This window comes from Pocillopora verrucosa, chromosome 14, assembly GCF_036669915.1.
Source record: "Pocillopora verrucosa isolate sample1 chromosome 14, ASM3666991v2, whole genome shotgun sequence".
Lineage (NCBI taxonomy): Eukaryota > Metazoa > Cnidaria > Anthozoa > Scleractinia > Pocilloporidae > Pocillopora > Pocillopora verrucosa.
In genome coordinates, this window is record NC_089325.1 from 5,220,509 (window position 1) to 5,361,294 (window position 140,786).

The 140,786-nt window shown below is 37.9% G+C and overlaps 13 protein-coding genes, 3 long non-coding RNA genes and 2 pseudogenes across 22 annotated transcripts in view; 6 read left to right on the forward strand and 12 right to left on the reverse strand.

Annotated features, from left to right (window-relative positions):
* Window positions 1–2,349: 2,349 nt before the first annotated feature.
* On the reverse strand, window positions 2,350–4,871 carry LOC131797955 (piggyBac transposable element-derived protein 4-like). The gene has a single exon (XM_066161310.1). The coding sequence runs from the start codon at window positions 4,751–4,753 to the stop codon at window positions 2,945–2,947; it is 1,809 nt and encodes a 602-aa protein (XP_066017407.1). The 5' UTR covers window positions 4,754–4,871; the 3' UTR covers window positions 2,350–2,944.
* A 4,330-nt stretch (window positions 4,872–9,201) lies between these two features.
* Window positions 9,202–18,490, forward strand: LOC131771141 (uncharacterized). Of its 3 annotated transcripts, XM_066161060.1 has the most exons (7): window positions 9,202–9,365; window positions 10,216–10,258; window positions 10,654–11,115; window positions 12,868–13,158; window positions 13,754–13,828; window positions 14,081–14,158; window positions 16,179–18,490. In XM_066161060.1, the coding sequence occupies exons 3-7, from the start codon at window positions 10,731–10,733 to the stop codon at window positions 16,334–16,336; spliced, it is 987 nt and encodes a 328-aa protein (XP_066017157.1). In that variant the 5' UTR covers window positions 9,202–9,365; window positions 10,216–10,258; window positions 10,654–10,730; the 3' UTR covers window positions 16,337–18,490. The 3 variants fall into 3 exon arrangements, with proteins under 3 accessions (XP_066017157.1, XP_066017159.1, XP_066017158.1); XM_066161062.1 differs by lacking the exon at window positions 14,081–14,158; XM_066161061.1 differs by lacking the exon at window positions 10,216–10,258.
* Window positions 18,491–19,430: 940 nt separating this feature from the next.
* LOC131771900 (uncharacterized) lies at window positions 19,431–24,448 on the reverse strand. Of its 2 annotated transcripts, XM_066161544.1 has the most exons (7): window positions 24,404–24,448; window positions 24,138–24,266; window positions 23,506–23,556; window positions 22,777–23,106; window positions 21,978–22,046; window positions 21,601–21,654; window positions 19,431–21,002 (listed from the first exon to the last, which is right to left on the reverse strand). In XM_066161544.1, exons 2-7 carry the CDS (start codon window positions 24,199–24,201, stop codon window positions 20,848–20,850), a joined length of 723 nt encoding a protein of 240 aa, XP_066017641.1. In that variant the 5' UTR covers window positions 24,202–24,266; window positions 24,404–24,448; the 3' UTR covers window positions 19,431–20,847. The 2 variants fall into 2 exon arrangements, with proteins under 2 accessions (XP_066017641.1, XP_066017640.1); XM_066161543.1 differs by lacking the exon at window positions 24,404–24,448 and having other exon boundaries at window positions 24,138–24,300.
* Window positions 24,449–24,484: 36 nt separating this feature from the next.
* LOC136278158 (uncharacterized) lies at window positions 24,485–25,710 on the forward strand (annotated as a pseudogene).
* A 1,697-nt stretch (window positions 25,711–27,407) lies between these two features.
* Window positions 27,408–33,968, reverse strand: LOC136278159 (uncharacterized). The gene is made up of 8 exons (XM_066161545.1): window positions 33,753–33,968; window positions 31,880–31,998; window positions 31,665–31,772; window positions 31,146–31,205; window positions 30,423–30,752; window positions 29,814–29,882; window positions 29,431–29,496; window positions 27,408–28,848 (listed from the first exon to the last, which is right to left on the reverse strand). The coding sequence occupies exons 3-8, from the start codon at window positions 31,762–31,764 to the stop codon at window positions 28,667–28,669; spliced, it is 807 nt and encodes a 268-aa protein (XP_066017642.1). The 5' UTR covers window positions 31,765–31,772; window positions 31,880–31,998; window positions 33,753–33,968; the 3' UTR covers window positions 27,408–28,666.
* Window positions 33,969–36,119: 2,151 nt separating this feature from the next.
* LOC131771178 (uncharacterized) lies at window positions 36,120–40,710 on the reverse strand. 2 transcript variants are annotated; one of them, XR_010716272.1, is made up of 5 exons: window positions 39,782–40,710; window positions 39,006–39,056; window positions 38,461–38,593; window positions 37,432–37,500; window positions 36,120–36,270 (listed from the first exon to the last, which is right to left on the reverse strand). It is a non-coding gene; the product is annotated as an uncharacterized lncRNA (long non-coding RNA). The 2 variants fall into 2 exon arrangements; XR_010716271.1 differs by lacking the exon at window positions 36,120–36,270 and adding an exon at window positions 37,055–37,120 and having other exon boundaries at window positions 39,782–40,708.
* Window positions 40,711–41,601: 891 nt separating this feature from the next.
* Window positions 41,602–45,785, reverse strand: LOC131771901 (uncharacterized). Its single transcript, XM_066161875.1, has 5 exons — window positions 45,640–45,785; window positions 44,159–44,556; window positions 43,741–44,070; window positions 43,367–43,432; window positions 41,602–42,034 (listed from the first exon to the last, which is right to left on the reverse strand). Exons 2-5 carry the CDS (start codon window positions 44,343–44,345, stop codon window positions 41,973–41,975), a joined length of 645 nt encoding a protein of 214 aa, XP_066017972.1. The 5' UTR covers window positions 44,346–44,556; window positions 45,640–45,785; the 3' UTR covers window positions 41,602–41,972.
* Window positions 45,786–47,334: 1,549 nt separating this feature from the next.
* Window positions 47,335–50,911, reverse strand: LOC131782832 (uncharacterized). The gene is given in 5 exon segments (XM_059099568.2): window positions 47,335–48,138; window positions 48,725–48,960; window positions 48,962–48,998; window positions 49,233–49,619; window positions 50,661–50,911. Coding segments are annotated over 5 exon segments (903 nt in total). The 5' UTR covers window positions 50,701–50,911; the 3' UTR covers window positions 47,335–47,935.
* A 2,739-nt stretch (window positions 50,912–53,650) lies between these two features.
* Window positions 53,651–58,312, reverse strand: LOC131782829 (uncharacterized). The gene is made up of 6 exons (XM_066160916.1): window positions 58,186–58,312; window positions 56,345–56,791; window positions 55,915–56,244; window positions 55,594–55,635; window positions 54,624–54,677; window positions 53,651–54,094 (listed from the first exon to the last, which is right to left on the reverse strand). Exons 1-6 carry the CDS (start codon window positions 58,244–58,246, stop codon window positions 53,931–53,933), a joined length of 1,098 nt encoding a protein of 365 aa, XP_066017013.1. The 5' UTR covers window positions 58,247–58,312; the 3' UTR covers window positions 53,651–53,930.
* A 1,034-nt stretch (window positions 58,313–59,346) lies between these two features.
* Window positions 59,347–67,310, reverse strand: LOC136277963 (protein amalgam-like). Its single transcript, XM_066160917.1, has 4 exons — window positions 67,058–67,310; window positions 62,052–62,438; window positions 61,014–61,289; window positions 59,347–60,479 (listed from the first exon to the last, which is right to left on the reverse strand). The coding sequence occupies exons 1-4, from the start codon at window positions 67,107–67,109 to the stop codon at window positions 60,250–60,252; spliced, it is 945 nt and encodes a 314-aa protein (XP_066017014.1). The 5' UTR covers window positions 67,110–67,310; the 3' UTR covers window positions 59,347–60,249.
* Window positions 66,540–83,153, forward strand: LOC136277962 (uncharacterized). 3 transcript variants are annotated; one of them, XM_066160908.1, is made up of 18 exons: window positions 66,540–66,654; window positions 67,884–68,864; window positions 71,047–71,430; window positions 72,218–72,601; window positions 72,887–73,144; window positions 74,280–74,618; window positions 75,051–75,218; window positions 75,656–75,680; window positions 75,976–76,024; window positions 76,413–76,508; window positions 76,733–78,032; window positions 78,633–78,773; window positions 79,161–79,351; window positions 79,989–80,111; window positions 80,340–80,410; window positions 81,015–81,055; window positions 81,539–81,635; window positions 82,424–83,153. In XM_066160908.1, exons 2-18 carry the CDS (start codon window positions 68,801–68,803, stop codon window positions 82,506–82,508), a joined length of 3,816 nt encoding a protein of 1,271 aa, XP_066017005.1. In that variant the 5' UTR covers window positions 66,540–66,654; window positions 67,884–68,800; the 3' UTR covers window positions 82,509–83,153. The 3 variants fall into 3 exon arrangements, with proteins under 3 accessions (XP_066017005.1, XP_066017006.1, XP_066017008.1); XM_066160909.1 differs by lacking the exon at window positions 76,413–76,508; XM_066160911.1 differs by lacking the exon at window positions 67,884–68,864 and having other exon boundaries at window positions 66,600–66,654.
* Window positions 83,154–84,275: 1,122 nt separating this feature from the next.
* On the reverse strand, window positions 84,276–87,571 carry LOC136277965 (uncharacterized). The gene is made up of 7 exons (XM_066160923.1): window positions 87,484–87,571; window positions 86,955–87,008; window positions 86,349–86,456; window positions 85,912–86,241; window positions 85,533–85,598; window positions 85,320–85,373; window positions 84,276–85,003 (listed from the first exon to the last, which is right to left on the reverse strand). Exons 1-7 carry the CDS (start codon window positions 87,551–87,553, stop codon window positions 84,852–84,854), a joined length of 834 nt encoding a protein of 277 aa, XP_066017020.1. The 5' UTR covers window positions 87,554–87,571; the 3' UTR covers window positions 84,276–84,851.
* Window positions 87,572–89,817: 2,246 nt separating this feature from the next.
* LOC131777844 (uncharacterized) lies at window positions 89,818–90,903 on the reverse strand. The gene is made up of 3 exons (XR_010716184.1): window positions 90,763–90,903; window positions 90,204–90,326; window positions 89,818–89,978 (listed from the first exon to the last, which is right to left on the reverse strand). It is a non-coding gene; the product is annotated as an uncharacterized lncRNA (long non-coding RNA).
* Window positions 90,904–102,978: 12,075 nt separating this feature from the next.
* On the reverse strand, window positions 102,979–111,865 carry LOC136277964 (uncharacterized). Its single transcript, XM_066160921.1, has 4 exons — window positions 111,569–111,865; window positions 105,883–106,269; window positions 104,857–105,132; window positions 102,979–104,090 (listed from the first exon to the last, which is right to left on the reverse strand). The coding sequence occupies exons 1-4, from the start codon at window positions 111,609–111,611 to the stop codon at window positions 103,924–103,926; spliced, it is 873 nt and encodes a 290-aa protein (XP_066017018.1). The 5' UTR covers window positions 111,612–111,865; the 3' UTR covers window positions 102,979–103,923.
* Window positions 111,866–115,403: 3,538 nt separating this feature from the next.
* LOC136278115 (uncharacterized) lies at window positions 115,404–119,712 on the forward strand. Its single transcript, XR_010716202.1, has 3 exons — window positions 115,404–116,316; window positions 117,189–117,518; window positions 118,181–119,712. It is a non-coding gene; the product is annotated as an uncharacterized lncRNA (long non-coding RNA).
* A 1,644-nt stretch (window positions 119,713–121,356) lies between these two features.
* Window positions 121,357–140,786, forward strand: part of LOC131782811 (uncharacterized) — a 40,243-nt gene continuing 20,813 nt past the window's right edge. Inside the window, exon 1 of the mRNA XM_066160912.1 lies at window positions 121,357–121,500. The gene's annotated coding sequence lies outside the window, so the exon portion shown is untranslated. The remainder of the gene's footprint in view (window positions 121,501–140,786) is intronic.
* Window positions 122,413–125,028, reverse strand: LOC131782835 (uncharacterized; annotated as a pseudogene).
* LOC136277967 (uncharacterized) lies at window positions 134,801–138,300 on the forward strand. Its single transcript, XM_066160929.1, has 3 exons — window positions 134,801–135,068; window positions 136,753–137,082; window positions 137,735–138,300. Exons 1-3 carry the CDS (start codon window positions 135,005–135,007, stop codon window positions 137,800–137,802), a joined length of 462 nt encoding a protein of 153 aa, XP_066017026.1. The 5' UTR covers window positions 134,801–135,004; the 3' UTR covers window positions 137,803–138,300.

Here is a 140,786-nt window from a genome sequence, read left to right on the forward strand (position 1 = left end):
AAAAACAGTTTTATCACAGATGTCCACTTTTGTTCATATCCCGCCACTTTCACGTGTCATGTGACAATTAGTATTTTACCTGCATGCAACCCACGACCTGCCAGATATAGCACTTATCCAGGCACTTATCAATGGAACACAAAATGTTGAATTATAGGAGATAACCTGAATTTCATTCATTTAGAATGCGATGGCATCAACCTATGGAATTTTCCTAAAAACAAGGTGCCGAGATATTGTTAAAACGGTTTATGGATCTCAATGATCATAAATTGAGAAAATATATGGATAAAGAAAATTAATAATCAGTGGAATTAACATTTACGGGGATAAACTCCAAGTCACTTGAAGGTTATTCAATGGCATTGGAAAACAGTTGTTTTGGGGAAATCGTGAATTTCTCAGGGACTACAAATATTAATCAGTTGCAGAAACCTGAGAGCATCGTTTGCATTATGGATTATACACGGGGATACAAGATAGGTAAGCTTAAAAAGAGAGTCTAAGAAGCCTTGTGTGGTCAAACTAGCGCTAATAACCCCAGAGTAGCCTTCACACGAGTCATCTGGAAAATTTAGAGGCCTCCTAGGGCAAAAGAGTCCGGGAAGTCAGCGGTCTTGGGTTTCGTCTTCGTCTTGCTGGCAGCATGAACGAGCCCATGGACGAGTTGACGGTCTTATGTACCCCTTTTTCCTCGTGTTCGCAATTTAATGGTCTTGCCCGTGTCAAAATGCAAGTTTTCCTCCTTGGTATAATGAGAGAGCAGTGGAGAAAGCATTACCTTGCCTATTCTCCCAGGGAAACCCATGACGTAAGTTAAATCATAAGAATTATTACTGTCTGCAGCACCAACAATGCCGCGCGCCAGGCGTGTTCGAACTCAGGCGGAAAGTACGCGCGGTTTCCGAACAAATTCCCAAGCTCCCCGCGAGAGTTTACTCAAAGGAAAACCGCTGAATCAATGTATGATTGGCATAGATATGGCTACACAAAAAAATTGGTCCTTTCGCAGTGAGGGAGATGAAGCATTTTTCATTTTATTTATTCTTTCAAGTTCAGTCACTGACAATGAAAGCGGACAAATCTTTGATATTTCCCACGGACCTTGCTTAAGAAGGGCTTGATTTTTTTTGGAGAGGTTCCATCGACATTGACCATTTCCAACCTTGATAGCCAAATATCTATTGCCATCTTGCTTTTAATTATTTATTTGTTTATTCTGAAGGCCTTGAATGAGTTAGTGGATCTATTATAAAGGTATCGAGTACCTTTGCTTTAGATTTATTCTTTTATTCTTCTCGTTTTTTTCATCGAGAAAGTTAAGGAGGGGTCTCTTTTTAAATGTTCTCAGATAAAAGACTGCCAATTTCTCCTGCCATCTTTTCCTGGAGAGTGACAGGAAGGAGTGAAGGAACTTAGAGAGAACTGGGTTTGAGTGATGAAACTAGCTTGGGAGCGGGGAGGGGAGAAAAACGTAATATTCTATCCTTTCGCTTGCTTGCACAAAATGAATTGCTTTTGTTTAACTATTCAGGTTTTCGTTGTTTTTTTTTAAGGTTTTTCGAAAATAGAGTCGCAGAACGACTTGCAAGAAACCATTTCCCCCTTCACACTCTGCTGCCTCCCCAACCCCCAAATCAAAATCCAAAGTAAAATCTACCGGTTAACTTGTCTCCAAGCGCATGGTTTGTTGTGAATTTGACATCGCGTAATGATCTCGAAATTTAGAAAAACTAACTATTAATCGCTAAGGAATAACTCAACTAAGCCGTTTCAGTTTTTTTTGTGTGTGTGAAGTCTACTTCTGGCTTTTTCGTTGCTTAGTAATACAAAAGAGCGCTATAAAAGCTACCTCGAAGCAGCAAGAGATTGAAATGGCGGTAGATTTTACTACATATTACATGGTTTTTCGAACAAAAACTTACGCTTCCCTTGTATCAACATTACCCAAATCCATATCTGATAAAAGAGAGGCGAAAAAGCGATAATCTCTCTCTAAAATCGTTTTTTTGGACGTCGGAACAACTTTTTGCCATACAATTTCCCCTACAATTTCCCCTAGTAAGTTGCACTGCTTGCCCAGCACGATCCCAGCAATCTGTGCGCCACCACAAGGATTCGTAGCGCCAAAATAGAGCTACATACACGTGATGTGAACAAGTCAACCACGTGCTTTCAGAGAGCAACAGCCCGGTAAAAATAATTTTCATCTCCCCAGCTTTCACCCCATATTGAGTTCGCCCCTTTGAGTTCGGCTCTACCTTATACCGCGTTCGCCCGCACAGTTTTTGAGTTCGACATCACCAAGATTGAGTAATGTCCAGATGAGTTGATTTGTGACGAAAATCACTTAACCCTTATCATGCTGACTTTGAGTTCAGGTTACAATCCCCTAAACTGACTTTATTTTTAGAAACGCACTCATGCACGACAGTTGATCCTTTCAACAGCATTGAAAGCTTTACTTTTCATCAAATCCCAACAACCTATATATCAAATTAAAGCTTAATAAATTTCCTTTCTGATTATTCTATTATGATAAATTTTGAACCTAAGTTGCTTTTAAAATTTAGCTATGAAATCATGTTTTTGAAAAAAGTTATACATTAACAAATAACACATCATATTAATTTCTTCCAAAAATTATCTGTAAAAGCCTAAAATGGCAACCAGAGTTAAGCCCTAGTCCAACAACTTGATAAAACAATTCCTGTGACTGTGAGAGCATTTTTTTTCTCAAAATAGTAGCAAAATTGCATATTTGTCTTGTCAACACATAATCAAATTAGGAATTTATTTACATTGTTTGGTTTTGAATTAGTTCAAAACAGTCAGCTCAGTTGTATGGGTCTAATTGGTCTAAATTTATCTATTTCTGTGTTTGAATTGACTTCAAAACCAAACAAAACCAAAAAAAAGATGAATAATGGCTATGATCAGTAAATCAATTGGTTTCAGCATCCACATTGTCATTATTGGCATCATGTCTTCGAATGTAAGCAGCAACATAGTCCTCAACAGTGTGGTACAACTGGAAGCAGTCTTGCATACAGAGTGCTACTTTACAGACACTGCACTGAAAGCTAGACTCCTTCCCTGGCCTCTTCCTTTTATCTCCTGTCCTTTTCAGAATCTTCTTTTGGGCAGGAAAGCAAACCACACATGCCCGGGTGATGTTGGACTTCTTCCCAGTACCCAGTATTTTCTCTGGGAAGTGACCTCCAACTTGGAGGCGGGTTAAGCCTTCAGCTGACCTCCTTGGGCGGCCTCTTGGAGTGAGAGAATGGGAGATGCCAGAATTCCTAACAAGCTCCTTCACAAGCTCCCTTCGAAAGGTCCTTTGCAGTACAGGTGACTGGGTTCTATGTTTGTAGAGGATATAAGCATTCAGGATGCTTAAGGAAAACAGATGGAAGAACACTTTCTTCCACCATTTCATGGTGCGTCGCCTGAAGCAGGAATAGGCCACCATCTGATCACACCTGTCAACTGCCCCCATGAACTTGTTGTAGTCATGTACAATCTCGGGTTTAGTGATTGGGCGCCCAGTTCCAGGGTGATTTCGGCCAACTTCTACATCTGCAATGGAGTGAACAGATGACAGCATCTGGAAAACTCTGCGGTCCTTAAATTTAACAGCCAGCAAAGTTCCATTGTTCATAACAAACTTGTCACCTTTTTTTTTCACTTGTGCCCTTTTAAATTCCTGGGGAATACCTTTCCTGTAGCGGGCTGTTCCACAGGCCCCAGTGTTCTGCCTATAGAGCTCAGCAAATAAAGTAGGTGATGTGTAGTAGTTGTCAACATACAAACACCTACCCACATTCAAATAAGGTTGCATGAGCCTCATGACTAAGTCATATGTTTTGCCTTTAGCACTGGGTGGTTCTTGGTTTACACCAGTGTAAATTTCAAACCTACAACAATAGCCATTACTTGAGTCACACAACTGGTATGACTTTACACCATACTTATCTGGCTTGTCTGGATTGTACACTTTGAAGTGCACTTTTCCTCTGAATGGAATCATTCCCTCATCTATGCAGATATTTTTGCCTGGCTTCCAGACATCTGAAAAATTCCCAGTGACAACACTGTATATAGTGCCAAGCTTGTTTACTGGGTTATACCCTTCCTGTCCTCGAGGAATATAATTATCATTATTGCACAAGTGAAAAAATGTTAAAATGTTCATAAATTTGTCTCTTGACATAATTTGAGGGAAAAAGGGAGTAGATAAAACCTCGTCGGTGGACCAGTAATCCTGGATATTCTCTTGATTCACCAGGCCCATCGCAGTAATCATGGCAAGAAAAGCTTTCATCTCACCAGATGTCACACCATCCTCAGGCCAATTTCTAAATCTCGAGTGCTGAGGTAAACGATCTCTTCGCTGTAAAGATGCGATTGTTTCCCTTGCATATTTATTTGTTTGGGATGCAATCTCATCAAATAGGTTTTCAGGAAAGAGGAGATGAAAGTAGTCAGAGAATGATGGATTGTCAGGAAGCTCCACATTCAACCCTCGATCAGCTGTGAAGTCAAGCCTTCGCGGGATACGATCGCCAAGGACCCAGTTGTCTTCTTCGGTTTCTTCTTCGCTCTCCTCCTCGCCATCACTGTCTTCTTCGCTTCTGCCATCTTCTTCTTCGCTGCTTTCAGAATTATCCGTGTTTTCATCAAAATCGCTATCCTCTCCACCAACAACTTCATCGATAGTTCCTTCATCAACAAATATAATATTGGCCGCCATCTTTGTTTATCAGTTTTACCGCGCAACAAAATTAATTTCATGCTAATTAATTCTTTTATTCTACTCGGATCTTCGGAACTCTGTCGGATGCTTAATTTATGTCCCTTTGGTAGGCCCATGACCGTAAACCTACCTAAGCCCGACATATTCCGAACTTCTACGCCAATAAAACAATGATGTTCGGAAACCCGGAATATTCCGGGACCCGTCCACATGGACGAACACGTGCGCCCGGAATATTCCGGGAGCCGCACGATAAGGGTTAAGAATGAGGGAATCAATTAAATACTCTGTCAGGAGTTACAGGAAACAACTATGTACTCTGAACTTGTGATAATGTGGAACACACTTAAATTAAGATGAGTTAGGGCGAACTAGATAAGAGACGAATGCATACCTGCTAGCATAGTTGTTTCTGGTTGATTTATTAGTTGTTTATGGTTGCCTCACCTCCCACGCCCATGTGAACTCTCAAAATGGCCGTTGGCAATTATCATTCAAACTTGTCTTGGTTCCAACTTGTTTTTAGATTTCAACAGAAAGCAACTCGTTTAGACGTTAATCAATCTGGAGGCAAACTTGACTTGGTGGGGTTGAACTCAAAAAGTGTGGGGGCAAACACGGTATAAGGTAGGGGCAAACTCAAAGGGGAAAACTTGATAGAGGGCGAACGCAGTGCAATTCCCTCGCTGACAACAACTTTTCTCCTTTGAGGAGGTATATTTTCACACATCGTAATTTGTTCATCAAATACATTAACAAGTTTGAAAACAGGCTGTACATATATAAATACAACTGAAAATACTCAAGTGAGTTATTTCCTAGCGACATATGGCTGATTTTGTAACATTCTGAGACTATTACATGATGACAATTTCACAAATGCAATAGACCTTCTGCAAGGGGTGATGTTTTTTTGGTATTTTTAATAACATACTTCGTGGTAATTTCAACCCAAACTTAAACTTCCCTCATAACATTATCTTTATCCATGCATGATAACATTGCAGCGAAAAAGCCATAATTTCTCGCCAAAATCGCTTTTTTGGACGTCCAAACAACCTTTCATCATACGTTTCTTTATATAATGTGCTTAACCTCACCACCACTATACACAAAGAGGCAACTATAATTTAATTTAAGTTTTTTTCAACATATTATTTTGATGCCTCTATTGGGAAAGAGCATCACTCAACCAGTTGGTCAGTTATTTAGAAGTCAATTTCATTTAGTCAGTTAGGAATTGAGACTGTCCTTCAGTCTATCAATCATGTATGAAGTATTGTTTAACTGTTTCACTCCCAGGATCTCATTTAGTATTTCTCTTTACTCTCTGCCATACAATTCTTATGATGTTAGAGTGGAGAATTTGGAGTTGTATTAACTAATAATCCCTTAATTGATATTTTTCCTTATTCTCAACACTTTGTGCTTGATACTGTATTAGTATGGTAAGGAGTGAAAGGTTAAGTTTATAGTGATAGCTTGTTTAATGAGGGACACATCAGCAATATGCATGGCACTGTTAGTAAGGGATGGGTTGTTTGTTTTTATATGAATGTTATTTTACAGCTAGCATTTCATTCAATGTAGGTGTGACCAGCCAAATCAATGAAACTGCAAATGAACCAATTGCTACAGTAACTACAGCTCCAGGTACCAATTGATTCATTTAGTACAAACATTTTTTTCTTTTGCTATTTAGCTTAAAGCCACCATTGATTTTGTGAATGCACAGTGTATTGTAAACATCACATAATTGAAGAGTACCTCACAAACACATCTCAATGTCACCATTTGGACCGCACTCCCATCTAGGTTTACCTAAGTTGTTATTTTATGTTATTTCTTACCTTTAGGACCAGGCAACAAAATTTAGGCTGTCATTGGTACTGCTATTAGGGTTGTTGCATCAGCTTTATTCCTGATTGGAGGAATTGCATTTTGGTATGGCAAAGGTCATGCAGAAGACAAAGAGGATCGAGACATAAGGTCTGCTGATCAAGTGGAGTTAGTGCATCACTGAGCCATATTTTGTACCAGTTGATGCATTTTGACCAATCAGGATCCAGAATTTTGACACACCCCCAAACTTGAAATTTTTTAACTCAAGGCATGTTGAGGTGTTTAGAGCATTTGGAGTTTTTTTGCTGCTAAAAACCTTGGTTAAAACCTGTAAGAATCAAGCCAGCTTGCTAATGTGTATTTTTTTCTACCTCTCGTTTAATTAGAAAAGTACTCTGCTATAATTTTAAGTCTGGAGGAAAATTGCTCTTAATTGTAATTGGTTGATCAATTTGAAGCTTTTAATGTCCCTATGTCCCTATGCCCCCTTCCCCCTCAGGGCAACCCCCCCCCCCCGGCATTTGAACCTTTGACGATTGCTTTGTTCAAGTTCCTGTCCTTTGGGACCAAAATTGTGCTCAAATGCTCTACCCAAGTTCCAAATTTGATGGTCAGAGCTTTTGTAAAATACAAGATCGGCCACATGTTCAATTATGTGCCAGATTTGATGGACAATGTTGTTGTGAAAGGCTAGATCAGCCCCTAGTGGGCAAGCTTCAAAAGCTTAGACCTTTTCTTCTCAGCCATTCAATTGCAAAAGTAAACTTTTTACCTTAAAACACCTCCATATTAAACGATATAACACTTGTATTCTGCTGGAAAGACTTTTCCAATTCAAATTCCCCAGTTCAGTCATGCAGTGCTTAAATTTTTCAGTCCAGCCATGCAAGACTTAAATTCCCCACCCCCTTGAGGCGAAGCTTAAATTCCCTATCTTTTCCCCCCCCTCCCCCAGGCAAGTCTCAATGGGATGGGAAGTTGAGGGGATCAAAGCCAGTAAAGCAGCAAAGCATGTGCCAAAAAACACATAGCAATATGCCCATTCTAACCTCCCTAATGCGCCCACTCATTGTTTTGGTGAAAACATTAGACTGATATGGTTTTAACCTTAATTCACTTGCATCCAGCACCATTAAAACAAGTGAGGATATCCATGAAATGTGTTTTTACTTCTCTCAGTAAAGAGTAGTTGAACCTTAACAAATAAAAAACCTTCAATAGCAGTCATCACTGATAGTTATGCTATTAAGAAAAAGAACAGAAAATATTTTAACCCTCTCTTTCATCTCATGCTAGGTAATGAGGTTTTGGTGGTATTCCTTGTGGCATTCATTGTGCCTATAGTACTTTAGTATGTTTGCATCTCTTCTTTCTCTCTGTCTGCCTGTCTGTCTGCCTGTCTGCCTCCCTGCCAGTTCTTGTCTGTCTGTCTGTCTGTCTGTCTGTCTGTCTGTCTGCCTGCCTGCCTGTCTGTTATTTATTTATTTTATATTATTATTGTTGTTTATTAGCCCAATCCACTGACCAACTTACACGAAATAGAAGGCTATAATAGAAAATGGAAAATTTTTATGAAAATGTCCTTCCCTATAATTACATTATGGAACGACCTTGCTCCTTTGCATAAGATCGCCAAGAGTAGTTCTTCTAAAAAGCGGGCTTAGGCTAATGATTTATAAGGTAAACAAGTAAATGATACAAAGTACATAATAAAATTAATTATGTATTTAAGACTTGTAAATATGCAAATAAATTCTCCAGTATAGGGCTCACAGCAGTTTTGAATGAAGTGTCAATAGCACCACTTTCCCAAAAAGTTAAATGATCACAAAATAAAATCAGGGAGTGATTTATCGAGACTGATCCTTTTTGTATAGTCATACGCATTTTCCAACTTCGAAGTCGGTCTTGCGCAGTTTAAAAACCCGCTAAGATTTCGAGTAGGTTCCTTGTGATATTATCCTGTGTATTGATTGCCCAGAGTGAGAACTTGGCTTGTTGTTTTTACGATTTTCCATGGAAAAGCGCTCTAAGAGGTTCTTAAATTAAATGTTGGTTTATGGCGAATTTTTAACACTAATTTGTGTCGTTTTGTGGGGTCAAAAGAAGTACATTCGAGCGTTCAAGTGGGTGGGAAACAGTAGAATCCGGGACGCCGAGGCCCTATTCACTTTGAGAAAAGAGGTTGGGGGCCGTTGTGAAGAAATGGCCATGAGTAAATGTGTTCGCGGGGAGAAAAAAATAGTGCAGTGGAGAGTTCACCGTTACAGACAGGTGGCCCTTAGCAGAGTTTCCCCCTATCAGCCTTTGATACAAAGGAGTTCATTACCCATTGCTATGCTGCACGCTTAGCCTCTTAAAAGTTTTAACAATTAATTTATATGTAGTTTGTTATAAACCAGAGAGCATACAAGATAGACGGGAATATAATATAGGTAGACTTGAAAAGGGAGTTTAAGAAGACTTGCGCAATCAGATTAGCGTTAATAACCCCTGAGTAGCTGTCAAACGAGTCACCTGGAAAATTTAGATGCCTCCTAAGGCAAAAGAGTCCGGGAAATTTTTATACGGAGTCAGCGGTCTTGGATTTGGTCTTGCCGGCAGCTCGAACGAGGCCATGGACAAATCGACAGTCTAACATACCCTTATTCCCTCTTGTTCGCAATTTGGTGGTCTTGCCCTTGTCAAAATGCAAGTTTTCCCCCTTGGTATAATGAGAGCAGTGAAGAAAGCATAACGTTGCCTATCTCCCAGAGAATCCCATGACGTAAGTTATATCATAAAAACTTGTATCGTCTGCAGCACAAACAGTACCGCGCGCCAGGCGTGTTCGAACTCAGGCGGGAAGTACGCGCGGTATCCAAACAAATCGAAACGAAACGAAAGCTGCCGAATCCATGTGAGGATAGGTATAGATATGACTTCACAAACAAAGTGGTATCCGCGCAATAAGGGAGATGAAGCGTTTTGTTTCCATTTTCGTTATTCTTTCAGTTCTTGGAATTTGATATTTCCCACGGAACTTGCTCAAGAAAGTGCTTAATTATCTTTTCCGGAGAAGCTCGACCGACGTTGGCTATTTTCAACCTTGGTAGTCAAATATCTACGGCCATCTTGCTTTTATTTTATTTTTATTTTTAAAATAGATTCTGAGGGCCTTGAATGATTTAGTGGATCTATATATGACAAAGGTATCGAGTGCCTTTGCTTTTCTTTTACTCTTTGATTTTTTTTTCATCGAGGGTTCTCTTTAAATTTTCTCAGCTGAAAGAGTACAGGAAGGAGTGAAGGAATTGAGAAAGAAATGGGTGTGAGTGATAAAACTAAGTTGCGGTGGTGAGGGAAGAAAAATGTAATATTCTATTCTTTCGTTTGCCTGAACAAACTGAATTGCTTCCGTTTAGTTATTTAGATTTCAATGGTGTTTTCAAAGGTTTTTCGAAAAAAGAGTCGCTGAACGGCTTGCAAGAGAAACATTTCCCCCTTCGCACTCTAAATCCCAAACGTGCTAATTTTTTTGGACAATTATCAGGCCTGGTTACTGAGTTACTTTACCAACTGACACACGTCACGTGAATGTGTATGTGCGGCGAACAATCATGGGTCTTCCCTCTGAGATTGTCATAAGAATTTTTCTAATCCCTTTGGTTGCTGTGAGAGGTGAGGGAGCCTTGTTTTGTTGGTTATTTGCACGCTTCTTGTCTTAAGATGCAAAATCCAACCATTCCATTCCAAGCCTTGGGCATTACAGGTCCGAAATAGCTTGTACGATCGGAAGAAAATTTTACTCTTATACTTTCTGAACAGAAGCCAAACATCAACAGTATAACTTCTGATTGTTGTCCGAAGAACGGTTTCATAGTTTTTTGGGACAGTTTGAAGCCAGAATGTGTGTAGCGTGTGCTAATCGCCATGACTGAAAACATTCGATTACTTAGCACCTTCGCATGATAAACAGTATACTTCTTATTGTGATTTCCTGACTTGTTGAATTAAGCCACATTGTGTATCAACTGAAGGGAAGAATTTAACCATGTTTACAATTATGCTTGTAGGGGAGAGTGTGCTGAACCTAGATGGCAGTATTACCTTGCCGACTGAAAATATCACCGTATCTGAACACCAAAGTGACATGATCTTGACAGCTAACATCACCCTCCCAGATGATACCGCATCGGTCGGAAATGTCCTGGTGTACGTCTACACAGAAGATGATATTGGCGGTCGCCTCTTTTCTCACCCTGTGAATACTTCTGGCACCACTCAAGCCTCGCCAGAAGCGCAGATGGTGCGCAAATTTAAGTTAGAGACTGCCAATGTTACTCTAGCCTCTCAACTTACCAAAAACTCTACCACAAATCGGTTTAAAGTTCGAGCAGTGTTTAAAATTGCTCTGTCTTCTTCGACGCTTTACCTGCAGTCATTAATGATCAGAAAGATCCTTTTTGTTGTCACTTCTTACGGCAAAGATGATCATCAAAATGAAAAGCTGTATTTGATTTTTTACTCAAAATCAGGTGAGATTTACTTTTGTTTAGTTGTGTTCCATATTAAGTAAGCTCAGTCCCAAGTAGTGCACCCGTTGATAACTTATTTCTTCAGTTATAATATACATGAAAAAATTATGCACATTTGATTGGTTGGAAACGAGTGCATAATAACATAATTTTGAGTGCAATTTGGTGTTAATATGCACAAGTTAGTTTTCCAAAGACTACAAATTTCCTTGCCCTATGGGCTCATGCAATTTTGTTGTTGTGGAAAAATTTACTTGTGCTTATTAACACCAAATTGCACTCAAAATCATGTTGTTACCTAAAAGTATTTACTACTCTAATCTGCTTTTTCCCTGGAAAATGTTGATAATTAAGTGCAAAGTATTGTTAGTTAGGAACATCTAAAAAGGTCGAGTGTCAGGAAGCAGATACTGCTTCCCAAAATAAGTTAGTTTGGATTACTCATATATCATAATGTACAAAATCTTGATACTTTTCCACCAAAACTGAGTTTGTTGATTATTGTACCTTCCCCACTAGTATTAAGTAATGTATCATCATCATCTTGATTTTTAAACTTAGGAAATGTATGGAGAATATGCATACTGATGTTAGGGTGTAAAGGGTTAATTTGTCATTATATGTGACATTACTAGAATTGACAACAATTGATAGAGAAAGCAAACAAACAAACAAACAAAGATTAATGGCAAGGGAACCTACATATAATAAAAGCCATATACCTTTTGAGCTTTAAGAGGGACTAACATCTGATTTCTCCAAACAATATCAGCCCAAAATCACACATTAAAGTCACAAGAATAGAGGCAATGATCACTGACTAAAGTAGCTCTTGATTGTTAATCAAGTTCTCCTTATCTGCACCTTGGGAAATGTATGGATAACAGTATGTAGAATATGTATACTGATGTAAAGGTGTAGAACTTTGTAATGGGCCTTACACACCATAGCCTCTGTGGCTCAGTGGTAGAGCATCAGAACACGGAATCCTAAGGTCTGAGGTTTGATTGCTTATGGGAATTAACTCAAAATCTTTTCCTTGTTCCATGCTCATGACAAGACAAAAAAAAACATCTTTCTCTATTTCTTTACCAAATCCAAAACTTACCATCTTTCTTATTTTATTTACAAGATTATATAAGTATGACTGTCTTCTTGTTAAACTGTTTCTTTCAGAAGACTTTGAACATTCCCAGCTACCAATTTCTGGCGGCTCTCCCATGCACTTCCCACAGATTGTACTCCTTATGCTCTTTGTTTTGGTGTGGTTCTGGTAGCAAGTGACTGATATATTATGATGTTATAGATACCCACTCCCAGGGTCCTATGTGTGTGTGGTCCGTGAAAGATTTGTGTTAAATTAAGGTGGCTGGTAACAGTTTCCAGTAATTTTTTAAGACTTATGAGTTTGATGGATCATTATAACCATTCTATACCAGTTGACACCAAAATCATGGTATCAACAAACTGCCCAATCATCGGGGAACAAGTTGCTGTTAATTTCGTGGCACAATAGGTTACCATAGCAACAATATGGCCTGCTAAAAACACCCTTAATTTTAGCATTAAGCGCTTATAACTCAAAAATGAGCTTGGTGACCCCCATTTTTTATTATCGAATTGTAATTAACATGATAAGATGCAACTTTTTGCAAAGTTTAAAAAAATTATGCGGAGGGGGTTCAGAGCCACCTTAAATTTTCGAAATCTCTCTAATTCTCAACTAAATTGTAAGCATACTTTTTGTCACAGCTCCACCATCAGCACCAAGAAATCTTAAAACACAAACAGTATTTGATGATGCAGCAATTTATATCAAACTGAAATGGGATCCCCCATCAACAGATGGTGGCACAGAAATCAAGCGTTATGTTATTCAATATGTGGCTAAAGGTCTCTCGTGGAAGTCACCAAACGAAGCCGAAACTACAAGTACTGAGTATGGTGACCTGAGACTTCCAAATGGAAAGTACAGTGCTAGAGTCAGGGCCCAGAACAAGGCAGGCTTAGGACCCCCTTCAAATGAAGTGATTATAGATCTTGGTAAGTCTATGCTTTTGACCCTATATGGTGTATATCAGGGGTGATTCTGTAAGGAGTAATTTGATGCTGGTCACTCTCAGGGGTCAGAGTTAAAATGTTACATATATATATATATACACATACATATACATACATACATATATATATATATATATATATATATATATATATATATATATATATATATATAATATTTTTAATCTTTGACCCCAGAGAGTGACTAGCATCAAATTACTCCTAACAGAATCACCCCTGAATCACACATTAGGATCTCGTATTGATTATCAATAATCCAGACTTGGTTCTCATGGTCTCATTTTTTAAAATATTAATTGTTTACTTTTAGATCTGTAACCACTTTTTCCCATCAAACAAAGCAGTTGTACTGAAACAGTTTGACTCAATTCTGTAAATTAGAGCAGCTGCAAAGAATGATAGAGTTAAATAGTATAGTTAACAGGGGTTACTCTTTAAGGATAAAAGTCCTCTTTACTATCTGTTGTATGAACATCTGTATATTTAACTTAAAACCCCAAGAATTAATAATATTTTTCCTTGAATATTTCTGATCAATTTCTTTTATCCTGTTTCACAGAGACAACACTGTTAGTGAGGCCTACATCTCCAAGTGGTGACATTAACATTCTGTTGAGTAGCTTAACAACCTCAGGTAGAGTTTATTGCAAAATAATTATTAATCTAGTCATTATTTAGGTTAAATAGCGGGCCTGCTATCAGTACCCTTTAAATTAAGAAGTTCTGTTGGGTTCTCCTCAGTGAACTTGGAGTTTTATTTTAGTGAGAAGTTTTGAACACTTTATTTTACACTAGCTGTATGACAAGAATTATCCTACTTAGAATACCTACTCTTTTCCATGTGAGTGAAATTTTTTTTTTGTGAATGTTGTTTTTTTTCTAACAGTGGTTCCATCCCCAGTACACTCTACAGTAGCTCTTTCCTCTCCAGGTGTTCAAGAGACTGATAAGCCACCAGCTACAGGTATGGTAAAATTATCTAAAGTGGATTTAATTTCTATTACAACTTCTACCCAGTAAGAGAGATTATATAGTCATTAAATGCATTCCAGGTTTTCATTCAGGTTTACGACACTAACTTAGACAGAAGGGTCATGAAAATTGTTTATTGGGAAATTATCAACCCAAGAATTTTGAATAATGACAAACAAGAAACATGTGGTAGGCAGGGTGGCTTATCAGTGGTTCAGTATGATGAACTCTGGATTGAGAGGTCTGAGTTTGAGGTCTAATTGGTCATTGTGTTGTTTTCTTGGGCAATTTGCTCAAGAAGACTACACACTTTACTCTCATAGTATCTAATGTCTCCATCCAGGAGTATAAATGGGTACATTCAAACCTTGATTATCTAGACCTTGATAATCCAGATTTTTTAATTCACATTTTTCAATTATCTGGGACTCAAATAGAACATGATGTAAAGAAGCAATGTTGAGGCTATTTAATTAATGCTCTTCAAAGATTGATAGAATTAGCAATGTGCAAACATTGTAGCAGCTTGAAACAAACCAAGTTGTGTCAACATTTTAGATTGCAACATGTTGTAGGTAAGCTTTTGTCAATAACTTCATGAAAATTCTTCTCGAAGATGTTAACAATAATGAACAATGATTGAAATGATGTGTACTCAGTTTTGTTTTTGGCTCATCAATATTCATATTTTCAATTGCCTGGACTCTTGATTATACATCTCAGTCGTCACGAGTCGGAATAATCAAGGCTTAACTGCAATGGAATAATAACTTGCTGATAAAAATCTGGGGGGTTACATTCCAGTGGACCTTAATTTCTTCCTTTATTTTAAGTTATTGTGTAAAAGTGGGTAAACAACCCCATGAATGTATTACTAAGTTTTCATTTCATGTCATTTCTTATTTTTTGGAACAACTAACATAAATGAGGCCATCATTGCTGCTCCTATTGTGGCTGTAGCATTAGTCCTAATAGTCTCATTATTGTGCTGTTACTAGAAAAGGAAGGGCAGAAAAAATGATGCCACAAAGACTGCTGTGCAATCAGTGTCTAAAAACAGTGTAGAAAATACTTTGGGATCCTCTGTTTAGAGGAAATGTATTAACATAGAGCAGCTTCTCCATCTTGCTTTAACCCTTTAACTCCCGGATCAAATTTGTCATTCTCCTGACTGTCAACCATGCAATTCTCATAATGTTTGTTCAGAGAATTTAGTATTGGATCATCTTATTATCCCCAAATTCATATTTTACTTGATTGTCATCTCTTATCTGGTTGATATTGTAAGAAGAAATTCTGTCTTGGTCACTCATGGGAGTTAAAGCGTTAAGTGCATATATATTTTTCGGTAATTGTGAAGAAGAGCTCCCCAAAAAACCTGTCGGCCGACAGTCGACCGACAGTCTACCGACAGGTTAAGAAAAAAGAAAAATTGTGTTAACGTTTCACGGACAAGCTACCGACAAGCTACCGACAGGTTACCGACACATTACCAACAGTCGGCCGACTGTCGGCCGACTGTCGGCCGACAGGTAGCCTATATTTCAGGCAAAACCTGTCGGCCGACTGTCGGCCGACAGGTTTTTTGGGGAGCTCTTCTTCACAATTACCGCCAGGCCACCAACTACAGGTCTGGTAAAATTATGTTTAGTAGATTTAATGTTCATCACAACCTCTGACTAGAAGGGTAATGAGAATTGTTGACTGGGAAATTATCAACCCAAGAATTTGAATGATGACTCAAAAGAAACATGTGGGAGATGGGGTGGGGTATCAGTGTTAGTACATTGAACTCCAGGTTGAGAGGTCTGGGTTTGAAGCCTAATTGGTCATTGTGTTGTGTTCATGTGTAATTTAATTTATCCAATTAGGCTTGACTGTAATGGAATAATTTGTTACTAATAACTTTCTCCCCTATTTTAAAAGATTGTCTAAAAGTGTTTAAATAATCCTGAAAATAATCCCATGAACGTGTAACTAAGTTGTTTTTTCATGTCATTTCTTATTTTTAGGAACAGGCAACAGATATGAGGCTATCATATCTGTTCCCATTGTGGTTCTTGCTGTATTAATAGCATTACTGTCTTGGTGTTACTGCAAAAGAAGCAGAAGACAAAGTGATCCTGAAAACATTGCTGTGCAATTAGATTTTAGTGAGTCAACAGTGTAGAGCCTAAGGAAATTACTTCCCTTGTTTAGTGAGAAATGTATTTACATATAGCAGCTTCTCCATCTTGCCTTAAGTGCAAGTATGTGTTTCTGAATCAGAGAGGGTTGAGAAATTATTAGTATAATCTTTATTTAAGCACGAAACAATTCATCAGCAATTACATTAACTAAAACTATTTAAAAATTAAAACACTAACTAATAACTAAAAGCTGTTTGTGTTATAGAGTGGCATTGATCTTGCGTTTAAATAACCCCAGAGACTCTGTGTTCCTTATATCACATGGAAGACTATTCCATAATGTGGCTCCACTATAGCTAAAGCTTTTTCGATAATAGTTAGTGCGAGGTAGAGGAACATTGAGTTTATTTTCAGAGTCCCTGAGGTCATAAGCAGAGTTACGCCATCTAAACTTAGAATTAAGATATTCAGGAGCTAGCCCGTGCAGACATTTGAAAACCATGGTAACTCTATGAATTTCCTGCTGGCTTGTCAGATTTTTCCAACTTAAAAATTCAAGCAGCTTAGTTGCATCGGCATCATAGCTGGAAAATGTCAAAACACGGGCTGCTCTAATCTGTAATTTCTGCAGCTTATCTCGTAGCGTTATTCCACAGCTACCCCAGACAATGTCACAGTAATCAAAGTGAGGTTTTACTAAAGCTTGGTAAAGCAGATGTATTCAATACCTCAACCCTTTAACTCCTATGAGTGACCAAGACAGAATTTCTCCTTACATTACCAGTAAACTATCAACCAGGTAAGTGATGAGACTAAAGAAAAATATCAATTTGGGGATAGTTAGTTGATCCAATACTAAATTCTCTGAACTAACATTATAAGAATTGTATGGTTGACAATAAGGAGAATTACAAATTTGATCTTGGAGTTAAAGGGTTAACCAAGATACACTGTGAGGACTGTAATACATTGCAGGAACATGTTGCAGAGACAAATCCTCTTGAATTTTGTGCATAAAAGCAAGTGACACAAATTGAAACTGGTTTGCAATTGGATTTGAGCATTTCATGGAAGTTTTAAAATGAGCCATACATGGACCTCAAATTTTAAAGCTGTACAATTTGTTGCAGTGACTTCTTTAAGTGTCATGAAGGATTATACTTGCTTTATTTAACTTTCATTTATTTATAATAATTATTATAATGAATGGATGAATTATTGTACTTTGTATGAGTATTAGACTATGAAGCTTTGTTTTGTTGGTATGATAAAGATTTGAGTTTTTGAAACAATTCTTTTTCTTCAATTTGAATGGAATTAATGGAAAGTTTCAATTGGTTTGCTTGAAAAGTGAGAGTAAGGTTATGAATTAATTTTTGTTATTATTCAATTATGTGTTTCTGCAAAAATAAGCTATGAATATTAAGAATGCTTTTAAAAAGCTTCTAGAAAAATAGAGTTATTTAACATGAAAGAGTGATACAATTTAGTAATGATGATGATAATAACATTTTATTTATGTAGCATTATTTCTATTGCTATTCAATAGCGCTTTACAATAACTTGAAAGTCCCAACTGGCAGGAAGCAAACCAGGTGGTTATTTACACAGCACAGCCAAGGGGTTGAACTCAGGGCGACCAAAAACAAATGTAGTGAATGGCAAGGTGGAGGACTTAAAACTGGGACCACCAAATTACAAGTCCAGGGCCCTAACCACTTGGCCACACCACCTAAAATGTTTAACAACCAAATGGTTGTTAAAATTTTCCCTTTGCTAAATACACTATCCTAATTAGGATTAGAATAAAATATAATATGGTTTGGATTGAATAGGAAATTAAATTCTCTTTGTATGATTGCTACAGATTGGGAATATTTTAGGGAAAAAAATTTGTAAGGGCAGGAATGAAGTTAGTGAATTTATAGTGAAAATTTAAAGGGATAAAAAGGTCAGGAGAAACTGACCTTATCAACCTGTTTCAGTGCTATTGATAGCTGTAAGAAGGTTTTTTAGTTTTTCAGATGCATTAACCTTAAAATCATAACAAAATTCCTTCTTCACAAGGGATTTTTTGTTTTTTGGTCATGACACCTACTACAGGTAACCCTAGCTCATACAATGAGCCTAATATAGGTGATTCGTATGTAAAGGTAGGGTAAAGATGATGGATTTGTATGGGAATGGATTTAAAGCCTGATGATGTAGTTTTTAATAAAAAGTTTCTTACTTACATTTGTTCTTTTGCATTTTGTGAGTTTTCCACGCTGACTTACAGAGGTTTATGCACCAATCAGTTTACAGCTTCAACATCCACACCTCCAAACCCCCCTCCTCCCCCTTCTTTTCCATGCTCCCAGGAAGGACATTTGAACCTTGACTGGGTGGGGTGGGTAATTTAAAGCAGTGGGAAAACATGAGTTTTGATTCTAAATATGGAGGATTTTGAAGGTAAAGAGTCAGCTTTCGGGGTCATTTAAGCTCCAATTTTCTTTACCAAATCCTCAAAAGTTCAAATTTGCAGAGGGTTGCCCAGGAGAAAGGAGGGGGGATGTTTGAGCTTCTATTAGATCAACTTATTGGTAATTTTCTGCTCTCCTCTCTATGGAGGGCTTTTTGTGATGCAATGACCAGGAAACACATTGCAATCACATGAGGTACCATCTCATGTTTGGTTTTTAACAGTACTGTAACAAGAGTGCTTCTCTTTAGAATAGGACTGAAAAAAAACTGGCCAATTATTGGCTGAAGCTTGGACCTTTTGACCCAGAGTGTAGCAAGGTTATTCTGGGGCCTGGGTGAATCTTGCTATTTGATCAAAGAAATGAACATTTCTTACTTTTATTAAGATGACTTCTTCTTAATCAGATAGGGGTATCTTTGCACAACTTAGGAGAGAATTTAAATGCATACAGTCCTCTAAGCTCATAAGTGCTAGTCTCCCAACGGTTTGGAAGTAGGTTGGATAGGTAAGGACTTGACATGGAATAATTTCCAGAGCATTGGACATGAAAATAATGAATCTTACAGCCTGAGCAGGCAAGCCCTTCACTGGCTGATGAAAAACCACCCAGTGTCATCACCCCACCTCCCCCTAACCAGATTTATCTTTTCAGATCTTGAATGGGCTAAAAATTGATTAAAAATTACACAAAATATGCAAAGTTTATTATCCATTACAACTGCTTATCCTAATACCACAAACAAAATAGGAAAACATTTATTACATCATCACAACTACAATAATGTCTCCTGCTATAACAATACGACACATTTATCTCTACAGTTTACATCAAAAAAGCCATATTTGCTTACATCAAACTTAGTGCAAGAATACTGACTTCCATTCACCTGACAAAAAAGTTATTAAAATATAAAAATATGTCCTCATTGAAACAGTGCACAACAGTACTTACCAGTACTAACACCAGTTTATTCAAGCTTTATAAGAATCTTCCAGTCAATTAAAGTACAGTAGAACTCCATTAACTCAGAACATCCCACTAACCTTAACAAAATCTGATTTCCTCTGGATTTTACCCCATTTCTTCAGTCATTTATTATCAACAAACTTGAACTCAATAAACTTGAACTCTCGTTAACTCAAACTAATTTTACTTTCCCACATCTCAAATTTGCCCCATAATGACTGTTGATTGTGCAAGCTACAATGGGGTAGTCTCTCATGTAATAGCATAGGTTAATTATTAAGAAGACTACACCTAAGAAAGAAAAAAATTCAATCCAGCTTATCAATTATTTCAAAACAAGATAATTGAGATTCAACACCCAGCCCCAACAGCTTGTACTATTTTGTAAAATGCAACACAATCACTCAGTTGAAATAACTTTACCTTGGGTAGCCTTGTATTAATATTTTTGTTTATTTATTTATTTATTTATTTATTTATTTACTGACCTTATACAATTTTATTTACTTTATACTGCTGTATATTTCTTTTTTTTTTTAAAAAATGTAAAACAGAAAAACATAATAAAATATAAAAAATAATAAAAACAAAACAAAAAAGAAAAAAAAAACAAAAAAAAGAAAAAAACAAACATAAATAATAAATAAATTAATAATCTGGAAATACAATCCTTTGGGCTGATATAGAACAAGCCAATGCAACAAAATAATATGAATACTGCTTTAAAAGTAAAGGTACAATATATGACTCATCATTTTACAATTTGTAACACTGTACATATGATGATATTCTTAAATCCAAACCTTAAACAGCCTAAATTATTTTAATCTGCATTGCTTGCTGTGTCCAAATAACTTCAGTGGTAGGGATAAAGTTTCCTCCAATCCTACTGCCATGTCACACAAGAATTTATGATACAGAATATCCCTCCATAAATGATTTCTCAGAATTGTCTAGTGCAGACAAACATGTACACTTTACTTATAAATCTAGATGAAGTACCTATTAACAGGGGAATATTCACATTATATATCTTTGCACAGAAATGTGAAAATCCAGCTTCAACATGATACAAAATTACAATGACTTCAGTGCAGACAAAAATGAGAGAAATGGAGGGGTTAAACCATTTCTTTAGCAGTTCCTGTAGTTCCAGATTTTTTTCCCTTGCAATGTGAAAGATAACACCGATACGAAATCAATGCAATCAGAATGACAACAATGATTGTAGCAGAAATAGCCCATGCGATAACGGCATGATTTGTGTTATCTGCTCCTGCAAAAGAAGAAAAAGAAAGTTAAAGAATGACAAGTACAATTAATGATTAAAAGAAGTACCGGTAATGATTAAGATTTTATAAATGATTGTGTTCAACCTGGTTAACTTTTTTAGGATACATTAAGAGAGATTCACATTAGAGAAAAGCACTCCAGATGAACTTTCAGCTAAATTAATAAGCATTACATACATCATGCATGTGTTGATTAAAGGACTGAGTGAGTGACTGACAAATTGATAGATTTTTCAAATTAATAATTAAAAGCATAATTCATGAGAATTTCAAATATCTTTTGAACACAAGAACCCAAAATTTGACATGGTTTATGTCTACTTGAAAAAAAAAACTACTAACAGTACCCAAGTGCATATTAATTTAAGATATACATGTAGCTACCTCATGTTGTATAGTAGCTTAGTAGTAAACTAAGTGAAATTAAATGTGTGAATCAATTTGCTGATGCACTGAATTTAAATTTCAAACCCAATATGATGGAGCTTAAGCTTCACACTCCATCTTCTTTTTGTTAACCATTAGGTACCTAAATTTAATCCTTAATTTTTCATCCCAGCTGCATGAATGATGCCTTTTTACCTTGAGAACCTGTACTGGTTGTAACTGTTGTAGCCTGTGTTATCTTTGGTTTACCTGCAATAAGGAAAATGAGAAGTCTGTGGCATGCATGCTATAGTAAGTAAAAAAAGAAAGAGTCATACAAGCCTTATGAGATTCTGGCTGCAGTGAAACCTCGCACCAGTCAAGGCATTGAGTGGGATGAATCATAACTATATCATAATTATGTGACTCTTGTTGTCATTTTTATATTTAGAACAAATTAAAGCAAGAAAAACTGTATAATAAACAGTGTGCTAAATTTACCTCACAAAGAAAGTTTTTTCAGCAACTAAGACACTATTTGTAAGTTAATTATATTCTTCTAGAGTATTTCCTTATCACATACACCGTTTTACCTGAAGAAACCTGTTCTGTAGGGCCTGAGTCTGTCTTAACAGTTGTCACCTTTGTTGGCTCTGGCTTATCTGCAATGATGAAAAAGCAAGTTTGTGTCATCACTGTTTATACATAAAGTTACAATGTAGCTGTTCACCTTTTTAGTAAACAGATACAAAAGTTCAAGTTGGAAGTTATATGATTCTACCATATGAAAATGTCCAAACCTAAAGCAATGAAGGTTATTTTTAATAACACAAATTCCTTATCCTATATTCTAATTTTTTTCTTCACTGTGATATATGAGCCCCAATTTACTTGGTTGGACAATCACATTTCAGTTGCACAATCACTAAATTTAGCACAGCATTAATTTCTCAGGTCACTGTCAGGGCCACAGTCACCAAGCTTGCACAAACCTTAAATACCATTTTTGAGGTATTCAATAAATAGCTACATGCACCAAAGGATGCTCTTTAGATATGTACCCTTGGCTGACTGAGATATATGCACATCCTGAGGTATTTTATTTAAAACAATGCAAGAGGCAACCAGGATATTCTGAAATCAAGTAAATTAACCCATTAACTCCCAAGATCTGATTGTTAATTCTCCCCTCTAGCTGCTACACATTTTCTTGTAAATTGGTTATGAAAAATGTTAAATTGTAAATTGGTTATGAGAATTTGGTGTTCAATCAAGGTAACATCTTGTACCTGATATGTTCAAGTATTCTCACTACCTGTTTGCTGGATAATGTATGGATATTATGGGGAGAAGTTACATGTTAATCACTTCTAGGAGTTAAAGTGACTTCACCTTCAACAGTCAGTACAAAACTCTTCAACGGTTGGTCTGTAGTACAATTGTGGTTAGATCCTAGGCAGTAAGGATATAACTTGTAATAGCCCTCCATTAACTTGGTTACCGCTCTTAGGGTGATATTTAGTGTGTTATCTCCTGAATGTCTAAGAAGGTAATTTTCTTTGCACTCAGGCACCTCAATGTAACAAGTTCCACTACCATCTTCTCCTTTTGAGAGCTTGATCAGGCGCAGTAAAGGAAAGCCTTTACCGAGGTATGTGTATGCAGCCTGTTGATTGTTAACTGAGACGTTGACCATTATGGTCTTTGTTCCACCTACAGGAACTGTTGAAGAAAAAAGTATATCCAAATAAAATGTCATATTTATCATACACTTATACACTTCTTGAAAACCTAGGCAACTAAAAAGGATATTGAAACCTATGTTGTTATTTTAACCTCAGTTTGTACCCAAACATTAGAAGCTGCCTTTAAGTTGTTAGAGAATGAGTTAGTAACTTACCATTAGCTATAGGTCTAGAACAGGGTGGGAAATTTAGGCTTTCGACACTGTCAGCAGAGTCACTGGGAGTTTAATTCTACGTCAAAAGTGACTCCCTCTTTAGGCCTTGTTTTGGTTGATAATGTCCTTGTGAATGCAATGAGGGACTGATGTTTAAGAGCCAAAAACATGCAAGTCAGTCAATAGGAAAACTATAAACAGAAATATATTTTTTCACTTGCCATAGTAATTTGCAACACTCGGGTTAATAGCTCGTCCACATGTTGGTGCAGCTGTAAATTAAATGAAATATTGTGATTCCGGGGTCACTTGCAGTAAAAAGTATTTTCACTTTTTCAAGAAGTCTTAAAATCCGGCCCTTTGAAGAGTTGCCATGATGTAGCCTTCTTTCAAGATCCTATTGTTCCGCTTTTGAGCTTCTAGTTATAAACCACAGGATTATGGCAATAAATTAGATTGTACCCTGCCTATCAGTCAAAGAGACAACCCCGTTATGGAAGATAGCACTTCGTCTAATGTGCAAACAAAGGTAACGTGTTCCATTGCGCAGGCCCAATCGTGAAAAAAGAATCTACAATCACGTGACAGGAAATGCGAGCATTTACTGCGGTCGACCGAAACAATACATTGGCGAAACGGTTCGTTGGCCTCATTCATGTCGCACCGATTTCAAAGCTTAAATGAAGCGAAATCATAATTAATTGAATCGATCTTTTTAGTCAGGATGGGCGTTGGTCCTGTCCAGTTTCGTGACTCTGCGATAATGATTAATGAGTCAGCAAAATTAGAAGACCACGCGGGTTTGTTCCTCACACGAAACGCCGAAACTAGCATGTGTTTTTGTTACACCCACCTCCATTCATGAGGATCATCCAAAATACAAGGCAAAACGTCATCTTGGGTGTGTATTGGTCCATGACAGTCTGTGACTCACACAAATGAATAAAGGGGGCAGGCTTCTGGAGAATTCGTGGTGCTGCTTCTGTAGGAGAGTATAACAGGTAGTTAAGTATCATCAATTGAGTTCATAACGTAAATTAGCCACCGTAAAGAGTTCTAATGGAGAAGTTCCGAGCGTTAGCCCTTCGTCAGAGCGAAACGTGTATTACCCCTACTCACAGCAAATCGTTCAGAAAGTTATGAGACCGCTTTGCTCGACTCGATGATGGCGGACAGCGCGAGAGTCCTGGATGGAGTTGCATGAAAACGAGGTCAGAAACGCCAAGCCATCACGTCGCATTTCACTTCAAACATTTCGACTGTGTAAGTCAGACATCGCTCACGGAAAATGATATACCTGGCGCTTCTCTTCTTGGAAGAAAATCTGAGGAGTTAAAAATCTCAGAGCTTAAATTTTTTCTGAAAAGTCGTGGAGACGCGGGAAAAGGATTGAAGACAAGAGCAGAACTGGTGAAGCGAGTGAATCACTACAGAAGAACAACCAAAGGTAAACAGGTGGTGGATTCAGATCCTCACAAAATATACAGCTGTAGAGAGGAAAAGCAAGGCATGAGTTCTGAGCCTGACACTGAAAGTAATAAATCAGTACAGTTTCCCAGCTCTGGATGTGGAACTTCACTTGAAAAGGTGCCTATGTTCACGCGGCTCCAATTTTGAAGTCTGGAAAAGCTATCGCCAATGTGGAACATCACACCTTTCCGACCACATTAGTAAAGGCAAGGCGTTTGTTAGACGACGAATATCTTGAAGATATTGACTGATTCAGGTACTTTTTCTTAAAAGGGAAGTGTTGCCACAGTTTCAGGAAAAGCGACCTTCATCATAATCTGAGAATTGCCCTAGGTATCTTGTCTGGAGTTGTGGTGAATGCCTCTTGTTCGTGTGTGGCAGGAAAAGTTGGATTCTGTAACCACGTATTGGCGATGATATGCGAGGTAGCTTTATTTTCTTCTACTAACTCTAAAGATCTGAGTGAGGAACAGGATCAACAGTCCTCCGTGGCTTGTACTTCTCAACTCTAGCAGTGGCACAAAAAGGGTGGGGGAAAGAACATTGTACCTCAGCCAGTGATGGAAGTATAAGTGAGGAAAATAAAGGATACTGCATCCACTTTACGGTATGATATCAAACCTATGGTGCATGATGCCAGAATGAAAAATACGCATAACCAGGCTATGGAACAAAATCTTCAAGAGCAACTGAGAAAAATTGGTTTGCATTAGGCCTCTCTCAAATGGAGAATGTACAGACTGATAAGGCAGGAGTTGGACATGTGGAAACAAAGCTTGGCAAATTTCAAGTTGGCAGTTCCTTATCATGACAAGTTCCACTAAGAGTCACAGTTTGAGGCCACTGTTTCTATTAACTGCATTTCAAGACTCAATCAAGTAAATAACCAGGCCTTAAGTTATCCCAGGTTTTTTCTCAGGGACATTGACAGAATTCAACAGAAGAACACCTGCTAAGGTACTGCCCTATGGACTTGTGGAGTCAAAAGAATGTCCAACTTTAGTGCTACCCTGGATGCACAAGTAGTTGACTTTGGCTGTGTTGATTACTTTGGGATAGCAGAAGTAAAATGCCTGTATACCAAATATCATGTCATACCCCTTGATGCTTGCACAGATGTAAAGTTCTTCATGGAACAGACAGGTGCTTCTGAGTGTAAATTGAAGGAGAAACCACCCCTACTATACCCATGTCTAGGGACATATGGCAGGAGCAAGGAGGTGTGACTTTATTTTTTTTTTACCAGGAAAGGCATTTATGTCCAATATATAGCATTCTTATTACTTTGAACATTTCATTACATTTGCTTCTACAAAGCTTTTCAGTGGAAATTGTCAGGCAAATAACAACAGTGATTGTGAAGTATTGTGCACAGTTACAGCTGGTTGACTCTGTAATCTACAGTTCTCCAGCAAAATCCATTTAGTTCTAACATCTCAGGTTGTATTTTTCAAACAGAATTGGTAATACCATGCTTCTATATTCATATATTCTTAACTGTCGCAAATTTATTTCTTGACTAGGAATTAATACCTTACATCAATAAATTCTTACTGTTATTGTAGTTTTAATTTGTTGTGGGTTGAAATTTTCCAACCAGTTTGATTTTTGTTCTCCTTTGTTTCAAAGTATGCTGAAGAATACAAAGGAAAATTAAAACCAAAATGGTTTACAATTTACACCCAAAGATAATTTAAACACAACATAAACAACATAGTTGACATGGTCTATACAAATACAAAAGATGTCTCTCAATTACAATAAATAGTTGGAACAGTGGGGAAAATATTGTCGTTATCTTAATGCCCAATTTATAGTCCCTTACAGTCTAGGGAGAGAAGAGATTTGTTGGCAATTTATGGAATAAACAATTAATTAATGCTTCACTTGAGTATGATAGTCACATTGATATTATGTTAGATTGTGCATTACAACAGAATGCACACACTGCCCACATCTGGTTTACAATTCCCATTTGATATAGTGGAACAACTCTGTCCCAGATTTGAAAATTCTTAGAGGGTAATTTAGTGTTAACTGAGTTGATTCCATCACTCTGACGAAAGGCTAACGCTCGAAACATCAGCTTTTTTACCCTTTGCGGTGCCTAATTTACATTTTCAACTCAATTCTTAACACTAAATAACCTGCTATACTCTCCCACTGATGCAGCACCAGTTTCTTTAGAAACTTACCCCTTTATTCATTTGAAAATTCTTAATCTTGTTGATGACACATTTTACATGTATCCTTAAACTTGCAATTTCCTGTTTTTTTAGCACATCTTCTGCAGCCACATATGAAGATGTTCCAAGAAAGGGTGGCAAGTTTAAACTAACTCCCAAAGGCAACAAATCCTGAATTGTGAATCCCTTATCTGCCATAACGGAGTCTTGTCATCAAATGGTAGATTTAAAAATCCACTCCTTCTGACAATTTCTCGATCAGAGATTGAACCTGTATACAGTTGAATTTGAATGTCACTGCTCCACCAGGAGAAGTACCAATCAAACCCTTTCAAAGTTGTGTGATTTCTGTATGCACTGAAAAGTTCTCTATTCAATGGCAAGCTGCTTGGTATTTGACATTTAACCTCAGTACAGTCAACTATGACTTGAGTACATTTTGTACTTTACTTTAAAAGATTCAGACAGTCAATTACTTTTCTGCTGGGCCAAATGTTTATTTAACTTCCATAATTGACCAAGAAAGATTTTCTCCTTACAATATCAATACAATAACAAACAGAAAAGTGATGAGAATAAAGAAAAAGATCAATTTGGGAATAATTAGTTGACCTAAAACTAACTTCTCTGAACAAACATTGTAAGAATTGTATGGTTGACAATAAGGAGAAGTAAAAATTTGATCTGGGAGTTAAAGGGTTTAATATCCAATCTTGAAGAACAAAATTGAACCTACATTCTAAATATTCTACTAACTGTAGATGCTGATACATTAAATAATTGAGCTAGATGGTCCTTTAGGAATCCTTGCCTTAGTCTACACATGACCATAAACAATTCATCAAGGGCCCTTAAAGATCTAGCTCTCCCCTTTGTTGTTATTAGAATGGCCTAAAATGATCTTAAGTTATCTCTAAAATAACCTAAAACAACCTTGAGTGATGTGCTCAATGATCTAAAATGACAAAAGAAAACCTTAAACACATGCATCCCAAGCTCACAGAAAACCTCGACAGACATGCAAGATATGAGTTAGTTCTCTTCATTTAACACGTAAAATGTTCATATTTTGAAATATTTTTGTAACTTGACCATATTTTGTTCCCCATATTGTTCCTTATCATGTGTTCAAATTCTTAACAGGATCCTCTTGCATCACACAATGCAAGACACTTTCATGGAGTGAACTGTTTGCTTTTTGTTGAGACGCAAGTGTTACATTTGCAGCAACTGACACAAAATTCAAGCAAGGCATCGCTTTGGGCATATGCCTACCAAGGTGTTTGGGGCTAGTTTCTGGTTTGCAATCACAAAAACCAAAGTGATGGTTAACAACCAAGTAGCTCAAAAACGACCTTAAACTGAAATAATAATACAATGAATTCCCATTAATCAAAGTGAAAACTTTTGAAATTTAAGATAAAAGCATGTAAAAACAAATCTAACTTAATTACAACTCAAATTGTAATGAAAACATAAAAGGCAACAAAGAAAACTGCCTTAATTAAAAGATTCCTGCAAACAGTCAATAGCTTAAGTGTTCTCAAACTAAAAGGTGGGCGTTCACTCATAGATGTTAAGTGTGATTTTTATGGGCTACTTATCACAAGGTACACAGTACAAAAGAATTTCAAGTACCTTTGTGTAAGCAAAATAAAAGAATAAACTCACATATACATTTCCCATGAAAGGAAAAACTTATTATCTCTACACCCAGACAAGACATTCAATGTGAACAGTTTACTAAGGATGAGTCAGTCTGTCTTCTAGTACATGCATTCTGACACAATCTTAATATGCGCACCCTGAGATGAGGTTGCACATAAACAACCACTGAAAATATAATCAGGATGGCAACTATGATTGTAACAAAAACAGCCCCAATGATGACTTCATGATCTGTGTTTCCTGTACTCACAAAAGAAAAAAAGAGGAAAATTAAAGAATGAAAAGTACAATTAATGATTTAGAAAAAGTAAAAAATTAAGATTTTATAGGTTATTGTGTGTTCAACTTGGTTAACTTATTAGGATACATTTACGGAGATTCACATGAAAGTAATGCATTCCAGATGAACTTTGAGCTAAATTAATGAGCATTACATACTTCATGCATGTGTTGATTAACGGACTGACCGAGTGACTGACAAACTGATAGATTTTCCAATTTAAAAGCTTCATCCATGAGACTTTTAAATATCTTGAAAACAAGAGCCCAAAATTTGACATGCTTTATGTCTATTTAAAAAAAAATATAGTACTTGAGTGTATATTAATTTATGATATACATGTAGTCACCTCATGTTTTACAGCAGCTTAGTAGTAAACTAAGTGAAACTACATGTGCGAATTGATTTTCCGATGGACTGAATTAATTTTATACCCAATATAATGGGGCTTAAGCTTCACACTCCATCTTCTTGTTACCCATTAGATACCTAAATTTAATCATTAATTTTTCATTCCAGTAGCTTAAACGATGCCTTTTTACCTTCAGAAACTGGTTCCTTGGAGCCTGAACCTGTAATGGTTGAGGCCTGTGTAGCATTTGGTTTTCCTGCAATTATGAAAATGGGAAGTCTGTAGCATGCATTCTAATTAAGTAAAAAAAAGGAAAAAGAGTCACACAAGCTTTATGAGAGTCTTACTGCAGTGAAACCTACAGTCAGTCAAGGCATTGAGTGGAATGAATTCATATTTATATTATAATTATGTGACTTTTGTTGTCATTTTACATTTAGAGCAAATTAAAGAAAGAAAAACTGCATAATTAACAGCTTACCAATTTGTCTCACAGAAAAAGCTTTCATGGTTAAGACACTAAGTTAATTATTATTCTGCTCGAGCATTTCCTCATAACATACACCTTTTTACCTGAAGAAACCTGTTCTGTGGGGCTTGAGTCTGTCTCAACAGTTGTCACCTTTGTTGGCTCTAGCTTATCTGCAATGATAAAAAAGCATCCCTCAATTAAACTCTGCCTTAATTTCTCAGGCCACTGTCTGGGTCACACTTACAGAGCTCATAAATACCATTTTGAAGTATTCAATAAATAGCTACATGCAGACAATTATTATTCTGCTCAAGCATTTCCTCATTAGATACTCTACCATACAAAATTGTCCTAAAACCTAAAGCAATGAAAAGTAATTTTTATAACATAAATTCCTTATTCTTCTTATGAATATATTTTTTTCTTCCCTGCTGTATATGAGCCACAGTTTATTTGGTTGTACAATCACATTAGTTGCACAATCACTCAATTTAATTCAGCCCTAATTTCTCAGGCCATTGCCAGGGCCACACTTACAGAGCTCATAAATACAATTTTGAAGTATTCGATTAATAGTTTTATGCAGACAAGGATGCTCTTTAGATATGTACCCTAGGCTGACTGAGATAGAAACAAATCCTGAGGTACTTTATTTACAACAATGCAAGAGGCAATCAGAATATTCTGAAATCAAGTAAATTAAAGTTTACCTGTAATAATCAGCTTGAAACTCTTCAATAGTTGGTCTGTTGTACAATGGTGGTAAAATCCTACGCAGTACAGATATAACCTGTAAAAGCCCTCCATTAGCTTGGTTACCTCTTTTATTGTGATAGTAATAGTTTTATGTCCTGAATGTCTCAGACCATAGTTTTCTTTGCACTCAGGCACCTCATGGTAACAGGTTCCACTACCAACTTCTCCTTTACGAAGCTTGATCAGGCGAATAACAGGGGAGCCTTTGCCAAGGTAAAGGTAGTTAGACTTTTGAATTTTAAACGATATGTTCACCGTCATGTTCAGTGTTTCACCTACAGGAACTGTAGAAAAAACCAAATAAAATGTAATATTTGTCATACACTTAAACACTTTTTGAGACCCTGAGTGACTGAAAAGGATATTGAAGCACATACTGTTATTTTAACCTTGGCACATACCCAAACACAATTAGAAGCTGCCTTGAAGTTGTTAGAAAATGAGTTACTAACTTACTATTAGCTGTAGGTTAAGAACAGGGGTGGGAAATTTGGGCTTTTGACCTTTCAGTAGTCACCATGAGTTTCTATTAATTCTGAGTCACAAGTGATTCTCTTAGGGTCTTTTTTTTTCTAATAATGTCCCTATGAATGCATCGAAGGACTGATGTTTAAGAGCCAAAAACATGCAAATCAGTAAATAGGTAAATTATAAACAGGAATGTAGGTTTCACTTGCCACTAAAAATTTCAACCCTTGGATTGATAGCACCTCCAGTTCCTCCGCATGTAGGTGCAGCTGTAAATTAAATGAAATAGTGGTTCGAAGGTCAATTGACATAAAAAGTATTTGCGCTTTTTAAAAGTCTTAAAATCCGGCCCTTTGGAGAGTTGTCATGATGGAAGCTTCTTTGAAAGATCCTACCGTTCCGTTTTTGAGCCGCTAGTCATAAACCATAGGGTTGTGGCAATAAAATAGATTGCACTGCCTACACTATCAGGGTGTCGTCCACTCTGTGAAAGGATAACACTCCGATCGTAGATCTGTGTTGAACAAGGGTAACGTGTTTCACTGCGCATGCCCAGTTGTACGTCATAAGTGAAGCGAAACGAAAGCGAAATGATATAATTCCACAATCACATGACAGAATGATAGGTAATATATTGCGGGCGATTAAAACTTCAAAGGCATTGGAAATATGTCTTGTAGGCCTCGTGCACCGATTTCAAAGCTTTACCGAAGTGAAATCATGATTACCTGAAACGATTTTTTTCCTTAGGATGGGCGTACTAGTTGTCGATCTTGTATAGTTTCGTGCTCTGCGATGACGTATCCACATCAGCTTTTTAGCTGCCATTTATCGACCTACGTGACAAATAAAGTACGATGAGCGAGTAGGCAAAGTAACAAGATCGTGAGGGATTGTTCCACACAGAAACACCAAAAATAGAGCGCTTCTTTGTTACACCTACCTCCGTCCATAAATAACATCCAAAATAAAAGAAGAGAAAACGTGATCTTAGGCGTATAGTCATCCATAAATGGAGAGGTTCCGAGAGTTAGCCCTTCGTCTGAGTGAGACTCGTACCGTCTGTTTACACAGAAAGATAACATTCTGAATAAGTTTTGGTATGTACTTTAACCTTGTCTGTTTTATCTCGCTGTCTCATTGGTTGATCGGGACAATGCCGAGGTGCCGAGGGTGGTGGTTTACGCACAGATTTCTGGGATCGTCAGGGGGCAAACATTGCAACTCACTAAAAGGAAATGTCTGGCGAAAGGTTGTTCCGACGTCGAGACAAACGATTTTAGCGAGAGATTTTCTCTTTTTCGCCGCTCTTTTATCAGAAATTGATTTGGGTAATGCTGATACAAAGGAAGGCGTAAGTTTTTGTTTGATAAACCATGTAATATGTAGTAAAATCTACCGATTAACTTGTCTCCATGCGTAAGGTTTATTGTGAATTCGACATCGCGTAATAGTCTCGAAATTTTGAAAACATAACTACAAATCGCCAAGGAATAACTCAACTGAGCTGTTCCAGTTTTTTGTACTTGTGTTAAGTCTCAGTACTTCCAGCGTTTTTCTTGGCTTGGTAATACAAAAGAGCGCTAGAATAGTTGCTTGAGAATTAAATATTATTGCGGTACATTAAAGTGATGAATCACCTACACTGCTTCTTTGTTTTGAAGAATGAATACGAACGAATCAGTGTTGATAATTGGCTCAAAGCTGAACCCTTTCTTCTGTGACGATGAGTGATACAAATCGGTTCCTTTAGGAGTGATGCACAACCGGTGATATGTCTACAGTTTCTGCCGGAGTTCCCGTGATCTTGCTTTTCTTGATAAGATCCTTCAAGGAGTTCGAGAAGAAAAGTTGCAGCTCAAAGACCTTTGGATTTTTCTCAAACAAATTATCACTTGAGCGAGGGATTTCCTCATGTTTTCCATCGCTTATTTCATCCTTTCGGAGAGCAACAGCTCGGTAAAAATATTTTCCATCTCCGTGGACAACGACTTCTCTCCTTAATAGAGGTATATTTTCAAACGTCGTAATTTGTTCATTAAATACGTTAACAAGCATGAAAACAGGCAGTTCATATATAAATACAACTGAAAAGACTTAAATGAGTTATTTCCTAGCGATTCCTTGCTAGTTTTGTAATATTTCGAGACAATTTCACAATAGACCTTACGCAAGGAGAGAAGTTTTTCAGTGTTTTTTATAACATATTTCGTGGTAATTCCAACAAAAACTTACACTACCCTCGTATTAACATATCTTTATCCATGTATTATAAAACTGCGGCGAGAAAGCATTAATCTCTCGCAAAAATCGCTTTTTGGACGTCAAAACAACCTCTCGACACACGTTCATTTATAGCGAGTTACAATGTTTGCCCGTGGCGATCTCAGAACTCTTTGCTCAAACGCAAGGATCCGATTACTGGCAACTCATTCCAAATTTGTGGTTACCGGAGTGAAACACCTATGCTCACATGCGAATTCAAATTAGCGCACACGAACGGTCAAAGTGGGGCCTATTTACGTATCGCTACCTTGCTTGGGAACCCCTTGAAACGGCTTTGGAAACCATTATGCATCCTAAGCGCAATTTTGGGTCGAAAAAGAGTTTGAATGTAGTCACTTTTAAATGAAGAAAAGCTATAAGAAAGTCAAAGTTTAGTGTTCCAGTTCGATTTGCCGCCTAGCAATTAATTGATACAACGCTCTTATCCGAACACGTGCAGAGGTTTTTTTCTCCAGGCCAAGACGAATCTCATATTTTGAGAACCAAACAAAGATCAAAAAGTGCGACTGAAGCGCAAGTTAAAAGCTTACCATGAGAGAACAGCGACGCTGCTCCATGCGAGAGGGCAGCTCGTCTCAGCACTGTTGACCTGGCAAGCTTTGCCTTTGGGGCAGATGTGTGTCACTCCTTTCTGCGAAGAAGAGGTTTGCAGCAGATGCGTCAAATGCAGTCTGAAGTCTGCAATTCCTATGCGAAAACCATATTAACATAGTTCACGCAGGTGATAGATCACTTCACCACTCGGAAGTTTGGAAGGTGAGTTGAAGATTTATGGAGCAAAATCTCCTCCAGTCACCTTTTCAATTACGGTGGCCAGTAAGAACAAACCAGAGTCACAAAAGCTACAACACAAACTTAAAACAGAATCACAAAAGCCGCAACACTAACACAAAACTCTAACAACACAGACACAAACTTAAAACAAAATCACAAGGTTTTGGGTTTTTGTTAGTGTTGCAGATTTTGTTATTTTCTTTTAAGTTTGTGTTTGTGTTACAGAGTTTTGTGTTAGTGTTTCAGATTTTGTGATTCTGTTTTAAGTTTGTGGTTGTGTTGTAGGTTTTGTGACTGTTTTGTTCTTACCAGCCATCATAGGAACCCGATTTCATCTGAACTCTGGCTGTTAGGCATTTTCATTTGTAAGTCTGTTGTCTTGTGGTTTAATTTCAGAGTAATCCTTTTTTTTTTTCTAACATCTGTATATATCATCTTTACACAATTACTTAACTTGATGAAGTTTTTCTCAACTTCAATATGTATTATGTCAGTAAAACCTGCCTCATTTTTATACAGAGGAAAAAGCGAAAGCGGTGAGCATAATTTTTTCTTGCAAGCATACAGTCATGTAATTTGCTCTACACTCAGAACGAAGTAAAGTTCATTTTTGGCAATTTTGATAGAATTGGCTGATTTAAGGGGTGTGTGATTTGTAGTCACCTGATTCACCTAGGGTATTATATGCTCATAGGATGGAGGATTCCTGCCATATCAGTTTGGTGAGTGTGTATGGACTACACCTCACAACATGGATCATGGATATGTGCGTGATATTATAGCTGTTGGTTTGCATGGTAAGTAACTAACAGCAGCACAATATGTAACTATATTTTGTGAGAGGTTACCAATCTACAATCAGTAGTCATGCTTTTTACCTGTACTAATATCAATATTAGTACAATGTTGTGGTTACCTCTTCCAGGAGGGTCTTTGTTTCTTTTGTAATTGGTTTTAAAGTTCTGATTATTTTAGAGTGAAAGTGCTGTAACAAGTAAGTTACTGAGGATAACTGATACCTTACCTGTAACACAGATAGGGGCTGTTATATTGTAGAAGTTGGTATTTTTGGGGTGTCTTTTGTTTTCATGAAAGGAATACTGACCACTGATAAGCTATCACTGCTTTCAACATGGACAGGAATCAAAAGACAAATATTATGGAAGAATAAAAGTATGGACACACTATGGTGTACATGGCAGCAACATCCCATTAAAATCAAGTGTTGCGAGCATGAACCAGAAGCCAAAACATAGAGTATCTTTAAAGTCAATATGTCAGGCACTGCAGAGGCAGTGGTCCCACCTGCTTCCAAGGTTTATGTAAGTATTCATTCAGTAATTTTTGTTTTATCTTATGCTCATGAATGTAATCTTTTTTTCTTAATTAGACAAGTTTTAAACTGGTTCCAATCTTCATTCTAAGAACAAATCCACAAAGCTGGATGACAGCCCAGTCTTCGGTGGAGGCTGCAAGCATGAAGTGCCACTGAAGTTTTTCAGCTTAAAGAGAGGAGAAGGGTATGTATGGGCAAAAGAAAATTTATACTAAAACTACTATTTACATTATTGGTTGGCTATTGTTAAGGGATAGGTGAATAGGGTGCCTTGTAAGATGCATAAATTAAGAGACATGTTATAGAGAAGGGTATGTATGGGCAAAAGAAAATCTATACTAAAACTACTATTTACATTATTGGTTGGCTATTGTTAAGGGATAGGCGAATAGGGTGCCTTGTAAGATGCATAAATTAAGAGACATGTTATAGAGAAGGGTATGTACGGTCAAAAGGAAATCTATACTAAAACTACCATTTACATTATTGGTTGGCTATTGTTGAGGGATAGGTGAATAGAGTGCCTTGTAAGATGCATAAATTAAGAGACATATTTCTTTTTGAGTAGCATATTTAGATGACTATAATGTTGGTTCCTAAGAAAAGAGTTTGTATATGTAAGTCATGTACAGCTGTATAACGGCACTCTGTTTTATATTAAACCAATTATATTAGGCTACTCAATGAAACTAGGGTACAAATAAATTACTGCATGGAAATTGTGACTAATGAGGATTATCATTTTATTAAACAGGATTGGAAATGCTGTGTATTTGCCAGTAAGAATGGATTAAAAATCATGTGCACAACAAAGCTATCAACATTCGCTTCTTCTATGTTATCGCATGTGTGCTGGATACACATTTGAGAGTAGGATTTTTGGGCAGTTTTATTTTAATTAAGTTGTTGTCATGGTACTCTCAGCTGGCATTTTTGCTCTGAAAGATAAGGTAGAAATATGATGCATTATTTTACAATTTGTAACACTTAACATGTGATGATATTCTCAAATCCAAATCCAAAACAGCCTATTAACCCTTTAACTCAGAGATCAAATTTGTAATTCTCCTTACTGTCAACCATACAATTCTTACAATGTTAGATCAGAGAATTAAGAATTGGATCAACTAGTTATCCCAAAATTGGTATTTTTCTTTATTCTCATCACTTCTCTGGTTGATATTGTATTGACATTGTCAGGAAAAATTCTGTCTTGGTCACTCATGGGAGTTAAAGGGTTAAATAATTTCAATCTGCATTGCTTGCTGTGTCCAAATAAATTCTGTACTAGGGATAAAGTTGTCTCCAATCCCACTGCCATGTCAAACAAGAATTTAATTAAGTTAAGCATAATACAGAATATCCCTCCATAAATGATTTCTCAAACTTGTCTGGCTCAGAAAAACATGTACACTTCACTTATAAATCTAAATGAAGTACCTATTAACTGGGTAATATTCACAATACATCTATGACTTCAAAGCAGACAAAAACGAGAGAAAGGGAGGGGCTAAATCATTTCATTTATAATATCCCTCCAAATATGATTTCTCAAACTTGTCTGGCTCACTACAAACACATACACTTTACTTACAAATCCAGATGAAGTACCTATTTACAGGAGAATATTCACATTATAGCAAAAATAATACAAAATTGCAGTATCTATGGCTTCAAAGCAGACAAAAATGAGAGAAAGGAGGGGTTAGACCATAAACCAAACCATCAAGATGGGAACTATGATTGTAGCAGAAACAGCCCCTGTGATGACCATATCATTTGTGTTACCTGTAATTACGAAAGAAGAAAAAGAAAATTTAAAGTAAACAATGAGAAGTACAAGTACACAAGCTGTATGAGATTCTAACTGCAGTGAAGCCTGCTGTCAGTCAAGACATTGAGTGGGATGAATTCATAGTTATATTATAATTATGTGACTTTTGTTGTCATTTTACATTTAGAACAAATTAAAGCAAGAAAAACTGTATAATGAACAGTGTGCTAATTTGTCTCACAAGAAAAGCTTTTTCAGCTAAGACACTTTCATTTGTTAATTATTATTCTGCATGAGCATTTCCTCATCACATACACCTTTTTACCTGAAGAAACCCATTCTGTGGGGCCTGAGTCTGTCTCAACTGTTGTCACTTTTGTTGGCTCTGGCTTATCTGCAATGATGAAAAAGCAAGTTTGTGTCGTCACTTTTTCACATTAAGTTACAATGTAGCTGTTGGCCTTTTCAGTAAACAGATACCAAAAGTCAAGTTGGAAGTCAATGTGATTCTACCATATAAAAGTGTCCTAACCTAGGGCCATGAGGAGTATTTTTCACAACATAAATGCCTTATCCTATATTCTAATTTTTTTCCTCATTATATATGAGCCACAATTTACTTGGTTGTAAAATCACATTTAAGTTGCACAATCACTAAATTTAACTCAGCCTTAATTTTTTACACCACCATCAGGGCCACAGTCACTTAGCTTGCAGAAACCTTAGATACAATTTTGAAGTATTCAAGAAATAGCTACATGTAGACAATTATTATTCTGCTCCAGCATTTCCTCATTAGATACACCTTTTTACCTAGTGAAGAAACCTGCTCTGCAGGGCCTGAGTCTGTCTCAGTAGTTGTCATAGCTTCATGCAAGCAAAGATGCTCTTTAGATATATACACTAGGCTTACTGAGATAGAAGCACATTCTAAGGAATTTTATTTAAAACAACAATGGAGGCAACCAGGATATTCTCTCCTCTAGGTGCTCCACATTTTCTTGTAAATTGGTTATGAGAATTTGGTGTTTCATCAAGGTAATATCTTGTACCTGATAATTTCAAGTATTCTCGCAACCCATTTTCTGGATAATGTATGCATGTTACAGGGGAGAAGTTGCATGTTAATTACTTCTGGGAGTTAAAAGGTTAAAGTAAGTGATCTGACTCTACCTTCAATGAAGAGCATGAAACTCTTTAAAGGTTGGCGTGTTGTACAGTTATGGTTAGTTCCTAAGCAGTATGGATATAACCTGTAAAAGCCCTCCATGGACTTGGTAATCTCTTTTAATGTTATATTTAGAGTTTTGTCTCCTGAATGTCTAAGACAATAGTTTTTCTTGCACCCAGGTACCTCATTGTAACAGGCACCACAACCATCTTCTCATTCTAGGAGCTTGATCAGGTGGGTAACAGGAGAGCCTTCACCAAGGTATACATAATTAGCTTTTTGATTGTTAAGTGATATGTTTACCATCATACGGGAACTGTTGAGAAAAGAAAAAGTATAACCAAATTAGATGTCATATTTGTCGTACACTTATACAATTCTTGAGACCTTGGGCAACTAAAAGATATATTGAAACATATATTGCTATTTTAACCTCAGTACGTACCTGGACATAACCAAGAAGCTGCCTTAAATTTGTTAGAGAATGAGTTACTAACTTACTATTAGCTGTAGGTTAAGAACAGGGGTGGGAAATTTATTCTTTGACACCTTCAGTGGTCACCATGAGTTTATATTATTCAGTCAAAAGTCAAAAGTGATTCTCTCTGAAGGCCTTGTTTTTGCTGATAATGTCCTTGTGAATGCGTTGAACGACTGATGTTTAAGAGCCAAAAACATGCAAATCAGTTAATAGGTAAATTATAAACAGAAACATATTTTTCACCTACCACTACAGTTCTCAACACTCAGGTTGACAGCTCGTACACATGTTGGTGTAGCTGTTAATTAAATGAAATATTGTGATTCCTAAGTCTTTTGCAGTAAAAAGTATTTGCACTTTTTTAATAAGTCGTAAAATCCGACTCTTTGGAGAGTCGTCATGATGTAAGCTTCTTTGAAAGATCCTGTGATTCCACTTTGAGCCTCTAGTCCTAAACCACAGGGTTGTGGCAATGAAATAGATTGTATACTGCCTATCAAAGTGTCATCCCTTCTGTGAAAGGATGGCACTACTATGGGATGCATGGGTTTAACGCTGCAAACAAATGTGACGCGTTTCATTGCATATGCCCAATCGTGACTCTGAAAGTTCGATTAAGAGTCCTACAATCACATGATAGTAAATGTCAGCATGCGATTTTGATAGGACGAGGTCGTGGTGAGACCAAATTTGCATATTGATGTGCGCGAGTCAGCAAAATATCATGACCACGAGGTTCTCGTGGCTCACGCGAATTCAATTTTCTACCAGCATACTCAGACCAAAATTATTGAGGTTTTTTTTGTCTAAAGTGAACAAAAATGATTACCTTAACGGAAAAATACCAATAGACTTTGTAAAATGATAAAAAGATCACGATCTATGTCGACATTTAAAAATATGAAACTTACGCATGGTCGCATTCCCGCCGCGCTCTAGTCTAATATTTTGATCCTTGACGCGAAAATGAAACTGAAACCCTTGAGTCGAACTAAAACCAAAATTTGTTGTTATTACACCTACCTCTGTCAAGAAATATTATGAAAAATTAGACAAGCAGACAAGACGTAATCTTCAGACTAAATTCCAAGACAGTAGAGAGTTTAAGATACGGTCACTACGGACTACGGACTACGGACTACGGACTACGGACTACGGTAATACACGGCGAGGACCTGGTTCGAGATTTACTGCGCATGCTCGATAGCACGTGGGTTTCGCAGTCCGTCATGTGGTTGCAGGCTACGGGGAGTAGTCGAGGAGATTCGCGTAGTGAGGACTACGTAAGTATTTTTTTGCCGATTTTTGACCAGTTTTGAGCTTTATTGTTGAGAAAATGTTAATTTTACTTTCAATTAACACAAAGCTTAACAAATCTAAGAGGAAAGTCATTTCTGAGAAAAATTATGAATTTTAAATTAAAATCTTAATTAAATCGAAATAGCGGCATGGGTATGCTAGTCGTTTTAGCAGTAAACAAAGTCCTTCTAAGCCACTGCAAACTGTTCCCTGTGGGCACTTGAAACTCGCCGGAATCCGCAATGCGTTCAATAACATCGGAATATCATCCTTGGCCACCCTGAAGTGAGCTTCGCACTCGCAAGAGTCGAACACATCCAAACAGAATGGATCAAAATTCCAGTACGGAAATGAAGGATTAACGGGTTGGTAATAATCGTAAAGAACAATAAACTCTTCATCATCCAGAAAACCATCCGCATAAGCGATTAAAAGGGCGTTTCTAGCATCTTCGAAGGACATTTTTTTTTCCAAGTGCAGCCGTAGTCCGTAGTCGTTGTCACGATCTTAACGTCAAACAACACTCCAATTTTCGCGCCCTTTTAGCGTAGTCGGCCCAGTCCACGCGTGGCTTGGATTCTCACGCCCAGACGTAGTCCGTAGTCCGTAGTGACCGTATCTTAAACTCCCTAGTAACTCGGGGCAGTGATGTCACTAATGTGCGTGACGTTATGTGCTTTGAATTACTGTGAGTATAGGAAAATCATGTATGTGAACTGCGGACTAAAGAAGTAAATATGAAAGCGATTATCGCAGTAACGAACACTACTTCAGCAGCGAAAAGAAGGCTTGAAAAAAATTCAGGCCTTTACAGGAGTTGAACTCGTGACCATTGCGATACCTGTGGAACGCTCTACCAAATAAGCTAACAAGCCAACTGGGAGCTGGTCACTACGTTGGCTCCAAATAAACCCGTAAAGTGATGAATAAATGACTGTGAATCTAGGAAAATCACATATGTGAACTGTGGAAAAAGAAGTGAACGTGAAAGCGACCATCACAGTAATGAACACTACTTTAGCAGTACAGCGCTTTGTGGTATAGTCTTTCTTTGAAGACTCAGGGGTCTAAAAAAAGATTCCAGTCTGACAAGGTTTGTTGAGACTGTGTACAACAGCTCCCAAACCTCGGGAAAAAAGCGGGATGGGTCCTTTACCTTCTGTTAAGAGTTCTTTAGAAGATCAGATGATATAAAAATGTCTGTTTATAATAATTGACTGGTTTGTCTTATAAATTCTGTTGCGTGACGTTATGTCAAAGGGAGGGTCCCCTGAAACTAAAGTATAAAGTATAAGGGACTTTGACCTTATGTCACGCAACAGAATTTATAAGACAAACCAGTCGGAAATTTTAACGCAAGCGTGATTTGGAGATTTTTTTGTCACGTGAGTCGTGATTTAAAATTTGATTTAAATAAACGTGATTCGTGAATGAAGAGATGAATCAAACGTGACTCGTGAACCATTTTGTTTTGCGCGATATATCTCACTCTATTTCGAAGAGCCAAACTCGGAGGATTAAGAACTTTAAAAACAGGTATGAAAGAGTGAACATTTTAATTGGTGAATCTGGCTTTTATTTTTAATTCGAAACGTGATCATCTTGAATTTCACGTGAACGTGAAAGAATTTTGGATATTATTTGTGGTGCGTGAAAAGGCCAAGAACTTTCTTTGCGTCACAATATAGTCTTACACATTCGCTATTGGGAAGACAAAGAGCGTATACTGTGTCCTTATTAGGACATATGTTAACGTTACAAGTTCGTGGTCGTTTCAAACCAAACCATTTCAAAATTTCTAAACCACAAGCACGGAGCGGGGGTTGGGGGGGGGGGGAGGGGGTCATTATATATCATCATATTTTGTAAAACTGATGTTCAATGCTTCCTCCGTCCACGGTGAAGGGTGTGTTTTCTAGACGAGTACTGCTTGTAAGATCAATATTGCTCCCAATACTTGACATACAGGCTGAATACCTGAAAAAGAATGAAACGTATGAGTGACTTTAATTAATTAAGGGAATCAAAACTAACAAAAAGAAATTTTTTTCGTATTTCCTAATTTGTATAGCCTAGAGATTTCACCTCACACTATTTCAAAATATTAGCATTTTTCTTTCTTTCTTTTTTAATTCAGCAGCAATACACTCACAACCATATCAATAACAGTGAAGCAAATTATTCTCAGTCCTAGATATCCTACATTTTGACTCGCTTCTCCATCGCACTTCACTTTATTTGAAATTCAGCGCCTACATGGTGGCTAAGCGCTAACTTGTAAAATAAGGCCTGAACTGATATTCTCTTGCTGTGCATTTTACCAGCTGTTTCAGTCCTTTCCTGCCTTTACACACCTGAGCATACTGCAAACCGCTCTTGTAATTCCTTAATTACGACTTCATCCTATACAGCACTACTCTCGCCACATTATTCTACGCAAGTACCACGCACCCACAGACGATCCTCTGTGCAACTCGGCACTACTTCTGTGCACTCAACGCCTAACATCTCCATCGGACTCTTTTCCCACAGCAATCTAACACATTCGACAACTTAATTCCATTACTCACAATCTGATGTTACTCACAATCTGATGTTACTCTACAGCACTCTTCATCACTCACACACAGTTTACACTTCATCCCCATCCAGATTAATTCATGCCATTCCACACCAAATAAAACCCTGTCTCACCAAAAACAAGCTAGTTTAATTGTATAATGCACTAGTGCAGACTACAAAAAGTCAATCCCACCTGCGTCCACTGTGGCTGACGACTCTCCTAGTACTTTGCTCCTCTTTAACACCACCTAGAGTACACTATAAGCCACGTTAAGTCCCTCCACGCATGATACATGGCTCATGCTGCACTACGTACATTCCACTCCACATCGTTACAATCATTTTCAAATTTAATCCAACCACTCCATGCAACTTCAGGCCTATACTTCTTACGAAGTCCTTGAACTTACCAGCCTGCGAGTAGGCCCTAGTTATTAGCGCTGCGGGACGCGCGTTTCTCTGCCCGCATAAAGATTGGAGACGAGTCGGGGAATGGTTTGCTGCGAGAGTCTGGATCGCCGTTTTGCGTAGCTCAAAGTCTCATAATTTCCCACGAGCTCGTGCCGAAGAGTTGATAATAAGGGCCTTCTCGACGACAATGCATTTACCGCTTTACAACACCACTCTACATTTAACCGTTCCCTTCTGTGCATACTTTATATTATGACTCTATCTTTTCTTACTCTACTTTCCTATCGACTCATTTTCTGGACTCTTTTACTGGTAGGGCTTACAATCGATACTTACTGGAATAACTGCTTTTTGCCCTGGGAGCTGATGTTTCATCGTCAATTATTTCTACAGTTGGTCTCTCTAATAGAAGACATAAAAGAAGATGGCAAAGATTAATGACAAGTTGAAATCAGCACGCTGGAAATTTCCTAAGATAAACTGATTTTAAAACAGCGCATGGGTGAGAATTTTTTTTTCTTTTTCAGGCCCTACCAGCAAACTCAAAGGATTGCACCTGGAGCAGCTAAACTTATCACGGATTAAGTTGAGCAAGTAATTTCAAAAGAACAAATGAAAGAAAATTCATGGTCTTTCTTAAATTCAGCTCTGGTTAAAGATGGGCTGGCTGTAATGTCAGTAAATCATTCAAACATACTTGCTTACGTTACCTTGTACATTAAGATCGATTTCCTCGAATGTTGTATTGTAGAGCCCCGATGAATACTTTATACACAGGTATCGACCAGCATCTTGAAGGGTAACATTTCTTAGTTTGAAAGAAACGTAAGTTTCGTTCACTAAGAAGGAATCATCAGAACAGGGTGTAGGTTTTGGAGTAACATAATGAGAGCAACTGAATCTGTTATCTTCTCTGTTCATTCCAATAATGAAAATGCTTGTGTTATCTTTTTTGAGTGTGTACTTGATACGGTCAGCAGTTCGGTCGTGTTCCGATCTTGTAAACGATAGTTCAAAAGGTTCCATCATGTAGGCTGACTCTAAAAAAAATTAGAATATCAGAATTTTGAAGTCTACATTTCATTAGTTTTATAGGGTTAAGGATATCACTGAATTAATTTGCCTTACCTTTACGGACAATCGAGCTGCCATTTTGAACCACGTACGAGAGTCCTGGTATGATAACAATCACAGAATCCTTGAGCGGCAGCTGACTCAAGCCAAGCTCAACATTCACTCCGTACATTCCCTGATCTTGGATAGCAATGTTTTTCAGAATGAATGTTAATTTGTATTTTGAGTGGCTCCAATCCATTTTTCTATCAAATCCAGCAAGAAAGTTTCGCCATGTATAGATTTATAAATGCCAAAGCTGATTTCGTAAACGTCTGGAGCACCAAATGGGCCAACTGGATTGCCTCCCAAATCGTTGAATGAGAAGCTCCAGCCCAGAGCGACGTCGTCATCTAGTTTGGCCTTTATTGTACGGTCTGGTATGTCCCCTGTGAAGCTTATACTACAAGCCACTATTAAAAATAAATATCAAGGAAATGAGAAAATACAAAATCAAATGATTAATAATTAATTAATAGAACAATCAATTCAGGCGTAATTTTGTAAGTTATGAAAACTTTAATGCGACTCGTTTATCGCTGAGCAATCATGACCTGTAAACGACTAGTTTAAATTGTCTTGGTTTTTCTTAAAACATATTTTTTCAACTCACTCTCTACTCAAATGGTCAACAATTTTATTGGCACCTTCTCTGATTTACAACTCGTGTCAATTACTCTTTTCCATAATCAACAGTTCTCTTTTTCCAACCCAGCACACCGATGTTAATGCTTTTCATTTACCAGACGATCATCAAATTTCCGTGGTGATCCACTATGTCGCGAAATAGCACCATCATGTTAACGCATTATGCTTGGCCACCAAATCCTCTTTTCGATGCGATCAAGTTCATATCGACGGGTAACCGTTCTTTGCTTGTTTTTTTCTTTTTTCTTTTTCTTTTTTTTTTTTTTTTTCAAAAAATTTTGAATCCAGAAATCTGTTTCCATCGATTGTTGAGGTTTTTTCTTCTCGAGAAATACGTCCTCCAATCTCATCACTACGTATGTTGTTGACAACATACGCTAAAATTGTCGGGTTTGGCGCCGCTAGAGACGTGAAACCCATCCGGCCACTCGTCGAATTCTTCAGAAAGTGTTTAACAATTTTCTCCTCGTCGTTTGCCTTGGTTCTGCTTCGCTTAATGCCTTTGAGCTGGGTTATTTTAGTCTCGTTCGCAGTCGTTTTACTTGTTGCTCGTATCATATATGATATTTCCGAGAAAAGCAGTAAGCTCTTGAAAATCAGTGGCTGTGGATGCCTTCAGAAATATCTTCTAACTCAGTAGCGAACGATGAGTCATTTCAAATAATTCTAACAATTGTGTGGTAAGTTTTCAACGCAGCGCTTCGAACCTCAACTTTGTTGTCGAAAGGCACGAACATATTCGGAGCATCACTTTCCGATCTCACTCTTTAATTTCAAAGCTTTATAGATTCTATTTTACTTACTAACGTTATCATCTCCTCGTACATGCTGCCAGCATTAAAACTTACCTTGAAGCAATGTCACCATGCAAAAACTGCCGAAGGGAACTTTGCGCAAACGTAAATCCATGACAGCCATTATACATATGTCGAGTTAGCGTTTTCATTGAATTGCATCATCCATGCGCTATTGTAATAATGACAGTGCATTTTCTTGGGTTTCCGGGAATGCCCTGTAAACATCTTAAGAGTATCAGATGTCTGTAAAGAAATTTAATCAGTTCAACTGAGGAATCGTGTCGATGTTCTACTTTACGAAATAACCGTACTTCAGGGTACAGTGAAATCGCTATGTCTTAGCAGGTCCTTGAAACCGTAGAATCTTGAACCAACTGAATTAAGAGCCGAGATCCTAGAATCGCTCGGAATGTCGGCAGAAACAAGGAATCGAAGAGTCTCAAGAGGTTTGCATGAAGTTTTCCGCGGAAGTTTGGTCAATATTTAATTTCTGACAACCGTACTGTCCCCATAATTCAAAGGGGACAACATATCGATTTTATAGTATGCACAAATTTGGGTATTTTGTCTATCAAAAGACAAGCATAATTTTTTAAGATCACTTGATATTGTCAGATGTGATTCTTAGAAAAGTTTTGATTGCAGGGAAGCCCGCTCTGTTGGGCCTTCATGGCGTGACACGTCAACAATGAAATTCTGAGAAGTGTCTTTCTTCATAAAGCATCCTGTCTACCTGTGATTTTTAACTCCCTTAACTCCCAAGATGTCTAAGGAATTCTCCTTACTGTCTGCCATAAACTACTAATCATTTCAATTTGGAGAATTTGGCATTGGATCAATTTGTAGTCTCCCTTCTTCTATTTTCTCCTTACTCGTCTGCTTGATTTTGTGTTGATATTGTAAGGAGAGATTCTGTCTTGGTCACTCATAGGAGTTAAAGGGTTAAGCAGCAGGAGCTTGATTTAGATGGTGACAGAAAAGTTCTTAAAAGTTCTTACTCTCCTTACCGTCAACCATACAATTCTTACAATTTTAGTTCAAATAATTTAGTATTGGATCGACTCATTGTCCCCAAATTGATATTTTTCTTTGTTTCATCACTTATCTGGTTGATAATGTATTGATATTGTAAGGAGTAATTTTCTCTTGGTCACTCCTGGGAGTTAAAGGGTTAAAACTTATTTTGGCGTCTCTCCAGCGAATCTTGATGTGTTTTTGGTAAGGCTTCGTACACTTTTCTGATTCTCTCACCAACAGGTAAATGCTTCCGCATTCTTCTGAACCGTATGCGACTCCTATCCTGTATTTATAGCAAAAGCTAAAGCAAACTAGACTCGATGAAAGTTTATCTTAGTAGTGTTTATAAATTAAAATGGAGATTACTACAAGGGTTGGTTGTCGGGCCAAATCAAATTGTAATTCACCCTGCATGTAGCTTCCTTTATTGCTTGAAGCTCGAAGGCTCTTTCCGTTTTCGAGATTGTTCACTGAAACGACAGGATTGTACTTATAAACATTTCTAAAAGAAATGAAAAGGCACATCATATTTGATTAAACTGTTTTGATAGTTTTTTACGGAATTCATTGTCGACCGTTTGGTACAATCGCCCTTACTAAAAAGGCAAATCTTTTGCATTTTATGATATCTTGTTCTATAACTCTTGGATACAAGGAAACGTGTTGTTTAAAAGTGTTGCTTTGGAAAAAAAAAATATGTATATATATCTATACATGTAGCGCAGAAAATTGTATTCTTGCTTTATTTACCAAAGTTAGGCCAGATTACAGGTTTTAATTTTTAAAAGTTCTCTCCTATCAAGCCTTTCCATGCCAATTAAGGTAGCAAACAATTCAGTTGCAAGTTCTTGGAATTTTTTCAGTGATTGGGTTGTGTTCCGAACTAACATTGTAAAACAAGGATTTTGAGTACCGATGCACTCATCAAATAGGTGCGTCAGAATGTTATTCAAAGACTAGTAGACGATTTTTGTCAAAGCAACTCATTTCTCATTTTCTCGATGAGAAAATTTTGTCCCGTCAATAACATGAATCGATCTGTTTTAAAGTTTTCTATTTTTCCTTAGCAATCATTTTAAAGCACGCTTATAGTGTACTACAATAACGCAAGTTTTATTCCTAACTTACCAGAACTATCGGGTCAGTGGAGACAATTTAGAGGCTTAGGAGCAGAAACCGGCAGGAAGTTGAGAAAGAGAAAAAATTGGAGAAATTGTATCACTACTTTCGTTACTATTTCGGCATACCAGCTAATGATGCATTCCATGATAGAGTATGATCAAGGTATACTGTTCAGTCACTAATCCGCAGCCTCCTCATCGACTCTGGGCTAGATCTTGGCAGTTTCGGAATGCTCACCTGATGCTTTTTCATCAGTATGCTGCTTGTAAGCGAGGTTCCTTTTGCAGCGGTGCCCACGCAAGCGAAAGACAACCACTGCAGCTATTAAAAAAACTGACACACCTATGACTACTGGAAATAACCACACAGGACTTCCTCTATCATGTGATGTTTGTGTTGGCATATGAGGAACTAGAAAAAAGTTAGAAAGCACTTTAGCAGGAAGGATGATTATCATTATAATCGTCGTCATTATTTCTGAGCAGCTTCAGAAGTAATACTTATACAAATTCAACAACAAGAGACCTCAAAGACTAGAGGAGAGGCCAGGGGAGACCACCTCGGTTATCAGTCTGTCTGTAATTAACTTGTGAATGAGCGGCTTGGCCAATTCAGAAAATTGAAAATTGAAAACTTTTTTTTTTAATGTATAAATAAGCTAATCGAACCGATGATCGATATCAGGAGAAGATATCAAATTGTGGGACCTTGTTAGAGTAACGTGGACTGCTTAAGATTACAGGGACATTGATGTGGTCGATATCATGACTTGTGCGAAAGAGATCCTTAGCTTAAAAAAGATCAGAGAAACTAACTCCTTGAATAGGTAATGATTCCATTCGGTTACTAGTGAGGGAGTGTTTGTAATTTTCAAATCGTTTAACACAGAGCGCGCCGATGGAAATGCTCTGGAAATGAAAATTCAGTCACCAACATAAGAATATGCATTAGCAATCTAGTTCATGGGTATTTATTTCGACAAACAAATTGTTAAAACCTGTTAGCTTTTTTGATCCATAATTATGCTCCAAAACCGTAACCACAATCTCCTTATGGTCTTCACCAGCCTGGTTGTGAGCGCTGCACAGGTAGACTCCGCTGTCGTTTGGCGTTACTCCATTGAGAACCAATGTATCATTACCAACAGTTCTCCCTTGTTTCGTCCATGTTATGGTTGGTGCAGGAAGACCCTTTGCTTGGCTGTTTATTCGCAAGCTGTCCCCAACGTTCACAAAAGTTTTCCTGTTTGGGACTGGTTATCTTAGGAGAATCTGTTTAGATATTTGAGAATAAGGTTTTTCTAAATCAGAAGTGAAAGTCAAAGAAGGAAAGCCATCACATTTTCTTAAAAGTGGCTAAGATGGGGTCCATAATTGGCCACTGAAAGACTATGGGCAAGGGGCTCTGAGTGGCCAGAGGCACATACTCAGAACATATTTGCCCAAGTACCCCCGCTTCCGGGTCTGTGGCATTCCTCCACAAATGAAATGTAACAAATATATTACCCTCAAGAAGAAGCATCACAGGATCCGTCAAAGGAGGCTGATGAAGGCCAAGCTCAACCTGAAGACAATAGTGATTCTCATCCTTCATGGTTAAACCATGGAGTGTGAATGCAACTTGAAGCTTGGACATGTTAAAGTCGCAGCTAATTTTCTTTTCGTAGTTTGGTCTTATCAGTACCTCACCATGTCTATCGATGGCCAAGAGTTTTGTTTTCAGGAATCCTGGATCTTTCCAGATTCCAAACGCCACTTCAAATATGCTACTATTCCACGTCTCTGAGGGAAGCAATCCAAGCGTCCAATTAAGCGTAGCTTTGTCTTCGCTACGAGCAATCAGGGGATCACTTGGTCTAGAAACAATTTTAGGATGCCCTCCTTGGCAAAATACTGTTAAATCGTGGAAAGAAATGGAAAAGAAAAACAATAGAATGGTTATTATTGCCTAAATGCAGAATCAGAAGCGACTTCGTAAGCTAAGTTGTCAAATCTCTCCGTTGACCAAAGACCGAAGAACTCCTTCCGTACTTTTTCCCTGTAACGGAATTGTTCTAGAAGTTTTTTAAAAAGCTAATAATAATGTATCAGTTTGACAAGTAGACTGATCAAATGCAAATGGTCTCTAGGTGCGTGTTAACGATTTGTAGTTTCCGCGTATTTCATTTCCATAATTCTAGATTCCTTATTTTCCATTCGTGTACTGAAACACTGTCAATTGATTTATGCACAGACTGAACCTAAACAATGGCCTTTCTCTTTGTCTTGTTCTTTCTCGGAAATAAATCATCTGAATATTTATCAAAAATCGTAGTTCAGATGTCGCTCTTTAGCTTTTGAATATTTTTTAGAATAAACCGGTAGCGACTACATCGCTAAACATAGGGCCATTTAATTATTTATGAAAGGTCTTCCACAAGCAGTGTCTTCAGCCGCTTCAAAAATATAGTTCGCGGTCATCTCTTTCTTAAACCAACCGTTTGCCGATCCTGTTTTTCAGATTTCTCTGTTGGGTCGCAAAATCCTTGCTTTCAGGTCTGGAAATTCGAAATGTTTTCATTCTAATTTAGACTTTGTTAAATCTAGTAAGTCTTAATATATCTTCCGTACACCAAACATTAAATTCTCTCTTATTGATGATTACTTTCACTTTCACCTTAAGCAGTTAATCTAGAACTAAAAAACCTTTTTTTTGTCCGTGTTAAGCATCAATTGCTTTAAATATTGTTTCCGGTGTTAAAATCAGGCTACAAATGTACATAATTCCGGTTTAGACTTAATTTCCTAATTTAAGGTGGTATGACGAAGAGGCACTTCCGGGTTTGTGCGTTTATCCGATCGTGCATTGTTGTAGAAGGTCACGATGAAAAAAAAGAAAAGAATGAAGAAATCGTTTGATTACTGACAATGTCAACACTGTGTTCTTAAACCTACCTGGGAGCCACAGAGACATGATGAGAGTAGCTGAAATCATCGTCGCCTTCGTTCGATACGGAGGGTCGATTCACCGCTTAATGGAATCTCGGATTTTCTTAGTTGTGATACCAATGCAGCTATTTTTAATGGTTGCGACTCGGAGAAGAGGACTTTCAGACTTAAAAGAAAAGTAGTTTCAAACCCTGACTATCTATCTGATGTTTTGTTGATATTCGCCATTATTTTCATGATATTGTTTCCGAGAAATTTAACCGTATAAGGTCATTTGAATTTCTTAACAAATAACATAACTCTAGAAGTAACCGGCAAGCCTTGCGGAAAATGATAAAACTACCAACAACCCAATAGCTGTGACAGTAGCTAAAACTCCAAGTAACTATTAATTCACTTAGTAAATGAATTGTTTTTTCTTTGGCTATTTAGCTGCAGCCAACCACAGTATATTGTAAACATCACAATAGTTATGCAGGACCGTACAAACACATCTTAAATGTCAACATTTGGACGGCAATCCCATGAAGGTATAACTAACTTGTTATTTCATGTCATTTCTTAATTTTAGGAACCGGCAACAAAAATGAGGCTGTCATCCCTGTTACTATTGGGGCTGTTGCAGCTTTATTCCTGATTGGAGGAATTGCAATGTGATACTAGTGTTGCTGCAAAAAAAAGGGCGGACGACCAAGAAGTGACGGAAAACACATCCCCATAGGAAAATGTACTTGACAGCTTAGGTATCTTAGTTCCTGAATGAATCATTCTGATCTCCAATATATTTTTAATGAGTTCTTTGGGATATAAGTTTCTGTGTAAACCAGTCAGATTTGGTTTGTAGTATGAACCTTACTCTTCAGCAACTAAGTTCCTCAACAAACCAATGACATGGAAGAATATATGTGACGTCATGTCTTAATTAGGGTTTGTCTGTTTTATTTATGCTAACAACAAATAAATAAGTCTGTATATGTAGTAAATTATTTCCTTTGAGGCTGTATTATTTTCATTAGCTCTCAATGCTTTTTGTAAGGCCCTGCCTTAGTAGTAATTTTGCAGTAAAAAATCAGTTACAATCATTGTATTTCATCGTACAAATATATTGAACTTGAACCCCGGACCACCAGATTACAAGTCCAGTGCCCTAACCACTTGGCTACACTGCCTAAAATGTATAACAAGCAAATGGTTCGTAAAATTTTTCCTTTGTCAAATACAATATCCTAATTAAGATTAGAATAAATATGGTTTGGGTTGAATAGAAAATTAATTCTCTTTGTATGATTACTACAGATTTGGAATATTTCTGGAATAAAATTTTTCAATGGCAGGAAATTAAGTTCGTAAATTTATAATGAGATAGTGAAAATTGTAATTGACAATTGGTCATGACACCTACTACTGTGAGGTAGCCCTGCCCATACAATGAGCCTAATAAAGTTGACCAGTATGCATATCTGTTCATGTTGCACAAGGGTGAAGATAAAGGATTTCTGTGGGAATGGGAATTGAAATCTGATGATCTAGTTTTAAATAAAACTACTTCCATATGGTTTATGCACTAATTAATTTAAAGCTTCAACATTCACACCTCCCATCCCCTCTGTTCCATACTCCAAGGTGGGACATTTTTGAAACTTGCCTGGGTGGGGAGAGGAATATGAAACAGCAGAAGAAATGAGTTTTGACATTAAATATGGACGAGTTTAAAGGTTAAGAGTCAGCTTTTGTGAGCAAATGTCATTCAAGAAAATTTTAACATCATAGAATGATGCTAATAAGCAAAAAATCAAACTCTCTGCTGCACCAAAAACTAAGAGGTGACTGCTAAATTTTTCCATATTCATAGATCACACAAAGAATCATTCAATTAAAGAAAATGTGATTGTCAGGTGAATTTGAGCCCAATTTTCTTCAACAAATCCTCAAAAATTAAAATTTGTCGAGAGTTGCCAAAGAGTGGAGGGGGAGGGGATGACCTATTGGTCATTTTCAGCTTTCTGCCTTAAAGAGGGATTTTTTTGTGATGCAATGACCATGATACACATTGCAATCACATGAGGTAAAATCTCTTGTTTGGTTTTTTAACAGGATATCTGCAGTGTAAGTCTGTGATAGGATCTTGCAGCTTATGTAGTGTTACAGCTGGACAATATCTTCTTGTCCCTAGTACACAGTGACTGAGACAAGTGTTAATGCTAATCTTCTTGGACAGGTTGTTAATTCAAGAAAACTACCCCAGTGATTCAATAAGTTACCCTATTAACACCTAAGAGTGATTGGCATCTAAAATCACTGCTAAATCAAACAATAAAGTCATGATAATAAAGGGAATGATCACCAACTAGAGCGGCTCTTGGTAGATGAACAAATTCTTCATGTTAGCTCTACAGAAATATAAGACACAGATCAGTATGGAGAATATGGATACCCATGATAGGGTGGAGAAGGTTAAGTTCACCTGACTGGTTTCTGGTGTACATTTCTTTCCCTGGAGAGAGGCACTGTTACAGGAGTGTGTCTCCTTAAAATAGAACTAAAAAAACTGACCAATTATTGGCTCAAGCTTGGACCTTTGGAGTCTAGCAAGGTTTTTCTGGGGCCTAGGTGAATCTTGCTATTCGATCAAGGAAATGAACATTTCTTACTTTTATTAAGATGACTTTTTCTTGATCAGATAGGAGTATCTTCGAACAACTTAGGAGAAAATTGTAATGCATACATTCTTCCAAGCTTATGTGTGCTAAAATGTTTCCAGAATCTCCCAAAGGTTTGGAAGTAGCTTGGATAGTTAAGAACTTGACATTGGACATAAAATAATGAATCTTACAGCTTGCGCAGGCAAGCCCTTCACTGGACTATGAAAAACACTCAGTGCTATTACCCCACCTCCCCCTAACCAGGATAATCTATTCAAATCTAGAATGGGCTATAAAATGATTAATTATGCAAAATATGTAAAGTTAATTTTCCACTACAACTGCTTCTCGTAATACCACAAACAAAAAAGGAAAACATTTATTACATTATCACAACCATAAAAATGTCTCCTGCTAACAATACTTCTCCTAATTGTTATAAAAGTTATCTGAGTGTATATTTTAAATTAAAAAAAGCCATATTTAGTCTACTTACATCAAACTTATAATTAGCACAAGGATAATGACTTCCATGCCCCTGATAATTGACACTGTATAACAGCATTTGCATTTTCCTTAAAAAGAAATATTTATTCTGACCACATACACAAGACATTCAATTTGAAAAGTTTATTTAGGATGAGTCACTCCGTGTTCTAATATACGCAACTTGACAGCATCTTGATATGCGCGTCCTGAAACCAGGGTGCACACAAAAAACCACCAAAAAAACAATCAGAGAGACGACTATGACTGCAGCAAAAACTACCCCTGCGATGACGGCAGGATTTGTGCTACCTGTACATACAAAAGAAAAATAGAAAAGTTAAACAATGACAAGTTCAATTTATGATTGAGGAGAAGTAATAATTGAGATTATTAAACTTGGTTAATTTACACAAAAGAAATGCATTCCAGATGAACTTTCAGCTTAATCAATAGGCATAATTCATGCTTGTGTTTATTGACGGACTGAGTGACTGACAAATGGATGGATTTTCCAATTTAAAAGCATCATTCTTAAGAAATCTATATATCTTTTGAATACAAGAACCCAAAATTTGACTTGTGTAATGTCTATTGGAAGAAAAAAATTGCTAACAGTTACTGAGTGTAGATAATTGATCTATGATGTACATGTAGCTGCCTCATGTTGTGTAGTGGCTTAGTAGTAAACTAAACGTGTGAATCAATTTGCAGATGAACTGAATTACTTTTATACCCAATATGATGGAGCTAGCTTCACACTCCATCTTTTTGTTAACCATTAGGTACCTAAATTTAATCTCTAATTTTTCATCCCAGCTCATGAATGATGCCTTTTTACCTTTAGGACTTGTATTGGTTGTAACTGTTGTAGCCTGCGTTGAATTTGGTTTACCTGCAGTAATAAAAATATTAAGTCTGTAGCATGCATACTATAGTAAGTAAAAAAAAGAAAAAGAGTCGCACAAGACTTATCAGATTCTGACTGTGGTGAAACCTGCCATCAGTCAAGGCTTTGAGTGGGATGAATTCATAATTATATTATAATTATGTTACTTTTATTGTCATTTTACATTTAGAACAAATTAAAGCCAGGAACACTGTATAATTAACAGCGTGCTAATTTGCCTCACAAGAAGAGCTTTTTTGGTTCAGACGCTAAGTATTATTATTCTTCGTGAGCATTTCCACATCACATACACCTTTTCAGCTGAAGAAACCCTTTCTGTAGGGCTTGAGTTAAGTGCAATCAGGTTAGGTTACCCTTTCCTCACCAATAAAACACTGTCTCACCAAAAAACAAGCTAGCTTAATTGTACGATGCACTAGTACAGACTACAACAAGCCAATCCCACGCAAGGCCACTGTAGCTGAGACTCTCCTAGTACTTCATTCCCCTTGAACACCATCTACAGTACACTGAGCTCAACTTTGTACATTTCACTCCACAATCATTTTTAAAACTGACTTAACCACTCCATGCAATTTCGGCCCTATTCTTCCTCCGAAGTCCGCCCGCGGAAAGTTGCGAGACGATTCGGGGAAAATTTTGCTGGGAGTCTGGATCCCTCACAGACCTCCCGTCGTTTCGCGTGGCTCAAAGCCTCTTAGTTTGGACGAGCTCGTGTCGAAGCGTTGATGATAAGGGCCTGTTCGAAGGCGATGCATTAACTGCTTTACAAAACTACTCTACACTTAACCGTGCTCATCTGTGCATACTTTGTATTATGACTCAACGTCATCATACTCTAATTTCCTATCAACTCACTTTTTGGACTCCTTTACTGATAGGGTTTACAATTAATACTTACCAGAATAACTACTCTTTGCGCTGGGAGTTACGGTTGGTCTCTCTAGTAGAAGGCATAAAAGCAGATGGAAAAGATTAATGACAATTTCGAATCAGTACACTGGAAATTTACCAAGGTAAACTGATTTTCAGGCCAACTAGAAACTTCGAAGGGTTGCATAAAGAGCAGCTAAAAATATCCCGGATTAAGTTGAGCAAGTAATCATCAAATATCAAACTGCAGTATGAAAGAAAATGAATGGTCTTTCTTAAATTCAGTTCTGGTCAAAGCTAGCCTGGCCCTAGTGTCAGTAAATCATTAAAACATACTTGCATACGTTACCTAGAACTTTAAGATCGATTTCCTCGAATGTTGTATTGTAGAGCCCAGATGAATACTTTATACAGAGGTATCGACCAGCATCTTGAAAGGTAACATTTCTTAGTTTGAAAGAAACGTAAGTTTCGTTCACTGAGAAGGAATCATTAGAACAGGGTGTAGGTTTTTGAGAAACATAATGAAAGCAACTTAATTCGTTATCTCCTCTGTTCTTTCCAATAATGAAAATGGTTGTGGTATCTTTTTTGAGGGTGTACTTGAAACGGTCAGCAGTTTGGTCGTGGTCTGATCTTGTAAACGATAGTTCAAAAGGTTCCATCATGTAGGCTGACTCTAAAAAAAAAGGTAGAATATTAGAATTTTGAAGTCTACATTTCACCACTAGTTATAAACAAAATAGGGTTAAGGATATCACTGGATTAATTTGCCTTACCTTTACGGACAATCGAGCTGCCATTTTGAACCACGTACGAGAGTCCTGGTATGATAACAATCACAGAATCTTTGAGCGGCAGCTGACTCAAGCCAAGCTCAACATTCACTCCGTACATTCCCTGATCTTGGATAGCAATGTTTTTCAGAATGAATGTTAATTTGTATTTTGAGTGGCTCCAATCCATTTTTCTATCAAATCCATCTTGCACACTAAAATTTCCACCACTATTGACAACAACAAGTTTCTCGCTCAAGAAAGTTTCGCTATGTATGGATTTATAAATACCAAAACTGATTTCGGACACGTCTGGAGCACCAAATGGGCCACCTGGATTGCCTCCCAAATCGTTGTATGAGAAGCCCCAGCCTAGAGCGACATCGTCATCTAGTCTGGCCTTTATTGTACGGTCTGGTATGTCCCCTGTGAAGCTTATACTACCAGCCACTATTAAAAATAAAAATCAAGTAAATGAGAAAATGCAAAATCAAATAATTAATAATTAATTGATAGAACACTCGATTCAAGTGTAATATTTTTATAAGTTATGAGATTTTTAATGCGACTCATTCATCGCTAAGCAATCATGACCTATAAACGACTAGTTTAAATTGTCTTATTTTCCCTCAATACATATTTTTTCAACTCACTTTCTGCTCAAATGGTCAACAATTTTAATGACACCTTCTCTGATTTACACCGACTCGTATCAATTACTCTTTTCCGTTATCAACAGTTCCCTTTTTCCAACCCAGCAAACCGATGTTAATTCCCTTTTCTTCACCAGACGATCATCAAATTTCCGTGGCGATCCACTATGTCGCGAAATAGCACCATTATGTAAACGCATTATGCTTAGCCACCAAATCCTCTTTTCGATGCAATCAAATTCATGTCGACGGGTAACCGTTCTCTGCTGGTTTTTTTTTTTTTCAAGCAATTGTAGATCCAGAAATTTTTTTCCATCGATTGTCGAGGTTTTTTTTCCGGAGAAATACGTCCTCCAATCTTATCACTACGTTTTGGTGTGAATACCCTTGTCCACAAGTGAAAATTTGTGACTCAAATCCCGAGCATGCCATCAAACAATTTCAAATTCAAAACCGTTTCTGATTGAAGTGAGATTATTATGTTCTACGAGGGACTTTGGAAAAATCAAGACGGCGTTCGTAACGACAGCGTGGTGAAACAAAAGATTAAATGATCAAAAAAATCTAGCTTTGTTCATTTCTTATCCTTCGATTACCAGCCGTTTTTCGGGAAATGAGCCTGCACCCATCGAAGAACAAACTCGAGGAAACGTCGGGAATTAATCCTGTTGACGACATACACTAAAGTTGTCGGGTATGGCGCCATTTGAGACGGGAAACCCATCTAGCCACTCGCCAAATTCTTCAGAAAGTATTTAGTAATTTTCTCCCTGACGTTTTCTTCAGTCCTGCTTCGCTCAATGCCTTTCAGTTTAGTTACTATAGTCTCGTTCGCGGTCGTTTTCAAGGATGTCACGCAGCGTTACTTCAGTTACTTGTTGCTCGTATCATGTATGATATGTCCGAGAAAAGCAGGAAGCTCCAGAGTAGTTGAACAAATTAATGGCCGTTGATGCCTTTAGAAATTTCTTCGAACTCAATAGCGAACGATGAGTCATTTCAAACATTTTTAACAACTGTGTAGAAAGTTTTTAATGCAGAGCATCGAACCTCAACTTTGTTATCGAAGGGCACTAATATATTCGGAGCATCACTTTCCGGTTTCACTATTCAATTTCAAAACTTTATCAATTCTCTTTTCCGTTCTACCGTTATTAACTACACGTACATGATGCCAGCATTGAAACTTACCTTGAAGCAATGTTACCATGCAAAAACTGCCGAAGAAAACCTGTTGAAAACGTAAATCCATGCTAGCCACTTTGAGTCAAAGCAACCGCGTGAAAAATATGCCAAGTTAGCGTTTTCAATGAATTGCATCATGCACGCATGACAATGCGTTTTTCTGAAAGCCCGCCGGCAAAGTCTGCGCTGGAATGTTATTTTCAGTAAGCGTCTTAAGAGTATCAGATGTTTGTTAAGAAATTTTAAACGATTCAACTGAGGAATCGTGTCGATGTTCTACTTAACCGAAAAATAACCGTACTTCCGGGTTCGGTGAGATCGCCATATTTTAGCAGGTTCTTGAAACCGTAAAATCTTAAACAAACTGAATTAGAAACCGAGATTTTAGAATAGCTTGGAATTTCGGCACATACAAGGAATACTCTCAAGCAGTTTGCATGGGGATTTTCTGCGAAAATTTGGTCGACATTTAATTTCGACGACCGTCCTGTGACCATAATTCAAAGGGGACAAAATATCGATTTCATAGTATGCACAGGCTCGAATATTTCGTCCATCAAAAGACGAGCATAATTTTTAAAATCGGTTTAGATTGTCAAAGGAGATTCTTAGAAAGGTTTTGACTGCAGGGTAGCCCTCTCCAGACTGCGACTGACTGTTGGGCCTTAAGCGTGACCCGTCAACAATGAAATTCTGAGTAGTGTCTTTCATCATGAAGCATCCTGTCTACCCGTGATTGTTAACTCCCTTAACCCCCAAGATCTCGTGAGTAATTCTCCCTACTGTCTGCCATAAAATACTAATGATTTCAGTTTGCATTGGAGAATTTGGTATTGGATCGACTTGTAGTCCCCCTAATTGAATTTTCTTTCATATTCTGCTCACTTGTCTGCTTGATTTTGTGTTGATATGGTGAGGAAAAATTCTGTCTTGGTTCCTCATTGGAGTTAAAGGGTTAAGCAGCAGAAGCTTGTTTTAGGTGGATACAAAGAAAAGTTCTTAAAACTAATTTTGGCGTCTCTTCAACGAAATTTGATGTGTTTTTGGTAAGGCTTCAAACATTTTTACGATTCTCTCACCTACAGGTAAATGCTCGCGCATTCTTCTGAACCGTATGCGACTCCTATCCCGTGTTTATAGCAAAAGCTAAAAGCAAACCAGACTTGATGAAAGTTTGTCTTAGTAGTGTTTATTAATTAAATAATCACTTCCTTTATTGCTTTAAGCTCGAAAGCACTTTCCGTTTTCGAGATGGTTTACTGAAACGACAGGATTGAACTCATAAACATTTCTAAAAGAACTGAAAAGGCACATTACATTTGATTAAATTGCTTTAATAGTTTTGTACGGAATTGACTGTCTACCATTTAGTACAATCGACCATGCTTAAAAGGCAAATGTTTTGCATCTTATACAAGGAAACGTGTTGTTAAAAAGTGTTTTGAAAAAAATATTTATACATATAGCACAAAAAATTGCATTCTTGCTGTATTTACTAATATTAGGCCAGATTATAGGTTTGAATTTTTAAAAAGTTCTCTCCTACGAAGCCATTCCATGCTACTTTCGGTAACAAACTCTTCAGTTGCAAGTTCTTGGAATTCTTTTCAGTGATTGGGTTGTGTTCCGAACTCACATTGTAAAACAAAGGATTTTGAGAACCGATGCACTCATCAAATGGGTGCGTCAGATTGTTGTTCAAAGACTAGTAGATGGTTTTTGTCAAAGCAACTTATTTCTCATTTTCTCGATGAGAAAATTCTCTTCCGTCAATAACAAAAATTGATCTGTTTTAAAGTTTTCTATTTTCCTTAGCAATCATTTTAAAGCACACTTACAGTGCACTACAATGACGCAAGTTTTATTTCTAACTATCGGGTCAGTGGAGACAATTTAGAGGCTTAGGAGCAGAAACCGGCAGGAAGTTGAGAAAGAGAAAAAAGTTTGATAAATTGTATCGCTGCTTTTGCTACTATTTCGGTATACCAGCTAATGGTGCACTCCATGATAGAGTATGATCAAGGTATACTCTGTTTCCTGTTTGCCCGCTTTTCTATCGTCTCTCAGTCACTAACCCGCAGTCGCCTCATCGTCTCTAAGCTCGATCTTGGCAGTTGTGGAGTGCTCACCTGTTTCTTCATCAATATGCTGCCCATAAGCGAGATTCCTTTCGCAGTAGCGCCCACGCAAGCGAAAGATAACCACTGCAGCTATTAATAAAACTGACACACCTATGACTACCGGAAATAACCACACAAGACTTCCTCTATCGTGTGATGTTTGTGTTGGCATATGGGGAACTGGAAAAAAAGTAAGAAAGCACTTTAGCAGGAAGGATGATTATCATCACCATCATCGTCGTCATCATTTCTTAGCAACTTCAGAAGTAAAATTAATACAAATTCAACAGCAAGAGACCTCAAAGACGGGAGGAGAGGCTGGGGGGAGGCCATCTCGGTTATCAATCTGTCTGTTATTAACTTGTGGATGAGCGGCTTGGCCAATTCAGAAAATTGAAAATTTTGCACTTTTTTTAATGTATAGAGAAGCTAATCGAACCAATGATCGATATCAGGAGAAGATATCAAATTGCAGGACCTTGTTAGAGTAACGTGGACTACTTAAAATTACAGGGACAATGATGTGGTTGATAGCATGACTTGCGCGAAAGAAATCCTTAGCTTAAAAAAGATCAGAGAAACTAACTCCTTGAATAGATAATGATCCCATTCGACTTCTACAGTGGGGGAGTGTTTGATATTTTCAAATCGTTCAACACAGGTATATGCATCAGTAATCTAGTTCATAGGTATTTAAGTCGACAAACAAATTACCTGTTAGCTTTTGCGATCCATAATTATGCTCCAAAACCGTAACCACAATCTCCTTATGATCTTCACCAGCCTGGTTGTGAGCGCTGCACAGGTAGACTCCGCTGTCGTTTGGCGTTACTCGATTGAGAACCAATGTATTATTACCAAAAATTCGCCCCTGTTTCGTCCATGTTATGTTAGGTGCAGGAAGACCCTTTGCTTGGCTGTTTATTCGCAAGTTGTCCCCAATGTTCACGGAAAAATTTTCCTGTTTTGGACTAGTTATCTTAGGAGGATCTGTTTAGATATTTGAGAGTTAGGTTTTTCTAAATCAGAAGTGAATTTCAGAGAAGGAAAGCCAACTTTTTGTCTCGGGTGTGACTGACCATAGCCTGTACGTATTTTACAACGTAAGTTCTTTGTAAGGCTCTGCATGGTTAATACAACAGATCTGGAGGATAACTGAGAACAGTTTGAGATTTCTCTTTAACACTGGTCAAAGGAATAGATATTTCCCTTTGCATACATATGAATCAAGCAAGAACGTATGTCTATATAGTCATGGCAAAATCTATGCACTTTGCAGCCACGACATGATTATGTGATAGGATGGGGGAGCAATCTGTGGCTCCTAGGGGGGGAGGAGTACTTTCTAGTTATAAGCTTATGGGGATGTGCCACTGGATGGACTCACATTTTCACGGCTATAATTGATTGACTATAATTGGGCAACATTTTTCTTGTAGTCATTAGAATAGGGTCGCACATTTTGGGGATTTTGGAGGTGAGAAGATTCTGGTAAGTGGGGATTAACAAATATGTCAATTCATGTTATAATGACCTTCTTAAAATGCTTTAAAAGGTACATAAACAGAATGTGACTAAGTTGGGATCGCGAAAATTACATTTTCTTAAAAGCGGCTAAAATGAGATCCATTATTGGCCACTGATTGACTATGGTTAAGAGGCTCTGCGTGGCCAGCGGCACATACCCAGAACATACCCCCTCGTCCGGGTCTGTGGCATCCCAGTGCAAATGAAAGGTAACAAATATATTACCCTCAAGAAGAAGCATCACAGGATCCGTCAAAGGAGGCTGATGAAGGCCGAGCTCAACCTGAAGACAGTAATGATTCTCGTCCTTCATGGTTAAATTATGGAGTATGAATGCAACTTGAAGCTTGGACATGTTAAAGTCGCAGCTAATTTTCTTTTCGTAGTTTGGTCTTATCAGTACTTCACCGTGTCTATCGATGACCAAGAGTTTTGTTTTCAAGAATCCTGGATGTTTCCAGATTCCAAACATCACCTCAAATATGCTACTGCTCCATGTCTCTGAGGGAGGCAGCTCAAGCGTCCAATTAAGCGTAGCTTTGTCTTCGCTACGGGCAATCAGGGGATCACTTGGTTTAGAAACAATTTTAGTATACCCTCCTTGGCAAAATACTGTTAAATCGTGGAAAGAAATGGAAAAGAAAAATAACCGGATGTGCAATGTTGCATAAAAGCAGAATTAGAAGTGACCTTGTAAGTTATTAGATCTCTCTCAGCTGTGCAATAACCGAAGCACTCTTTCAGTACTTTTTCCTCGTAGCGGAATTGCTCTTGAAGCTATTTACAAAGCCTAACCAAGTACTTAAGAGCTACTGTCAACATGCATCAGACAAACAGCGGCAAGTCACCCAAAATTCTTTTCCTCTCCTACTTTCATATTTTGTAGCCCAATATGTCCTAATAATTTTGGTGTAGTTTTTTTGTGAAAATATATTTTCGTTTTCGAGAAATGATTGTTTTCTTTCGACCGCTCAAATATGCAAATTTTCAACACCCACACCCACATACAAGAGAAGACGCATCGCCTCAATACCTTTGCAAAGCAAGTTGGCCTGAACATCAGCAGCAAGAAGACTGAAATTATGGCACTGAACGCTACCAACACACGACCAGTCCAGATTGATAACGAAGAGCTTCCTTACACAGACAGATTTACCTACCTCGGCAGTATCATCAGTAGAGATGGAGGAACTGACCTGGACATCCAGAGCCGTCTCAACAAGGCCAGAAATTCGCTCAATATGATGAATAAGGTATGGCGTTCTTCTACCTATAGTACTCGTACCAAGCTGAAGCTCTATCATAGCTGCGTCCTTACAACCCTCCTGTATGGCTCAGAATGTTGGCGCTTAACGGAGAAGGATCTATCAAAACTCTCCACTTTTCACACCAAAAGCCTTCGGCGTATTTTACGCATCTTTTGGCCTAATGTCATTTCCAACAAAGATCTTTTTGAACGGTGTGGAACCGAATCAATGGCTACCATTCTGATGAGGAGACGCTGGAGGTGGATTGGCCATGTCACCCGTCAAGAAGCTTCCATTGCAAAAACTGCTATGCATTGGACGCCAGAAGGGAAACGCAAGCGGGGTCGCCCCAAGATCACATGGCGACGGACAGTTGAGAAGGATATAAAGGAGATGGGGAAGACCTGGGAGGGCATCAAGTTCATGGCAAGGGATCGCCTGATGTGGAGGGAACACGTTGCTGCCCTACATGCCTGTTAGGCGTAAAGGGCATGATGATGATGTGTGACCTCATGTAACGAATTTACTTGACCTCCGGTATTTCTGCCGGCATAATGCTCAAGTAGTGTTCATTACTGCGAAGATCTTTTTCATATTAACGTCTTTATCCGCATTGCAAATATATGACTTTCATATATTCACATTCGAAATTTTTACAGTAACTTTATAACCGGGTGTCTACAAAACGAAGACCGAAGACCGAAGACCGAAGACCGATAAACGAAGACCCTATTTTTTTTGCCCGAATAAGGCACGGACAGTTAAAAAACCAAGCAAACAGATGTGAAAATAACGGGGATCTTCGTTTTGTAGAAAAGACCCCCTGAATCTACAAAACGAAGACCCTTACTAAAACGCTTTGTTAGACCCCAATTGACGCGAAATCAAGGGGGTCTTCGTTTTGTAGAAAAGACCCCTGAATCTATAAAACGAAGACCCTCCCTAAAACGCTTTGTCAGACGCCAATTGACGCGAAATCAATGGGGCCTCGTTTTGTAGAAAAAGCCCTCTGAATCTATAAAACGAAGATCCTTGCTAAAACGCTTTGTCAGACCCCGGGGAAGGGGGGGGGGGAACTCCTATACATTGCCTATAGGGGTATGTGCTGCCCGACGGGGTCATGATTTCGGAGCTCCTGATTTAGAACGAGCTATCCAATTTAATGACGGAGCTTCGGTTCGTGGGCGTGAGTTTCCGATCCTGTCGCCCACTGACATAAACCATATGCGAAACCTGTCACTGAGTCAGCTATGGTGCTAGCTTTTATTTTCGAATTCCTCGAAAATGAAGCTATCGGCGATGTAAAACGGTTTTCCTTGATTTATTTGAGATCGTACATGGCTTGAGAAAGCTTCAGATCGGCTCACGCGCTTGCACTTAAAGTTTATTTTCAAACATGCTTTTACTTCATTATGTAAACAATATTAATTAAATTTTAGAGTACACGATTACATTGATATGCTTTTGATACAATTGTTGGTCCGAAAAGACATATAGTACAGTAATTTTCGCTTCCTTGAGATACGATTTTCCGCACGGAACGATCTCTGCAAAAAGCTTTATGTTAGAAGTATAGTATTATGATCAATTTCTTTAGGTACCTTTTGTTAAATCAAGGTAGATATAGGAGTTTAGAAACTGTGCTTATCTTGCCTGGAATCTCTTAAATAGAAGCAGTGATGCCGAGGTTTCTGCATGCTGTGCCTCAATTCTTAACGCTTTCAAACAAGGATTCTTAAAACTGACAGGTTATAACTGAATATAAAAAGACACTATAAAAATTGCACATATTTTGTAAAGGAAGTTAGGAACGGTTAGTTAGGCATGTTAGGAACGCTTTGGCTTGGTTTTTTAACTGTCCGTGCCTTATTCGGGCAAAAAAATTAGGGTCTTCGTTTTTCGGTCTTCGGTCTTTGGTCTTCGGTCTTCGGTCTTCGGTCTTCGTTTTGTAGACGTCCCTTTATAACCGTCCTTTTGTCTTTCAAAAGCAAGAAGCTCAGTAGACTCTGTCATATCGGTCATTGTTAAAACTGTCTTTGTTTTGATGCTACTTTTCGACGTAGAAAAAGTATGTCGGACAAAAATATTCACCAAAAAATAAATACGTCTTTGCCAGCTTCAATAATGACAGGGGATCAAGTTTAGATGATAAAACAAAGGATTATGCCGGCAGAAATACCGTTAAGTAAATTCGTTACACGAGGGCACACAACTCGGGTAATATTCAGGGTGAAAATTTGCATATTTGAGCGGTCGAAAGAAAACAATCATTTCTCAAAAACGAAAATACATTTTCACAAAAAAACTACACCACAATTATAAGGACATATTGGGCTAAAAAATATGAAAGTTGGAGAGAAAACGAATTTTGGGCGACTTGCCACATTATTTCAAATTTGTTTGATAGATGCTGACATCCTCTCTTAATAACGACCAATCTACGAGAACAAGAGAGAACTAAAACCTAAACAAAAATCCCCGTTGAGGACTCTAAGAAAGTTAAAGGACAAACCCAAACACGATTAGCGGTGACGATTATTGCACGTGTATTAAGCCACACTAAAACGGTCAAGGACACTACTCTCAAAATAATGCGTGATCTGGCAGCACATGACAAACTAAGGCTCACAAGACTCGCACGAGGATTTCACTACAATATAACAGGCCTAAGCAATTCCCAAACACTTAGTTAAAACAATTTTTAATGCAGTTCATAACAATTGTCCTGAAATCTTGAAGAACGGAGTCATCAGTTTGCCAGTCACCGCACAGTAGCAACTGTAAAGTTAAAATAGAAAATATGGCACAGAAATAGAAACATTTCATCCCATTTTGAAATAATTTGAATATTGACTGGAAAGGCGCACCATGCATTCAACTGCCCTGTGTAAGCATACTCTTTCTGCATATCAATCTATTATATAGCTTCACTACTTGACTATCGACTCCCGCTTTGCAATTCTTCTAAAAAAGTGTGATATACAATTCGTCAGGAAAAACATCGTCCGTCTAAACTGTCGTTCCAGCATTTATTTAAGACTTTTGACCTGCTCATTGATAAAACGTGGTTTGAAAAATACTAAAAATATAACATTCTTTTTCCGTTCTTCAGGTTTTCTGATTAACGATCGTTTTGAACACTGAGGTAGGACTTTTAATTGGCCGGTAATAAATCATGTTCAAAAACTCACCACCTCCTAATCGAAGTACTGTTTGACTGACCTGTGACGCAGTGAATCACAAGATAACAAAGATAAAGTATCGAGGGTTTCTTCATCGCTTTGATTAATCCAATTTAAGAGAAATAAAATTGTTCAACGATAACTCTAACGAACCACTGAAGCCAAAGACAAAAATTAAATGTATGCGGAATATGCCAGATTAGATCATTTCGCTAATTTTCCAGGAAAAGGAGGGACATCATTTTCTATTTTTGGTTTGTCTTTAAGTGTTTTTTTCAGAAGTGGCAAACGGAATCAGTCGTAACGGATGTCTAAAATACCTGACCTAGCTGGACATTTCTGATTTAAAATTTAACTATTAGGACAATCAACTGAGTGAAATCACGACATGTCCCTCAGGTAAAGAAACTTGAGTCACTTTGTTAATGGAGCTGACAAAATTTCTTGATTTCAGAAAGCTAATTACCATGTAATTTACACATCTGCTTTGCTGGTAAACCGACGTCGTGTTCGAAGCGAATTTCCGTCATTTGCCTTCATTTGCCTGAAATTCGTAACATCCTTTGTGTCTAAGAAGGGGCATTGTAATTTGCAGTTGAATTAGGTTTTTTATGGATATTGAATCTCTCGCTCTGCAATCAAGTTTAGAATATCGAAAACTGTGGGTTTTATGTTTTTCGGTTTCCTTATAATAATGTTTGCCAAAATGTTCGGTTATTCCAAAGTATAACGTGGGGTTGATAATATTTTCAATAACATTCGAATTTTCAACACAGGAACGACAAATCTATGTTAAGCTTACCTGTGAGGCACTGAATCACTCCGTACAGGATCGAAAGTATATACACTTTCATCGTCAAGATAAAAAATGCTGCTCTGCTTTGAATATCCTTGGGTATTAAAGCTTAGTCGTTCCCTCTTCAGAAACTAAGCAAAAAGATTCGAAAATACACACCGGCAACAGCAAGCTTATCTTTACGATTCGGAGATTTAGCTAAAGAGACGACTTTTCCATGAATACTTTATAACATGAGGACTGAAAAGCTTTCCTTGATTCCGAGAAATGATGAATGTGATATGCATGATTAAGCAGATCGGGTCAAAATGTCAATCAATCAATTACTCATACAAGGCTGTTACTTAAGGACCTATACTTGCATATAGTTGTGCTCTGATATTGCAACAGTTCCATAACATAACAATGATCCTAATTAACATTTTTAATGATAATTAGTTAATAACACGAGATTCCTAGAACATGCAGCACAGTGACATGACCAAATCAGCGCAATCAAGACATTATTCTAAGACTCTGAGTGGACTTGCACCCAGCTACATTAAGGATTAAGTGAGATACATGCATGAGTTCGAATCATGAGGAAAGATCCTAAAACAGCCGGCAAAAAACGTATGGGTATAGGATGGGTCATACTCAGTGGACTGAAACTATATTGAGGCAATTATCACCAGTAGCATGGATTAGTACCATGCTAACGACTTATCTGTTAGATGTTGCATTTTCTTCTGTGCAGGTTATGTAGATTCAGTAGTATTTTACAGCATGAAGTCTGGCGCTTGAGAAATCAATTTCTATCTCATGTAATTTTTTTTTATTTTGAATTTTCCAGAAATCTTTACTGGGATTTGCCGGTGCTTACTCCTGAATTTTGCAGAAAGTAACGGCTATAATATTATACTGCCCAATATTATTGATACCGGTAAAACACATGCGGGTCATGTGCATCGATCGGCAAGAAAAAAATCCTTGAGGAAGTTTCATTGTTAAAAGATGAACCGTGATCACTGCCTTCTTAGGAAATTAACTTAATTGAGTTATTTAAGAAACTTTGCTCATCCACTCTGGCCGGAAAGTGAAATCAGAACTGCTTCTCCTTACACAACTGATCTGCTCGTTACAGATTTTTGTGTGTTGAGTCAGTGTTGCCACGTAACTGGAACACTGTGAAAGGAAAATTGTGGCAGCTTCAAGGCTGTAATTCCTTTTCATTGAGTGGCTTTGCTGCCAGACAGTGTGTTACTTTCACTTTACCGAATTTTGAACTTAAGCCAATGCAAATATCAAACAGCAAAACAATGCAAAACACTGCTTTAGTTGACGATTTCCGTCACAATTCTAAGAAATATATCAGCCACTTGAGGACAATTATAAATCTTTGCGTCAGCATGGCTAAGAGGGTATACGAACTTAACCGGATCGAATGGTTGGCTGATGTTCTACGGATATGTAAACGAGATTAAAGTTCCTAGAACTCAAATCGTTTTTTTTTTCCCTCGAAACATAGTTGCTTTCCTTTCCACCCACTCATTTCCGCTTCATTGGCGATCATGTTTGCCAAGAGATATGTTTCAAGACATCAAAACAGCACTTAAATAGTTTAGTTAGGCTACTACTTCCACGTCTATCAAGTTTATCTCAGACTTATCGGCCGTTTAAGCTAAGTTACTCGGTAACAAAGAGTGACCATTTGCGCCGGAGAATCTGAATTTGCACCAAGGAGCACCCGATAAACTCACTGACGGCTGAATGAACAAAATGGACCGATGGCCGAAAGAAGTCCTTTTTGTCTCCTGTGTTTTTGCAGCAACAGGTATGAGTAAGTAGTAACTAATAGTCTGCATTCATTCATCAAGATTCAATGGAATTAATTTGTCTCTGAATGAGATTTCTTGAGGTGAATTTAGCCTCTGACTTAGGTTTCCAATGACTTCAGGAAGAGCTGAGATCCAAAGGACTAAAATCCGAGAAAAAGGCTTGAAATTAATCGACAAATAGTGGTTTTATAACGCTTTGAGCAACTAAGGAGAGCGACCAAGCATTCGCAACCCCCGCGAAAGCTGGGTCTCGAGATTTTGAAAGTGGAGTTTCGAGTTATCGTTCCGTTCACAGACCAGTGTGCCGCTTACCCTGTAATGAGCTTGTCGTGAGATGTCAGATTACGAATTAAGTGCTCTTCCGTTACATTTAATTTTGATAGCATGTTGTGGCTTAACCGTTTGACTCAAAACATTTCTGTTTGGACAAATAGATATTAGTATAGGCATGTTCCTGTTTGGAAATATTATGTCTGAACATCTGTTTACTGAGTGAAAGTGACCTTCGGGTACAATTAAAATTTAATAAACGAAGAAAGTTATGTCGGCTTCTCCATGTTCGCGACAAATTTCCTAGCTTTACAACAGAAAGGTGGCTTACAAACTTAATACAATTTTCTTATGTTATGAGCAAGCAAGGTATCTAACAGATGCGAAATATAGCTTTAGTTCACCTGAACTTAACCTCTTCATTTCTAGGAAATTGGTAGTCAGTCAAGCGTTACTTCTCAGAAATGTTGATACAATTTCCCACTTATCCCTTTCCGTTTTTTATGGATCGATGGCCGTTTTCATACCTAAGACATATTATTCCTCTGAAAGAACTTTGGCTAGTAATAGTATTTGTGAATATTTTATACTTTTACGCACTATAAAGGTAGTTCATGTGGACGCATAATGCGTCTCTTCGAAGAAAGACTGGCAAAAGTAGCATTATGCGTTTATCGAAACCTTGCTCCGTAATGCGTCTTGAAGACGCAATACAAAGTTAGTTCATCTGAAGGCATAGTGCATCTCTTTTTTTAAAGACGGGCAACAGATAATGCACGTTTTAAAATGAGATCGTGTTATAATTAGAAAAAGAGCCACGGGTGATGTGCTTAGTAAATGGTCTCCCTGAACGATTAGTCTTTAAAGTCGCTCAGAAGAAATTCAATTGTCTCGAGATACCCACGGTACATCTCAGGGCTCATCTCAGATTTGGTATTTATTCGTCCACCATTTTCTGCTCCTCGACTCCTCAGGACATTGCTCGTTTCTGTTTCTTATTGAAATCATGGTCTTCTTAGCGACTTCCTTCGCCCTTCGTCTGTCACAAGACAATTTTACAACTTCGAACACGGCCGAGACTGAATTAGACATGGTTTGATGCTACTCTGGTTTAAAGATTTAATGAATGTAACCGAGAGGTTACAATTCATAGACCCAACGTTTCGACACTCCTACTTAGTGACCTCATCAGGGTTGATCTAAACGCTGCAACAAGAGGTCTTTTTATACGCTCATTAATTAACTGCCCTTTTTCCTGACGAGGTGTAAGCGTCAGGAAGCAAACGCCATCATCACGATCTAAAGGAGCGTGGGCGGAGTTGATATGCCAGACTTCGAAATAGTTTTACACTTATCCCCCCCCCCCCCCAATTGTACGGTTAGTTAGGCATGTGTGCTCCGATAAAGCCCAATTTTCTTTTTTGCAAAAGAAGACCGCTTTCTGATGCTCTTTTAAACGTGTACCAAATTGACGTTTGGTCTGTCCGATATACTCGTTATCACAATCATTGCACGGAATAGAATAAATAGCGTCGGTTCGTGGGCAGGTTTACGATAGACACTTGTCTTTAATCGTTGACAATCAGCCAGCTGGACGTTTTTTGATTGCGGGCATTAATCAAGGATTCATTCTATATAGTTTCCAGTCATTATTTATCGCCTGTGGAGGAATTTTCGGGGGGAGTGGGGGAGGGGTGAGGTCACGATGTTCACGGAAGGGGGGATCAGTCGTGGCCGACAGGGGGGAGGGGAATTATAGAAAACTGACTCCCAATAAGGGGGAATCATTAAAATACTATAAAGACTTGACGGGGGGTTAAGTAAACTTTATTGTGACACAACCAAAATCTTCCCATCCCCTCCCCCCTGCCATAAATAATGACCGGTGCCTTGCAATGTCATTTACAGGATCCATTCAAGGTCTAGTCTATCCAAGTATAATCTCTGCTCCAGAAAAGCCAACAAAAGCCTTCACTGGCGAGACTGTGTCATTAAAGTGGCACTACAATTCAGGAGATCTAAAGAATGATCTTTTCGAGGTGGTGTTTGGTATTTGGAAGAGTCCTGGGTTCCTGATGAAGTTGATAGCTGTCAACTCGAGTGGTTTTCCGTTAATGAGGTCTTCCCATAAGTCATCGGTGGGTTGGGCAGGAAATTTGACATCCTCTGTCGCAGTGTTTGAACTTTACAACGTAAAACTTAAAGATGGCATGAAGTATGGAATATTGGTGGAATATGGTCTCCATCATATCCCGTTGACCGACACAGTTCAGCTTCAAGTTAAGTCCAGGCGTAAGTAATATCGTTCATGACAGCTCGGACTATGTTGGCAGTAACTCAAAATTGTACTTTTGGTTGCTGTGATTATGGTTCACTCGCAAGTTTTTAGACGGAGTCCGCTGAAAAGAGGTACATGCATGTCTCTTCAATGAGGGCACCAATTGATAAGGTGATAAGGTCATTGTTTGTTCTGTTGGGATCAAAGTTAGAGTTCCTTGACCGGAGGGGTCCCTGAATTATCAAAAGAAATCGATAAAGATAATTTCGGAAGATTGATCTAGATAATTTTGTTTGCAGCCATTTCTGATTTTTTGCAAAAGAAGACCGCTTTCTGATGCTCTTTTGAACGTGTACCAAATTGACGTTTGGTCTGTCCGATATACTCGTTATCACAATCATTGCACGGAATAGAATAAATAGCGTCGGTTCGTGGGCAGGTTTACGATAGACACTTGTCTTTAATCGTTGACAATCAGCCAGCTGGACGTTTTTTGATTGCGGGCATTAATCAAGGATTCATTCTATATAGTTTCCAGTCATTATTTATCGCCTGTGGAGGAATTTTCGGGGGGAGTGGGGGAGGGGTGAGGTCACGATGTTCACGGAAGGGGGGATCAGTCGTGGCCGACAGGGGGGAGGGGAATTATAGAAAACTGACTCCCAATAAGGGGGAATCATTAAAATACTATAAAGACTTGATGGGGGGTTAAGTAAACTTTATTGTGACACAACCAAAATCTTCCCATCCCCTCCCCCCCTGCCATAAATAATGACCGGTGCCTTGCAATGTCATTTACAGGATCCATTCAAGGTCTAGTCTATCCAAGTATAATCTCTGCTCCAGAAAAGCCAACAAAAGCCTTCACTGGCGAGACTGTGTCATTAAAGTGGCACTACAATTCAGGAGATCTAAAGAATGATCTTTTCGAGGTGGTGTTTGGTATTTGGAAGAGTCCTGGGTTCCTGATGAAGTTGATAGCTGTCAACTCGAGTGGTTTTCCGTTAATGAGGTCCTCCCATAAGTCATCGGTGGGTTGGGCAGGAAATTTGACATCCTCTGTCGCAGTGTTTGAACTTTACAACGTAAAACTTAAAGATGGCATGAAGTATGGAATATTGGTGGAATATGGTCTCCATCATATCCCGTTGACCGACACAGTTCAGCTTCAAGTTAAGTCCAGGCGTAAGTAATATCGTTCATGACAGCTCGGACTATGTTGGCAGTAACTCAAAATTGTACTTTTGGTTGCTGTGATTATGGTTCACTCGCAAGTTTTTAGACGGAGTCCGCTGAAAAGAGGTACATGCATGTCTCTTCAATGAGGGCACCAATTGATAAGGTGATAAGGTCATTGTTTGTTCTGTTGGGATCAAAGTTAGAGTTCCTTGACCGGAGGGGTCCCTGAATTATCAAAAGAAATCGATAAAGATAATTTCGGAAGATTGATCTAGATAATTTTATTTGCAGCCATTTCTGATTTACCGAGAATCACAAACGTCAGTAAACCGCCGCTGCTCAGGAAAGGACAGAGCGTGAACCTTATATGTAGTGCCCAAGGCTTGTCTCCTGTTCAAGTTATATGGAAAAGAAATGACAAAGTATTAGTCAGCGGTATTTTTAAAGCCATATTGACCCTAAGAAACATCACAGCTGAGGACTGCGGCGATTACGTTTCTGTCGCTAAAAACTCCGCCGGAGAAGATACTAGGACTGTTATCCTACGAGGTAAATGGTTTCACATGATAATGCTTGCCAGACAGAGTTTCTTAAGGTGATTCCTCAGAAAAAGTTATCGAACAATTTTTTCAAACTGTCCTTAAGTGTTCCCTACTAATGTCTGTTTCGAAAAATACAATAAAAAAGATAGGTCATCGAGCTTGTTTAGGATATATAACGGGCCAAACTTGCCCCATTTATGCCTGTACTAGCATCAATCACGCGCGTCATTTCATAGGTTCACGGTGCATTTTGCTGCAACTGGAAGCAACAGTTTTTGAAGAACCACTTGAAAAAATCTTGATAGGTAGAGAGTCTCGAGCGTATGGAACAATTTGATATATAATTGCGGGAAAATCACACAAAGTTAACCGACATCGACATAAAACGTTCCTCGAGTCGTTCCTTTCAAGTTCACAATTTGTAACGAGCTTCGAGCACGCTTTTAGCTTTATCTTTTTTTCCCTTCCAATATTTTTTTTATTTCCCCTAGGGGATAATTTTTTCTCCAAAGTCATGCAACAAAAAATATGGGTCACCGTCCTTGCTTAAGAGCTGAAGACCATCGTACCTCTCTACCTGGTCCATGGATTGAAAACAATACCGTGTTCTCGGAATGCGCGTGCGCTCATTCTTATAATTGCATTATAATTGATTTTTATGCGCAATACAGGATGCGTAGAGCAATACTGAGGAATCACCTTAATATGAAGTTTCGAGCGTAAGCCCTTCGTCAGAGCCCTTCGTTCTGACTACCGAAAGGTCAGCTTTAGAAACTGCATAAACGATGGCCAATTTAACACGGCATTATCAACTCAATTGATGAAACCAAATTATCTTGTGAAATCCCTAACTGACGCAGCTCTACGGTTTCTAAAGAAACTTACCCCCTTTAACGCAAGATAAACCGACCACCACTGATCTTGTTAGTCCTTCAAGCAGATCGCATAGAAATTCAAGGAATTTCCCTATAAATCATTTTTGTTATGTCAACTTTGCATTCCTCTCAATGCTCAAATATGAATACTAAAATGCCTTCTCATTGATCACCGCACGAGCTAACGAGTACACTTTTGACCGTAGCCTTTCATTCTATTTCCCCTGGAATTCCTCATTAACAACTAAATTTTCCTGCTTGAAACAGTACTTCCGGAAAGTCCAACTATACTGAATTCAGACAAAATAGTGACCAGTCCCAACTGGACGCTACGATGGTCAGCGGTTGAAAGTGAAGGAGAGCTGCAGGTGACGTATACAGTTCTGCAAAAACGTGAGGGTGAAGAATATTGGCTACTGGAAAATGTTACAGTAAACATATTTCAAATTAGACTTAAGGATAATACATCTTACTCGTTCGTGGTGAAAGCTTGGAACAAATGTGGAGAGAGTGGGTTGGACAGAGACAAAATGCTGAACATATCCACCGACTTTGAAGACAAAGTTACACAAGGAAACGACATATCTCTCAAAACAGTTCCGACAGGTAGGAAAACATTAAATCTATAGACCAGAAGATTGGTGAAAAAAAATCATTATCACTGTGCTATGTGTTTCTTCATAGTCAATTTATTTTCGGTCATTAGGTCACATAAAAGTTTGCAGGTACATGCTGGCTGCCATCAGACTCAATTTTGCTCATTGGCGTAACTGATTTATGTGTATCTGACCGTTTCATGGTTATCGTAGACAAAAAGCTGTATTAACGGAAATGACTTTAAAGCCCAGAAATTGGGTTGTTTTGTAATAGAATGGAGAGAGGAACTACGCGACTTAAGTGTCTTGGCCAAGAACACAGAGCTGGGAGGGAAAAGTAATGACCGGCTAGGCTCAAACCGTGGACGCGTCAATCCAGTGAACCAATCAAAACCTCACCCCATTTCCTAGATGTTAACTAATTTCAAATTTCATTCGACAGAGAGTGAGACTGCACTGACTCCATTCTCCAGCAGGGGACAAAAAGACGTTGAGTCCCCGTGGAAAATTGAATTCATAATTTTGATAGTACTGGGCATCACTTTTTTAGTGTTAAGTGCAATCGTGTTAATGCGAATAAAAATTATCCAAGACAAAGGAGATGACCAAAGTAAGTAACTTAAAGCGTGCCCTTCGATTGAATTTCGTAAGACAAAAACTGTAGTACATGTTATAACAGAGGCCAATCAGAAGAAAGGATAATTTTGGACTCATATTAAATGGAGTCAACTAGAGCTCAAAACAAAAACAGGCAAATTGCCTCCAGAGCAAGAAAACACAATTCATTCGAGCCGCCAGTGGTTTTAGTTTTGCATCTGATTGGCTGGAGAGTTACTTACAATCACAGAGCAGAGTGAAGTAAACCATTACAATTTAGATATTTTTTGTAATAATGTATGCCTTACAGCTTAACCATCGATGATGATGAAGACGAGGATAAAGCTTTCAGTCTTTTGAAGACGTGAAATTACATTAGAGTGAAAGGGAAGGAAACATCATAGATAAAAGAGTAACAATTTCCCTATTTTTCTCTTCAAAACTCCATAGGACCTCAAGATTTAAGGAACGGAGGGTAGGCATTCAGTGGCGAAGTAATCCTTACGAGGCAAATTTCAGTATCTCACATCTCATATAGTTGTTATTATTAGAGATGATGTTCAACTTTCTCTAATTTTGTAGATTCCCTGGAAAAAGTCGAAGTTCAACGAACTAGACATCAAAAACTCTATGTATTAAACTCTGCGTCAATCAATATGATTTTTTCATTTATTAGAATAAGTGCTCGCAATGAATTAAAAGTTAAGTCGATGAGTTGATGAATAACAAAAAAATGGATTTTCAATTTCTGATATGCATTGCTTTTTCAGGTTAACCATATTGCATTTAATTTTACAAGAAAATTCTGCGTTTGATCAGGTGGGGAAAGTGTAATCTGTATGGTCTCTTTTAGTGTAAACTAAATCAGCTCAAGGCGTTGAAGGCGCGCCCTGATTAGCCACTCAAACGCCGAACATCCCTTGCTATTCACCGCTGAGCAACTCACGCGGGATTTAAGCTCGGAAATATTTTAATCGTTGAAGGAGTAAATTAGTCAAGATCATCTTTTTGTGCTATTTGGTATATACTTAAACAACTATTCACCTCATAGTCGGTGGCTAGCGGTGGATAATTACCTCACCGCATCGCAGCTTGGTAAACATCCACCACTAACGTTCATCTACCACGAAACTTTCTCCATTTCCGTAAATAGTTATTAGTTACCGTTGGTTTAATCCAAATATTGCTTTACTATTACTATTTCCAGTTCCTCTCATTGCCACAAAAAGGTCGAGTGCTCCAGGATAGTTTGATTTTGTCACCCGAGTTGATAATGCGAATTAGCCACCATGAAGAGATTAAGGTCAGCTTTGTTAGAATGGCAGAATTTAGTTCATGCCAAGAACAAAAACCGATCCATACACTGATCGACCCACCACAAGTACCACCCAGTCCTGAAAATTGAAGAATAAGAGTTACTAAACTTTCTGAAATAATCTCTTTTACCCTTGACGTAATCTCATCGCCTTCAGAGAGTTAAGTATCTAACCTCCAACAACATCAATTTATTGTATGATTTATTTGCAGGCTCACGCGGATTCTTTAGAAAGAGAACCATTGACGACAGTGGTGACTTCACTGGGACTTTCACGATCCTCGTTGACGATAGAACAACCAGTATCAGCAATAGATGCTAACACTAAGGAAGGAATAGGAGAGACACCTGAGATGAGCTCCGTTCCTGCTGCATGCTCATCTGGTCAGCAGGTCATGCCTTTTACGAAGTTTTCTTCCCGTGAAAATTATGAGAGTTCTTTAGAAAGAGAACCGGTGACGACAGTGGTGACTTCACTGGAACTTTCACAATCCTCGTTGACGATAGAACAACCAGTATCAGCAATAGTGGCTAATACTAAGGAAGGAATAGGAGAGACACCTGAGATGAGCTCCGTTCCTGCTGCATGCTCATCTGGTCAGCAGGTCATGTCGTGTACAACGTTTTCTTCACGTGAAAATTATGAGAGTTCTTTAGAAAGAGAACCAGTGACGACAGTGGTGTCTTCACTGGGATTTTTACAATCCTCGTTGACGATAGAGCAACCAGTATCAGCAATAGTGGCTAACACTAAGGAAGGAACACGAGAGAGACCCGATACGAGCTCCGTTGCTGCTGCAAGCTCATCTGGTAAGCAGGTCATGTCTTGTACAAAGTTTTCTTCACGTGAAAGTTATGAGGTGTTGCACAACTTCACTGAAGTGAACGCCCAAGTTGTTACAGCTCCAAATGCAGGGAATGAAAACATTGTCCGAGTTCAAGAGGAAACGACAGTCCGACGTCTTGACACGTTCAGAGAGAACAAACTTGAAGGAGTGAATCATTCAGAAGATTACTTGCAACCGGTGGAACACTTACAACCTGCGTTTCAAAACAGAAAAAACTCCAGATGTTTTCAGGGAAAGATACAAACCTTGCCCCAAGGTCGTCCTGTACCTAAGCCTAGAGGAAAATCGTCCACGTTTGCAGGAATGACCTTAACTTCACGATTATGTGACAGTCAACGTGCAGGTGTCGAACGAGTTAACCAATCAAGGTTCTGCACTCCTCATCCAAGAGTTCTACACGAAGAACACAGTTATCAGAATGATAGATGTACAGGAACCCCACACGAGAGCCCAAGATATCCACGATCAGTGTTAGCTTCTACCTCCAGGAAGGAGTCACCATACACAAAAGTGCAGAGCAACACCAACTGGGAAGTTCCCGGCGAACGCTTGAGACTATTTAAAAGGATCGGTGGTGGAACATTCGGTCAAGTGTGGGAAGGTGCGGTGTTGGATGTGCGTGGTACTCAAGGCTGGTCTATTGTGGCTGTTAAGATGCTAAAGGGTATGTGTTACTGCTAACAAAATATAAAAATGCCTATAAATCCGTACTGACTATCGACAGCTTTTAATGCGAAAGGATGAAGCGTTACATCTTATACCTCAGAGCGGTGCTTGCATGCACTGCTAAAAAAACTTAGATTCGTAAATGATGTTTTCTCTGAGATAACTAATCTATGACTGGGAAACGTTACATAATCATGCAGTTTCTACTTTCACTATCTCTGCCACACAGAAACACATGTTATCATTTAAAACCAAAGGGATAATGTTACATTAAAACTACTAGAAAGTTAAGATTCGGCTCCGTTTTGTAATGAGTGAGGAGTTCGTCGCATGTGCTGTTGGATCATCAGTAATAAGAATCGATAAAGGCACATTTTTATGCAAGCAATACTTCTTCAAAAAGGAGGAAAGAATTTTGTGTCATATCAATAAGTAAATGAGGAGGTAGCAAGTCGCAAATTAATCGGGGAACTCTTTACTTGTGTGTAAGAATACGCTACGTATTTAAAGCCTCACAGCTAAAACTTAAAATGAACGAATGAACAAAATTTAGTTAGAAATATTGTAACTAAAGTTTTCATAACATTCGCTGTTGCAGAAAATTCCTCGAAGTCGGATCGAATGGATTTGTTGTCAGAGCTGGACCTGTTGAAGAAACTTAAACCTCATCCTAACGTAATACAATTGTTGGGCTGCTTGACGAAAGACGTAGTCCGATGTAAAGGAGGGCGAGAATTTAGTGAGTTGGATTATTTCTATCCTAAATGAGCAAAGTAAACAGTCGGAAGGAAAATGCCAGTCTTTGTTGTGTCAAAACTGAAAAATATGCAACCCGAAGAGATTTGACTTCCTTGTTTGCTATTGTTGCTTGTTTGTTTGTTTGGTTTTTTTCTTCATAACCACATCCTAGTTGCGTTTGTCGACGGGATGAGAGAAGGATGGTCGTTTTTACCTCAGGTATTGTTGTTTCAAAAACCAGGGCTTATCAGCAATCACAAAATAAATTTTATTAGCGGCTTAATGCAGTTATTTGACTGCTAGAGTCACAAAATAATTCATCTTTGTCTATTTCAGAACGCTATTGCATAACTTAAACACCAACGATTCATTTTCTTTGCATATTCAGGGCCGCCGCTTGTTATCCTGGAGTTTGTATCTCATGGCGATCTCCTTGGATATCTAAAGAAAAGTAGAGGCGAGACAGATGACTACTACGACGTTAAATGCGCTGAAACTTCATCGAAAATACCAACAGAACAACTTTACAAATTCGCTTGTGATATTGCCCGGGGAATGGCGTTCATATCGGCTCACCAGGTGTAGCATTTCACTTAATCTGTTCCATTTTTATGACACGTGATATATTTAAAAATTACTCAGCGATATATTTAACAATTAAATATCTACCGCCAGCCACTACCACTGAAATGAAAAGTTGTGTAAGTGTAAACTTAAACACTGAGATAACATAGCACAAAAGATGATTTTATCTAATTTATTCCTGCAAAGATTACAATATTTTCGAGCGCAGGTTCAGCGCGAGTTGCTCGGAGGTGAATAGCAAAAGATATTTGGAGTTTGAGAAGCCAATCAAAACGCGTCTTCAACACCATCCACGGTTTTAGCATATACTAAACTCAAGTATACACTTTTTCCATACGTGATATTTCAATTTTTATACTTCTAGCTTACATACCAACAGACATTTACTCGTGTTAATAGCGCTTAAGAGGAAACTAACTAAAGTTGGACAAACACGAAGTTAAGAATTAAGAATAAGAGGTGTAATTGTCAAAATTGGAAATACAACAGTTCAAACTGAACTGCGAAATCCCTCGTGGAGGTCAATTCTCAATGAATAACGATAATTCAAAACGATGGTGATGAGAAATTTATTTCACGAGGTTAAACACAGGGTAAAATATTATTCATCAAATTGTTTGTTCACTTGTAGTTCGTTCACCGAGACTTAGCAGCGAGGAACGTGTTGGTTGGCGAGGGTCTGCGCTGTAAAATCACTGACTTTGGAATGGCGAGAGATCTTGGCAAAGATAAAATTTATGTCAGGAGGTCGAATGTAAGTAAGCATGTACCCACAAACAGGTTCGGTGAGTGCGCACTGCTTCCCACCACCCCACTCTCCCGCGACCTTTCAAATTCGTTACTTCTCAGACTTGATCACATTGACCCTGGTGTCTCAGGCTTGAGGAACTTAAAAAAAAACTTTGTTGACAACTGAACTCACAAAACACTTATTCTGGTTTTATACCGAAGGTGATTAAATTGTTATTGCGTTATTTTACAGGGAGTTGTACCAGTGAAGTGGATGGCAGTTGAATCACTAACAAAACAAATTTTTACCGCAGAGAGTGACGTGTAAGTAGATCGATAAGCTTGAATTAAAAGTGATAGCACTTTCCCAAATGGATATTTACTCAGTGCATTTCTTAAGAGTTCAATGTCTCTTTAGCGTGAAATCAAATCTTCATGTTTCCCATCCGACTGTTTCCTGCTGAACAGTTACCTGATCATGTAAGAAAGCGAGAAAAGTTCCTTGTATACGATAGACTTTTCGATAGTCTACATTACGAGAGACTCTTCGCAAACCAAAAATAGTGATAATCTCCTGAGACAGATAGCGGTAATATGATTTTTTTTTCTCAGTTCGTGAGCGGGCGGTACTCTACAAATCCTGCAATCTGATTGGTTTCGAGAGCGGGCAGTATTCTCCCCATCCAGCCCACTCACAGTTCTTTTCGCAACCATTTGTTAGGTTTTAGAAAAAAATAAAAATGTTATTCACCAGCCAAGGTCGGTCTGTATTGGGAAAAACTGTGCCCTCTGTCTTGGATACCGCCCGAGGCCGTACACAAGACAGATGGCACAGTCTTTCCCAATACGGACCGATCTTGGCTGGTGAATAACATATATATATACGTAGTACTTTTTTGTCTTTCTTTTTGTCTTTCCCTTTTTTTAGGTGGAGTTATGGCATCGTCCTACATGAGATATTCACACTCGGTAAGTGGATTTTTCCAGGTTTGTGGGAGACTTGAGGTTATTTGGACTCCAATTTCAAGCGTCGTCAATTTTTTTTTTCGGAGTAAAAACAGTAATATGGCGGAGAAAGCCAGAGGATAACACGATATCAGCTTAACTAGGTCACCTCTTTTCGAGGAGACCAGACAATCAATGTAGACTGTTAAACTGGAATGTCAAGTGCGATCGTGAGGGGCTGGTATCGAACCTGCTAACAGAAAGTATGACTGTGATCATTCGGGAATAGTAGTTCCTTTTCAGAACTACCATATCACGGACGAGTAGACTACACAATCAACTGCTGCTTCAGGTTTCAAACCTTTCACTCCACTGAAAAGAAAATTTGCAAGTCTGTTATCACTCAGTACTATCTTTTCTACAGAATCTTTTTTTTTTCAGCTTTCTGGGAGCTGACATCTTTTAAAGTCTTCGCAAAAAAACTAACTTATACTTTTATCTTTGCAGGGGGGAACCCTTACGATGGAATGAGCGGACAAGAAGTATTTACATACGTGTCGCATGGTCACAGATTGCGAAGGTCGTCAGGCGTGAGCCGAGAATTGTACGTAGAACACGTTCCATCTACATTCACACTTATCAATAGGCCTTAATTACAATAAATGTTATAGAACGCTTTTGGATTAAGTGTCTTAAAAAAAAAACAAAAATAATCATTGCGGCTTATCAGAAGAAAGAAAATATCTCAAAGAGCCAATCAGATCTCAAAGTAAAACGAGCAAACTGCCGAAAGCGTGGGAAAACGCGAGTGATGAATTTGTGATTGGTTTCAGTTTTGAATTTGATTGGTTGAGAGAGAAGCGCAACTTTTCTGGACCAGTCAAATAGCAAAGAAAAGCAAAACCAGTACAATCCGGATTACTTTCGAAAATCAATTGAAAATTGCTGTATTAAAAGCTATAGTTGAGGAGGTGCTTTGCCTTCATGTAAGTAATTCTCCACAAGGTTCTACTAACCTAGGGAATAGATCTTTATTTTACCTTGCGTTCGTATTATTCAGGCTCATCGCCACAAATGTCATTTTAATGACGGGTTTTGGCCCAACTATTCAAATCGTCATACCATTTGTTCTTTTACTGAGCGGCTGGTTACATCGAAGCTTGGTGAGAAAAACCGACTCAGGACTTCACAAATGTCTTTAATTGGTTACGTCTTGTTTACCATGAGGTGCGGTTTATAAATCACAAATTTTCCTGAATTTAAAGCAGTTTTGATAATTGGGGTTTTGGGTTTATCCCGCGAAAACCGATCATTAAAGCAGAAAAAGGCAATGCTTCTACATTCATTCGGACAAGTTATTATCTTGACAACATAATCACTTGATTCCCACAGGTATAAATTGATGCTTCGGTGCTGGGACCAAGAGCCATCCAGGCGACCGACATTCGAATCAATTACGTCTTGGATGGAAACTTAAACGCATCCTTTCTGTACAAAAATTCGGAATACCTCGCAAATTATAAGCTAGGCGTAATGTATAATATATAGATTTAGCCAAGCGTACAAGCGGACCTCTTATTAGCTTTATTTCCAGCCCTTCATTTTAATTAAAAAATGTAAGAAAACTCTTCAACACTGGCTGTAAAAGAGTTTTTTCAAGGGGATTTGGGGACGAAGTCTGGAACCTGGAGACGATGTCACAACTTGCAAAGCGATGAACACGCATGCTAGTCAGCGGTAAAGTCAAGCAGCTGAGGAACTTTTTTTTATTGTTTCTGTTAAGAGCAAATTTTCGAAGATGGGGAATGTATCTCCTTCAGTTGGAGTGTATGATTTCAACACCAGTTGAAATTAAATTCTATTGAGCGTGACTGATAATTTCGGTTTGGCAAAATGAGCCAAAATTGAAAGAAACGACGTCAAACTACTTCGCATTAGACATCTCCGGTCGATTGAAGAGTATACACGTGAGAACAGTGAGTCAGTAAAATAATATGCCAGAATCGTATAGGCTTCTCATATCTTCTCTTGAAATTGCCAGGTATGACTGCTTGCCCCACCGTTTTTCTTTAACGTTTCAACCTGATAAGCGTAGAAAATTAAAAAGAAAAGTCATTTTCAACTCGTGTTTGAATCTGTTATTTCTTTTTTTACTTTTTCTGACTTTTGGCTATTCTTGATTCATGATTGTCCTCTAGCTGGAAAAACACGGTGTCTTTTAGAGATTTTTTCTGTTATTTAATACGGCAAACTCTGCTGTAACTGCATATAAAGTAGGTGTCTTAAAGCCAACTGTCTATGATCTCAGTAATTCCAGCTATGGAAATACGAAATTTGTTTAACATGTTTCTTGCGCTGCGAAAGTTTGTTTAAAGGAAGACAAGCTAAGCTAAGCTAGAACCAGAATACCATGATTAAAACTTGATGACGAAGAGAGACTTAGGATTCGACGATGAAGACATTTGTAGAAAGCTTGAGATAATACCTGGATTTCATTTGTACATCACGGAAATCAATTCCAAACATCAGTCAAGTTTTCTCTTTAGTTTAAAAGTGGAATTGATGTCGTTATTGGCTATATTAAATAGGTTGAAAAGTTTTAGATGGTTTTTCTCATGTTTGCAAATAATTGAATTTGCTGGATGGTGGATTTGTTGCAACGTGTTAACATGAAATACAGCGAAAAATCTTACTGATATAAAAGTTTCGTTTCGACCATCTACTGGCAAACCTTTGAATAATATTTCAACCCAACCATTTTCCACAAGTTGTAACCACCATTACATGTCCATAATAAACTAACAGGATCGAGGAGAGTGCATTTGGGAATAGGCTCTGTTGTCTGTATCATTAAGTTGCTGATCGCTTTTGCAAGTCTGCGCACGCATTTATCCTTTGCCTCTTTGGAAGGCTCTCGGAGCTGTTTAACTGTCATCTGTACCTTCAGATACGTTGCAAGGCGTTTATGAGAACAACCTGCTTTTCTTCACATTGCAATTGAAGCAGGCGCACCCTCTGGTTCATCTCAGTCTCAATAGCAACTTTGTCAATCGTGGTTGCTGCACGTTGCCATAATGCCTCTTTCTGGTATCTTAGCTGCTGCTAAATACTGCAGCACTGTTCTGTGTATTTGGTGTCTTGTGTTTTCGACAAAGAAAACAGAAAACGCCAGTGCCATCACCCCACCTCCCCTACCCAGATTAAACTATTCAGATCTAGAATGGGCAAAAAATAATTAAAAATTATGTACGCAAAGTACGGAAAGTTTTTTCCACTACAACTGCTTATCCTAATTCACAAACAAAATGGGAAAACATTTATTACATCACCACAATCATAATAATGTCTCCTGCTAACAATAATACTCCTAAAAACCACCCAGTGCCATCACCCCATCTCCCCCTAACCAGATTAATCTATTCAGATCTAGAATGGGCCAAAAAAATAATTAAAAATTATGCAAAATATGCAAAGTTAATTTTCCACTACAACTGCTTATCCACATACCACAAACAAAATGGGGAAACATCTATTACATCATCAAAACTATAATAATGTCTCCTGCTAACGAACTACTCCTAATTGTTATAATATAGTCATCTGTCTAGTTAAATATTTTTTAAAATAATAAATTTTACAGCTTGTGCTGGCAAGACATAATACAAAATATCCATTCATATATGATTTCTCAAACTTGTCTGGCACAGACAAACACGTACACTTTACTTGTAAATCCAGATGAAGTACCAATTAATAGGGGAATATTCACATTACAGTAAAAATGATTTGCCTCCACAGTAAAGGTCAGCATGATATGAAATTACAAAGGAACCTTTTCTTCAGTAGTTGTTGTAGTTTTAGATTTTTTTCTCTTGCAACGTGAGCAATAACAGCAATAAATAATCACTCCAATAACTATGGCTGCAGGAAGAACAACCCCAATGATGACTGCATGATTCTTGTTATCTGTATCTGCAAAAGAAAAAGAAATGTTTTAAAACCAAGAACCCCAAATTTGACATGTTCTGTCTATTTGCAACAAAAAAACTACTAACAGTACCTGAGTGTATGTTTATTTGTGATATATGAGTAGCTGCCTCATAGTGTGTAGTAGCTTAGCAGTAAATTAAGTATAACTAAATGTGTGAATCAATTTGCAGATGAACTAAATTTATTTTATACTCCATATGATGGAGCTAACTTCACCCTCCATCTTTTTGTTAACCATTAGGTGCCTAAATTTAATCCTCAATTTTTCATCCCAGCTACATGAATAATGCCTTTTTACCTTTAGAAACTGTACTGGTTGTAACTGTTGTAGCCTGCGTTGAATTTGGTTTACCTGCAATAATGAAAATGGGAAGTCTGTAGCATGCATGCTAAGTAAAAAAAAAGGAAAAAGATTCACACTTGTAAGCCTTATGAGATTCTGGCTGCAGTGAAACCTACAGTCAGTCAAGGCATTGAGTGGAATGAATTCATAATTATAATTGATACTAACCGGAATAACTGCTGTTTACCCTGGGAGCCAATGTCTCATAATTGATTATTTCTATGGTTGGTCTTTCTGATAGAAGGCATAAAAGAAAATGGCAAAGATTAATGACAAGTTTGAATCAGTACACTGGAAATTTACCAAGATAAACTGATTTTAAAACAGCCTATGGGTGAGAAACATTTATTTTTCAGGCCCTACCAGCAACTTTGAAGGGTTGCATCAGGAGCAGCTAAACTTATCACGGATAAAGTTGAGCTAGTAATCATCAAATATCAAAAGAAAAAATGAAACATAATTAATGGTCTTTCTTAAAGTCAGTTCTGGTTAAGGCTAGCCTGGCGTTAGTGTCAGGAAATCATTAAAACATGCTTGCATACGTTACCTAGTATGTAAAGATCAATTTCCTCGGATGTTATATCGTAAATCCCTGATGAATATTTTGTACAGATGTATCGACCAGCATCTGGAGGGGTAACATTACTTAGTTTGAAGGAAATGTGAGTTTCATTCATGGAGAAGGAATCATCAGAACAGGGTGTAGGTTTTGGAGTAACATGATGACAGCAACTAAATTTTTTATCTTTTCTGTCCTTTGCAATAGTGACAATGGTTGTGGCACCTTTTCTGAGTGTATATTTAATACGAACAGCAGTTAGATTGCGGTCTAATCTTGTAAATGATAGTTCAAAAGTCTCCATCATGTAGGCTGACTCTAAAAAAACAAAAAAAAAAAGTAGAGTATCAGAATTTTGAAGTCTTCATTTCATCAGTTTTACGCTGATATAGGGTGAAGAATACCACTGAATTAATTTGCCTTACCTTTACGGACAGTGGAGTTGCTAGTTTGAGTGTACGAGAGTCCTGGTATGATACCTTTAGGACTTGTACAGGTTGTAACTGTTGTAGCCTGTGTTGAGTTTGGTTTGCCTGCAATAATGAAAATACGCTGTCTGAAGCTATGGACTCAGTCATCAACGACAGAAGATCAAGTCCTGGTATGATAACAATAAAATCAAACAAATGAGAAAATACAATATCAATTAGTTGATAGAACCAATTCGAGTGAAGTATCTTAATTTTAGTTTGTATGTTTACCAATTTAAAAGTAACATTCACAAGAGTTTTAACTATCTTTAAAAAAAAGAACCCAAAATTTGACATGTCTATCCGAAAAAAGAAAAAAAAACTACTAACAGTACCTGAGAGTATATGAATTTATGATATATGTGTAGCTGCCTCTTGGTGTATAGTAGCTTAGCAGTAAACTAAGTGAAGCTAAATGTGCGAGACGATTTGCAGAATAACTGAATTAGTTTTAAACCCAATATGATGCCGCAAGCTTCACCCACCATCCTTTTGTAGATTAGATACCTAAATTCAATCCCTAATTTTTCATCCCAGCTGCATGAATGATGTCTTTTTTACCTTTAGGACTTGTACTGGTTGTTACTGTTGTAGCCTGCGTTAAGTTTGGTTTGCCTGCAATAATGAAAATGGGAAGTCTCTAGCATGCAAGCTGAGTGGAAAAAAAGGGAAAAGCTTTTTCCTCGTTCCTGCTTCGTTCAATACCTTTAAGCTAGGTTACTACAATCTTGTTCGCAGTCGTTCTCTATGATGTCACGCAGCGCTGCGTCAATTTTGAATTGCTAGTTGTTCGTATAATGTATGATATTTTCAAAAAAAAGCAGGGATTAATTCGAAGCTCCCGAGTAGTTGAACAAATCAATGGCAGTGGACGCCTTCAGAAATTACTTCGAAGTCAATAGAGTACGATGAGTCATTTCAAACATTTCTAACAATTGTGTGGTAAGTTTACAATGCCGCGCTTCGAACCACCACGATTTTGTTGCACCAACATAGTCAGAGCATCACTTTCCAGAATCACTAATTCAATTCCTCGTTTACCTCCTACCGTTATCAGCTACACGCACATGTTGCCAGCATTAAAACTTACCTTGAAGCAATTTTACCATGCAAAGAATGCCGAAGAAAACTAGGCGCAGACGTAACTTCACGTCAGCCATTTTAAACCACTGCCTTGCCGGAAAGCACTATATAACATCGTCCTAAACCAGATGAGCCCACGACATATCAGCGGCATCTTGTATGAGTATCCGCAGTTTACAATGTGACTTCCGCTTTTTCTTGTTGATGCGTACTCACAGTGTACTCGAGTGTTAGGAAGTTCGCGTAGTGCGTCTGAGCCAGTTTCTGCCAGATTTGAACAGAAAAACAGGTCCTTTGTTGGACTGTAATGATACTTTGATGGCGCTGTTAGCGAAATGTTTGGCCGGTTCGTAAGTTGTCAACCTGGTTTCGGTCGATCTGATTGATTGCCAACACCTCTTGAAAATCCTGCACACCATCGACCTAAGCCTCATAGCTGCCAAGTGAGCAGAAGAACAATGACATCAAAATACTCGAGAAAGATAAGTATTAATTTTAATTGCATTTGTGTTAAACTTATATGTACAGAAATTTCTGAAGAGGTACTTAATCAGAAGTTTATCTCATGATAAGCCTTCAAAGTTGTATTAAATAAATTGATGTACATATTTCACAATTTTAAGATGATTGTGTGATGACAATACACCGACGGTCAACATTCGAATATTCAGCTTGAGCTTCCTCCTAAATGTTAAGTATTTCAATTTGAACTTGTAGAATATAACCTATGGATTAAATGTGGGTCTATAAGTATCATCCATGAAATTCTTACAGGCAATTTTCATCATGATATTAAAGCACCCCAAACTCAAGAACAAGGAAAAATAAGTTACGCAGAAAACTGAGTTAGGCAGAAAACTGACGGAGAAATTCATAGTTTTCATAATTTTGAATTCATTCATAATTTTGAATTACAAATCATTCAGACCATAGCCACATATAGACTTTTAGATTGTCACTGCTTTTCTTTTGGTGATTGCATGATATGGTACCCGTCTTGACGTTCTTGGGAAAGGAACCATATCATGCAAGTCCAGGCAGTTGATGTAGTGTTTGCGCATTTTGTCTTGGTCATATGACTGCGCTGTGGGGTCTAGGCCATGGCATAAATCTGTAGCAAATGCCAGTGCAAACAAGCCACTGTCATTTGAATTTGTTTGCTTTTGCCCTCTTTCATTAGAAAAAGTGACTGTAGAACCAGTATACAATAGCATGCGACATGAATGATCAATGGCAACCACGCTTACATTTTGATATAAGCTGTCATACACCTTGACAGTTCCAGGACTAGTAGCTATTGTGCTCAGGCAAACCCAGTGTGAGCCAGTGTTTGTGATCTGTACAAACTCACTAATGGCTGGAGTGACTTAAATGCACCCACAAAAACAGGGTCCTTAGACCATCTACAAGAGGGAATTTTTGTTTTAGGAGGATCTGACCAGCATGTATCTCAGAATCACACAGCCATGTTGTCTTGTTTAAAATGTGATCCTTTGAATCTTCATACAGTCTGTTGGTTAGATCTGGAGGCTGTTGGCCTGTGAAAAGTTCCTTCTTTACATAATGATGCAGGTGCCGTTGCATTTCAGAAACACAATTAACACCACTTCCAACAAGCTCATGAATTTTTTTAACCAGTGTCTCATCAATAGGCTGAAGTAGCCCAGCAGTCTGATTACACAACAAGAAAGAAAGAATAATTGCTTTATTATTTATTCATTTAAAAAATTACACAACCTCATCCCCAGGTTTTCTTGGTCAATGGTTCAATAACCTGGAGCCAGCTGCTTTTGATGTCATTGGTTCAATATGAGAAAATTTTTTCCAAATTTGGTCAATAGCAGCTGGTTATGATGAAATATGTGAGTGGTTTTAACCTTTCAGAAACAGGGAAATATTTTGAATTAATAATAATGCAAATTATACCAACATTACTATCGGCAGTCCTCTGGTAGGGCTTTTCAGTAATAGTTACAGAATGTTATAATTACAGAGTACTGAACACTGTATTTTTAAGAAAATCCATTTAAAAAGTCCATGACAGCATTCCATTAAAACAGTGCCAGTGGAAATCCCTCTCCGATAAAATTGTGATATTATAGTCTTGACATTGAGTTTGAGGAATGAGTGCCAGTGTAGCTAAAAGAAGCTCTACATGTAGTACATTTTATTGGTCTTTTGTTGTGATGTATAATCTTTATTCATTCTTTATATATATTCGACATGACAGTGGAAGCAGCACAGTCTACAGTAGACTGATGATCTGTGTGAAGTTAAGTCACCTTAAATTCCCTACCAAACTTCAGTTTCCTGATTCCAAAAAAATTTAATTGATGGCCAAGTACTTACCCTCCCCATGGGGTGAAATAAGTGATCCGTAAGTTTAGGAAGTAATATGTAAATACGCTCCTCTGTAGCTATTGTTTGCTTCTTTTCTGACTCTAGGGATGTTCTCAGAAATTTTGACATTGTCTCCCTTCTACTCTTTGTGTTCTCTGAAATCTAACAATAAAATGTTTTAATTAAAATAATATTTGAAAAATTGGTTTCTAAAATATTCACTCTGTTTCCATTACAGGTAATGTCCAGGTTGTCTTATCATATGTCCACTTCACCTACATGTAACACAAGGCCCATTGGGATCAAGCACCCTTTATTAGGCTAGTGGTCATTCATGTTAATGGTAGTGTCCCCTGAACCCTTATTCAATAATTAAAATAAACTGACCTTATTTTCAGGATACTTGATTATTTTCCTTAGGTGGATCTTTGCTGGACACTCACATTTCTTCGTATCCTGTACTATAAAGCGCTGTTTGGTGTTGTTATAGCAGTGATCAGCATTCTCCTTCTGAAACCAAATAGATTTATTGGATTGTTAGATAGAGCAGTCATATGGGAATAGTCAAGTTATCAATAAACTTAGAAGTAATGAAAAGTATCCTTTAAAATAGTACTTGATTCCTACCTTGTAAACTGCAGTCACAGTGGTCCTTTTTTGCGACTTTGCTTATTTTAACAAATAAAATGTGATATGTCCTTTTACTTGCAAGTGGTAAAAAAGAAAACATTATTGCCTGCTATTAGCCCTGAGGGAGAGGTGAGTGCTCACCAACTTGCTTAGAAAAATCAGTTGGGACTTACCACCTTGTTAGCTTAAGAGCAAATAGGTGAAGGTAAATCAATAACTATGTAATGCCCTACATATGATATCCTCTTTGGGAGTCCTTAAGTAATAATATCATCTTGTTTACATTCTTATTTAGTTAATTAATATGCATGCTTACATCTTTTTGTAGTCTCTTTTGAGCCTCCTTCCTTTTGAGTGCCTTATTTCTGTCTGGCCCATTTTGGCATTCTAAAACTTTGACCCCCACAATTTGGAATGGGATGCCATCAAAACTTAGTCTGCATCCTGTCATCTCCTGTGAGTGAGCCCATTGTATACGGTGGTTCTTAGCATTTTTATCTGCATTTTCTTTTATGTGAGAAGAGGAACAAAGCTAAGTTAGCAATACGATACATGCACACAAACACATACGTACATATGTACACATGGGTGCTTAAAATGGAGGGCCTGAAAATCAAGCCTGCCCCACCCAGATGTAGCCCAAGGACTGGTGTAATGGATGGGGATGCTGGCAGCTGTGTGTCAATAGCACTGAGTAGGGTTTTGACACTTTAAGCTTGATCTTAATTAATTAAGCATTTCTTGCCAACTCTTGCTGCAGGCTCACAGTAAATTGACACTTGAAGCTAAGTTGAATTTTAATTACATGTTAATTTTGAAAGTCTAACTGACCAGGGTAAACCGAAGAATAATGATGTGTACATGTATTCTTAAGATATCAATAATTATTGGAAAAAAGTTAAATCCCTTTTTTTATTTTGATTTATCTATATTTCATGTTAATAACACGATCTCACACGCCCCTGGCTTTAAATACCTATAGTGTCTAAATAAAGTTATACTTCACTTTACTTTACTGTCAGTATGGTTTATTTTGTAAATCTTTACATGTGAGCTTACTTACCCAGCCTACTGCAATTTGAAAATCCTCCTGTTTGTTTAAATACAGTGAAGCGTGTCGTCGTAGCTATCTCGCACTGTTTTATGAGTTCGTTAACATACCCGGAATAAGGGTCAAACTGTACGGTCCATCTTGAAGCCCAAGGTGTACTGTTATCAGCCATGTTTGTTCTTCTACCAAACATTTAGATTTCCCGCCAATATTTACCCGCGAGCCGCAAAACATAAATGCATGAGTGTTAAATATTAACTGGACCACCCTGGGCAAATATATTTATTAGTAGCAAATAAGATGTTGAACAAAAAATTAAGAGATCATGGTCAAATAAAACGTAAAGATAATTTATTACAAGCAGAAAAGAACTGTATGTTTGTTCCAATCGAAAGATTTTACAGTGCAAAGTTATGCAAATGATCTTTGACCTGAATCTGCTTTTGGTCGATGATAGCGAGGTCAGAGGATAACATCGACCGAAACTATTAGGCCGGTCATATTTAAGTGTCGATCCTCCTTTTAACGCCTTTATAACAGGCTAGATTTTTTCTTAAATATGTGATCTAGACAGAAATTAGTTTGTACAAGTTATGGGAAGAATACTTTCGCAATAAAATATTGAAGAATACGACGCTTTATCGTCAGTCACACAGGTCACGGTCTCTTGATTCGCCGGAAACGAGCAGAAAAATAGAAGACTCTCGCTACGATTCCGCTGACGTGTCATGGGCTCATCTGGTTTGGGACGATGATATGTATTGCCCTAGGGGTGTTGTCAATTAATCAGATCGACCGAAACCAGGTCGACAACTTACAAACCAGCCAAACATTTCATTAACAGCGCCATCAATCAAAATGTCATTACACTCCAACAAAAGACCCGCTTTTCTGTTCAAATCTGCCAGAAACTGGCTCAAACGCACTTCCTATTCCATGAGTACACTGTAAAATACGCTTTAACAAGAATAAGCGGAAGTCACATTGTAAACTGCGGATACTCATACAAGATGCCGCTGATATGTCGTGGGCTCATCTGGTTTAGGACGATGTTATATAGTGCTTTCCTGCCTTGCCTAGGCCGAAATGTACTGGACACTAATCAAAATACTCTTAAGGGGTTGGTATCTAGTACTTGTAACGCCTGATGATTCCAAGCTGATTCTTGCTTCTTTTTTTAATCTACGGGCATAGATACTATGCTACCCAGCGTACAATTCCGTCCGTCCGTCTGTCTGTAAAAATAGAAATCTTCGGATAATGCTCGGAATTCAGTTCCGTCTTCTCCGATATCGTCTGATTTTTCGTATCAGGCGTCGGCGATCGGATCAGGATCGACAAATAATTAACGACTGTCTTTCCGTGTCAAGTCTTCCATGTGCATTTCTTTATTTTCGATCGCCACTCCTATTTGTTGGAAGTAAGTTATTACTCACTATTTCAGGGCTGCACATAGTGGGGAGGAAGGGCTGCACATAGTGGGGAGGAAGGGGGGGGGGCAGATGCCCCCGCCAGGAAAACTAAATTTTTTTTTTAACATAGTGTTTGAGTTTGTTGGGCTATTTCTTGAAGCTATATTGGTCCGAAATCTCAAGAAAACCGACTAATTGACTGAAAAGTCATCCTTCAATGTAAATTCAAAATAATTATTTTGGAAAATCTTTCGAGGTAAAAGCCAGTACGAGTTTTCTTGTGAAAATAATGCTTATGTAATTTGGGCTACCTGAGATTTAGAATTTGGCGGGAAAAAGTTGACGCGTGTTTCTTGCCAACGTTTGCAAAACGTTTCTCTCTCAATCCGCTGGGAAAATGTCGAGAAGAAAGCGCCCGGCTTCCTCTCAACGAGGTAATGGACTTCTTTGACGCCAATAAAAGGTAAGTATCAACTTGAGAACCAAACAAGTGAGGAATCGACTAGCACGGAAGGTACGTTGAATACAATTTATCATTTGACTTTAGATTCGGTTTTCGCAAACCATCGTCATCACTCAACGGTACTCTAATTTTTGGAGGGCTCATTGATATGATTGACTGAAGAAGCTAAGTTGCAGAATCTTCCTATGATGGTTACGTAGCAATTAGTTTTCTTGTATGAGTATTTTCATAAGTATATTCCCTCAGGTGGAATCATGATAGAAGAAAACCCCTGGCCCATTGAAGTTCTGGTGGACATTTTTAAGTGGCTTTCAATAGAGGAACGACGAAGAAGGTGTGGAGTCGAATCAGCCAAGTAGCTGACTCTATTAACGTCACCCTGAAAGCCTCGCACAACGCCATCGAGCAAACACCACACACAAGGATCGGCCATCAGACCATTACAGGATTAATGTGTTCTACCCATTTATAGATCACGTTGTCGGTGAACTTGAAAGGAGATTTTCAATCCAGCACGAAGGCCTGATTACCGCTCAAAACCTGTTCCCTTTGTACTTGCCCAAGTCAACTGACAGGCATATCGAGAGGATCAAGAACTACTTCAGCAAGCATCTAGATTTCTCGGAGAAGTCTAATTTTGACGCAGAGCTGGCAAGGTGGTGGATGAAAAAGGCAATGGAGCTAGAGTCAGAACAAGAGGGAGCGATGCCTGATTGCAGTCCGCAAGAATTTCCCGCCATTCATAAGGTGATGTCGTCAGTTGCGAACGCTCCTTCTCAACCCTACGCCGTCTGAAGCTACGGACTTAGTCATCAACGACAGAAGATCGATTAAGTGGCCTTGCTGTGCTGTTAATTCATCGCGGAACGGACTTCATTCCCACTCCAAAAGAGATCTATGACCTGAAGTCAAATTGGAGAAGAATCTAGAATAGCCTAATATAGACTCGATTTTGAGACTTGGTATTCTGATACCGAAACCTGCAATTTTAGCTCAGTTCCTTCAAGCCAATCTCTGTTCACACTAACGAAGGCTTTCAACGCATTTTTGATACCATCCAACAAAGTGTAAAACTGCTGTTCACATTATAGCTTGAGTTAAAGAGGGTATATAAATAATCATTGTGTAGCAGAGACCTCGGGGCAATTTCAAACTAAACAAGGTGTTTATGCCGTGATAAATCATGACAATTTAAAACAAAAAGCATCAGTGTGGTTTGTTTCTTTAAAGGTCTTAGAGGCAACCTTCTCTGTAGGGGTGAAAACAAAACGTGCAACTAGAAACCCTGTCTGTATACGGGAGACCCCTGTGAAGGTGTGCGGAGTTTGCCCCAGGAGACAAAAAAATCCTACATATGGCCCTGTAATTGCCATCTATTTATTATTTTTTCCTCCGTAATCACAGCAATGCGACAGAAAAACTCCTTCGGGGGCAAACTATTTCCTTTGCGGAGCAAATACTTGCAGCAATGCGACACAAAACTTTCAGGAGACAACAAAATCCCTTCGGGGAAGAAATAGTCTCAACAAAAGGGCACCAAACGTCATTCGGGATGTAAAGAATGGCTTTCAAAGTTGTAGTAGTTCTAACAATGAGACACTAGATAGCTACTGAGATGCGCTAGCTAAACAAACAATTCAGAATGCCAAATGCTTGTGCATACAATCAGTTATGAGAGCTCTGTCTGGTCTTGAGAATAGGAATATTTATTGTCATACTACTAACATTGATGATGTAGGTATTTCTCATACACCCCAAAGCATTAAAAATAACAGACATTCTCGACCAAATTCCAGAGTTTTCATTCACAGAGTCAGAGATAGGGATCCATCTAGAATATCTTTATGAAAGGTTAGGCAATAATTGAAATATAAAAAATTGAGAAGAAAGCATAAAAAAATGTTCAAAAAAGCAGTTCCTGTTTCATCAGTTTTGCATCTTATTGCATTAAATTATAAGCAGTGGTACATCACATATACTCATAAACATGAAAGTCTCTACAGTCATTATTTTGTGAAGATTAAGAATTATAAAAATCCTTTGTAATATTTCCAAAGAAAACCGTTTACTTTCTGGAGATGTTGAATTGAACCCAGGTCCTGTGACAAATAACGGTACTTTATCAAGATCAATTGCTAATCCTCAGGCTGACTTTGTGTTGAACTATAGACTGCTTAGACATGGCTTAAGACCACTTGATCAAGGTGGAGAAGGGGACTGCTTCCTTTGTTTTTGACTGAAGACGATATTCCTGGAAGTTCTTTAGATGGAAGAGATCTTAGTCAATCTAAAAATTCGGAGTTGAAGTTTTGGCTACAATGTCGGGGTGATAACTGCAAAGGATTATCCACAAAAAGCGCGAACTTGTCTATACTCGAAAACGCCAAGAACGTAGCTATTCCCGTGAATGGCTGGAGCACGTCGCTGGCTAAAAGCCCCATGTTTACCCAAGCAGAAATATACAAACACGTGAATAATTCAGAAAAGAAGTATCGAAACATTGGATATTATTCACTACCATCAGGACTGAACAAAGCCAAGGCATTTCTGGCGGATGAATATTTACACGAAATCCAAACTCACTGCATGTGATCAAAGATATTTCTATTTCCGCGCAAAGTGCTTTCATAGATTTAGAGTCCATGAGACACCACACAATTTAAAGCTTGTTTTTTCTATTGTTTCTGGAGACGCAGAGTGTGCCTAGTGTGGAATAAATTGTTTTGCTGCGAAATCAGGCTTTTGCAACCACATTTTGGCTCTGATGATGAAGGTATGTTAATACTCTCTATATTACTGTAAATATTTTCGGAACCTGAAGGATGAGGAAGATGAAAATCCAAGCACAGTGTGTACTTCAGAATTACAGAATTGGCACAGATCAAGAATGGATGGTGTCAGCTCGCAGCCTGTAATGCAGGTAATTGTTTACAATCCTGTTTACAATGCTAAGAATGCGAGGCAGGGGGTCAAGAAGACTGGAGTGACCTGCCTCTTGACCGAAGCAAGGAGTGGGAAAAGTGATCAGAAGGAAAGACTAGAGGACTTGATAAAGTCTCTCCAAGAAAATAGCCCAAAACTTTATGGAACTAAAGTTCTTGATACCACAAGTATTGATGCATTACCTGTTGTTAAAACTTGCTTTGGGCAATGTCTAGTTGGTTCATTTGGATCTTATCAGCTTTCAGTGACATAGTCCATTTACGGTTACATTTGTAACCGCATTTTAAGGATTTGACCAGGCAGATTCTTGTACAGCAACAGAATTTCCTCTATACCCCTCATTTCCCTTGGAAGATTGTATTGGATCACTTGTGACACCTGATGATCTAAGTGATTAAGAAAGATTTTTTGGAAAGCTTAAGAGTTGATGTAATTCAAGCCAACAACATGGAAGAAAGGACAAGAGGACAAGCAGATTGTGAGGAATGGATTACATATTAAAACTAAGCAAATTCCGCCTTTCTTTCGCTCTATTCCAGTATTCCAATCCTTCCTTTCCTTATATATCCCATTATTCTTTGCAAATTTGTCACATTTGCGAAAAAAATTCGCAGGAGTGCGGATCATCGTTGTATTTTTATTTGTATATATTTTTTTGAATTTTCGCGTGTATTAAAGGTCATCCGTCTTCTGATTCTGGCCCCTCTAAAGAAAATTTCATGAATAGAATCCAAATTCAAGACGATGTAGAGGCGAAATGCTAGCGATGATCGAGAACAAGAAATTGCGTGAGCAGGCTGTGTGCGAGTTGTCTTCATCTCAAGAATCTTCATTCACACAGTCTGTAAAGGAAATTTTGCGACGCAGGATTGAACAGAAGCGGGTGCAACGAAATGAAGAGCGTTTTTCTAGATCGCAAGATAATGCTACTCTTTCGAATTGGGCTTCGATCTTGTCAAATCTTGGTTATTTTTGTGAAATGCGGTCGATAATTACCGCATGCGGCAAAATTCACGGTGCCTATTGTCGCTTTGATCATTGAAAAGTCAAGAGTCAGTTTCATCTTAACTAGAACTGTCCCCAGAACTGCTGCTTCCCAAGGTATTTTCAAAATATTCACACCACAAGCGTCCCAAGCTCACTGTTATTCCTGTTATAAGACGAAGTTAACGCTGCGCACTTCGATTTCGACTTTTGTATAACAGGAATAACGGTGACGGCAAAGCAAGCTTAAAACGGCAGAGAACGCTGGAAACCACAACGAGTACAAAAAATGTCAGTAAATTCTATTAATTTAACGAGTAAAATGTTCATATTTCGAAATATTTATCGTTGTAAATCAACCATATTTCGTTCCCCATGCTATTCCATATAACATGTTCAAATTCTCAACGGTTCCTCCGCAAGTTAACACCGAGTCACACAACATGTGACGCTTTCATGAATTAATCGTTTGCTTTTCATCAAGACGTGAACCTAGGATGGGTTTGTTCATATGAATGAACAAACGCAAGCAGCCTTGTATCTCTCTGCTGTTTTTCTTTCAATATATTAACGAGTAAAGTTAGAAATAAACCAGGCGCTAATCTTGATTGGTCGATATGCTCTCGTAGGGAGTCCTAGTTCGCGGTAAATTCAAACTAATAGACTTGTCTGTGAAAACGCCGTGACAAAAATACAGAGCAGTTGTAGGCTCCAAGTAATGGGCTCCTGGACATATCTATTTTGACCAAGTTCAAGGGCTTATGGGCATATCAGGTGCAAACTGGAGCCCATCACCTGGAGCCTCCATACCCACTTTATCATTAAGTCAACCTTTACTCATATCTTTTTATTTTTAGAATTGTCTCAAGTTTCGATTTTACGTGAAATTGGGCTGTTTTCTCCAGCGTCCGCACTTGATACAAAAAAAATTGGCGGCAAAAACAAAAGGAAGCTGATTCCCTTTTCAAGAAATCCTTTTTCCGATATTCTTGAAAGGTCTGTCAACAATTACTCATTTCCAGCCAGGGAAACCTGGTAACCTTTAAGAGCTGTTAATAAATAATAAATTTTTCTCTTTTTTGTTGCGAGCCATCGTGATCAGGCACTATTGGAGCTTCAGATGCACAGCTCTTGGTAATGTAAGCTTTGCAAAGGGTTTTCATAGGAGCCTATGGCTGAAAGAAGTGGGGAATTCTTTAGATTGTCCCGAAAATCAAGATACAAAACATTCAAAGAGGTCTTTGAATTTCGCTGGTGAAGAGCAAGCCACGAGCTCGAGTGTTGATGTCAATGCTGATCCGAACTGCGTCGCTCAGCAGGTCGAAATAAAGAGTATACTGTGAAAGAAATTACTAGACAAAACAAAATCTAGTGTTGCTTTCTTACTGGAAAAATGGCAGTGACCTTTCAGCTGCTGTATTCAATTGTGAGATACTACATCTCATGAAGAAACACGCGCCTGTTGATGTTGCGCAGGATCCTCTTGTCATTTTTCTGGAACGTGTCCTTGTTGTGTACCCTTCACAACTTCATACATTTACTCATCAGACAGGACCATTCCAGCCTGTTAGTCTCATAGTGTATGGAGACAGAAAGTGGAGTCTTTAGTGTCAGACCTACGAGCATTTGATCATACAGTCTGGAAGAGTAGGTGAAAGTGGAAACCTTGCAGAATTGGCCAAAAACTTGCTTTTTGGCGACAAGACTTTATACCCAAGGATAATGGAAGATTTTTTGGACTTTGGATGTCCCTAAAGGTCTAAGAGTTAGGAATAGAGCGATAACAACCGCGCACGCATAGTCTTGTATGATTTGGCATATGCCCTCATCCCGCCAAAACATCTTCGCCCTATCTAACTCATCAGTTCCTCTTTGGAGACGAGTTTGTAGCGGGTGTTTGAAGTTTACACGGTATGTAAAAAAGAGAGTGAAGGCAAAAAGGAGCGTTGATGCGGCAGCTGAGAGTTTATGTCAAATGCCCAGATGCCACTGTCCTTGGAAATTCCTTTCTCTGCGCAGTAAAGGGAAGCGCTCCAGAAATGTTCGCCAGCAACGAACCAGGTTTCAAAAGCAGGCAGTGAGATTTTACAAAAAACCAAAGGTCGAGCATCCAGCGAATCAATCCATCAAACTCAGTCAACTCATTCCAGCAATCGAAAGTTCTGAAGAGGGTAAAGCCGAGCTGGGTAAAATCATAGGAGATGGCAACAAATTTGGAAAAAAGGGAAACAGATGGTCCTTGGCCACAACCAGCGTTGGTAAATATAAGTTCAATTCCATTTAGTTTTCATTTGCAGTTGTCAAAATTTCGTGAAATGCATAACTTTGTATACTGCCTTGGATTTTCAAAAAGATTCTTTAGTGTTTCAGTTTAAATAATATTTAATCACTGCAACAAGACATGTTTTGCATGCGAGACAAATGCAATTTTTATGTATCTTTAAAAAACTGTTCATTTTTTATTATTCAGTCTGGTGCTACAGTAACGATTAAATAATAAATAGCTACTGTGTCATCATCTTCATATAAAATTGAAGAAACATTTGTCATGAAGCTAACTATTTTATTTAATTTTCTACCGTTCAAGCTCTTGCAGTATACAACCATAGCCCATCTGGGCAGCATTAGTATAACTTTCCCGCTCCAAGGTGTTATTGATCACCTTTACTTTCAAAGTCAGGAGGAGAAGTTTAAGGAGTACCGAAAAAAATCGTGAAAGTGCTGGTCATTCCTGCCCTCTTGGAATGGGAGTATTGATGTGGGATGAGGTGAAAGTAAGAGACAACGACTGGTTTTATAATTGGATTCATAAGTTTTTACGCCTGGCTGTTTTTGTTAGGTAAACTAAATTATGTCAGTACTGTAAACCAAAGTCTCATTTCATATGCTGATATTTATTTCTGCTGTACTATGTCTTAATCTACCTTTCAGATCCAAGATCCATGAAAGTAGCATAGAATCTGAAAGGTGGTGAAATAACAGGCTTTAGCATCTGGTTTGACAAATGTCAGGTTGCACTGTAATAAATTTCATCCTCATTGTAATGTGCTTTTTGTTTTTGCTTTGATTACAGCAATGTTATATGGTTGCAGCAATTCAAGAACTCAGCAAGGAACCCAATCACGAGAATGTGAAACCTGCTGCCAGTTTCCATGAAGCTTGTAACCTTCTTTTTGAAAAAGGACTTTTGAGCAATCGCAGGATTAATAGTCTCCACAGCCCTGTTATTGAAAATATCAAAAAAGGAATGGCCTTTTTCAAGAAATGGTGTCACAGCCATGAGAAAACAGGTAACTTTTGGCACAGTGTGCTTGATCTTCTTATGTTATATCTTATATTAATAAGTTATATATGTCATGGTTCAATTTTATTTTTCTTTTTGGGTATGGTAATGTATGATAATGAGTGAAATCAATGGGAAATTAAAATTTAAACTGAGGATAAAATTGAACCAAAACAATAAAAAAATGTAGACTTAATGAGTTTATTATCTAGATTTCAGAAGTAGTTCATCACCTTGCTACTTTGTATGATCAAAAATGATCACACTCATCAGGCATCAAATGACCAGTAAAATTCAAGTTAAATACATTAATAATTAATTATATATACAAAACAGGTGGTTGCTAGGCACATCTTCCAATAAATTCATTTTTCCAACTTGTTTACATTTATAGCCTTGAGTTTGTACAATACATTTGTTATTAATCAAATCAAATCGACCTGCAATAAAATACGTTAGAACATAATGACATTAACAAGTGATTGTTCCTTTTGGTTTTTCCTTAGTATATGCTGATAACTCAAATAAATCCAGATAAAAGTGGTTTTTGGCATGGCAGGTCAGTAAAAGAATAGGATGAATTGTGTACTGCATCCCTTCATAAAATGAAACGTTGAATATTGGAGCCAACCAAGGTAGTTAAGGGTGGCTTGCCCTGAGAATCTAGACTTTTTTCGGTGGTCAGTTTACGTTTTCAGCTCAGTTGTTAACACCAACTTACCCGCAATACTCAAGTGGTTTACATAGGGTTTTCTGCGCAAATTTGGTCAATGTTTAATTTCTGACTGTGATAATCCAAAGGGGAAAACATGTCGATTTTATAGTATGCACAAGTTTGGATATTTCTTCCTCAAGAGACAAGCATAATATTTCAAATCGCTTGAGATTTTATCTTCTTCCTTTATATTGCTTGAGTTTGGTCGCGACTTGAATATGCTAGCGTGGTATGGTCACCTCATACCAAACGAAACATCAACAATTTGGAACAGGTCCAACGCAGGGCTACGAGATTCATTCTTAGTAGGGATTATTCGGAGCACGAGCGCCTTAGTAAATTAAATTTATTGCCTTTGCAGTATCCTAGAGAAATTAATGATTTAGTTTACTTTTTTAAGTGTTTAAGAATATATATGAGTTAAATATTTTCGTTTATGTATCGATTCGCTCTTGTATCAAACTGTTGAGAAACGTTGATTATTTAACGCTTGATGTCCCTTTCAGCAGGACTGACGTCTTTAAAAATTCTTTTTTTGTTCGAATCTGTCGCCTGTCGAATGAACTACCTCTTAGTATAAGAGAGTCAAATACCTTGTCGATCTTTCGAAAGAATTTGATGGCCTTTAAGTTTATTGTTGATTCATGTCGCATGTTTTTTATAACTGACGTGTTACACTAACAATTTTTAGATAATTTTATTACTTAATTAATTCTGTAGATGTAATAATAGGTGGCTTATTTTTAAGGAGTCTTGCATTCTGTTTTAAGCCTACCTCAGATTTGTCATTCTACTTGTACGTCTGAAACTTTATTCAAAATTAAAAAAAAAAATATCAGATGAGATTCTTAGAAATGTTTTCACTGCAGGGCAGCCCTCTCAAGACTGGGACTGACTGTTTTGCCATTAACATGACACTTCAACAATGAAAATCTACATAAAGCATCCTGTCTACCTGTGATTGTTAACCCCCTAACTCCCAAGATCTCATTAGTAATTCTCCCTACTGTCTGCCGTAAAATACTTATTATTTCAGTTTGGAGAATTTGGTATTGGATCAACTTGTAGTCCCCTTATTGAGTTGTCTTCTTTATTCTTCTTACTTGTTTGTTTGATTTTGTGTTGATATTGTAAGGAGAAATTCTGTCTTGGTCACTCATGGGAGTTAAAGGGTTTAGCAGCAGGAGCTTGATTTAGATGGAGACAGAGAAAAGTTAGTGACCTATTAACTCCCAGACCAAATTTGTAATTCTCCTTACCGTCAACCATACAGTTCTTATAATAACAGTTCAGAGAATTTCGTATTGGATCAACTCATTATCCCCAAATTGATAGTTTTCTTTATTTTCATCACTTGTCTAGTTGACATCGTATTGATATTGTAAGGAGAAATTTTGTCTTGGTCACTCCTGGGAGTTAAAGGGTTAAAACTTATTTTGGCGTCTCTTCAGCGAATTTTGATGTGTTTTTGGTAAGGCTTCACACACTTTTATGATTCTCTCACCAACAGGTAAATGCTTCCGCATTCTTCTGAACCGTATGCTACTCATATCCCGTGTTTATAGCAAAAGCTAAAAGCAAACCAAACTAGATGAAAACGTTTATCTTAGTAGTGTTTATTAATTAAAATGGAGATTATTACAAGGGTTGGTTGTCGGGCCAAATAATATTGTAATTGACCTGCATGTAGCTTCCTTTATTGCTTTAAAGGCTCTTTCCGTTTTCGTGATGGTTTACTGAAACGACAGGATTGAGCTCATAAACATTTCTAAAAGAGCCGAAAAGGCACATTACATTTGATTAAGTTGCTTTGATAGTTTTGTACGGAATCCATTTTCTACCATTTAGTACAATCGACCATGCTAAAAAGGCAAATGTTTTGCATCTTATACGAGGAAACGTGTCGTTGAAAAGTGTTAATTTTGAAACAAGAATATTTATACATATAGCGCAGCAAATTGCATTCTTGCTGTATTTACTAACATTAGGCCAGAATATAGGTTTCAATTTTTAAAAAAGTTCTCTCCTACGAAGCCATTCCGTGCCACTTACGGTAACGAACTCTTCAGTTGCAAGTTGGAATTTTTTTCAGTGATTGGGTTGTGCTCCGAACTAACGTTGTAAAACAAAGGATTTTGAGTACCGATGCACTCATCAAATGGGTGCGTCAGATTGTTATTCAAAGACTAATAGATGGTTTTTGTCAAAGTAACTCATTTCTCATTTTCTCCATGAGAAAATTCTCTCTCGTCAATAACAAGAATTGATCTGTTTTAAAGTTTTCTATTTTTCCTTAGAAATTATTTGAAAGCAGACTTACAGTGTACTACAATAACGTAAGTTTTATTTATAACTTATGAGAACTATCGGGTCAGTGGAGACAATTTAGAGGCTTAGAGTAGAAACCGGCAGGTAGCTAAGAAAGAGAAAAAATTGGAGAAATTGTATCGCTGCTTTTGCTATTATTTCGGTATACCAGCAAATGGTGCATTTCATGATAGAGTATGATCAAGGTATACTCTGTTTCCTGTTTGCCCGCCGTTCTATTGTCTTTAAGTCACTAACCCGAAGCCTCCTCATTGGCTCTAGGCTCGATCTTGGCCGTTGTGGAGTGCTCACCTAATGCTTATTCATCAATGTGCTGCTCATAAGCGAGATTCCTTTTGCAATGGTGCGCACGCGAGCGAAAGACAACTACTGCAGCTATTAAAAAAACTGACACACCTATGACTACTGGGAATAACCACACAGGGCTTCCTCTATCATGTGATGTTTGTGTTGGCATATGAGGAACTGGAAAAAAAGATAGAAAAACACTTTAATCGTCGTCATCGTTTATGAGCAACATCAGTTCAAGTGATATTTATACAAATTTAACAGCATGAGACTTGAAATACTGGAGGACAGGCCAGGGGAGGCCACTTTGGTTATCAATCTGTCTGTAATTAACTTGCGGATGAGTGGCTTGGCCAATAGGCCATTTTACAGTTGTGTACTTAGTTGCCAAGCCTTTGATTTGGAGTGAGGCTGAAGGTGACCTTGTTGTGTTAGAGACCTGAATCTAGTTAGCATGATAACAAATTAATTTGCATTTCAAAAGCAGCAAGGTTTGTATCATAACATGGTCACCCTTAGCCTCACTCCTGTTCAAAGGCTTGGCAACCAAGCACACAACTGTAAAACGGACTATTCAGAAAATTGAAAACTTTTTTTTTAACGTATAAAAAAGCTAATCGAACCAGTGAACGATACTAGAAGAAGATATCAAATTGTCAGATCTTGATAGAGTAACGTGAACTGCTTAAGATTACAGGGACAATGATGTGGTTGATAACATGACTTGCGCGAAGGAGATCCTTGGCTTAAAAAATCAGAGAAACTAACTACTTGAATAGGTAACGATCCCATTGGGCTTCTGGTGGGGGAGTGTTTGCTATTTTTAAATCGCTTAACACAGAGCGCGCCTCTGAAACGCTCTGGAAATGAAAATTCAATCAGTAACATAAGTATCTGCATCAGCAATCTAGTTCATGTGTATTTAATTCGACAAACAAATTACCTGTTAGCTTTCGTGATCCATAATTATGCTCCAAAACTGTAACCACAATCTCCTTATGGTCTTCACCAACCTGGTTGTAAGCTCTGCACAGGTAGACTCCGCTGTCGTTTAGCGTTACTCCATTTAGAACCAATGTATCATTACCAACAATTCGCCCCTGTTTCGTCCATGTTATGGTCGGTGCAGGAAGACCCTTTGCTTGGCTGTTTATTTGCAAGTTGTTTCCAATGTTCACGGAAAAGTTTTCCTGTTTGGGACCGGTTATCTTAGGAGGATCTGTTTAGATATTTGAGGTTTAAGTTTTTCTAAATCAGAAATGAATCTCAGAAGGAAAGCCAATTTTTTGTCTCGTTTGTGACTGACCACACCTTGTACGTATTTTACATCGTAAGTTCTGTGTAAGGCTTCACATCGTTAATACAACAGATCTAGAAGGTAATTGAGACCAATTTAAGATTTCTCTCTAATATTGGTCAAACGAGTAGATATTTTCCTTTGCATATGTGAATCAAGGAAGAACGTATGTCTATAAAGTCATGACAAAATCCATGCACTTTGCAGCCAGGAGACGATGATGTGATAGGGTGAGGGAGTAATCTGTGGCCCCTGGGGGGGGGGGGAGGAGCACTTTCTAGCTATAAGCTAATGGGAATGTGCCGCGGGATGGACTCACATTGTCACGACTCGATTGACCAAAACTGGGTGATATTTTTAATAGTCATTAGAATAGGGTCGCGCATTTTTGGAATTTTAGGGGTGAGAAGATTCTGGTAAGTGAGGATATGTGTCAATTTATGTTATAATGACCTCCTTAAAAGGCTTTATAAGGTAGATACAAAACTGGGATCGCGAAAGTTACATTTTCTTAAAAGTGGCTAAGTTGGGGTCCATAATTGGCCGCTAAATGACTATGGGCAAGAGTCTCTGAATGGCCAGCGGCACCTACCCAGAACACATTTACCTAGGTACTCCCCACTTCCAGGCGTGTGGCATCCCTGTGCAAATGAAATGTAACAAATGTATTACCCTCAAGAAGTAGCATCACAGGATCCGTCAATGGAGGTTGATGAAGGCCAAGCTCAACCTGAAGACAGTAATGATTCTCGTCCTTCATGGTTAAATTATGGAGTATGAATGCAACTTGAAGCTTGGACATGTTAAAGTCGCAGCTAATTTTCTTCTCATAGTTTGGTCTTATCAGTACCTCACCATGTCTATCGATGACCAAGAGTTTTGTTTTCAGGAATCCTGGATCTTTCCAGATTCCAAACATCACCTCGAATATGCTACTGCTCCATGTCTCTGAGGGGGGTAACCCAAGCGTCCAATTAAGCGTAACTTTGTCTTCGCTATGGACAATCAGAGGATCACTTGGTCCAGAAACAATTTTGGGATAACTTCCTTGGCACAATGCTACAAATTGAGCAAAAAGAATATGAAATGTCGCATAAAGACAGACTCAAAAGTGATCATGTGAGCTGTTTTATAACTCTTTCAATAGACTGGTTGAAGCCTTGTTCTGTATTCCCTTATGTTATTAATGTTTATTTCACCAATCCAAGTTCTCTCCCCTCTATAGAAATTGTTATTTGAATAATACGTTATGCTTATATGTAGCAGTTTTGCAATCGTAATAGCCCAATGCAATTTCGATATATTTCAGCATGATAGACTGGTGACGAAACTCCAACACCGAAGGGAGGCTCGGGGGAATACGCCGCGAATAATGAAAACGAACGCACCACTGCAAATACTGCAAGGAAAGCCACGTGCGTTTGATAAATCGGGAATTCTCGGCGTTTTTTTTTTTTGGTCCATTGCAGTTATTTTTGCATGTATCATTATCAAGTATTGTGCTTTTGCTCTTTGCCGTAATGGGAATAAGAAAAGACTGAATCTAAGTTACTTTTGCTTTCCTACAAGGCCCAATGAGCGTAAGAAGTGGGAGGTTTTCTGTAAGCGAGCACATAAAAAATTCAAGATACTCGGTGATCCAAGAATCTGTTCACTGCATTTTAAGGAAAGCAACATCGAAATTTCGAAAAAGTGCACGTTCAGACTGCTATTCGACTATCTTTGACCCAACGAAATCTATAAATACTGTTAGTTCGCGTTCGAAGCGTCTTGCCGATAGGAAGAGACAGTGTAATGAACAACCGCAAGCCAGGAAGGTTCGTCCCAGAAATCTCGATGTTAAGGACTCCATAGAGACTCGCGGGGATTTTAGTGCTGATGCGACTTCAGTAAACCACGATCAGTCGTACTTCTGCAGTCAGGAACAGGCAACACCGAAAAGAAACACGAACGGTTCTGATACTTTTCTTCCGAAAGGGAAATGTTCTACGGCATGTCAAACAGACTTGACAGCTGACGAAATAGACTATTTAGTATCTGAACTGGAAGAGTGCAGGAGGAAGAATAAGATTTTTAGCGAAAAACTTGAAAACCAAAAGGATCTTAAAAGAGAACTTAACACTGAAGACATGATCAAGGATGATGAATCTGTTAAATTTTGTATAGGCTTACCACACCTTGCTTGTTTCAACCTTAGGGTGAATTCAACCCTACATAAAAAAATTAAATACTGGGACAAAAAGAAGAATGGTAAGTCGTACCATCAGAATGACGTGTCTAAAAGAGTCTGGAAGACAGTGACATCTTTCTGAGAAAGAAGAGTGTCTCTTGGTACTTTGCGGACTGCGTTTGGGTTTGTAAGATTGTGACAATGTGGGTATGCTTGTTAGCAAAAGTTTTTGATGGTACCCTACTTCGCTGGCTAGCCCGTGAAGAGGTCAAGCGACAGTTTCCAAATTCTTTCAAAAAAACACCCTGACACAAGAGTGATCATTGATGCAACTGAGTTTTTCACTGAGAAGCCCACATCCCCATGAGCACAGAAGGCCTCATGGAGTGAGTACAAACAATATAATACACTTAAATTGGTCGCAATTGCACCTTGTGGAGCTTTTACTTTCATCTTGAAACTGTGGTCAGGAAGAAGATTGTCCAGGAGAGTGGTCTCATTGATCTTCTTGAGAAGGGTGACCATTTAATGGCAGATAGGGGATTCAACATAGGAGACCTTCTGACAAGAAGAGGGGTGAAACTTAACATCCCTCCCTTTTCTAAGGGTAGGTTTGCAAATTTTACATACCATACTAGCAGAAATAAAAACTTCCCTTGTTAACTAACCCTGACCTCCCCCCCCCCCCTTAAACACAAGCCACTACCTTGTTTACATTTCCAGCAGCAAATGTGCACAATTACCTGGTGAACTGTTAGTCACATTGTCATTATTTTAATTTCTTACGTTTAAGTTTTTTTTATTTTGTTGTTTCACAAGGAAACAGCTGTACAGAAAAGCAAGGGCAACAACATCAAGCATTGCCAAAGTCAGAATACATGTTGAATGTGGAATCAAAAGATTGAAAAACTTCCAAATCTTTCAATGCAACATGCCACTCTCAATGGTGAGATTAGCTAACTAGCTTGTGATCATTTGTGCTGCCATTTGCAATCTATTACCACCACTAGCAAAATGAACAGAGAAATATATATGTTTTTGTGATTTAGCGTGATTTCGTGACTTTTAATTATTAAAATTTCAGCTTGGCTTTCAAGCTAAGAGGAGAACAAACAAAACAAAACAAAGCAAGCAAACAAACAAGTCCACAATCTCAGTATTGCTGGTTACCTTTGCACTATTCCTCAGCCTTTTCAGTTAAAAATATGTATCAAATGTGATCTATTTCATAACCGTAACTAAAGAGAAATAATTTCATTGTAAACTACATACAAAATACATACAATATAGCATGTTATGGTAAGAACAATTATGACATCTGTGACCAATTGGTAAAGCTTCTAGGAATGTCCACAATTTCAAAGGGTGCTTCTGTTAATATTGTACAAAATTCAGCAAAGGAGAATACAGGCTTTTCACTTTCACCACTCATTTCCCACAGCACTGGCAGACTCGTGTTATATCAGGGCTAGAACCTAAATGGGAAAACTCAAGGTCAATTATGAGGCCAGTTTCAACAACATGCAGCTCCCTGTGAACCTTTTTCAGTTTTTTTGCAGTAGAGGTCCACAGCTGATTCTTCTTTCTCATGTCCCCATGCAAATTGTATTGGCTGCCTTCAGAGGGAAGAGGGCAATATCCCAGTAGGTCTTTAAGAATATTGTCTGGGCTGGTACTTTTCTTTATATGACAAATCTTATAGAAATTTGAGCCAGTAATTCTGCCACTGTTGTTCTTTCTAAAAGTCACAGTCCCCTTGCAACTTGGTCTTTTTAAAAATCATATCTGCTTGATACTGGTCAATTTTAATAAATGATAGAAATTCATGACATATTTCTTCAGTAACATCTAAGGTTTTGCGGCTGTCTAATCCTTTTGATTATCATAAGAGAAATGCATCTCAAAGTTCAGAAATTGTATTTACTTCAACAGCAACCATTTCCTCTTCATGATCAAGACACTGGCCATTTGAAACAATTTCCAAAACTTCTTCTTCAGTTACTTCCACAGGTACCTGTGGAAGTATTTGAAGAATGACTGCAGATGATGCATGTTCCTGTAAACCAGCTTTGAGTTGATCCATAAATGACACAGGGTCAAGTTCAGTTGACCTTGGATCAAAAGCTGTTGGCTTAAGTGTTTCCTTGTCAGTTTTGCCATACTCAGCCTTATTATTATGAGATTATCAAATTGTCAAGAGAGCAAGATTTTCCATTACATTTAGCTCTTCATTTCCATTTGCACTCTTTTGAAGTTGAACAACTGCTGCAGGTTATTATGCACAGTATTTTCAATGTCAAATAGCAGTGCATGCCTACATGCCTACATTTCCCATCAGCCCTACAATATAGATTAATAAAAGGGTTATTAAAATAAATATTAATTCAAAACTGAACAGTCTACACTTGGCCAGAAATAGAGAGGTAATAGGCAATTTGATGGCTAGACTATTCTGTAAAATCCTCTGTTACTCTGAGAAAATGTGAACAGGTCTCAGATAAGGAAAAAAGTATTATTACATGTATTACCATTTTTGTAATAGATCATAACTGGCACATATTCAGTAAAATTATGTTACGGGACATTTTCTTTACAGTTGTTGTGCCTGTTAGAACTTTTGTTACCTCTAGTAGCTTTTTAAGTATCTTTTGATACTATTTCCCTTACACTCAACTTAAATACTAAAAAAACATAAATCCATAGGATGAAATGTTTTAGCATTGAAAGATGTTTAGAAAGAATAAAAAAAAACATAATGTGCATGTACTTACCCTCCTTGGCATGGGCAAAATGCACCTCGTATTGCACCGTTATTTTTTAAAATAATGATACCATTATTGCTGTCCTTTCTGGATACCGTCTTTGATCTTTCTGTTGGTTGAACCTGATAGGTAAATGTGACATGTAAATGAGTGGCCGGGTATTCTGAAGTTGCTCCTTAAACGCCAGCTCAACCAACTCGGCCTTTCTTTGCACTTTCCTTCCAAGGATTTTTGTAACCCTCTTTCTTGAAGGAAGGTTCGCAACCAGGGCAACTTTTGACGCTGAAGTATTGTAGATTCCTCTCACCCTCTTCTTCCGACGTGGCCATGTCCACGATGATTATTTCGATTTACTGTTAACTCGAAGAAACTACGATTTTATACTGAAAAAAACGATAATCATCCAAGAAAGCAGTTTAACCTCGAAGTTAAAAGCAACCAAAGCTCGATTCAAATGAATTTTGTTCCCCGGAGCCTCGCTTCGGTGTTGAAGTTTCACTACCAGTCTCTCACGCTGAAATATATTGAAATTGGGCTACTGCGTTTTCACTGTTTTCGCCTATTCCATCTCCTTTGTGGTTCCAAGATTCCTGATTTTTCAACAGATTGACCCCTTTCATATAGAGACATTAAATGATATGCACATTTTGTTCCGCAACAGTTCTCAGAAATACAGGATGTTTGTAAACAGCTTTCTGGGAGGAAATGATATGGGTAGTTCTCAGAATTTAAGTTTGGATTTCGTTCTTGAGTATTTGCATATTTTTTCGGTAGCAACAAAAGGGAATGTTGAAATTATTTCGTGAGGAATAATCTCCGTTTGATAATTCATGACACGTCTTGTGGCAGATTTCTGCCACAAGCACAGCTTCCACCCGCTTCAAAGATGTAATACATAGCGCTCAGTCAGTTTCTTTTTTTAAAAGCCGTAGCTGTCTCAGTTTTTTATGTTTCTACAGTGGGTCTCATGGAGTGCACAATTCATAATGTATCCAGACTTGACCAAGATATACGATTTGCTTGTATCTGCTTCGGAGAGAACACTGAATACTCTCGTTACTTTCACCTTCAAACTAGCAGATGGTTACCCTGAATCGAAATAGAATAAGGTCCTCAACTCTCTAAATATTTCTGTACATCATCCATCAGTTGATTTTGATTCCGTGTTTCGCGCTTAAATTAGGCCAGCAAGACATTAAATTACAGCTTTGACTTTAATATTTCGTGAGTTGCGTAGGCGTAAGTCCAGTGTAACAGTTTTGCTTCCCCGGTTACCGTGTTTATTAAACGTATACATACGTATACATACTTTTCACCCTTTTCTCTATGTTCTCAGTGAAACTAATGAGTTGTCTTTGAGATTATCTTCATCAATCAGCCAAGATTGAATCATTTAAATGTAAAAATGGTCGCATGTTCAACCTACCTGAGGGCCACAGGGACATCAGAAAAATACCTGAAAACATCATGGCGGTTGCTTCTCGTCGGCAGCGTATGGAACCGTTTTCTCACTCAATCCAATTTTAGAATGGTATGGTTTGGAATTTGATAGTAAAGACGTAGTTATTAACTGAAAATAAGATACCCTTCAAGCTTTTAACCAAAGTAACATTGATTCGTTATTTATTTTTTTTATAAGCAAAAAAATTCATGTTTCCGAGAAAAGGCCGTCAGCCAATCGTGGGGAACTCATTCTATCCCGTCGCTCCGAGTGAGTGGGGGCCTGTGAAAAGCGTGTAGACTGAGGGCCAAAATGCTGGAAAATATTTTTCTTCGAAATTTCTCCCAGATTTTATGAATATCATTTGCCGTAAGAAATTATTTGTTTGTAAACCTACCAATTATAAAACGGGAACTAGTTAGAGAAGCTCCCGCTAGAAGGAAATTTCGCACTGCGATTCTGCACAGTCCAAACAAATAACACTTTAAAACTTTTATTCAGAGTTTCAAAAGCGAGTGGAGAAGTGAAGAGGAGGAGATATGAGAAGGGAGGATTATTACAAACTTGAAGCTCTCGACGGGTTCCATATAAGAGAGTGAGGCTTATGGAGTGGCGGTCGATACTGTTTGTGTATTTAGGGTCAGGCGCGCTAGCGAAAACTTGATCTGAGAATTTTCAACTTTGCAAAGTCCGTTTCAATGTAGGGGAAGTTATTTTCTGTGCTCTATTTCTAAATTGTTTTCATTCATCATCAATTTTTTTAGGTCTTTTTTTTATACAGCGCAACCAACTTCTTCCTCCGACAATTCTAGCAAACATTATTAAGTTCCTCTATATTCTAAGTATTACGTGTATTCCTCACTTCCCCTACCGACGATGTGTATACAGTACATCTCAAACTGCAATACAAAGCTGGAAATTGGCCAGTTATTTCGTGACACAGGCTAAAATTAGCGTTTCTCGGAAAACGGGAAATATGTTAATGATACGTGGTGTCAATAATTGTTTTGACTTCATGCCAGAAGCGACTCAATAGCATCAAAAGCTGAAAGGGAATTACCATGTGTCTGAATTTAGAATATGGGCTGCTCTCTGTATAAATATATTTTGAGTCGCCTTTTTGAAGTTAAAGTGAATTTCTTTTTCCTATTTGAGGAAGGAAGACATTAACAGCTGCAAGGAGGATATTGGGCAAAGCTATTATTATACCCAGAAATGAAACCGTTAATTTTACCTCGCATTCCTGTTTTCCAATTCCTGCCCTCATTTTAGTTGTTTCAAATCTCGACTCAGTCTGTTGTAAGTCTGCACTGACTTTTGTAAATCTCATCCCGTGGTGTTTGCTGACACGTATTGGAACACAGATGAATATCTTTACGTCTCCTAAGTTAAGTTACACTAGACGCATGTTGGTATTCACCCGGGCTTTCTGTTGGAAATAAACTTTGCTTTTTGTGCTTGAATTTGCCTAAGTTTTTTATACAGTTATTGGTTTATCCTGTAACTGTTTTCTCTCTTGGTATGCCAGAGATGCAGGTTTCTCACATATTTATACAGAGCTGAAAAAGGCATTTGTTATATAGTGTGAAGACCCTTCTCTGGAGTGGAGTGGGGTGGGGTGGGGGAAGGTAGTGCTGTATATAATTGGCTACTATTTCAATATTTATTACTAGACACTATTTTTATCATTATACTTTTTTCGAGTAATACTCGAAAAAAGTATATTAATAAAAATAGTGTCTCATAATAGATACTCAAATTAAATTTTGTTTTGGAGGTGGAAGGTTGTAGTGAGGTAAGTCTTTTGCCAAACAGGCTGTCTTCTTATGTTTTCTTTTTCTTTGTTGAAAAAAGTTTCAGGCTGAGATAGCTTTTAATTATGAACAGCCCCAAGTGCTAAGGTGATGACTCTTAACCAAAAGAAAACAAAAAGTTACTACCAGATGAACTATTAATTTTATGGGGTTGTTGGAGTGGTTCTCATGAATGTGTAAAATATACTTTAGCATATTTTTACTATTACCTCCCAGTTTGTTTGTTTCCATTTGGAGTTACTGGGCTAGTATACTTTAGTTAATACATTCTGGTTTATCGGTCAGAGTGGTTTCACTAAACCTGGTGAGAACTAATTGACTGTTAGTGTTTAGAGTAATTTTAATTTTCCGTGAAAGAATGGGGTAATTAACAGTTAGTGGTGTACATTGAATTTTTTCTCTTTGGTTCTCTATTAACTACTACAAACTAAATAGTCATTTCTTTATTTCATGGGAAAATGAATATCACTCTATAGATGTAAAAAACAAAAGGTCACAAAGCATTTAGAATCTAATAACATTATTATAATTCATCACCAGTACCCAGGCTTATTGAAATCACTCTAATCAATTACCACTATTTTCATTTGCTCTTGAATAAAAAATGACTATTAAGTTTGTGACAGTTAATAGAATGAACAAAAAAAAATCAGAGAACATGTAGCAAACAGTATTCTGTATTGCCCTGGAGTGTTATATTTCTCTTGTAATTTTCTAATGGTATCAACAAGTGAAGCCGTTCCATTTTTGTTTTTTGTGTACTGAAGAGGGGATGTGTCTCTTTCATTAGAGCAGGAGAGAATACATGCATTTTGATCTTTTTGTGGGTCTAAAGATAAAACTGATGCAGTATGAAGAAAATATATCAAAAACCCTTTGCATTCACTATTATTTATTATTTCATTCCCAAGAATTGACTTGCTTTAAAGTGAATCAGTGAACAGTCCTTCACTCTCAAACAAATTATCCAAATTTTCTTCAGTTCCACAAACATCTAACAGTTCTTGGAAGATTAGCTGGTGATAGCTGGTTGTGTTCTAAACTTGATTTACGACACATCTTTTTGCTGCTGTCAACAATGGTTGGTAAGGATGAGTTGTAATTCCAGTAATTACATGGTTTCATTATAGAGTAGCAAGAGAGAGTATAGAGCTACAGCACAACTTAGATTAAAGTTTATGGTTTCATTCAGACTGTTTTGAGAAACCATCCTATTTTGTACATTCTCAATTTGTACTCCTTTCACCTCAAAAAATATATCATTGTTATGTGTACTCTGAAAATAATGCACTAAGCTATCAAGAGATGGTACTTCAAGAAGAACACATGTACCTTGAGGCTGCCCTTTACCAGACAAATCTCTAGCATGAGAATCAAATATTTTGAACCCCATATTACTATTACAATAGGTTGCAACAGCAATACACCCTACTGTTAATATGAAATTGGGGTAGCTTTCAGATATGAGCGACTCAAAGGCTCTTGTAAAGACTTACAGTACTGATATCCCTCTATAGCAATTTCTTGGTGAACAGTACCAGAGACCTTTCATTGTATTCCAGTGGATAATCAGTATCAGACACATTTAGTGATGTTGGTAATTCTGACTGCATTAAATATGCCTGTCTGACTAATCATGACAAACTTGAACAGAACTGATTTCCAATATTCATTAATAATTTGTATAAGATCATTTGCAGAGCTGATTCCTTGTGTGTTGTTGTAAATCAAAGAACATAAACTCATTACAACACATTGTTGTCCTGCATTCTGTCCAAAAACTAATTTGTTACCTTGACTATATATGTAGCTACTATTGTTTTGTTAGGGTCAACTTATGTTGAAGGGCCTGAAGTTTTTCTCTGTCCCTACTTAATTTGTAGTTGCAATAATTTGCTACATGAGCCTCATTGTTGCAAGAACACATCAGTTTGTTATAAGAAAACAATGTTAAATATCGACTGGCACGATATTTTACCTTTCTTATACTTTAACGAATTCTTTCTCGACAGTTAAACTTAACCGTCCTTTTATTAAATAGCTTTTTAGCATTAACATAACAGTACAACGTAGATGACATGGGGATACATGAGAGAATACATGCATATACAAGTTTTCTAACCTTTCTGCTCTTGTTCCTTAACCTTTTCAAATTTCGTATTGGTATTCTGCTTGGTTCACGATCACGTCTACATACACGATTAGATTTGCGTCTATGCATTAGGTAGCTCAGTTGATATAGTATGTTTCTCCATGAAAGGTTCACTCATAAATGTGCGCTCCTAAAGAGATATATCATAAGATTCGCGGACCGACCCGTTCCGAAAACGCTCGATATCTTTTAGTGTGGGTCTACTGCGAACGACATGTGCATATTTTGTATGCGTTTTGCGCGTATTACACACAGTGTCTGTGCTGATTTCGCACTGCGAAAGCTCCTCTTCGTCAGCCATTACACCATGCCATGTGCTCACTAGTCAAAACGTCGCGCAAGAGTCTGAGTCAGAAGGTTTCGCATGCGTGATGAGAATTTGACTGTGATTTGCGACAGAACGAAAGAAACAATAAAGCCGGAATTTCAGCTCTGGCTTTTCCTTAGGAAAGCCCGAGTAAGACGATTCGATTTGATGTATCAGCAACCTAAGCCTTTTCTTTAGACCTTTATCACGCAGCGTAACCTTGGATTGAGTAGCGCACCAAATCGAGGCTGGTCGGGCATTTGGGTTGTGCTACATTACAGTGATTTGAGTGGAGATTACAGGCAAGCATGGCCCACGATTATTGTGCGTTAAGTTCTGTAGTAACGACAAATGCGATAAAAGTGGTGAAAATTTATCTCTCTTCAACTTTCCTTCGACTGATTTATTGAAATCGAAATGGATTGCCGCTATAAGGCGAGATGAAGGGCCGGATATCAAGGTAAGAGTCGCGTCGTGACAAGGAGGCTGTTAGATGCACGTTCTTAGCGATCGACTTTCCCATTTGATTGAAGACTCAGCCAGCAGTTTTTTATCTATGAAATATTTGTTCATTTCATATCCATAACACTGGATTCAATTAATGAATGTAATATTCATTTTACAATATTTTTTTTATTTAACTTTGGCTCAAGCTGTCGAACGCACATGGTTATATTTTGTCGTAAGCACTAAAACATGGAACGACCTAAAAACACCTAAACCACCTAGAACCACCTACAATCATCTACAACCACCTCAAAAATTTCAAAAACCACCTCAAAAACATCTACAGCCACTTGCAAACCATCTAGAATAAGGCATAAATGTCTATAATAAGGCGAGACGACAATATGTCACGTACATGAAATGCGAGAATCGAACGAAACCTCCACCTCCTCATGAAATCTTACTCTCCCTAGTCCCATGTATAATCCACCATCTCACGAAACGAAATACGAGAGCATGCTAATTATATTTCATATTCCCTCAGTGGTAAAAGACTTGAAGAACTTTACAATATGAACTATCAAGTTACAAAAAATAATAAAGTAAAATAACAAACTCGTTGTCGAAAGACTGACTTGACTTAGCTTTTTCTACCCTGGGTACCAGCAGACGTTTTGGCTCCCGTCTAGAAAAAGTATGAATAAGAATGGTCATTAAAAATATTTTAAGCGAACTGTGGCAGCTCCTTGATTATGTTTGGGTACATACTGAGGTTAAAATAGCAATACATATGCTTCAACATACTTTCTAGTTGCCCATGGGTCTTGAGAAGGGCATAAGTATATGACAGACATTTTATGTGGTTTTCCTCCTTTTTTTAAACAGTTTCTGCAGGCAGAACACTGACGATGATGGTCAACATATCAGATGACAATCAGCAGGCTGATTAAATATACCTTGGTAAAGGCTCTCCTTCAATCTGCATTATCAAGCTCCTAAAAGAAGAAAATGGTGGTGGAACTTGTTACCATGAGATCCCTCACTGCAAAGAAAATAATGGTCTTAGACATTCAGAAGAAAAAACTCTTAATATCACCGTAAGAGATGTAACCAAGTCAGTGGAGGGCTGTTACAGGTTATATCCTTACTGCTTAGGATCTAACCACCATTGTACTACAGACCAACCTTTGAAGAGTTTCATGCTGTCTGTTGAAGGTAAAGCCAAATGGCTTACTGTAACCTTTCTCTCCCAGAAGTGATTAACATGTAATTTCTCCCTATAATATCTATGCATTATCCAGCAAACAGGTAATGAGAATACTTGAACTCATCAGGGACAAGAAATTACTTTGATTGAACAGCAAATTCTCATGACCAATTTACAAGGAAATGTGTAGCATCAAGAGGGGAGAATTAACAATCAGATCATGGGAATTAAATCGTTAATTTACTTGATGTTGGGATATCCTGGTTGGCTCTTACATTGTTTTAAATAGAATACTTCAGCATGTGAATCTATCTCAGTCAACCTAAGGTAAATATCTAAAGAGTATCCTTGTCTGGATGATGAAGCAAGAACCAATCAGCTGTAGGGCTGATAATGCATTAGCAGCCCGCTGTCAGTCTTTTGCGGCCTGCTGAGCATGTGTTTTGAAGAGGCTGATTTTCTATTTGGCCGCGTATATTGATAATAATGCTTATTAATTTAGCAGAAAGTTCATTTGGAATGCATTTCTTTCATGTGAATCTCTGTTAATATATCCTAATAAATTAACCAAGTTGAACACACAATTATTTATCAAATCTTAATAATTACTACTTCTTTTAATCATTAATTGTTCTTGTTATTCTATAATTTTTCTTTTTTTCCTTTTTAGGTGCAGATAACACAAATGATGCCATTATCACAGGGACTGTTTTTTCTGCAATCATAGTTGCCATCCTGATTGTATTTTTAGTGGTTGCTTTTTTGGTGGCGTTTCATTATCGCCTTCAAATTTTACTTTTGCTTTTACAAGCATGTCTTAAAGGGATATTCCCTTTCTGTTAGAGATGATCGGAGGTTTTGTAAAAATTATTTTCAGCAAGGGCCAATTCTGTATCAGACTCCAATGTTCCATTAATATTTGGTATACATTTTCAACTGCTGGGTAGTACATGGTGACAAAATGCATTAACGTAAATGATTAGGGCTCTGACTTTGAGTTTTCATAAACTACAAAAAGTGTTGTCAGTTCCACTCTTTATCGGTTTATAAGTTAAAGTTAACTTATAACTGTAATAAGGAAGGAAGCTCTGAGAACAACAGCAGTGATTTGGTGTAGCTATAGCTGTGTAGTGAAATAAACAAATTCTTCCAGAGTACCATTCTTTTTTATTATAATTAGATTAAGTATGCGTCATTGCAGGAAGATTTCTTTACCAGATTGCAGGAAAATGCGCTTCTGGGAGACTTAAGTTTTAAAAGCTTCCCGGGGGACCATGCCCCCGGACCCCCGTTGAGGTTCAGGCCTTTGGCCCTCAATTTTACAATGTGCATGTGCCTGCCCACTCACAAGGCAGTGCCCCTCTACTTCAAAAGTTAATGAAAACTCTGACTGACTCATCCTGAATAAAGTTATCACATTGAATGTCTTGTGCGAGTGTAGTCAGAATAAGGTTTATCCTTTTATGGAGAATGCAAGTGCTGTATTATATAGTTTCAATAAGGATATATTTTTATATTAAAGTTTGATGTTAGCAAAGATGGCTTTTTTAATATAAATCCTACAGATATTATTGTGTTATAACAATTAGGAGAAGTATTATTAGAAGGGGATGTTATTGAAGTTGTGAGGATGTAAGAAATGTTTTCATATGTTGTTTGTGGTATTAGAATAAGCAGTTGTATGTGCATATTTTTCATAATTTTGAATTATGTTTTAGGCCATTCTATATCTGAATAGATTAATCTGGTTAGGGGGAGGTAGGGTGATGGCAATGGGTGGTTTTTCATAATCCAGTGAAGGGCTTGTCTGCACAGGCTGTAAGATTCATTATTTCAATGTCCAATGCTCTGGAGATTATTCCATGTCAAGTCTTTACCTATCCAACCTACCGGTACTTCCAAACCAAGATTCTGGAAGCATTCTAGCACATATAAGCTTAGTACCTCTCTCCAGGGAAATAAATGGATACCAGCACCCACTCAGGTGAACTTAACCCTCTCCACCCTATCATGGGTATCCATATTCTCCATACTGACCTGTATACATTTCTGTGGTGCTAACATGGAGAATGTTTTCCCCCTGACCGAGAGCCCCTCCTGTTGGTGATTATTACCCTTATTATCATGACCTTAATGTTTGATTCAGCATTGATTTTAGGTGCCAATTACTCTTAGGGGTTAAAAGGGTAACTTATTGAACCACTGGGGTGGTTTTCTTGAATTAAAAACTTGTTCAAGAAGATTCGCATTAATACTTGTCTTGAATCACTGTGTACTGGGGACGAGAGGATATTGTCAAGCTGTGACACCACATTGGCTGCAAGATCCTAGCACAGACTTACGCTGCAGATTTACTGTTAACAAAAGCAAACAAGAGATTCCATCTCATGTGATTGCAATGTGTATCATGGTCATTGCATCACAAAAAATCCCTCTAAGGAAGAGAGCTGAAAATGACCAAGAGGTCATCCCCTCCCCCTCCACTTCGGACCAACCCTCTGCGAAATTTGAGCTTTTGAGGATTTGTCCAAGAAAATTGAGTTAAAATGCCCCTGACAGGCACATTTTCTTTAATTGGATGATTCTTTGTGTGATCTATGATTGTGGAAGAATTTAGCAGTCACCTCATAGTTTTCGGTGCAGCAGAGTGTTTTTTGCTTATTAGCATAATTCTATGATGTATAAACTTTCTTGAATAACATTTTCTCACAAAAGCTGACTCTTTACCTTTACCTTTACCTTCCATATTTAATATCAAAACTCATGTGTTCTGCTGCGTCGTATACCCCACCCCCCCCAAGTAAGGTTAAAAAATGTCCTACCTTGGAGTATGGAACAGAGGGGGGGGGGAAGGTGTGGATGTTAAAGCTTTAAATTAACTAGTGCATAAACCATAAGAAAGCATTTTTATAAAAAACTAGATCATCAGATTTCAATCCCCATTCTCATAAAAATCCTTTATGACTGCAGGGCAGCCCTCTTTGTGACTGCCTGTTGGGCCTTCATGGCGTAACGTGTCAACAATGAAATTCTGAGAAGTGCCTTTCCTCATAAAGCATCCTGTCTAACCTATGATTGTTAACCCCCTTAACTCCCAATATCTCTTAGTAATTCTCCCTACTGTCTGCTATAAAATACTGATCATTTCAATTTGCAGAATTTGGTATTGGATCAACTCGTAGTCCCTTAATTTAGTTTTCTTCTATATTCTCCTTATTTATCTGCTTGATTTTGTGTTGATATTGTAAGGAGAAATTCTGTCTTAGTCACTCATGGGAGTTAAAGGGTTAAGCAACAGGAGCTTGATTTAGAAGGAGACAGAGAAAAGTTCTTAAAACTTATTTTGGCGTCTCTTCAGCGAATTTTGATGTGTTTTTGGTAAAGCTTCGTACTCTTTTATGATTCTCTCACCAACAGGTAAATGCTTCGGCATTCTTCTGAACCGTATGCGACTCCTATCCTGTGTTTATAGCAAAAGCTAAAAGCAAACCAAGCTTTATGAAAGTTTATCTTAGTAGTGTTTATTAATAAAAATGAAGATTTCTACGAGGGTTGGTTGTTGGGCCAAATCATATTGTAATTCACCCTGCATGCTTTAAGCTCCGTAACAACACACGTGTAAAAATATCGTATCTTTTCACATGTGTTGATATAGACAATCAACTGCTGACACGTCACTCGCCTTTGGCACCACTCGGTCAGATTGATGAATGAATGGCAAAGCGTTCACGATTCTCAATACAAGTCGTTTGTCGGAGCTTTCTCGAATTACGGCAGCTAAAACGCTAAAACATCCGTTTCGCTGACAGACAGTGAGGTTTTAAAATTTTCTAGAAGGGGAAGAAAATCAATGTATTATAAGAAAAACCGAAAGTTACGTATTCAGTGGCTTCGGTGTTAGCATGCCTCTCGGATAAGAATGAAAATCGACAGCTGAAAGATTTGCCACTAGCCGACTTTGGCCGTTCACCTGAAAGACTTCTTCTATCGGTAAGGACAAATGAGAATTTTGTAAATTGAAAATTAGGACTATTGTTGTTTTTGTAATCATGATTCAACGCATTTTTCCATTTTAGGAGTTAGCGCCAACGCACTACAGGGCTATTGTGTTTCTATGCTAGACAAAATAATACATGGTTAGCATGGTTCGCCGCGCTCACTCGTTAGCTATCAAGTTACACACCCGAAGAGAAATTCCATATCTATGCGCGCCCATGTATTACGCATGTATGTGCAGAAAATTGTATTCTTGCTTTATTTACCAACATTAACCCAGATTATAAGTTTTAATTCTTAAAAGTTCTCTCCTACGAAGCCTTTCCATGCTAATTACGGTAACAAACTATTCAGTTGCAAGTTCTTGGATTTTTTCAGTGATTGGGTTGTGTTCCGAACTAACATTGTAAAAACAAAGGATTTTGAGCACCAATGCACTCATCAAATGGGTGCGTTAGATCGTTATTCAAAGACTAGTAGAAGGTTTTTGTCAAAGCTCGATGAAAAAGTTTTCTGTTCTAAAGTTTTCTATTTTTCCTCAGCAATCATTTTAAAGCACACTCACAGTGTACTACAATAACGCAAGTTTTATTTATAACTTACGAGAACTATCGGGTCAGTGGAGACAATTTAGAGGCTCAGGGCAGAAAACGGCAGGAGGTTGAGAAAGAGAAAGAATTGGAGAAATTGCATCGCTGCTTTTGCTACTATTTCGGTATACCAGCTAATGATGCATTCCATGACAGAGTATGATCAAGGTATACTGTTCGGTTTTTGTCAAAGCAACTCATTTCTCATTTTCTCGATGAGATATTTATAACTTACGAGAGCTATCGGGTCAGTGGAGACAATTTAGAGGCTTAGGAGCAGGAGGTTGAGAAAGAGAAAAAAATTGGAGAAATTCCATCGCTGCTTTTGCTACTATTTCGGTATACCAGCTAATGATTCATTCCATGATAGAGTATGATCAAGGTATACTGTTCAGTCACTAATCCGCAGCCCCCTCATCGGCTCTAGGCTAGATCTTAGCAGTTGTGAAGTGCTCGCCTGATGCTTTTCCATCAATATGCTGCTCATAAGCGAGGTTCCTTCTGCAGCGGTGCCCACGCAAGCGAAAGACAACTACTGCAGCTATTAAAAAAACTGACACACCTATGACTACTGGAAATAACCACATAGGACTTCCTCTATCGTGTGATGTTTGTGTTGGCATATGAAGAACTGGAAAAAAGTTAGAAAGCACTTTAGCAGGAAGGATGATTATCATCATAATCGTCGTCATTATTTCTGAGCAACTTCAACTAACTAACTCCTTGAATAGGTAATGATTCCATTCGGTTTCTAGTGAGGGAGTGTCTGTTGTTTTCAAATCGTTTAACACAGAACGCGCCAATGAAACGCTCTGGAAATGAAAATTCAGTCACCAACATAAGAATATGCATTAGCAATCTAGTTCATGGGTATTTATTTCAACAAACAAATTGTTAAAACCTGTTAGCTTTTGTGATCCATAATCATACTCCAAAACCGTAACCACCATCTCCTTATGATCTTCACCAGCCTGGTTGTGAGCGCTGCACAGGTAGACTCCGCTGTCGTTTGGCGTTACTCCATTGAGAACCAATGTATCATTACCAACAATTCTCCCCTGTTTCGTCCGTGTTATGGTTGGTGTAGGAAGACCCTTTGCTTGGCTGTTTATTCGCAAGTTGTCCCCAATGTTCACTGAAAAGTTTTCCTGTTTGGGACTGGTTATCTTAGGAGAAACTGTTGAGATATTTGAGAGTAAGGTTTCTCTCAATCAGAAGTGAATGTCAAAGAAGGAAAGCCATCACAAATACTTAAGAGTGACTAAGATGGGGTCCTTAATTGGCCCTGAATGACTATGGGCAAGGGGCTCTGAGTGGCCAGAGGCACATACTCAGAACATATTTGCCCAAGTACCCCCGCTTCCGGGTCTGTGGCATTCCTCCACAAATGAAATGTAACAAATATATTACCCTCAAGAAGAAGCATCACAGGATCCGTCAAAGGAGGCTGATGAAGGCCAAGCTCAACCTGAAGACAATAGTGATTCTCCCTCATGGTTAAACCATGGAGTGTGAATGCAACTTGAAGCTTGGACATGTTAAAGTCGCAGCTAATTTTCTTTTCGTAGTTTGGTCTTATCAGTACTTCACCGTGTCTATCGATGACCAAGAGTCTTTTTTTTCAGGAATCCTGGATCTTTCCAGATTCCAAACACCACTTCAAATATGCTACTATTCCACGTCTCTGAGGGAAGCAAACCAAGCGTCCAATTAAGCGTAGCTTTGTCTTCGCTACGAGCAATCAGGGGATCATTTGGTCTAGAAACAATTTCAGGATACCCTCCTTGGCAAAATACTGTTAAATCGTGGAAAGAAATGGAAAATAAAAACAATAGAATGGTTATTATTGCCTAAATGCAGGATCAGAAGCGACTTCGTAAGCTAAGTTGTCAAATCTCTCTCGTTGACCAAAGACCGAAAAACTCCTTCCGTACTTTTTCCCTCTAACGGAATTGCTCTAGAAGCTTTTTACAAAGCTAATAATGTATCAGTTTGACAAGTAGACTGATCAAATGCAAATGGTCTTTAGGTGCGTGTTAACGATTTGTAGTTTCCGCGTATTTCATTTCCATAATTCTGGATTCCTTATTTTCCATTCGTGTACTGAAACACTGTCGATTGATTTATGCACAGACTGAACCTAAACAATGGTCTTTCTCTTTGTCTTGTTCTTTCTCGGAAATAAATCACCTGAATATTTATCAAAAATCGTAGTTCAGATGTCGCTCTTTAGCTTTTGAATATTTTTTAGAATAAACCGGTAGCGACTACATCGCAAAACATACGGTCATTTAATTATTTATGAAAGGTCTTCCACAAGCAGTGTCTTCAGCCGCTTCAAAAATATAGTCCATGGTCATCTCTTTCTTAAACCAACCGTTTGCCGATCCTGTTTTTCAGATTTCTCTGTTGGGTCGCAAAATCCTTGCTTTCAGGTCTGGAAATTCGAAATATTTTCATTCTAATTTAGACTTTGTTAATCTAGTAAGTCTTAATATATCTTCCGTACACCAAACATTTAATTCTCTCTTATTGATGATTACTTTCACTTTCACCTTAAGCAGTTAATCTAGAACGAAAAAACCTTTTTTTTGTCTGTGTTAAGCATCAATTTCTTTAAATATTGTTTCCGGTGTTAAAATCAGGCTACAAATGTACATAATTTCGGTTTAGACTTAATTTCCTAGTTTAAGGTGGTATGACGAAGAGGCACTTCCGGGTTTGTGCGTTTATCCGATCGTCGGCTTCAGTTAACTGGTGAGATGAGTTGCATTGTTGTAGAAGGTCACGATGAAAGAAAAGAAAAGAATGAAGTAATCGTTTGATTACTGACAATGTCAACACTGTGTTCTTAAACCTACCTGGGAGCCACAGAGACATGATGAGAGTAGCTGAAAACATCAAACATTAAGGTCATGATAATAAAGGGAATGATCACCAACAAGAGAGGCAGATGAACAAAGTCTTCATATTAGCACCACAGAAATATAATATACAGATCAGTATGGAGAATATGAATACCCATGATAGGGTAGAGAAGGTTAAGTTCACCTGAATGGGTGCTGGTAAACATTTATTTTCATCTTTTATTTCATCACAACTATAATGTCTCCTGCTAATCCTATTGGTATAACACAGTTATCTGAGTGTACAGTTTACATTAAAAAAATCCATATTTAATTTGCTTACATCAAACTTATAATTAGCACGAGAATAATGCCTTCCATGCACCTGATAATTAAAACTGTACAACAGCATTTGCATTATCATTGTTATTCTAACTACATACACAAGACATTCAGTTTGAAAAATTTTTTTAGGATGAGTGACACTCCGTGTTCTAGTATATGCAACATGATACAATCTTGATATGTGTGCCCTGAAACTAGGGTGCACATAAAAAAACCACTAAAAAAACAATCAGAATGACAAGTATAATTGCAGCAGAAACTGCTCCTGCGATGATGACATGATTTGTGCTTCCTGTACATACAAAAGAAAATAGAAAAATTAAAGAATGACAAGTACAATTTATGATTTAGAAGAAGTAATAATTGAGATTATATAAATGATTGTGTGTTCAACTTGGTTAATTTATCAGGATATATTAAGAGAGGTTAACATGAAACAAATGCATTCCAAATGAACTTTCAGCTTAATCAATGAGCCTTACATAATTCATGCATATGTTGATTGACGGACTGGGTGAATGACAAATGGATAGATTTTCCAATTTAAAAGCATCATCCATGAGAATTCAAAATATCTTGAATACAAGAACCCAAAAACTTGACATGCTTTATGTCTATTTGAAAAAAGAAAACTTCAAAGTAACAGTACCTGAGTGTACATTAATTTATGACATACATGTAGCTGCCTCAAGTTTTGGAGTGGCTTTAAGTAGTAAACTAAGTAAAACTAAATGTGTGAATGGATTTTCAGATGGACTGAATTAATTTTATACCCAATATAATGGAGCTTAAGCCTCACACTCCATCTTCATGTTACCCATTAGATACCTAAATTTAATCCTTAATTTTTCATCCCAGCTGCATGAGTGATTCCTTTTTACCTTTAGAAACTGGTTCCTTGGAGCCTGAACCTGTATTGGTTGAAGCCTGAGTAGAATTTGGTTTACCTGTGATAATGAAAATGGTAAGTCTGTAGCATGCAATTTGCTATGTATAAACAAAGGAAAAAGAGTCACCCAAGCTTTATGAGATTCTGGCTGCGTTGAAACCTGCAGTCAGTCAAGGTATTGAATAGGATAAATTTATAACTGTACAATAATTATGGGACTTGTGTTGTCATTTTACATTTAAAGCAAATTAAAGAAAGAAAAACTGTATAATTAACAGCATGCCGATTTGCCTCACAAGAAAAACTTTTTCAGTAAAGGCACTAAGTTAATTATTATTCTGCTCGAACATTTCCTCATGAAATACACCTTTTTACCTGAAGAAACCTGTTCTGTGGAGCCTGAGTCCATCTCAACAGTTGTCACCTTTGTTGGCTCTGGCTTATCTGCAATGATGAAAAAGCAGATTTGTGTCATTATTGTTTATACAAATGGAAAAGTTGAATTTAACTGTTCACCTTTTCAGTAAATAGATACAAAAAGGCAAGTTGGAAGACAATATGATTCTGCCAAATAAAATTGTCCTAAAACATAAAGCAATGAAGAGTATTTTTCCTAACATAAATTCCTTATTCTATATATATATACATTTTCTTCACTGCTGTATATGAGCCACAATTTACGTGGTTGTACAATCACATTAGTTGCACAATCACTTCATTGAACTCAGCCTTAATTCCTCAGGCCACTGTCAGGGCCACAGTTACTCAGCTTGCACAAACCTTAAATACAATTTAGAGGTATTCCATAAATAGCTACATGCAGACAAGGATGCTCTTTAGATACTGTAATTTCCGGCCGTTTACCCGCGGGTAATCTATTGATTTTGCATTAAACGCGCGCCACTGCGGGTGATAAGGAGGTGCGGGTTATGTGACAATTTTAAAATCTACTGGTAGTTGAATTGAAAAAAATTCTCACCTACCTGCGTTTCCACCTCTCAAATGAATTTTATTGCATTAAGAGTGCCACAGAGCGGCACGAAAACATGATGTCGACTCGAGTTTATTTCACGCATAATTAGTTGCGTGACGAACAAATTACTATCGGCACGCGTGAAAACAAAACCTTGATGGTGACAAAAATAATCCAAAGATATCCGGCGCATCAATAACAAATTTCCATTTAACACTAGCTTGAGCTTAAGAGAATTTTCCTGTTTTAAGGGACTTTGTTAGGCCCAATAGAACCGGAGATATCGATTTTTTTTCAGAAATCGCCGACAGTACTTTATAATTCAAGTTAACACCCACCCAGCTTTCTTTCAACAAATCAACATGGCGCTGAGATTTGGGTATGGGCCGCTAGTGTTTTTACTGTATAATTTTATCAATAAATTACATGCTAATATTGACACAGAATTGTGCACGTGTCTGAATTTCTTTGACCTTTAAACTCGACAAAGAAGCTTTCAAGTTTTCGAAAGTTAGATCAGACAACTTTTAAAAGACTGAAATGTATCACCTTAATGTCACGTTTTCGCCACCAAAAAGTTGAATAACATAACGTGCGGGTTATCCACCAGTGCGGGTAATCTGTTGACTTTTTTTTTCGCCTTATGCAATAATGGGCCGTTGCGGTTAATCGGCCGTGCGGGTAAACGGCCGGAAATACGGTAAGTACCCTGGGCTGACTGAGACAGACGCACATCCTGAGGTATTTAATTTAAAGCAAAGTAAGAGCCAACCAGGATATCCTGACATCAAGTAAATTAACCCTTTAACTCCCATGATCTGATTTTTAATTCTCCCCTCTAGATGCTACACATTTCCTTTTAAATTGGTTATGAGAATTTGGTGTTTGATCAAGGTAATATCTTGTATCTGATGAGTTCAAGTATTCTCACTACCAGTTTGCTGGATAATGCGTGGATATTATAAGGAGAAGTTACATGTTAATCATTTCTTGGAGTGAAAGGTTAAAGTAAGCCATCTGACTTTACCTTCGACAGACAGCATGAAACTCTTCAAAGGTTGGGCTATAGTACAATGGTGATTAGATCCTAAGCAGTAAGGATATACCCTGTAACAGCCTTCCATCGACTTGGTTACATCTCTTAATGTGGTTATAAGAGTTTTTTCTCCTGAATGTCTAAGACCATAATTTTTTTTGCACCAAGGGTTTGCATGGTAACAGGTTCCACTACCATTTTCTCCTTTTAGGAGCTTGATAATGCGGATTAAAGGAAAGCCTTTACCGAGGTATACAAACTCAGCCTGTTGATTGTCAACTGACATGTTGACCATCATTGTCAGCGTTCCACCAACAGGAACTGCTGAAAAAAAAAAAAAAAAAAAAAAGTATAAGCAAATAAAATGTCATATTTGTCATACACCTATACACTTCTCGAGAGCCTGGGAAACTAAAAGGTATATTGAAGCATATATTGCTAATTTAATCTCAGTATATGTACCCAAACATAAACAAGATGCCGCCTTAAAGTTGTCAGAGAATGAGTTACTAACTTACTATTGACTGTAGGTTAAGAACAGGGGTGGGAAATTTAGGCTTTTGACACTGTCAGTAGTCACCGTGAGTTTATATTAGTTCTACGTCAAAAGTAATTCGCTCTTAAGGCCTTGTTTTGGCTGATAATGTCCTTGTGAATGAGCTGAAGGACTGATGTTTAAGAACCAAAAACATACAAATCAGTCAATAAATAAATTATAAACAGAAATGTATTTTTGCACTTGCCATTATAATTTTCAACACTCAGGTTCTTAGCACGTCTACATGTTGGTTCAGCTGTAAATTAAATGAAATATTGTGATTCAAGGGTCACTTGCAGTAAAAAGTATTTGCACTTTTCTAATAAGTCTTAAAATCAGACCCTTAGGAGAGTTGCCATGATGCAAGCTTCTTTAAAAGATCTTATTTTTCCGCTTCTGAGCCTCTCATCATAAACCACAGGGTTGTGGCAATGAAATAGATTGTACCCTGCCTATCAAAGTGTTATCCACTTTGTACAAAGATAGCACCCCGATGGGACGCAGGTGTCGAACGCTGTAATTGAAGGTAACGTATTTCACTGCGCATGCCCAATCGTGACTCGTGAAAAAGAATCCTACAATCACAGGACAGGAAATGCCAGCATGCGCATGAGAAATTTCAGGTACATGGCTTTACGTCCTAGATACATTTGGGAAACGGTCGTTCGTTGACATATTACAAAGCTTAACTAAAGCGAAATCATGATTTAGTGCCGCTCTCGTTAAGAGCGGTCCTCTCGACTTCTCGTCGGAAAAAAGTTCTCTTTTATTTTTTGCCTATGAAAAGGGCTTAGGATACATGTTTCAAAAATGGTCAACGAAAGTTGTTCTCCAATTCTCTCTTTTTTCCAAAAATAATTTTTGGCCAGACCACTCGTGTGGACAGCGATCGAAAGTGTAAATTTCATAGATTGTGTCCAGCGCGCAGGGACTGCAATAATGTAGCACACGGAATTGTATTTTGCTACAACTTACAAGATGTATTCAGTTAGTTCACAGACAAAATATGGAAACTTCACCTGAGATATTTTTCATACTAGCGTGATCAGAGGAGACCCTTCTCTTCGACCTTAATGTCACCAATTTGTACGAAAGAATTCTCAAGATGCAGGCATTAGTCAGGCTAAAATAGCATTTTCAGAGAGGGGGGCTAGCTGCGTTCCGTGTGCTGAATCTCGGGAGAAACTGCAAGAATTCTTTCAGAATGTATGCGTGTTGTTTTGTAAATAACACTGTAACGTATTGTAACTCGTTTAGGTGTCCTTTTAAGCTACGCGATATGTCTGTAATGACCAGAGTGCCAAATTTTATTCTTTTATTTTGATCCTCTCCACACTGTGCGCAGTTCACGCCCTGATATTTCAACGTTCTTCTTTGTTTACTTTGTAAGTCACGCAAGCGCGCAAGCGTTACTACCGATCACGTTTAACTTAAAATCCTCAAGGTAGAAGATACGCAAAAGAGGTTTTCAGAATTATGCAAATAATAGAAATAGTAGAAATGGTAGCGAAAGCGTTAGTACCGATCACCTTTAAAGTAGAAGATACATTATCGAAGTTATCAGAATAATACAAATAATAGAAATAGTAGAGATGGTAAGTTCTGAACTCGGTAAAGAATTAAGAAAGATGTTTTTTCGTCTTGTCACGCGTCATGAGGACTCAGAATTTTTCCTTTGCCCCACGCAAAAATATCTTTCATATGCAAATGAGAGTCTTTAACACGAGCACAATTGAGCAAATACTTGCGTTGCTTTTAAGAATGGGGAATGAAAGTTATAGACTCACCTGCGAGTTTGAGGCAATCGATGACCTCATTGGTGTAAAAAAAAAATACACTGATATGCTTTTTTAGCCCGATTAACGCCTACATTTGAGATTTCTTTCCTACAAGTTAAGGAATTTTTTTTATATGCAAATTGAGGTCGAAGAGAAGGGTCTCCTCTGATCACGCTTGTATGAAAAATATCTCAGGTGAAGTTTCCATATTTTGTCTGTAAACTAACTCAAGACATCTTGTAACTTGTAGCAAGATAGAATTCCGTGAGCTATATTATTGTAATCGCTGCGCGGTGGACACAATCTGTGAAATTCACACTTTCGATCGCTGCTGTTCACACGAGTGGTCTAGCCAAATATTATTTTTAGCTTTTGGCGACGCAAGAAGCGAGAATTGGAGAACGACTAAACTATTTTTGAAACATGTGTCCTAAACCCTTTTCATGAGCGAAAAATAAAAGAAAACTTTTTTCCGACGGGAAGTCAAGAGGACCGCTTTTAGCGAGAGCGGCATGAAAAAACCGTTTCAATTAAAAATTGAAACGATTTTGGTCTGGATGGGTGTTTTACCTGTTGGTAAAATAATGAATGAGTCCGCATAATAACACGACTAGGAGAGTTTGTTCCTCACACGAAACAACGAAACTAGAATGTGTTTTTGTTACACTTACCTCCGTCCATGGGTATCATCCAAAATAGAAGGCAAAACGTGATCTTCGTCATTTCTTGGTCCATGACAATCTTTAACTCACACAAATGAATAGAGGGGGTGCGTCGGTGGTAGAGTATAACAGGGTAAATAAGTATTATCAACTGAGTTGTTAACGTAAATTGCCCACCGTAAGGAGTTTTAATTGTGTAGTTTTGCGTTAGCCCTTCGTCAGAGCGACACGTCTTTTTCCCGAACTTACAGAAAATAATTTAATTTGTACTCGTGCTTCGTATTTGTAGTTTTACCTCGCTGTCTGATTGGTTGATCGGGACAATAAAGAAACAACTCACGCCTCTCTCAATAAAAACTTTGTCGATTATTAATATACTTCGCTCGTAACTTGATAAAAGGAGAGAAATGAAGGGAGTATCTTTCATGAAATCTTTCATGTTTGAATATTGTAATCAATTTAGCTCTCACACTGTATAGGGTTAGATGAACATTTCATATGAACAGAGTAGATGATAGATATAACTTGGGTACATGCCAAGATTTTCACTCCGTAGTTTGAATAATTAACAGTGTTGTGAGAGAAAAGGTTATGGCCTTTCGCTTCTGTAGGAATCGATCATGTAAATCCTATCGTTTGTCATCCTTAACGAGACTAAACAATAGGGAATTATTTCTATTTCTGGATATCCGAGAAAAGTTTATTGTTTTAGGGTTTGTTTGTATGGTGTTCCGCTGTATCTAAGAGATACTCATTGTTGTTCTCCAAAAAACATGTAGAAGGAAGTTCACAGTCAAACTCATTCCCAAGGCAAGAGAACTTGTGGCATTTAATAACGGCAAAAAATGAGATGGCTTTTGCCGCCTATTCACGCTCCATGTTCGCGACAAATTTCCTGGCTTTACATCAGAAAGGTGGCTTTCAAACTTGATACAGTTCTCTTATCTTATAACTAAGCGAGGTGTCCAATAGATGCGAAATATAGCTTTGATTCACCCTGAACTTAACCTCTTCATTTCTAGGAAATCGGGAGTCAGTCAACCGTTACTACTCAGAAATGTTGATAAAATTTCGCGCTTATCCCTTTCCATTTTCTTATGGATCGATGGCCGTTTTTACACCTATGACATATTACTTCTCTAAAAGAACTTGGGCAAGTAGCAGCATTTGTTAATATTTTATGCTTCCACGCACTACAAAGGTAGTTCATTTGGACGCATAATGCGTCTCTTTGAAGACAGACTGGCAAATGACGCATTATGCGTTTTATAAGACCCATTTTGAAATCACTAGTGCGATTTATTCACGGATCGTACCAAAAAAATGGGGAAAAATTCAATTTCAAACCGGCTCAGTACTGTATGAATAAGATATATGAACTGACCAGGTCCAGTGTTTGGGCGATCTCAAAATGGATGTAATAAAGTGGTAATTGAACCTCGTGTCGTGCAATTTTGGTCTGAAATCGTACTTGTGATTTCAAATCAAACTCGTGCGGCGCGCTCGTTCCATTTTGAAAAGCGTATGATTTCAGCGCAAATTGCACCCCACTCAGTTCAATTATCATTATTAACGAAACTTTGCTCCGTAATGCGTCTTGAGGACGCAATACAAAGTTAGTTCATCTGAACGCATGATGCATCTCTTTTTTTAAAGACGGGCAACAGATAATGCACGTTTTAAAATGGGATCGTGTTATAATTAGAAAAAGGGCCACGGTTATGTGTTTAAAGTAAATCGTCTCCTTCACTATTGGTCTTTAAAGTCGCTCAGAAGAAATTCAATTGTCTCGTCATACCCTCAACCTTTCTTTGAAAAACGGTTCATCTTAGATTTGGTATTTATTCGTCCACCATTTTCTGTTCCTCAACTCCTCAGGACATTGCTTGTTTCTGTTTCTTATTGAAATCGGGTTCTTCTTAGCGACTTCCTTTGCTTTTCTTCTGCCAGAAGACAATTTTAAAACTTCGAACACGGCCGAGACTCCATTGACCAAGATGACCGTTCGTTTTAATTTCGCCGCGCATAAAGTTATGAATTAGACATGGTTGATGCTACTCTGGTTTAAAGATTTAATGAATGTAACTGAGAGGTTACAATTCATAGACCCAACGTTGCGACACTCCTGTCTAGTGCCTTCATCAGGGGTGATCTAAACCCTGCAACAGGAGGTCCTTTTATACGCTCACTAAGTAGCTGCCCTTTTTTCTGACGAGGTGCAAATAGGCGTCAGGAAGTAAGCCGCCATTATCACGATTAAAGGAGCGTGGTTTTGAGACAAAAAGACAGCAGATGAATAATATCCTCCACGGGCAAAAACTCCCTGAGTCTCTCCTCCGCAACCTTAACGGCATGATTGATGTTATTTCTGCGGTAACCGGAAATGAAGTGGAACGCCTCTTATCACACTTGAATTCAGTAGAGCCGTCTATCCAATTCATTCTTGAGTTTGAAAAGGATAGACATTTGCCCTTTCTTGATTTCAATGTGTACAGAGGGGAAAGTATATGGGACAGACCAAACGTCAATTTGGCACCCGTTTGAAAGAGCATCAAAAAGCGGTCTTCTTTTGCAAAAAAGAAAATTCAGCTTTATCGAAGCACACATGCCTAACTAACCATACAATTGGGGGGGACAGGTCTAAAATTATCTCCTCAAATCAGCGTTAAAGCTGTTATAACGTTACCACCTGCGCCTTTGTTTGGAAGCCTGGCAAATTAACTCCGCCCACGCTCCTTCAAATCGTGATAATGGCGGGAATAATACGTCTTAAGAATAAATAAGACGTTTTAAATATAAAAACGGCCATCGATCCATAGGAAAATGGGAAGGGATAAGTGCGAAATTTTATCAACATTTCTGAGTAGTAACTCTTGACTGACTCCCGATTTCCTCGAAATGAAGAAGTTAAGTTCAGGGTGAATTAAAATCAAATGAACCATTTCACAATTTCATGTTCCAACTCGACATAGGCAACCAAACCATTTATCAATTGGCAAAACTATTCATGTTTAGGGTGTTCTGTTTCATGAAGGAAAACTAGACCGTCTATAATTTGGCCATGCCATTCCTTTATTAGCTATACTATCCTGCAGCTGATCCTTAGACCAGCTTTGTATTTGCTGATCTATTTGACATCCATGTATTTTTGGTGGTGACGGCCGCTCATAGTAGAACTTTCCAAACATTTCATCAAGTCACGCATTTATTATGTAATTTCCGACTGTTAAGTCTCATTACGGATGACAGACGATAGGATTTACATGATCGATTCCTAGAAAAGCGAAAGGCTACAATCTTTCTCTCACAACACGATAAATTGCTCAAACTATGGAGTGGCAATCTTGGTATTTTAAGTTTATATCTACTATCCACTCTGTTCATAGAATAGATCGGATATCAAATGTTAACCTAAGCCTACACAGTGTAGGAGATATTTTGACTACAGTATTCGAACATGAACGATTACATGAAAGATACTCCCTTCATTCTTCTCTTTTACCAAATTACGAGCGACCTATATTATTTATCGACAAAGTTTTTATTGAGAGGCGTGAGTTATTTGTTTATTGTCTCGATCAACCAATCAGACAGCGAGGTAAAACTACAAAATATGAGCCACGAGCACATTCTGAATTATTTTCTGTGAGTACGGGCAAAAGATGCTTCGCCCTGACGAAGGGCTAACGTTAAACTCCTCAGTTAAAACTCTTTACAGTGGCCAATTTACGTTATCAACTCAGTTGATTTACCCTGTTACTTTATACCGCTGACGCAGCACCACAGTACGTTTCTTTTGAAACTTGCTCCCTCTATTCATTTGCGTGAGTTACAGACTGTCATGGACCACTATATGACCAAGATCACGTTTTGCCTTCTATTTTGGATGATACCTTTAGACGGAGGTAAGTGTAACAAAAACACATCAACGGTTGCGTTGTACGTGTCAGCACGAAGTATTAGGATACTCTTTGCGCCAGACTCTGTCTTAAATAAACCTCTCAGATTGGTAGTTTAGCTTGAGCGTAGTCTGAAACCTTATCCTAATCATGGTCAACAAATGAAATATTATATGATGTTGTTCACTGGGTGTTTGCTTTCATTTATATTTTGATTCACTGGGTCAGACACTGGATATTAATGTTTACACTGAGCTCAAAGAAAAACGAGAGTCTGTGATCTTTTATAAAAGAACCAACCTAGCCACTCTAGGAATTTTTTTTTTCTCAAAATAATCGAAGACTGTAAAAAGGAAGGTTTCTCTATTTCATCCCCGGGCCTAAATCTAAAATATCATAATAATTAACGTATTTGTTAATCATTATGAAAGAATCGTGCTCACTTTCGATGTATTTAACCTGTCAAAATCGATACATTTTCAAATCCCAGTTATTAAACCCTGATCGATTAGATAAAGTGGTAACAAATAGCGCACACAGAGTAAACTACACTAATCTCATGACAGGATTTATGAATGCCACGGACATTCTAGTATCTGCTTAAATTAACAGCTGCTCTCTCGAGGACCTCGAGCGTGGTCTTTGCGGACTCAGCAGCTGGTAATGGAGCATCAATAAATCAAGGAAGTTTGCACAAAAGTCCTCCATAGGATTGCAATTTTGCAGTCGCAAAAAGCTATAGCTCTGAAAAGTTTCATCGAATTCCTTAATCTAACATTTCCATTTGTTGAATCAAACTGTCACGTGTGACCTGTAACTTGGTGACCAACTTCGAGGTGGCATTGATAAAGAAACTCCGGCATTGTTCGTGTAGCTGTGCCCTCCCCTTCCCGCCCCACCTTGAGGGGGGGGGAGGGTACGGCTACACGTAGGCTACCTAGGGATCTCTGCGATATTTCAATTGGTTTGTCACACATTCCTCTCGATAACATTTGCGTTTAGCCGCTATTCGAGATCAGTGGAGGCGCGTAATTGCCGCCCAGATCGAGGAGAAACCGGAACCCAAATAAGTCAAATAGGAAAAACTGAAAATTGCATCGAATATCAAATCCGAAAACCCGTCAATATTTTTCGCGAAAACCGAAAACCAAACGCTAACATATGGAAAATCCGCAATCCGCAACGAACACCAAAACCGAAAAACCGAAGTTTTTTGGCACAAAAACCGAAAAACCGATCTAAAATATAGCCAAAACCGCAAAAACCAAAATCCCAATGCCCCCCTCAGGCAGAGTACAATCTATTTCATTGCCATAGCCCTGTGGTTTATGATTAGAGGCTCAGAAGCGGAATAATAAGATCTTTTAAGGAAGCTTACATCATGGCAACTCTAAAAATTTAGAATAAATTTATATTTAGAATAAATATAAACTCATGATGACTACCTGACAGTGTCAATAGCCTAAATTTCTCACCACTGTTCTTAACTCACGGCTAATAGTAAGTTATTAACTCATTCTCTAACAACCTCAAGGCAGCTTCTTGATTATGTTACGTTCGGGTACATACTGAGGTTAAAATAGCAATATATATGCTTCAACATACTTTTTAGTTACCCACGGGTCTCGGAAGTGCATAAGTATATGACAAATATGACATATTGTGTGGTTTTCCTCCTTTTTTTAAACAGTTTCTGCAGGCAGAACACTGACGATGATGGTCAACATATCAGATGACAATCAACAGGCTGATTACATATACCTTGGTAAAGGCTCTCCTTCAATCCGCATTATCAAGCTCCTAAAAGGAGAAAATGGTGGTGGAACTTGTTACCATGAGATCCCTCGCTGCAAAGAAAATTATGGTCATAGACATTCCGAAGAAAAAACTCCTAATATCACAGTAAGAGATGTAATCAAGTCAGTGGAGGGCAGTTACAGGTTATATCCTTACTGCTTAGGATCTAACCACCATTGTACTACAGACCAACCTTTGAAGAGTTTCATGCTGTTTGCTGAAGGTAAAGTCAGATGGCTTACTTTAACCTTTAACTCCCAGAAGTGATTAACATGTAACTTCTCCTTATACTATTCACGCATTATCCAGCAAATAGGTAGTGAGAATACTTGAACTCATCAGATACAAGATATTACTTTGATCGAACACCAAATTCTCATGACCAATTTACAAGGAAATGTGTAGTATTTAGAGGGGAGAATTAACAATCAGATCATGGGAATTAAATCATTAATTTACTTCAAGTCGGGATATCCTGGTTTTTTAGGTGCAGATAACACAAATGATGCCATCATCACAGGGACTGTTTTTTCTGCAATCATAGTTGCCATGATCCTGATTGTACTTTTAGTGGTTGTTTGTGTGCACCCTCGTTTCAGGGTGCGCATATTAGGATGTTGTCAGGATGCGTATACTAGAAGACTGACTCAACAGGGTTTGTATAAGGAGCTGGGTCCCGGGTACCGGTGTCCAAGTGGATTTGGACCCCCCTAGATTTGGACCCATTCCAAACCCTCTAGCGGATATGGACCTCTCAGTCCAAATCCGCCAGTGGATATGGACCCCCCGGTCCAAATCCGCTAGCGGATATGGACCCCCCCCCTCCAAATCTGCTAGCGGACACTAATTTATTTTGTTATTATTCAATGCTTAAGTGTTGGGACGACATGGTACAGTACGACTTGTGCGAGGAATGGTTACACATGAGCTGCGAGAGATTTAAGACCGCCCAGGAGGGCGAGTGGCTCTGTATTATCTGCAGACCGCCAGACTCTAGACGTCTTCGTAATTGTTAAGGCGTTATTTCGGATCCCTCGACAGTCATTAATCGTTGAAATTAGAACATAAGATTGAGTTCGATGTAATAGTCTCCACTTTTGTTAAGACGCAGACATAAATGTTGATTTGCATCTGAAATTAAGCTGAGAGTTCCAATAATTCGGAATAGAAACATTTTTACTTAATTATCATAGGCTTTACGAACGATTTAATCACGGTAGGAGTAGTTAATTCGTTCTTGTTCAGAAACTCTTTAATATTATTTAATTAGAAAATCAGACTGTTATTTTTGTGACTGGACGCAATAGTCCCCATCATTGTTATGACGTTTCGTATCTATGTTGATTCGCATCAGAAGAAGTAAAGATTTTTTGTAACAATTTCAATAGTTCCAATTCAGTTAGTTTGTTCGCATGCATCTAATTCTTGCGTATACTGTACGACTCGTTACAATAAATGCCGCAGAATTGGAACGAAATGGCTGTTTTCTTTACCTTATTGAGTAATGTTGTGTCGGGATTGAAAAGAACATCGAAGAAAAGCTTGCTAATATAATGAGTTACCAAATACGATACAAACGATGCTTAAAAGGAAAGTTCGGTAGGGGGGGTAGCGGATTTGGACCGGGGGATCCAAATCCGCTGTGACACCGGCACCCGTCTACTTTGAACAGAGTACCCGGCTACTTTAAGTACGAAAAAAATCGTCAAGAAAAAAATTATCAACCTCAACTAAAAACTAACTCTTCCCTGTAAGTTTAAAACACTGCACTTATTTATCAATTACTTGCCATTAGATCGTGGAAACAAAATTTACTTTGACGGGAAAGGCGCTGCGCGATAGTCGCGTCCTTGGGACTGTCTCTTCCTAAAGAGCCTGGCTGATAAGCTTTTACATAACTCTTGAACGTAACGTGCCACATGTTTAAAAGCAATTGCGTTCTGCGGCGTCATCATGGCAAGCAAAAGAAAAAACTCAAAGCATCCTAGATTCTTTTTTAAGAAGTTGAACATTTTTACTCTTACATTGTTTACACATTCCTTGGAGTGAAACATGTAAGCACTCATTTACACATGAAAAGTCAAGTGCAATGACCCAAAAATTAAATTTAAGTTATCCGGTTTTAACAGGTTTACAGCCGGTGAAAAGGTTTTTTGAAAAATTGCATACGCTTTCTATGCTTTCCATTATTTAAACTGTTCATAAAACAGAAAATGAAATAAACAGCAGGAGATGAATGACGTCATAAAAAATGCTTATTAGCTGACACGTGCGTCTCAGGGAGCCAACATTTTGTTGGCTTTCAAAGCGTAAATATTCCGAGTAATTGAAAGAAACTTTGTTCCAATTTAATTTTCATTCAAGATAAAGCTTATGTGGCTTTTTTGGTGGCGTTTCATTATCGCCTTCAAATTTTACTTTTGCTCTTACAAGCATGCCTTAAAGGGATTTTTCCTTTCTGTTAGAGATGATCAGAGGTTTTGTAAAAATTCTAATCTGCAAGGGCCGATTTTGTATCAGACTCCAATGTTCTATCAATATTTGGTATAAATTTTCAACTGCTGGGTAGTACATGGTGACAAAAGGCATTAACGTAAATGATTAGGGCTCTGACTTTGAGTTTTCATAAACTACAAAAAGTGTTGTCAGTTTCACTCTTTATCACTTTATAAGATAAAGTTAACTTGTAACTGTAAGAAGAAAGGAAGCTCTGAGAACAACAGCAGTGATTTGATATACCTATAGCTGTGTAGTGAAATAAACAAATTTTACCAGAGTACCATTCTTTTTTACTATAATTAGATTAAGTATGCGTCATTGCAGGAAGATTTCTTTACCACATTGTAGGAAAATGCGCTTCTGGGAGACTTAAGTTTTAAAAGCTTCCCGGGGGAACCATGTCCCCCCCCCCGTTGAGGTTCGGGGCTTTGGCCCTCAAATTTTACAGTGTGCATGTGCCTGCCCACTCACAAGGCAGTGCCCTCTACTTCAAAAGTAAATGGAAACCCTGACTGACTCATCCTAAATAAAATTATCACATTGAATGTCTTTTGTGAGTGTAGTCAGAATAAGGTTTATCCTTTTACGGAAAATGCAAGTGCTGTGTTCTACAGTTTCAATGAGGGTATATTTTTAATTTAAGTTTGATGTAAGCAAATATGGCTTTTTTAATGTAAATTCTACTGATATTATTGTGTTATAACAATTAGGAGAAGTATTATTAGAAGGAGATGTTATTGAAGTTGTGAGAATGTAAGAAATGTTTTCATATTTTGTTTGTGGTTTTAGAATAAGTAGTTGTATCTGCATATTTTGCATAATTTTGAATTATGTTTTAGGCCATTCTATATCTGAATAGATTAATCTGGTTAAGGGGAGGTAGGGTGATGGCAATGGGTGGTTTTTCATAATCCAGTGAAGGGCTTGTCTGCACAGGCTGTAAGATTAATTATTTTTAATGTCCAATGCTCTGGAGATTATTCCATGTCAAGTCTTTACCTATCCAACCTACCGGTACTTCCAAACCAAGATTCTGGAAGCATTCTAGCACATATAAGCTTAGTACCTCTCTCCAGGGAAATAAATGGATACCAGCACCCACTCAGGTGAACTTAACCCTCTCCACCCTATCATGGGTATTCATATTCTCCATACTGATCTGTATACATTTCTGTGGTGCTAACATGAAGAATTTGTTCATCTACTATGAGCCTCTCTTGTTGGAGATCATTCCCTTTATTATCATGACCTCAATGTTTGATTCAGCATTGATTTTAGGTGCCAATTACTCTTAGGAGTTAAAAGGGTAACTTATTGAATCACTGGGGTGGTTTTCTTGAATTAATAACCTCTCCAAGAAGATTCACATTAATACTTGTCTTGAATCACTGTGTACTGGGGACGAGAGGATATTGTCAAGCTGTGACA

What these genes read in the sequence shown, in the direction of transcription:
- LOC136278159 (XM_066161545.1), bottom strand. Translation starts at nt 31,764, where the DNA reads ATGGCAGCTAAAAAGCTGATGTGGATACGTCATCGCAGAGCACGAAAC. An exon ending in TTTCAAGCTGATTATTACAG is followed by an intron (nt 29,883 to 30,422) that starts GTAAACTTTAAT and finishes TTATCATTGCAG; the next exon opens with ATAAGCTAGAGCCAACAAAG. An exon ending in CACAGAACAGGTTTCTTCAG is followed by an intron (nt 29,497 to 29,813) that starts GTAAAAAGGTGT and finishes TCATAATTGCAG; the next exon opens with GAAAACCAAATGCTACACAG.
- LOC131771141 (XM_066161060.1), top strand. Translation starts at nt 10,731, where the DNA reads ATGATCTTGACAGCTAACATCACCCTCCCAGATGATACCGCATCGGTC. An exon ending in GAGTAGCTTAACAACCTCAG is followed by an intron (nt 13,829 to 14,080) that starts GTAGAGTTTATT and finishes TTTTTCTAACAG; the next exon opens with TGGTTCCATCCCCAGTACAC. An exon ending in TGATAAGCCACCAGCTACAG is followed by an intron (nt 14,159 to 16,178) that starts GTATGGTAAAAT and finishes TCTTATTTTTAG; the next exon opens with GAACAGGCAACAGATATGAG.
- LOC136277963 (XM_066160917.1), bottom strand. Translation starts at nt 67,109, where the DNA reads ATGAAAGTGTATATACTTTCGATCCTGTACGGAGTGATTCAGTGCCTC. An exon ending in TGTGATGCTTCTTCTTGAGG is followed by an intron (nt 61,290 to 62,051) that starts GTAATATATTTG and finishes ATATCTAAACAG; the next exon opens with ATCCTCCTAAGATAACTAGT. An exon ending in TGGATCGCAAAAGCTAACAG is followed by an intron (nt 60,480 to 61,013) that starts GTAATTTGTTTG and finishes CTTTTTTTCCAG; the next exon opens with TTCCCCATATGCCAACACAA.
- LOC136277964 (XM_066160921.1), bottom strand. Translation starts at nt 111,611, where the DNA reads ATGATGTTTTCAGGTATTTTTCTGATGTCCCTGTGGCCCTCAG. An exon ending in GATGTCCCTGTGGCCCTCAG is followed by an intron (nt 106,270 to 111,568) that starts GTAGGTTGAACA and finishes CTCAATTTGTAG; the next exon opens with CATTGTGCCAAGGAAGTTAT. An exon ending in TGGATCACGAAAGCTAACAG is followed by an intron (nt 104,091 to 104,856) that starts GTAATTTGTTTG and finishes CTTTTTTTCCAG; the next exon opens with TTCCTCATATGCCAACACAA.
- LOC131797955 (XM_066161310.1), bottom strand. Translation starts at nt 4,753, where the DNA reads ATGGCGGCCAATATTATATTTGTTGATGAAGGAACTATCGATGAAGTT.
- LOC136277962 (XM_066160908.1), top strand. Translation starts at nt 68,801, where the DNA reads ATGAACAAAATGGACCGATGGCCGAAAGAAGTCCTTTTTGTCTCCTGT. An exon ending in GCTTCAAGTTAAGTCCAGGC is followed by an intron (nt 71,431 to 72,217) that starts GTAAGTAATATC and finishes TGTCATTTACAG; the next exon opens with GATCCATTCAAGGTCTAGTC. An exon ending in TCTCAAAACAGTTCCGACAG is followed by an intron (nt 74,619 to 75,050) that starts GTAGGAAAACAT and finishes TTCATTCGACAG; the next exon opens with AGAGTGAGACTGCACTGACT.
- LOC131771901 (XM_066161875.1), bottom strand. Translation starts at nt 44,345, where the DNA reads ATGGATTGGAGCCACTCAAAATACAAATTAACATTCATTCTGAAAAAC. An exon ending in CAGCTCGATTGTCCGTAAAG is followed by an intron (nt 44,071 to 44,158) that starts GTAAGGCAAATT and finishes AATTTTTTTTAG; the next exon opens with AGTCAGCCTACATGATGGAA. An exon ending in GGCAAAAAGCAGTTATTCCA is followed by an intron (nt 42,035 to 43,366) that starts GTAAGTATCGAT and finishes ATTCTTTTTCAG; the next exon opens with GTATTCAGCCTGTATGTCAA.
- LOC131782829 (XM_066160916.1), bottom strand. Translation starts at nt 58,246, where the DNA reads ATGGATTTACGTTTTCAACAGGTTTTCTTCGGCAGTTTTTGCATGGTA. An exon ending in AATCGATCTTAAAGTTCTAG is followed by an intron (nt 55,636 to 55,914) that starts GTAACGTATGCA and finishes GCCTTCTACTAG; the next exon opens with AGAGACCAACCGTAACTCCC. An exon ending in CGCAAAGAGTAGTTATTCTG is followed by an intron (nt 54,678 to 55,593) that starts GTAAGTATTAAT and finishes TTATTACTGCAG; the next exon opens with GTAAACCAAATTCAACGCAG.
- LOC131771900 (XM_066161543.1), bottom strand. Translation starts at nt 24,300, where the DNA reads ATGATACTTAACTACCTGTTATACTCTCCTACAGAAGCAGCACCACGA. An exon ending in GATGATCCTCATGAATGGAG is followed by an intron (nt 23,557 to 24,137) that starts GTGGGTGTAACA and finishes TTTAATTTACAG; the next exon opens with CTGCACCAACATGTGGACGA. An exon ending in TACAGAACAGGTTTCTTCAG is followed by an intron (nt 21,655 to 21,977) that starts GTAAAACGGTGT and finishes TCCTTATTGCAG; the next exon opens with GTAAACCAAAGATAACACAG.
- LOC136277965 (XM_066160923.1), bottom strand. Translation starts at nt 87,553, where the DNA reads ATGGCTGACGTGAAGTTACGTCTGCGCCTAGTTTTCTTCGGCATTCTT. An exon ending in GGTAAACAGCAGTTATTCCG is followed by an intron (nt 85,374 to 85,532) that starts GTTAGTATCAAT and finishes TCATTATTGCAG; the next exon opens with GTAAACCAAATTCAACGCAG. An exon ending in AACCAGTACAGTTTCTAAAG is followed by an intron (nt 85,004 to 85,319) that starts GTAAAAAGGCAT and finishes TTTCTTTTGCAG; the next exon opens with ATACAGATAACAAGAATCAT.
- LOC136277967 (XM_066160929.1), top strand. Translation starts at nt 135,005, where the DNA reads ATGGACCACTATATGACCAAGATCACGTTTTGCCTTCTATTTTGGATG. An exon ending in GATGATACCTTTAGACGGAG is followed by an intron (nt 135,069 to 136,752) that starts GTAAGTGTAACA and finishes TTTTTTAAACAG; the next exon opens with TTTCTGCAGGCAGAACACTG. An exon ending in TTTCATGCTGTTTGCTGAAG is followed by an intron (nt 137,083 to 137,734) that starts GTAAAGTCAGAT and finishes TCAATGCTTAAG; the next exon opens with TGTTGGGACGACATGGTACA.